The sequence below is a fragment of the Emys orbicularis genome, chromosome 16, assembly GCF_028017835.1.
Source record: "Emys orbicularis isolate rEmyOrb1 chromosome 16, rEmyOrb1.hap1, whole genome shotgun sequence".
In the NCBI taxonomy this organism is placed as follows: domain Eukaryota; kingdom Metazoa; phylum Chordata; order Testudines; family Emydidae; genus Emys; species Emys orbicularis.
This window is the reverse complement of record NC_088698.1, coordinates 1,629,918-1,772,943: the sequence shown is the minus strand read 5'-3', so window position 1 is coordinate 1,772,943 and position 143,026 is coordinate 1,629,918. Positions and strand designations below refer to the sequence as shown.

Below are 143,026 nucleotides of genomic sequence, written 5' to 3'. Positions count from 1 at the left end.
ACAGGCAGCATAATCATAACCAGCAAATTACAACTTTTCCATAGACACCTAACTTGACCTCCTTTGTACACGATTTGGTGCAACTATAGGACCTTGGTTGCAACAATGATCTATACAGTCACAGTTCATGTCAATAATGTCAGAGGGGTGACTTGACCCCAGTCTCTTAGTACTGCCCTGGCCCCTGGAGACCAAAACGTTGAAAACAGAGGGCTCTTGCCGACAACGGTCTAACAAGATCCAATGACTGGAAGCTGAAGCTAGAAAAAGTCAGAGTAGCAAAAAGGAGCTAATTTTTAACAGTGACAGAAACTAACATTGGAAGAACTCCCCCCCCGGGTCCAAAGCATTAAGCAAGTTCATGAGATGCAGGCTGTTATTATGCAGGATAATGAACAACTCCTGTGAAGTCCCATGAACTTCAACGCCATGGCCAGCACCTTGCAGGATCCGGCCCTATGAACCTAGTCCTGCTCCCTTTGGGGTCAATGGGAGTTTTGCCTTTGCATTCAGTTGGTGCCTGTATTCTGGGAGGGTGCCCTTTTCCCCATCTTTTGCTGTGTTCCCCTTACCGTGGCTTCATGTGTGTCCCCAGCCCAAACAGTGCATGACCTTGTAAGATTTCAGGGACCCAATCTGCATAGGGAGTCTATGCCTTTGTGTCCCGCTGGGACACTGTCTCTTGCTTAACTAGGATTCTGAGCATCCCAGAGTCCTTCTCAAGACCCTGAGGCCTGAGCATGCAGCCATATGGTCATGGACCATCCTCTGGAGAAGTTTGAAGAGATTTGTACCTGCTTCTCTTGGGCTTTCACATTTGCCCTGGTCCATATGTGACTAGAGTTCACTGCACAAGCTCCAACCTGGGCAATCAGCCTCCAGTGCTTTGAACCCCTCTTCATGTGAGCCATGATTGAAATACTTGTGCTAAGCCTACATGGAACAGAAACCTAAGGGGAGCCTCTTGTGGGCCTCAGCTGCAGATCCCACCTGGCATTGTCAAAAAGGTTCCACAGAGGACAGTTCATGCTCCAGAAACCGGAGAACCCAATCAGAGGAGATGCCAACCCTGGATCTACTGCTTGGTGATGTCAAGAAATGGCCTGAGATATTGAGAATAAAAGGGAAGCTTGGTACCACTGATGAGCACAGCCAGGAGTGGGATAGAGGGATGCTGCTGGGCCACAGTAGATGATTTCCAGGGAGTAGGTTCTGGGGGATTGAGAACTCAGGTGAGCGATGTGCAACGAGACGCGTGAGGAAATACACCTGCATGTTAGGAGGCTGGCAGATTAGAAGACACTGACTGTGGAAGGGTTGACTCACTGCTGGCATGCTCCTTGGTGGCTGGGCCTGGTGTAGCAGGCTCTTTTTGTCTCACCATGGCTGCTCCAGCTCTTCTCTCGTGACTCAGCCCTCCAGCCAGGTCACACAAGATCCTTCTGCCCCCTCTTGGGCTGTTCCTTGGCCCATCCTTGAGGCTCCATGTTCAGCCTCCACTCAATAACCCTCATGTCGGCCTTGTATCTCCCTTCCTCAGACCCACCATCTGCTCGGCGTCTGTGCCAAAGACCCTGTATTGACCAGCTAGATCTGCTCCATCAGACACGCTGGAGTTTCCCTGAGCTACTTCCTGCTTCGAGTGCCTTGTGCAGCCTCCCTGCTTAACACAGCCCGACCTCTGGTCCCCAGGCCTCTGGCATCTCCCAGCTCCTCCTTTCTCTGCTGGAACCTTGTCCCCTTTCCTAGGCCCATATCCCTTCCCCAGCCCTTCCCAGGGAGAGGGAACTCCCTAGTGTTTGTCTCTGAGCTTTCTCTGTCCTGTCCTGCATCCCTCTCCTAGACTTCCCCTGAGCTTTCATGTCCCTCCTTTATGAAGACCCAGCTGGGTCTAATCACCCTCCAGGTGCAGCAAAGGGAGCTAATTGGGATCTTAACCCTTTGTTCACCTGGGGGAGGTTGGCACCCCATCTCACTGACTACAAGTCCTCTGAAAATAAAAACGCAAGAAGCAGCCCGGGTGGCTGCTAAATAGGCCTTGTGGTCAAACCACAAGGAGGAAGGATGGCTTTCTGGGTAAGTCGCTGGGCTAGGAGCAGGATTTTATTCTTACCTCTGCCACAGACTTCTTTTGTGGTCTTGGGCAAGTCTCCTAGGGGTAGATCCACAAAGGGACTTACGCACCTGACAGCAACACCTACATCCCTTTGTAGATCAAGCCTTTAACCTCTTGGAGTCTGTCTACACCGCACGCTACACCTGGCTCTTGTGGATTTGGTGTTTGAGCATCCACACTGCGTTGTTAATCTGGGTTTACAGTTGGTGGGCCCAGGTCCCCCAGCTGTGCTAAACATCCATACATGCTTCTGACTCGGCTCTGCGGCTAGAGCTGCACCCATGCCGCAGAATGACAGGGCTTGGACTGGAGACACGCTGGGCCTTGGGCTCTGACCACCCCCCCAGCAGGGTCCTAGAACTTGGGTCCTGAGTGCTTGCTGACCCATGTCAGACTGATTTGTGTGTGGGCAGAAGCGGGGCTTGGGCTCAAAGCTGAGCCAGAGCCTGGGCTCAGTGTGCAGCATAGACATACCCTCCCTGCCCCTCCCTTTGCCTCCCTTATCTCTCCTGCAAGCTCTTTGGAGCAGGACAATCTCTCAATATGTGTTTGAGAAGCACCTGGCACAATAGGGCCCCATATTGGTTGTGGCCTCTAGGCCCCATGGGAATATAAATAATACGTACTGCAAGTTATGTATTAGATGTGAAAAGCAGGAAGGAAAACACTCTTGAACATGCACAGTCAAATAAGGATGAAGGATACGTTAAGGGCAGCAATAAAGAAATAGAATGACTTTATTCTAGGCAGAGGCCCCTCAGGGAATAAGAAGGGCTTTTACAGGGATATCAGGGGGAAACAAAAACATGAGCGTGAAAGCAGAGTTTTTAATAAATGAGATGGGAAAGATTAAATTAATGATAATTCAGAAATGTCTTAGCCCTTGAAATGTGTATGCATGTGGGGGATTAATCTGCTTTAAACAAAAAGAAATAAGGAAAAGAAGTTTGAAAAAATAAGAAGTGAACTGTATAAAAACAGCTGTTGGTGGAAAACAGGTATGGGATCTCCTTGGAAATATGCAAATAATATACCAATCAATGGGTCTGAATCGCATTTACCCTACAGTGTTCAGGGGATCAGTTAATGATTTTATCCAACTGCTAGCCAACAATGTAGAAAAGCCAGAGAACTAGGGAGGGCAGAGGGGAAAGAGACAGATCATTGTTCAATGAAGGAAATAGAAGTAATCCTGGCAATTACTTGCTGACCCGTCTGATTGAAATGCATAACAAAATAATGGGACAAATATTAAGAGCAAAAGCTGTAAACCTCTGGAAGGTCATCTAGTCCAACCCCCTGCTCAGAGCAGGACCAATCCCCAAGTAAGTCATCCCAGCCAGAGCTTCGTCAAGCCTGACCTTAAAAACCTCTAAGGAAGGAGATTCCGCCACCTCCCTAGATAACCCATTCCAGTGCTTCACCACCCTCCTAGCGAGAAAGTTTTTCCTAATATCCCACCTGAACCTCCCTGTAAAGGTGAGAGACTCACCCCTGCGGCACCTCCTGCTGGTCGTCTCAGGGAATTAGCTCTTTCAGCCTCCAGAGCACCCTCTGCAGGCCGGTGTCCCACTTGTAGCTGGCCCTGTGTCCCTCCCAGACCCCAGTGCCCCTTTACCCTGGGGCTGCCCCCTGGCAATACCCCCACCAGTCTCTCTGGGTCTCCCCTCTCTGGGAAACCCCACCAACCCTCTAATCCCCACCTTGCCTCAGTCTGGGCTGCTGCCAGCCATCAGCAAGCCCCTGCTCCCTGGGGCAGACTGCAGTGTAAGAGCCACTCATCATAGGCATGGGGGTTCAGACCTGCTGCCTTCCTCTGCCTCCCACTACCTCAGTGGGCCTTGGACCAGGCCTGTAGCCTGGGGAGTTGCCAGCCCTGCTTCACACCCAGTACCCTTTCTGCAGGCAGCCAGGCCCTGCTCTCTCCCAGCCTGGAGAAAGACTTCTAGGCCTCTGGCTCCCAGCCTTTTTATACAGGCCAGCTATGGCCTGATTGGGGCGTGGCCCAGCTGCGGCTGCTTCCCCAAGCAGCCCAGCTTAGCAGCTCTCAGCCACAACCTTCTCCCAGGGCTGGCTTTAACCCCTTTTCCGCTGGAGTGTGGGAGCCACCCCACTACACTCCCCCACTGCAACTTGAGACCATTACTCCTTGTTCTGTCATCTGCCACCACTGAGAACAGCCTAGATCCAATGGACCCAAGAGCAACACGGAGTATTTATTGTGGGTTTATCAAGAATAAATCATTGTTTGCCTTTTAGATAAAATGACAAATTAGGGATCCTGGCCTGGATTCCTGCACCTCCTGGAATGGAAATGCACGTGGATCTGCTCTCACATTTGTAACGGCCTCTGCCCCGGGACATACAACCCAATGGGGGCAGGGATTGGCCATCTGGCATGAGGATTATTCATCCCTAGGCTGTTCAGCGATGGCTGCGTGCAGGCAGGAAGCCCGAGGGCAGAAAGATAAGTCACACGGCGACTCAGGACCCAGAGTGACAGCAGCTGCCTGCACCATGTCAGGGGCTCCCTCTAGTGCTGTGGAGGCTGTTCAGTCGCCAGGCCTCGCCCTTCAGATATTGACATGCGTTGCCAGCCTGCTCCTCATGGACCCTCCCCACGTAACAGCTGCTCTCCCCTGTGATGCTCTTCCCTTGCCATGCTGCTGCTGCACATGGCTACTGCCCAGGCCCCTCCCTGTAGCTGTTCTCTCACCCAGGTTCCCATGGACAAATGCTGTGTCGCTACGTCACCCACTGCTGGCTCACTGGCCTCGCTTGCTGCCCTGGATGTGGGTGCATGCTGGTGGGAGCCAGCCCCATCTACAGGTGGGTTCTGGCAGCTCATTGCTTGCTCCAGTGCATTACTGCACGGGGTTCTTACCAAGTCCATTGTGGGGCGCTGTCTCTAACCGAGTCATGGGGGATGAGACCCCCGATCATGCTGCCTGAAAGTGCATCATGAGAAGGGAGAGACACGGGACACACTAACCCTTCTTTAGCCCTTCTCCGGCTCTCTGTACGTGCCTTTCTCTAATCCTCCTTTGCTTTGTCTGCCTCTCCTTCCCCAATCCCCCTCTGTCTGCACACACACATCCCTGAACAGCTCCCAGCCAAGCACTCGCAGCAAGTCGAAGAGAAGCTCCTAGCTCGGCACTATCTCAGGGTCCATTGCATGCCGTGCCCTGCGGAAGGAGGAGGCACGGGGGACAGCAATGGAAGGCTGCTGTTTAAACTAGCGTCTGACGCTCACTGGGCCTGTGCAGCACGATGCTCCCGCCTGGAGATTGCAGCGGGCCAGATAATCCTTCAATCTGATCAGGATGGAGATGTTGTCTGAGAAGTCCATTATTCATACAGCGTGTGTGCGCCTCTCCCAGGCTTGGGCTATTAATATTTTATATGGCTCCCATCGCCGTCCCTCAGCGAGTTCTTAGAGCAACATTATTCCACTCCAGAACAGAGAGCAGGAGGGAAATGGGGTGGGGGGAGGATGGGATTCTGAACTCGCTCCGCAGGCAGGGCCATTGGATCCTACACGAACTCCGTGCCACAACTTCGTTGCCCCACCCGGTTCCATTTCAGGTCTTTCTGGAGGTGATGCTGCTACACTTGGGGGGGTTGGGGGTGGCAGGTACCCATCCCCGCAATCTGAGACGCTCTTCTTCCTGTGTGTGTGTGCACGCATGCCCCAGAGTGGTGTGCACGTGTGTGATCTCCATCATGCTAGGGCTGTGTGAGCGATCCTCAAAGTTGTGTGTGTGTGTGTATCCTATCGTGTGTGTGTGTGAGAGCCTCAAAGTAATGTGTGTGCCTACCTAGTTGTGATTCCCATTGGTGTGTGTGTGTGTGTGTGAGGCTCAAAGTAGCCTGTGTGATCACCTTGGTAGCGTGTTTGTGTGTAGCGGTGTGTATTACTATTGTTCATTATAGTCCAGTAGTGCCCAGAGGCCCTAGTCACGATCAGGGTCCCTTTGTCCCAGGTGCTGTGGTAATAGAGAACAGTTCAGACCTTATACTCTAATTACGCCAAGAAAGCCTGAAGAAAGGGTAAAGTACAGCAGCCTAGGTTCCCTTGGGGTCACTTACTGTCTCCCCTGAATGGAGCCCAGTGTCTGCCTGACTCCCACCAGTGCACTGAGAAATGCCATCCGTACACACACAGCTGCTGTTGTTCCCTGAGCCAGGCCAGGCCAGTGGTTCGATCTCCATAAACCTCCCAGTCAAGTGAGGAGACAGCAGCTAACAGCCTTTCAGCCAGGGGCAGGGAAAGAAACCCTAGGATTTCCCTGCGCTGGGTAAAAGGGTCAGCTCAGGGCTCTTCTCTCCCTGCCTTTACAGCCTGACACCAGCACTGAGTCCAGTCACCAGGACTCCCTACTCAGGCTGGTCTCAGGGAAATGCTGGAATAGATTCTGGTGCCTCAGCTGTATCAGACGGTTGCTGATCTGAAGCAGCAGGGAGCAGTATCGAGCTTGCATTAGCCTTTCCCCATGCATCCCCTTTGAGTTTCCTCATCTGCCTTCTTTCGGACAGCGAGCAGTGACAAATCAGCCTCCCTTGCTAGTACTGACTCAATGCAGCTGCTGATCAGAGCACTCCTGCCGCGCATGCGCACCAGCAAAACAACCAACTGAGGCCAGAGCTACACAACAAACTTTTGCCAGTAGCATAATGTCAGTCAGGGGTGTGACTCCTTTATCACATTTCACACTGGCAAAAGCTCTAGCGTAGAGACAGTTATATCGGCAAGAGTGGCTCATTTCATTCAAGGAACTGGTTTAAGCTCTACCAGCAAAAGCGCTCTTCCGCCAGTTGAAGCTGCATCTGCATGAGGAGGGTTTGCCTATATGGCACCAGAGCTATAGCTACACTGGCTTTACTAGTGTAGAGAATAGACTTGAGTCACTATCAAGAAAAGGGATCAGAACTGAGCTTTAATAACAGATTTTTTGGTTCACCGACAATTCTGAAAAATCTGGAAGAAAATTCAGCGAATCAAAGTCAAAACATGTCTTGGTTCAGGTCAAACAAAACATTTTGTTTTGATTTGGGGCATTTTAATGTCTTTGCATTTTAAAAAATTAAAGGCAAGTTTGAAAGAAAAAGTCATTTCAAACCAAAAAATCAAAATGTTTTGGTTTCAGATTTTTTTTTTTTTAACATGAGCAACTGGGAGAAACCAACATGAATTTGCAAAACGTTTTGGTATCAACAAAATCTGCATTTTTCAGCAAAAAATGTTTTGGCTGAAAAATTTTGCCCAACTCAGATCAGAATCCCTCCCCAAACATGCCCTTGGAGAGACAGATCTGCCTGCTCTGGTGTAGACAAGCCCTCCCTGAACACCCTACCCCTTCCTGATTAAACCAGGGCCTGTTAGATCCTTAGCTCAGCTCATCTGCTGGCAAAAATAAACATGAGTATGAAGCGAGACGAGTACCGATGGGAATTTTTACCTTAGAGAGGAAAGGAATAAGAGGGGAGTTGCTATAGGCGTTCAGATTAATGATTGGGACACAGAAGGAAGATCGGGCAACAGAAAACGCCAGTCACAGAACAAGGCACTCAATGAAACCGACAGGTGGCACAGTCAAAACTGAGCAAAGCACTTACTTTCTAACACAATGAGCCTGTGGAACGCACGACCACAAGGTATCACTTGGGGCAAGAGCTTAGCTGGATTCAGATAAAGGTCTGACATGTGTAACTCCCATGGAGCTTTCCTTGGATCCTGGGTGTCTCTGAGCTAGTAACTCTGGGAGAGGCACTGTCCCCTAGATGGGGGGGACATGGGCAGATTCAGGGTCTGCAAGGCAACCAAGAGGAAGAGAGGAGAGATGCTAGTTCAACTGATTGGGCCAAAAGAAACCTGATGAGGTTCAACAAGGACAAGTGCAGAGTCCTGCACTTAGGATGGAAGAAACCCATGCACTGGAGTATGTGGGACAAATTGGAGAGAGTCCAGCAGAGGGCAACGAAAAGGATTAGGGATCTGGGGCACATGACTTATGAGGAGAGGCTGAGGGAATTGGGCTTATTTAGTCTACAGAAGAGAAGAGTGAGGGGGGATTTGATAGCAGCCTTCAACTACCTGAAGCGGGGTTCCAAAGAGGATGGAGCTAGGCTGTTCTCAGTGGTGGCAGGTGACAGAACAAGGAGCAATGGTCTCAAGTTGCAGTGGGGGAGTGTGACGTTGCACTCAATATATTTTATGGAAATATATAATGAGTGTGAATATAATGTAACTGGAATATGCTTTATGCAAAAGGTCTCCTGTAAGGTATTATTACAAAGCTTATAATTTACTGAGTGTGTTTATCCTATTTGTATGTATGTATCATTCTTGTATCTAAAACTAGAAATATGAAGTACAACTCTGAAGTTCTATTGTAATTATGCAAAGTGTGGGCCATTAATGGTGGCTTGGAATCTTGATGGCTCCCATTGACAAGGACAATTGACTGTAGATGACTCTGTTTACCTGCAAGCCTCCACTGTATACGTGTGGGCCAACCCTGGAAGAATGGAGGGGGGCTCACAGGACATGTGAACATGTCACATGATACTGGAATTCATTTTTAACCTGGTGCTTTTCCATTTAGAAGAATGGGTGGGAACCCAGAGAGAGACAAAGGATTCCCGCCTTGTGCCAAAGCTATAAAAGGGAGTGGAGCAGAACAAAGGAGGCTGCCAGTTATGAGAAATCCCCTAGTTACCACCTGAGCTGAAACTAATAAGGACTGTACCAAGGGAAAGGATTGGACCCAGACTAGGAAGGAGTCTAGTCTGTGAGAGAAGCTTATTGGAACGTCTCTAAGGGTGAGATTTACTTGTATTCAGTTTTTTAATGTATTAGGTTTAGACTTGCGTGTTTTGTTTTATTTTGCTTGGTAACTTACTTTGTTCTGTCTGTTATTACTTGAAACCACTTAAATCCTACTTGCTATACTTAATAAAATCACTTTTGTTTATTAATTAACCCAGAGTAAGTGATTAATACCTGGGGGAGCAAACAGCTGTGCATGTCTCTCTATCAGTGTTATAGAGGGCGGACAATTTATGAGTTTACCCTGTATAAGCTTTATACAGAGTAAAACGGATTTATTTGGGGTTTGGATTCCACTGGGAGCTGGGTGTCTGGGTGCTGGAGACAGGAGTACTTGCTGAGCTGTTTTCAGTTAAGTCTTCAGCTTTGGGGGCATGGTTCAGACCCTGGGTCTGTGTTTTGAGCAGGCTAGCATGTCTGGCTCAACAAGACAGGGTTCTGGAATCCCAAGCTGGCAAAGAAAATGGGCTCAGAGGTAGTTTCAGCACATCAGGTGACAGTCCCAAGGGGGTCTCTGTGACCAGACCCATCACAGTGGCGTAGTTGAGCAGGATCTGTGCACAGCTGATTGCTTTGAGACACTGGTAGTGATTTTAAGTGTGGTGGCTGGAGAACAGACAAAGTGGTTACTGGTTTTTTATTTTCTGTTCATTTATTTCGGGTGAGGGAAATAAACACAAGAAAGCAGGAAAATGACTACCAGTGAGACAGCTACAAAACTAGAGCTGGCCAGATGGAAGCAGAAGAGAAGGCAAAGAACCATGAGTTTCAAATGAGGCTCAAAGAAGCAGAGGCAGCCAGGGAGGAAGCTGCTCACTACAGAGCCCTGGAGTTAAAAGACAAAGAAATTGAGGCCCAGCTTGCGACCCAAAAGCATGAACTGTCTGTAATGGAGTGGAAGAGACAAAACCCTTCAGCAGCTGGCTCCACTTCCCCAAAAATCCACAAATGGATACGATTACGCCTGCAGTATGATGAATCCAGTGATATTGCCGAATATTTCATCACCTTTGAGAGACTGTGCACTCTCCATGCGATTCCTGAAGATCAAAAAATGAGCACATTGATCGCAAAATTGACTGGCAGAGCTCTGGACGTATTCAATAAGATACCTATTGATGATGCTTCCAACTATGGTAAATTTAAGGAACTGGTTCTGAAACAGTTCCAGATTACACCTGAAACCTACAGGGTAAAATTCAGGAGTCTTAAGAGGGGATCTGGATTAAGTAATGTGCCCTATGTAAATAAAATGAGAGATTTGTTAGAGAAGTGGGTGAGGGGGAAAGGTATTACAAGCTTTAAAGAAATGTGGGATTTGGTTACTCAGGAACAATTCCTGAATATGTGCAGTGATGATGTAAAACAGTATTTGTGGGACAAAAAGGTAAATGCAGTGGGCGAATTAGCTGGGTTTGCAGACTCTTACGAGCAGTCACAAGCAGCAATTAAACATAAACCACTGGCAGAGGGGTACAGGGTTGGGGGAAAGCAGAATCACTGTCTTACCCCTGGGAAGAAGGATGCTGGGCATTCACTTCCCCAATCCCCTGTTCCTAGTCCCAAGTCTCCTGTACAAGCAGAGGAGCCCAGAAGGTGCTATCATTGTAAGACCATTGAGCACCTGAGGAATAAATGTCCTTGGATGAGTGGGAACAGGCACCAGGTAACACATGAAGCTGCTGCTTCTCAGAGCACAAGGGTATCCCAGGCTACTGCCTCTTACCACACAGGATTTGTAAAGGTTGCTTCTACACAACCAAGCAGTGAGCATAGGCGTGTTGTTAAGCTTAATGGCAAAGTGCTCCAAGGATGGAGAGATACTGGTGTAGAGATTTCTGTGAGAGACCTGATCCAGGAGAAGGATTTGTTACCAGGAAAAATGGCAGAATTAGAATTGGTGGGAGGTTACAAAGTCCTTGCACCTTTAGCTAAGGTACACATGGAAACTGGTAATTTGCAGGATGAACTGACTGTTGCAGCAGTGGCACACAATTTTGCACCATTTCTACTGGGAAATGATTTCTTTGATGTGACAGAATCTATCCCAGGGTTTGTTAACAGCAAGAAGGAATCTTGTGCATAAAGCCCCAGAGGGGAGGGTAAAGTCACAAGTGCTGCTGGGGAAATAGGAGACAGTCTGTATCAGCAAAAACAACTAGGAGTCCTTGTGACACCTTAGAGACTAACAAATTTATCTGGGCATAAGATTTCGTGGGCGAAAACCCACTTCATCATATGCATGGAGTAAAAAAATACAGTAAGCAGAATATATATCATAGCACATGAAAAGATGGGAGTTGCCTTACCAAGTGTGTGGGGGGGTCAGTGCTAACGAGCCAATTCAATTAAGGTGGAAGTGGCCTATTCTTAACAGTTGACAAGAAGGGGTGAATACCAGGGGAGGGGAAATTACTTTTGGATTGCTAACAAGGCCAATGCAATCAGGGTGGCCCATTTCCAACAGTTGACAAGAAGGTGTGAGTATCAGCAGAGGGAAAATTACTTTTTGTAGTGACCCATCCACTCCCAGTCTTTACTCAAAGTGGCAATTCTTTAACAACAAAAAAACTTCAAAAACAGACTTCAACGAGAAACTGCAGAACTGGAATTAATTTGCAAACTGTACACCATCAAATTAGGCCTGAGGGCAGGCATGGTTGCAGTGCACCCTTTCCTTGCCAGGACCCCAAACACATGCCTGAATTGAGAGCCTTCTCCAAAGAGGCAGGAGAATCTGCATCTGAGCGCCTACCATGGCACACAAAGGGATTGGGAAATGCAGTGGACACTGGGCAAGCCAGGCTGTGTAAACAAAGTCTGTCCGTCATAAGTTGTCTGTTAATCTTGGGTCTTTTGCTACTTCATCTATGGGTCAAGACAAAGGACTTGATGCTAATAACAAACCCTTTGAAGATGTGTGACATACCTGATTTGTGGAAAAAACTTTTGTACATGCTAGGGGTGGTAACAAGACAGTACCACAAACCTGTTGCTTTTCAGCTTATACCTGTCAACAGGCTGGAGGCTTGGCACAGCAGCAAAAGCATAACAGGCCTTCACTGCTGTGTGGAAGGGGAAACTAAGGCACACTGCCTCATGGCATTGATGGCTAAATGCCAAGACACCTACACTTTAACAGATATTGCTATCTGCATTCTGTTAGCAATACTACACCCCAACATGTTTTCAGGCACCCAGGGACCAGGAACCCAGAACTTTGCAAGAACACCTATGAATGGCATCATAGGGTTTAAAGGTACTGGGAGGGTGTGTAACCAGACACAAACAGGAATTTTACATTTACTGCCTCCACCATGGACAGCGTCCAAGTCTCTCGCAGTAAGTTCAGGAGGAGGGTGTGACGTTGCACTCCATATGTTTTATGGCTCAACAAGGCAAGGTTCTGGAGTCCCAAGCTAGCAAAGAAAATGGGCTCAGAGGTAGTTTCAGTACATCAGGTGACCGAACCCGTCACAGGGAGGTCTAGGTTGGATATTAGGAAACACTATTTCACCAGGAGGGTGGTGAAGCACTGGAATGCGTTACCTAGGGAGGTGGTGGAATCAGGGCCGGCTCCAGGCACCAGCTTAACAAGCAGGTGCTTGGGGCGGCCAAGGGAGAGGGGCGGCACCTGCTGCAATTCGGGGGCGGCAGGTCCCTCACTCCCTATAGGAGCGAAGGACCTGCCGCTGAACTGCCGCCGCCCATCGCGGCATTTTTTTTTTTTTTTTTTTGCTTGGGGCGGCAGAAATGCTGGAGCCGGCCCTGGGTGGAATCTCCTTCCTTAGAGGTTTTTAAGGCCCGGCTTGACAAAGCCCTGGCTAGGATGATTTAGTTGGCGTTGGTCCTACTTTGAGTAGGGGGTTGAACTAGATGACCTCCTGAGGTCCCTTCCAACCCTGATGGTCTATGATAGCAAATGCCTGGATGGTCACCAGGCCAGCATGCCTGCTCAGAGGAGGAGGAGTGTCTGAGAGAAAGGGGGGGAAGGGTTCCAAAATAGTTGACAATTATAAGTCTGGGAAAGCAGAGTTAGTCTGATGCAAAAGGAAGGTCCTCATGAAATGCCCACCCCCTAGAGCACGCTGAGGGGGAGAAGCCGGGCCTGTTTTGGGAGAGGCAGGAACCAGCCATGGCAAGGCTAGGCTAGGACATGCTGTGTGGTGAGCGAGTGATCCACCAAGTAAATGTATCTGCTGAGTTGGAGGCAGGATCCAGATGAACCCAGGGATCTGGGTCCTGGTCACTCTCAGAAACAGAACACTGAACTTAGGTATTCCACTCATATGATCCACTATTAAAGTTCCTACACGTTCCTAAGAACTAACCCAGCCCAATTCAAACTCAATCTTTCCCTGCAGCTTTGAGACAGTGCAGGGAATACTAATAATTAATGAATGAAAAATCAATTCAGATTTAAAATGAAATCAAACCACCATTTCATTCTCATTTGTGCTGCTCTACTTTTACAAAGAATTCTATTTCATTTCACAGTTCCTTCCACACTTCCTGGTACTGGCCAGGACTGAAAATACCATCTGGAAATGCTGTTCATGGGATACTTCTGGCCGTGTTCTGAAGCAAGTAGTAGCAGCAATCTTCTGTGTCTGAGATAGCTGCAGTTGCAAGTGGTTCCTATTGTCCTTGTGTGGTCTCTTTAAACTTCGTAACGATCATGCCTTAATTTTCGCCATACTGTGCCTTTATGGTCCCTGCTCTCTGCCTCTAAAACTGGTCAAGAATTTTCTGACAGAACTTTTTCTGAACAATCACTTTCAGTCTTTTGGGGGGTTTATCCACTATAAAGAAGCAAAAAAGGGTGCAACCCAATATATAGAATGTCCTTTGGCAGGTCAACTTTAAGGTTCCAGAGGCAACACACATTTAATACAACTGAGCTCAAGTTGAAACTGTGCAAGCGGGCTGCACTGAGAGACAGAGAATTTCAATGCTTTCGAGTTCCCCAGAAACTCCACTCACCTGAGTTTCCCTACATTACAATCTTGGTATCCTCGGACTAGCAAACTCATTCACTGATCAGCCCCTGGAGCCAGGGCACTGCCAAAAGTAGGGTAGGGTAGAGATAGGGTCCAGCGTGACCTAGACAAATTGGAGGATTGGGCCAAAAGAAATCTGATGAGGTTCAATAAGGACAAGTGCAGAGTCCTGCACTTAGGAAGGAAGAATCCCATGCGCCGCTACAGGCTGGGGACCGACTAGCTAAGCAGAAGTTCTGTAGAAAAGGACCTGGGGATTACAGTGGACGAGAAGCTGGATATGAGTCAGCAGTGTGCCCTTGTTGCCAAGAAGGCTAATAGCATATTGGGCTGCAGTACTAGGAGCATTGCCAGCAGATCAAGGGAAGTGATCTATTTGGCACTGGTGAGGCCACATCTGGAGTACTGCGTCCAGTTTTGGGCCCCCCACTATAGAAAGGAAGTGGACAAATTGGAGAGAGTCCAGCGGAGGGTAACAAAAAGGATTAGGGGGCTGGGGCACATGACTTACAAGGAGAGGCTGAGGGAACTGGGCTTGTTTAGTCTGCAGAAGAGAAGAGTGAGGGGGGATTTTATAGCAGCCTTCAACTACCTGAAGGGGGGTTCCATTGAGGATGGAGCTAGGCTGTTCTCAGTGGGGGCAGATGACAGAACAAGGAGTAATGGTCTCAAGTTGCAGTGGGTAAGGTCCAGGTTGGATATTAGGAAACACTATTTCACTAGGAGGGTGGTGAAGCACTGGAATGGGTTCCCTAGGGAGGTGGTGGAATCTCCTTCCTTAGAGGTTTTTAAGGTCAGGCTTGACAAAGCTCTGGCTGGGATGATTTAGTTGGGGATTGGTCCTGCTTTGAGCAGGGGGTTGGACTAGATGACCTCCTGAGGTCCCTTCCAACCCTGATATTCTATGACTCTATGACAGCTGCATCTGGAAGCTAGGGCTCTGCGGAAACAAACACTTAGCATGGAGGCCACCTATTTACACCACCCACCTCCATTGGTGTGATTCTGATGAGCCAAATTGCTGATCCGAGATGGGTACAAACCAGAATCCCTATCCAAATTCCCTTGAACTTTGCATCTGCAGCTGGATCCAAACTTGGCCACTCAGGCTTATCTATGTGAAATGGATTCTCACCAGGACATCACATCCAGCCCTCTTTGGATCCAAGCTTCAGCACTCAAGCCCATGGCTGGTGCTTACCTGGCCTGGACCTCCAGCCCACACAAAGTTCCCAGTGCTGATTATTAGCAGGCCTCAGCAGACAGTGGCAGGCCTCTCTTAGTTACTGCTGGATACCATGCAGCCAAGGGTGTGGAAAGAAGACCAACGTCAAGCTGCAGTCTGGTGGCTTCTGGACCCTGTGATCAAAGGTCATCGAAGAGGCCAACCCAGCACCAGCAGGGCAATTCACAGGTCTCTGCACATGCCCATCCCTCAGTTTTCTTTGTCAAGGACAAAGTAAATGTATTAATATGTATCATACCTCTCTCTGGCTGTGGGCACATGCCTGTGTTTTCCCTTTCTGTCTCGTTTGTTTTTTATCTGCTTGAGTTTCCTTGGAGGTCCCTTCCCTGAACTGGCTGAGGCTGCTCCCTGGCTCAGAAAGGCAGGAGGGACCCAGTGTTAATTCACTTTGTATTGGCCTTATTATTATTTACACATTTTGATTGCAGTAGTACCTGGAGATTCTGCCCACAAGTGGGGCCCTTTGTGCCAGGTGCTGTGCAAACACAGTCTTAGCTTCAGAGTGTAAGGGCAGAAGGGACCATTAGATCATCTATATCACAGGCCATTAACTTTCACCCAAATACCCCTACATTGAGCTCAAGGACTTTAGTAAGACTCAAATATTTCAGCCTTCAGAAGACTGTTGTGTGCTGCAGGCAGAGAACAGGAGACACCAAAGTGTCACCAATGCCCAAGGCCCCTGCACAATGGCAGAGAATTCATTAAATGAGATATACCCAGATGATCATAGCAGGCAATCCATGCTTCACGCTGCAGAGGAAGGTGAAAAAACCATGGTCCCTGCCAATCTGACTTGAGGGAAGATTTCTTCCCGACTCCAGTTCTGGTGATCAGTTTGGTGCTGAACATGACACATCAGCCAGACATCTAAGAGAGCAGATTCTCTGCAGCATCTCAGAGCACTGGTCTACCTCATCCAGTGTCCCATCTCCAGCTGTGATCAATCTCTGATGCTTCAGAGGAAGGTGAAAAAATCCCCTACAATATAGCCAGTCAGTTGGGCTTCAGGTGAAAAAAATCCTTCCTGACCCTTGCAGACAACTATCTGAAGCCCTAAAGCATGAGATTTGATTATAGTCATTTTATGAGGCTGTTGAAGGCAATGCAGGCAATCTCATTCTTCCCATGGCCCACAAAGGAAGGGGATGAACACGTCTTGAACTGACCTTCATTAGGGTCAGTTCAAGGCGTGTTCATCGGGGATGCATAGAAAACACATATGAAAACCACAGTCACTGCCTCTATTGTTATAACAGAAGTGGAGTAAGGATTGGCATATCCCTGATAAAACCATATGCCCGCTGGTGTTTGTAAGACCTGACATACGGACCATCATCATCATGGAAAATCCCAAAGAGACATGGTCTCCTTGCAAATCAAGTGAACCTGGATTGATCTCTGGCACAGTGCTTAAGTATATTCAGTTTATGTCCATCACTGGCAATCTTGTCATGCCACCATGTAGCAGCATTCCTGGCTTCCAAATTCATTAGTCTTCCATTCTTAAAATATGTTCCTACCAAGAAAGTCACCGAAACTGAACCAGTGTTGATGGAGGCAGTTGTTGGGTTTGGCTTCAAATAGCCTCTTTTCTGAGGTTGTCCTGCCACTTGCTATGGAGCAGCTGATGGAGACAAGGAGAATTTTGCCAAATCAAAGGCTGGCTGGGTTCAATGTCGGAACATCGCCAAGTCACTGTGTAGGAAAGAGAAGGAATCCTGGTGGTTGACTCAGGCAGCTGGCTTAGAACAGGCTGCCTGCCAGGCACAATATCCACATCCTCTATTCAACCGCAGTGTTTCCAGGGGAAGGTGGGAGGAAGGAATCCAGATGGCTGTATCAGCCAGAGTGGGCAGGATCACCTGCATTCATGAGAAGGTCAGTTCAAGTCACTCCTCAGTTATCCACCAGCTGCAGTCTCTCTTCCATTAAAGAGGGGCAGGAAGTTCTGGTAGAGTGACCTTCCTTCAACCAAGAACAGATAGGACCACAGTCCATAAGTTGAAGTCTGGGAAGACACCAGGGATTAACGTTGCCCCTGAATTGTTGAAGATAATGAGAGTATTGTACGTTGGCTGCATAGGCTCTTCCCGACCAGGGGGCGTGCTAATATTGTCCCCTCCCTGGACATGTGTATGGACAAACATTAATAGCAAACACAAGAACCGTCCCCTCCAAATTTCCATCGAAACCTTGAACCAAACCCAGACTGAACCTTTGCTAAGGCTTCAAAACAGCCAGGCACAGAAGCAGGGAGGGGAAAACTCACCAGACCAAATGTAGAATCCCCCACAAATTCTAGATGCTTAAGGAAGCTGAGAACATTTGAGGTCTGAGCTGTTGGACTCTGGCAGGGTCTGCTGTGATGGGATTTGCTTTATTTTTAATTGAATTCCCAGATCATGCTGTGAGCCAGGGGAGAATGACTTGCAAACAGGAATCACAGCCCAGGTTCTCATTTAGCTAGAAATACATTGTTTTGCAAATTAAATTTCCCTTGAATAACAATGGTTTAAAGGGGACCCTGTCTGGTTAAAAATAATACATGTTTTAAAAGTCTGCACCTCTCTTGGTAATAACACCTTGGATTACTAAAGCTGGAGGGATTTTAAGAATCTAATTCCCTTCTCATTATTTGTTTTCTTTTTTCTTTTCTTCTCAGTTTGAACAATGAAAATAGACTAAGCAGATGATTCTAGTTAGTACTTAGATACCATGGTAATGTGGTCTTGTAAAAAAATAAGAGAAATATATAGAAGACTATGTATAGTGATTAGATCAGATAGATAAGATAAATGTGTTGCCAACTCTTGGAAGTCTCACTATATTTGGGGTTTTTTTTATCTCTTGGAGTTATGTTAGTTTGAGAGTTTCAGGTTTTTTTGTTTTTAAAGTAAGTTTCCAGCCCTCATGGCTGTGGAGAAAATCTTGAAAACATGTCCCAAGGGTATCCTAAAGCAGTGGCTTTCAACCTTTCCAGACCACTGTATCCCTTTCAGGAGTCTGATTCGTCTTATGTATCCCAACCTCATTTAAAAACTACTGGCTTACAAAATCAGAAATAAAAAATATGAAAAGGTGTCACAATCACTGCTACTGAAAAATGACTTACATTTTCTTTTTTACCATATAATTATAAAATCAATCAATATTGTACTTACATTTCACTATATAGTCTATAGAGCAGTATAAAAAAGTCATTGTCTGTATGAAATTTTAGTTTGTACTGACTTTGCTAGTGCTTTTTGATGAGTTGATGTATCCCCGTGGAAGATCTCTGCATACCTCTCAGGGTTGAGAACCCTGTCCTAAAGGTTCAAAAATGAGAAGGCAAATAAAACAACCAAAAATGTATATTTTAATCTTGTGATTTTTAAATCAATCTCATGATTTTGGGGGCAGATTAATGATATTTGGACGTGTAGGGTTGGCAGCAGATAGATTGACAGACAGATGTGCCTGGAGGCTGGTGATAGATTTGAGTGGCCAAGTCCCTCTTGTCAATTTCACCTTCCATTTCTCCTGTGCTAGCACAGTTTTAACATAAGAATGGCCCTACTGGGTCAGACCAAAGGTCCATCTAGCTCAGTATCCTGTCTACTGACACTAGCCAATGTCAGGTGCCCCAGAAGGAATGAACAGGGAGGGATAGCTCAGTGGTTTGAGCATTGGCCTGCTAAACGCAGGGTTGTGAGTTCAGTCCTTGAGGGGGCCACTTAGGGATCTGGGGCAAAATCAGTACTTGGTCCTGCCAGCAAAGGCAGGGGGCTGGACTCAATGACCTTTCAAGGTCCCTTCCTGTTCTAGGAGATAGGATATCTCCATTAATTTTAATTTTTTAATAATTTTTAACAGAGCAGGTAATCATCAAATGATCCATCCCCTGTCGCCCATCCCCAGTTTCTGGCAAACAGAGGCTAGGGACACCATCCCTGCCCAACCTGGCTAATAGCCATTGATGGACCTATCCTCCATGAACTTATCTAGTTCTTTTTTGAACCCTTTTGGCTTGTTTTATATTTGTATGTTTTTTTCAAAAGCATTTCACAGAAATCTTCCTCTTAATTTGAAGATTCATAATTTTAAAAAACATCTGCATGTTGGACCCAACCTGGCCTGAGTTTTGGATTAAGGAGGAAAATATAGATCATAAAATTCAAATCACACACAAAAATACCTGCACAAAATCCAAATTGCCACCAGGTTCTCCTCTACGAGAAGGAAGCCGTAGCCATATCCCTCCCAGGGCATGGGGAGCATACATTAGAGCTGCCAGCCAGCCTAGAATTTCTGGGATGATCCTGATTTAATCTGGTTTTGATACTGGTTCTGGCACATTTATGAAACTCACAATTACTTTGGGGACCCATGGGCTGGGATTTTCTTAGATTCACAGATTCCAAGGCCAGAAGGGACCACTGTGATCATCTAGTCTGAGCTCCTGTATCACACAGGCCAGAGACCGGTCCTGAAATCATTCCTGTTTGAACTGAAGCAGATCTGTTAGACAAAGACATCCAGTTTTGATTTTAAAATGGCCAGTGATGGAGAATCCCCCACAACTCAATGGTGGCTTAACCTCACTGTTCAACATTTGCCCCTTATTTCCAGTCTGAATTTGTCTAGCTTCAACTTCCAGCCACGGGACTGTGTTAGACCTTTGTCTGTGAGACTGAAAAGCCCAATATTAAATATTTGTTCCCCGTGTAGGTACTTACAGCCTGGGATCAAGTCACCCCTTCGCCTGCTCTGTGTTAAGCTAAACAGCTTGAGCTCCTGGAGCCTATCCCTATAAGGCAAGTTTTCTGAGCCTTTAATCATTCTCATGGTTCAGAAGTGCTTAAGGGATTTGGGTGCCTGAATCCCACTGAATTCCAGTGGATTAGGCACCTCACTCCTTTAGGCACCTTTGCAAATCTCAGGCTTGGAGCATCACTATATTGCACCACACTGTCTGTCTGCAGCAAGATTCACCCCATGGTCTGCATGACCAATATAGCAGGATCTCCCCAGAGGAAGCCTGCTCCTTGTCTCGCCTAATCCTTGCATGAGGGAAGCCAGGTCGCCAGCTGCTAGATCTCCTCACTTAGGGGTCAATAGCTGGCCCAATGCCCACTCTGTGATTGCCAGGGTAAGCCACCTGGCATGGGGTACATCTGACAGACTCACAGCAGTGCCTGTCAGACTGGCTCATGGTGTGTGTGGGGAGGTGGGAAGTCTGATTCCTAACCAGAGCACTCACGCAGCTCCAGCCACCTGTCTCTGGACAACGCCGACCAGCTAGGGGCAGCCTCCTGCCTGGAACTCCTCAGCAATGTTCCTTCGTTGCTGACGACTGTCAGGCGCTGTCATGGCAAAGGGGACGTCCCCATGCTGACACCCCTCGAGCAGAGCTAGAGCCTTCAGAATAGCAGAGGGAGAAAGGCCAGCCCAGAATGGCTCTGCTTTGGGGAGAGCTGCTCTGGTCATACTATTTGGTGCCAACAAAGAGATTTCGCTCCCAGGGACAAGAGCTCCAGTGCCCGAGAGCCCCGTCCTAGAGATGGGGATCTGGCCATGAGATGTCCCAAGCCATCATGGTGCCCATGTGCGGAGCTGCCCCACCACCAGCCAACTTAATATGTGGGGGGTTGTCATGGGGAAAGTGCACTCTGTCCCCCTTGTGTCAGGCAAGGGCATTATAGCCCGACAGTTACATCTGCCTGACTACCCTTACCTTCAGGGCAGTAAGGCCGTATAGACTTTGGCCATTAGGCCACCCAAACTCACGGGGCTAGGTGGTCTGGTGGCCAACATCACTATGTCTGCCCTCTCCCTCTGGGCAGAGTGGTCCAATGGCCAGAGACAGTATGCTGCCCTTCGCCATAGGGCTGTGTGGCCTACTTGCCGGAGTCAACAAAGCTGCCCTTCTCTATAGGTCCGTGTTGCCTAGTGGCCAGTCGGAGAAGTGGGCCGCCACCTAGGGGCGGGTGACAGCTGAAGTAGGGGGACCAGGGCCCTCACTATTGCACCGGGTCCCAGCCCAAGGCCCTGGCAGTGGCGAGTGAGTTCGAGTCAGAGGGGCCGAAACACACTGATGCCACCCTGCACAATGACTAGTCCCCCTTGGATACTTCCTACCGTGTCTCTGATGCAGTGGCCCAGGCGTCTCCAGGGTCTCTGGGCTCCTCGGCGTGTGCAGCTCCCAGCAGCTACAACCTTATTTGGACATCCATGGCTGCTTGGGTGTCTGCCTGTGTCTCAGCACCTCTGGCTTCCATGGTCAGGGCCTTCTGCAGCTCCCAGACTGGAGCCTGCAAGGTGCATCCTCCCTCCACAGCAGTCAACCCAGACTGAACTGAATCACTCCCTTTTATGCCAGGGCTCCAGTTGGAGCGTGCCCAACATCGGCGAGGGGGCAGGGCTTCCCCTGCACAGAGTGTGGGGTTAACCCCTTCTTGGCCAGTGGGGGATAAGTGCACCCCATCACAGGGCTTCAGAGGGGCAAGTGTATACCTGTGCCACTCTAGGGACTCACCCCACTTACACCGGGCCTCAGTTTGGCCCAGAGGAGACAAAGTCCAAGCTCTGTCCTCGTATTTCAGACCAGAGGAGCAACCCAAAGCGATCTGGAAATCAGGAAGTTAACTTCCTTAGGAGCCATTAATGCAGGGTGTTGTGGTTAAAAGAACTCAGGAATGAAGGGGCTAGCAAGATAGGGTAGTGATTGTGCAAAGATAAAAGCCGCTGATGGTGTGAGCTCAAAGAAATGCACATCCCAAGACACTGAAGGAGAAATCAGGAGAATCAGACCCAGGGACTCTTGTACTGAGGGAGCTCATAGACTCACGCCCAGCTCTTTGCAGTGTCTAACAGGCTCTTGGGAGGACTGGAGCTAGAGCACTGGAGTGGGAAAAAAGAGAAATGTTACTTCTGGTTCTGCTGCTGACCTGCTGGGTGACGTTGGGCAAGCCACAGCCCCACTCTGTGCCTCAGTTTCCCCATCTGTGGCATGGAGGAAGTTCTTTTGTAAAGCTCTTTGAGAGCAGCATATTCAAGTCCCCTGAAATGGAGGTCCCTGCTGCTCACTTCTGCTGAGCTGGAAGATAAAATATTCCACACTGACTCCTATTTAAAGTCTCCTCCAGAGGATGACATCTTTAAGGGGGGCCAATGCTAGGAGATGTTGAGTGACCCTCAACTTCAAAGGGAGTGGAGGGGGTTTAACACAGGTCAGAGGGGCTCAGCACCTGGCAGCACCCAGTTCACACTGCAGAGGCAACACAAGAGATGAGCTCAAGTCACAGCCCAGCTAATTAATGTTTGCAAGGCACTTGGCAGACAAGAAGCATTCACTTATTATTATAAGGGCAGGACTTGAACACACCACCTTCTGGCCTGGCAACTGGCATTCTCCTGCCTGCACAGTGTGGAACAGGAGAGCAGGAGATTTAGGGGGAGGCAAGGACCCTGGGCTGAAGACAGTGCAAGCTCTGGCTGGATGCAGCTTCGGCCGGGGGTGTGGGCTCTGGGGTGGGGCCAAGGGGTTTGGAGTGCAGGAGGGGGCTCCAGGCTGGGGCCAAGGGGTTTGGAATGCGGGAGGGGGCTCAGGGCTAGGATAGGGGTTTGGGGTTTGGGGCAGGTGCGGGCTCCGAGAGGGGGCTCAGGGCTGGGGTAGGGGTGAGGGAGGGGATGCGGGGTGCGGGCTCTGGGAGGGAGCTAGGGTGCGGGAGGGGTTTCCGATCTGTGGCAGGGAGTTGGGGTGTAGGAGGGGGTTCTGACCTGGGGCAGGGGATTTAGGGTGCAGGTGGGAGTTCGGGCTCTGGCTGGGTGGTGCTTATCTCAGGCAGCTCCTGGTCGGTGGCGCAGCGGGGCTAAAGCAGGCTCCCTGCCTGCTATGGCTCTGTTCGGCTCCCAAAAGTGGCAGCATGTCTGGCCCCTAGGCGGAGGTGCGGCCAGGTGCCTCTGCGTGGTGCGCGCTGCCCGCAGGCACCGCCCCCGCAGCCAATGGGAGCTGTAGAGCCGGCACTCAGGACGGGAGCAGCACATGGAGCTTCCCTGGCCACTCCTGCACCTAGGGGCCTCAGGGACATGCCAGCTGCTTCTGGGAGCTGTGCAGAGCCAGGGCAGGCAGGGAGCCTGCCTTACCCCAGCCCCCTGCTGCACCGCCAACAGGACTTTTAATGGCCCAGTCGGAGCCTCCAGGGTCCCTTTTCGACCGGGCATTCCAGTTGAAAACCGGAAGCCTGGCAACTCTATACAGCCCTGAGGTTTCCCTCAGATCTCCAGTCCAAACTGTGACCAGGCCGACCCTGGTTAGTGTATAAAAGCTATTGAGGTTGCTTCCCAAGGCTGTAGGCCACAGACCACACACACATGCACAGCCATGTATAATGCCCTCCTCTGACACTGCTCCCCAGCTCCCGCTGCCCAGAGCAGCCATGTCTGCTGCCCTTGCCAGTGACTTGCCCCTGGGAGCTGGTAGTGAGCTTCCTGGCAGCAGTGCCATGTCGGTGCCAGCTGGAGTTGTGTTGCTGTGAGCTGCCTCAGGGCAGTGCCATGGGATGCCCAGTGCTGAGTCTCCAAAGGAGATAAGCAAATCAGTTAATACAAATTAAAAAGGGGGCCAAAATCTCAAACAGAACCCAGCTGGTGTCATGGGTTCCAATCAACTCTGCAAACACCTCACCTGACAAAGAGCTCAGGGTGTCTTGCCCCACACCAGCCTCTCCATGCACCCCCCAGAGATCTCCCTTCCCCTGGAGGTCTCAGCAGGTCTGGCAGCTCTTCTCCGGTCCTGCTTGGCCTCTGGAGCCTCCCTAGGGTCAGTCCCATCTGAGGCACCTCCAACCTGGGGAAGACCCAGAGCTGCTGAGATCCTGCATGAATTCAGAGCATCAGCCAAGGGGTCAGGGGAGAGGGATAGGACAGACTTTAGATGGGGTAGGGGAGAGAGGAGAAGGCAAAGAGACATTGTGTAGGGACGACGCCAAGCCTGGAGAAATGCGATGCTTACACTGGGGGGAGGGGGGACAGGAGGCCAGGGAACTGTAGGTTGAGGAAGCGTGAATGGGATATGGGAAAAGGTGGAGAGGGAAAGAGAATCACTGACATCCCCAGGATCACCATCGCCATGTGTTCAAACCCAACAACTTCCCAGGCCTCTGGAGATTCCCCAAGCACAAGTCTCCAGCAACACGAGTTTCCACCCTGCAGTGCCCTGCCTGTGTGGGGCCCAGAGCTCGCAGCAACGGGGTGACACTGAGCCGCCAGCAATACAAGCTCCCACCTCGCAGTGCCCTGCCCATGCCAGCTGTAATACCAATAGCAGGCGCTTCTTCACAGCAGTGCCTTGCCTGTGTCACCATTGCTGCCATCAGCATGACAGAGGGTTAGATGTTACAGGGGGAGGGACATAGAAAATTACTATAGGGTCAAAGAAGCAACAAGAGGAAAATCAGTGGGGGAAGCAGCCAACATCTTAGCTGGCTATACACAAATGCATAAAGTAGGGGGGAACTGGGAGTGTTAGTACATCACCTAAATTATTACTTAACTGGCATCATAGAGACTTGGTTGGATAAATCTCATGACTGGAATATTGGCATAGAGGCTACAGCTTGTTCGGAGAGGACAAGCACAGAAAAAAGGGGGGCGGAGTTGCATTATACATCAAAAATGTTTACACTTGTTCTGAGGGCCAGAAAGGGGCAAGAGCCAGACCAGTTGAAAGTCTCTGGGTAAAGATAAAAAGAGGGAAAAAAAGGGATGACAGCATAGTAGGGGGTCTACTCTAGACCACCAAATCAGGAAGAGAAGATAGATGCGGTATTTCTAGACTAAATAACAGAAATATCCAAAAGACAAGACCTGGTAGTGATGGGGGACTTTAACTAACCAGACTTCTGTTGGAAAAGAAATACGGCAAAACACAAAATTTCCATTAAGTTCTTGGAATGTATTGGGGACAGCTGTTTGTTTCAGAGAGTGGAGGCAGTGGCCAGGAGACAGCCATTTTAGACTTGAGTATGACTAAGAGGGAGGAATTGGTTGTAAATCTGAAGATTGAGTGAAAGTGATCATGAAATGATCGATTTCATGGATCCTAAGGAAAAGAACGAGTGACAGTAGCAGAATAAGGACAATGGACTAGAAAGAAGCAGACTTTAACAGACTCACAGAACTGGTAGGTTAGGTTCCATGGGAAAAAAATCTAAGGGATAAAGGAGTTCAGGAGAGCCAGCAGTTTCTCCAGGAGACAATATTAGGCCTTGTCTACACTGCAGAGTTTTGGTGGCAAAAGGCAGCTTTTGGTGGAAAAACAGTGGAGGCGTATAGACTGCAATGCCACTTTTGGTGACAAAATAAAAATCATCTTGACGAGAGACATAGGGCTTTTTGCGCAAAAGTTTTGTCGACAAAGTGCCAGTGTAGACACCACGCTTGATTTTATCACTTTAATTGGCCTCCAGGAGGTGTCCCACAATGCCCATCCTGACCACTCTGGTCAGCAGTTCCAACTCCGCTGCCCGGTATCCAGGTAAACAACCATCCACCCTTCCCCCTTTAAAGGCCCAGGAATGTTTGAAATTCCACTTCCTGTTTGCTCAGCGTGGAGAGCTCACATCACATCTTCCCAGCTGACCATGGCAGCTCCACGCAGCAAAGGCTGTCCTGCTTGGTCCCAGCTGCGCTCCAGCTGTGGGAATTTCGATACCTTCAGGCAGATTTCGTGCAGCTTGTGCGAAAAGGGCTATGATTGGGACATGATGTAGAGCGGTGCAAAGATCAAGGAGCTGAGGCAGAAAGCAAGAGAGGCAAAGCATCACTCTGGTTGTGACAGGTCTGGCTGTGCCAAAGACCTGCCATTTCTGTAAGAAGTTGAACGCTATGCTCGGCGGCGACTCCCACCTCCACTGCCAAGAGCCCTGTGGATACCTGGGTGAGGCTGGAGCTGACGGAAAGTTGACCTACCTCAGAGGACTAAGTCATTGACGAAGAGGTGGAGATAGACAACAATGTGGAGCCCATGGCAGGGTCATCCAGTGGAGCATCCAGTCAGGAGTTGTTCTCCACTCCAGAAGTGTCTAGCCAGTCTCAGAAGTTGCACTCTGGCGAGCAAGAAGCAAGAGAGAAAACCCCTGGAAAGTAGTTTTGCTTTGTGAAGTGCAGAGGTGGGTTGAGGGCATAGAAATATACAAGGCTGGCTGTGTTTCTGTGTGCTGGACATTCCCCTGTGCAGCTAAGCAGTGCGGTGGAACAGGGTGTTGATGCACACCAAGATTTCACGGGAATCCTCCAGAGAGATCTCTAGGAAACTTTCCTGGAGATACTCGCCAATCCTCTGCCAAAGGTTCCTTGGCAGAGCTGCTTTGTTCCTTCTCCCATTGAGGGACACTTTCCCATGCCATTCTGCAATCACTTGCGCAAGGACCAAACAGGCACACAGGCGAGCAGCATAGGGACCAGGTCAGAAGCTGCAAGTGTGCAGTAAATGCACCCTTGCTTCCTTGCTTACTCTCAGGAGTGACCTATCTGCTACAATGATCCCTGCCTGTGGAAAAGGGTGGGAAATTTTAGAATATTGTCATTAGTCGACTGCACTATGACCCTTTCATATTGCTTTTCTCTCCATGTACAATGCCCCTCACCCCGGCGTAAATTCACCATGCTTGGGGTGTTTGCCGACATGTGTGCTAGTCAAGGGTCAGTGAGAAAGTGATTGGTATGTTATTAGAGGTATATTTTACTATACTGTTTCAATGCTGTGTGTGTACTTAACAATCATGCTTCTGTTTATTGTTCCTTGTCCTTCTGCAGATGTGGCCTTCAGAGGCAACCCCAACACACCGGTGGAGCACCTCCCAGATAAGAAAGTGCCCAAGACGGAGCAAGGAGGACATGTTCCAGGAGCCGCTGCAATACTCAGATGCAGAAAAGAGGGAACGCAGGGAGTGAAGGGAAATCGAAAGGCAGGACAGAAAAGAAAATGAGGCCTTCATTAAGGATGCTACTGAGAGGATTATTAAAGTTATGGAGGAGCAAACTGAGATGCTGAAGTCCCTCATAATACTCCAGACAGCAGATGCGTGCCCACCCTCCCCTTCAGCACACTCAGAACTCTTTCCCATGCCCTCCTGAAACTCCACTCATGCATTCCTTTCCGCTTTTCGGGACTTCTCACTTTTCCATTCACTCCATGCCCATGGACACCTTTTCAAATGATAGCTGGACTTATGCACAGCTCTGAAAGTCAGCCCTTCACTGGTACCTCCTTTTCCACTAAGCGCGCGTGTGTGTGCACGCGCGCGCGTGTGTGTTTTTCCTACAAATTGTGATAACAGGTGGCAGCAAGACATACACAAGCAGTTTAATCATTTGCTTACTGGAATCCTCGGCCACAAAAATCACAAGTACTTCCAAGCAAAATTCAATTCCATTAAGCATTGCAGTCCTGAGCATAGTACATACATTACTGGTTTTCATTTTCAAAGTGTTGCCTCAAAGCCTCCCTGATTCGAATTGCCACCCATTGTGCCCCTCTAATAGTCCTGGTTTCTGGCTGCTCAAAATCAGCAGCCAAGTGTTCTGCATCAGCAGTCCACCCCTAAGCAAACTTTTCACTCCACCTTTACAAATACTGTGCAACATACAACACACAGCTATGACCATGGGAATATTATCCTCATTGAGGTCTAACCTGCCATAAAGGCATCGCCAGTGTGCCTTTAATCTGCCAAACGCACATTCCATGGTCATCCTGCCCCTACTCAGACTATTGTTGAACCACTCGTGACTGCTGTCCAGGTTTCCTGTGTAAGGTTTCATGAGCCATGGCATTAAGGGATATGCTGGGTCTCCCAGGATCACTATGGGCATATCAACAAGGAGTCCGGTGACACCTTAAAGACTAACAGATTTATTTGGGCATAAGCTTTCATGGGTAAAAATCCCACTTCTTCAGCATCTTTAAGGTGCCACCCGACTCCTTGATGTTTTTGTGGATACAGACTAACACCGCTACCCCCTGATATGGGCATATCAACATCCCCACTTGCAACTTTTTGTACAGGCCAGTGTTCCTGAAGATAGGTGCATCATGCACCTTTCCGGACCACCCCATGTTGATGTCAGTAAAACACCCACGGTGATCCACAAGCGCCTGCAACACCATGGAGAAGTACCCTTTTCCTATTGATGTATTCTGTTGCAAGGTGGTCCGGTGCCAAAATTGGAATATGCATGCCATCTATCACCCCACCACAGTTAGGAAATCCCATTTCTGCAAAGCCATCCATTATTTCACGCACATTGGCAAAAGTCACAGTCCTTTCTAGCAGGATGCGATTAATGGCCCTGCACACTTGCATTAACGCAGCCCCAGTGGTCGACTTTTTGACTCCAAACTGATTCGCGACCAATCGGTAGCAGTCTGGAGTTGCCAGCTTCCACACTGTGATCGCCATGCGCTTCTCTACCAAGAGGACAGCTCTCATTTGGTGTCCTTGCGCCGCAGTGCAGGGGTGAGCTCTGCACGCAGTTCCAGGAAGGCGGCTTTCATCATCCGAAAATTCTGTAGCCACTGCTTGTCATCCCACACCTGCGTGATGATGCAATCCCACCACTCAGTGCCAGTTTCATGAGCCCAAACGCGACGGTCTACTGTGTGCAGCTGTTCTGTGAATTCCAAAAGTAATCGAATGTTGCTCTGTCCATGTCAGACAGCACATCAGGCAACTGTGAATCCTGTTGAGTTAGGAAATTCACGATTAACTGCACTGCCATCCACGATGTGTTAATGACAGTTAGCAGGGCATTGGAGAGCAGTGCAGGATCCATCCTTTCACACAGAGATGGTGGGGCGAACAGCAAACACGACCGTTGAAAAACTACTGCAAACCGAAGAGAGAAGCCCATGGAATGCTGGGACAGAAAGCAATGCATCATGGGACATTGAGCCTGGACCCATTTTGCACTGCAATCCACTTCCACCTTCCCACAAGATCTAGCGGCAGAAGGTGGCGAGCTGAACTGTGAGATAGCTACCTACACTGCTCTCACTGTCGATGCTAGTGCCCCAAGTGTGGATGCTCTCTGCCGACAGAGGGAGCATAGCGTGAACATGCAATATTAATTTTCTTATAGCTCTTTTTGATCGTCAACAAAGCTTTTGCTGACAAAACTCTGTAGTGTAGTCAAGGCCTTGAATGCACACCAGCAAACTATCCTGATGCAAAGGAAGAAAAAGGAAGGGACAGAACTGTTTAAACTGTGCCCTTCAGTAGGTGTGCATGCTCACCACATGCACAAGTGTCAGAAGTTTTTCCCCTAGCAGTACCCATAGGGGGGAAGCGCCCCTAACGACCCCTGGAGTGGCGCCTCCATGGTGCGGTATAAGGGGAGCTGCGCACTCCCCCCACCCTCAGTTTCTTCTTGCCAGACAACTCCGACAGAGGGAAAGGAGGGCTGATGTGGACTAGACATGAGTAACACATCTCGAAGAACACCAGTTACGGAAAAGTGGTGGAATCTCCTTCCTTAGAGGTTTTTAAGGTCAGGCTTGACAAAGCCCTGGCTGGGAAGATTTAGTTGGGAATTGGTCCTGCTTTGAGCAGGGGGTTGGACTAGATGACCTCCTGAGGTCCCTTCCAACCCTGATATTCTATGATTCTATGAAAAGGTAACTGTTTTTATTTCTTCGAGTGATTGCTCATGTGCATTCCACAGTAGGTGATTCCAAGCTGTATCTGTCAGAAGTGGGTAGGAGTTCATAGACACTTGGGACGGAGCACAGCCCTGCTGAATCCAGCGTCCTCCCTGGTCTGGGAGACGATCACATAATGCGAGGTGAACGTGTGAACTGAAGACCACGTACAAATGTCCTGGATGGGGACATGGGCCAAAAAGGCGGCTGACGAGGCCTGCGCCATAGTCGAGTGTGCCCTCACAATTGACGGCGGGGGGATTCCCACCAGGTCATAACAGGTACGGATACATGATGTGATCGAGTTGGAGAGCCACTGAGTGGAGATTGGCTGACCCTTCATGCGTTCGGCTGAGGCGATGAACAGCTGCGAGGACTTCCTGAATGGTTTTAGTCCGCTCCAGGTAGAAAGCCAGAGCCTATCACACATCCAGCGTGTGGAGGCGGCGCTCCTCACTGGACGCATGGGGCTTGGGGCAGAGGACTGGCAGGAAAATGTCCTGACCCATGTGGTAGATGGAGACCACCTTTAGGAAGAACGAAGGATGTGGGCGGAGCTGGACCTTATCCTTATGGAACACCGTGTACAGGGGTTCAGAGGTCAGGGCCCTGAGTTCCGAGACCTGTCTAGCTGACGTGATCACCACCAGGAAGGCCACCTTCCACGAGAGGTGCAACCAGGAGCATGTAGCTAGTGGCTCAAACGGGGGGCCTGTGAGGCGGGCCAGCACCAGGTTCAGGTCCCACTGTGGGACTGGGGGCCTGATGTACGGGAAGAGACGATCCAATCCCTTAAGGAATCAGCCAGTCATGGCATGGCAGAACACCATGTGGCCCTGCACCAGCGGGTGGAAGGCCAATATGGCCACCAAGTGCACCTTGACCGACGAAAGCGCCAGGCCCTAGGCCCTTAGGTGAAGGAGGTTGTCCAAAATGAGCTGGATCAGGGCAGCCATGGGGGAAATGCCCCGCTCATCCGCCCATTGGGAGAACCAAGACCACTTTGCCAAGTAGGCTCGGTGCATGGCGGGTCACCTGCTTTCCAAGAGGACGCACTGAACCCCCTCCGAGCACGTCCTCTCCTCTCGGCCTAACCACTGAGCAGCAACGCCATGAGGTGGAGTGCTGCTAGTTTGGAGTGGAGGAAGCGGCCCTGGTCCTGGGAGAGTAGGTCTGGGTGGGACGGCAACGGCACGGCGGGGCAACTGTCAGGCCCATGAGGGTTCCGTACCAATGCTGCCTGGGTTGTGCCGGGGCAATCAGTAGGACCCGGGCCCTGTCCGTCTTGATCTTTTCCAGGACCTTGCCTAGCAGTGGGAATGGGGGGAAGGCATAGAGAAACCGGCCCGACCAGGACAGGAGGAAGGCAAGCGGCGAACAGCAGAGGCTAACAGAGGGAGTTTGCCTGGGAGCTGTCCGAGAGGAGGTACGCTAAGTGCTGCATTAGGGGGGCTGTGTTGGTGAGTATCTGAGGGTATGTCTACACTACGAAATTAGGTCGAATTTATAGAAGCCGGTTTTATAGAAATCGGTTGTATGCAGCCGATTGTGTGTGTCCCCACATAAAATGCTCTAAGTGCATGAAGTCGGCGGACCGCGTCCACAGTACCGAGGCTAGCGTCGACTTCCGGCGCATTGCACTATGGGTAGCTATCCCACAGTTCCCGCAGTCTCCGGCGCCCATTGGAATTATGGGTTGAGATCGCAATGCCCGAATGATGCAAAACAGTGCCGCGGGGGGTTCTGGGTACATTGCGTCAGGCCCCTCCCCTTCCGTCACAGCAACGGCAGACAATAGATTCGCGCCTTTTTACCTGGGTTACCTGTGCAGACAACATACCACGGCAAGCATGGAGCCCGCTCAGCTCAGCTCACCGTCACCATATGTCATCCGGGTGCCGGCAGACTGCATTGCTACACAGCAGCAGCAGCTAACTGCCTTTTGGCGGTAGACGGTGCAGCATGACTGGTAGCCTTCATCGGCGATCTGGGTGCTGGTAGCTGTGGGGCTGGCAGCCGTAGGGCTGCATTGCACCAGCCCCTTACCTTTTGCCTTTTGGCAGTAGATGGTTTATTACGACTGGTAACCGTCCTCGTCGGACAATGATGGCTATCAGTCATAGTATATTATTTTCTGCCAAGTATTGTCTGCTAAGCACCCAGAAGAGGCCGAGGGCGATCTGGGTGCTGGCAGACATGTGGCTGGCACACGTGGGGCTACATTGCTACACAGCAGCAACCCCTTGCCTTTTGGCAGTAAATAGTATATTATGATTGGTATCCGTCATCATCATACTGGCAAGCGCCCAGTATTTGCTGCCAAGCACCCAGAAAATGCCGAGGGCTATCAGTCATGCTGCACTGTCGTCTTAAGATGTAAAAAATAGATTTGTTCTGTATTCATTTCCTTCCCCCCTCCCTCCGTCAAATCAACGGCCCGCTAAACCCAGGCTTAGGAGTTCAATCTCTGGGGCGGGGGGGGGGGCATTCTGTGTGACAGTTGTTTGTATTTCTCCCTGATGCACAGCCACCTTTCTTGATTTTAATTCCCTGTACCTGTACGCCATGTCGTCACTCGCCCCTCCCTCCCTCCCTGCCTCCCTCCTTCCCCTGGTCTTTCAGATACTAGTTTCGCGCCTTTTTTCAGACCAGACGCCATAGCTAGCACTGGGATCATGGAGCCCGCTCAGATCACCGCGGCAATTATGAGCACTATGAACACCACGCGCATTGTCCTGGAGTATATGCAGAGCCTGGACATGCCAAAGCAAAACCAGGAGGACCAGCTGAGGAGGAGGAGGAGGCGATTGCAGCGCGGCGACGATAGTGATGAGGAAATTGACATGGACCTCTCACAAGGCACAGGCCCCAGCAATGTGGAAATCATGGTGTTACTGGGGCAGGTTCATGCCATGGAACGCCGATTCTGGGCCCGGGAAACAAGCACAGACTGGTGGGACCGCATCGTGTTGCAGGTCTGGGACGATTCCCAGTGGCTGCGAAACTTTCGCATGCGTAAGGGCACTTTCATGGAACTTTGTGACTTGCTTTCCCCTGCCCTGAAGCGCCAGAATACCAGGATGAGAGCAGCCCTCACAGTTGAGAAGCGAGTGGCGATAGCCCTGTGGAAGCTTGCAACGCCAGACAGCTACCGGTCAGTCGGGAATCAATTTGGAGTGGGCAAATCTACTGTGGGGGCTGCTGTGATCCAAGTTGCCAGGGCAATGAGAGACCTGGTGATATCAAGGGTAGTGACTCTGGGAAACGTGCAGGACATAGTGGATGGCTTTGCTGCAATGGGATTCCCTAACTGTCGTGGGGCGATAGATGGAACCCATATCCCTATCTTGGCACCGGAGCACCAAGCCACCGAGTACATAAACCGCAAGGGGTACTTCTCAATGCTGCTGCAAGCCCTGGTGGATCACAAGGGACGTTTCACCGACATCAACGTGGGCTGGCCGGGAAGGGTACATGATGCTCGCGTCTTCAGGCACTCTGTTCTGTTTCGAAAACTGGAGGAAGGGACTTTCTTCCCGGACCAGAAAATAACCGTTGGGGATGTTGAAATGCCTATCGTGATCCTTGGGGACCCAGCCTACCCCTTAATGCCATGGCTCATGAAGCCGTACACAGGCAGCCTGGACAGGAGTCAGGACCTGTTCAACTACAGGCTGAGCAAGTGCCGAATGGTGGTGGAATGTGCATTTGGGCGTTTAAAAGCACGCTGGCGCAGCTTACTGACTCGCTCAGACTTTAGCGAAAAGAATATCCCCATTGTTATTGCTGCTTGCTGTGCGCTCCACAATATCTGTGAGAGTAAGGGGGAGACATTTATGGCGGGGTGGGAGGTAGAGGCAAATCGCCTGGCCGCTGATTACGCGCAGCCAGACACCAGGTCGGTTAGAGCAGCACAGCAGGGCGCGGTGCGCATCAGAGAAGCTTTGAAAACTAGTTTTGTAACTGGCCAGGCTACGGTGTGAAACTTCTGTTTGTTTCTCCTTGATGAAATCTCCAGCCCCCCCACCCACCCGGTTAACTCTACTTCCCTGTAAACCAACCACCCCACCCTCCCCTACCCTCCCCCCTTCAAGCACCACTTGCAGAGGCAATAAAGTCATTGTTACTTCACATTCATGAATTCTTTATTAATTCAGCACACAACTAGGGGGATAATTGCAAAGGTAGCCCAGGATGGGTGGGGGAGGAGGGAAGGAAAAGGACACACTGCAGTTTAAAACTTTAAAACTTTAACACTTATTGCTCGGGAAATCACCTAGGGTGGAGTGACTGGGTGGCCGGAGGTCCCCCCACCGTGTTCTTGGGCGTCTGGGTGAGGAGGCAATGGGACTTGGGGAGGAGGGCTGTTGGTTACACAGGGGCTGTAGCGGCGGTCTCTGCTCCTGCTGCCTTTCCTGCAGCTCAACCATACGCAGGAGCATATCAGTTTGATGCTCCAGCAGCCGGAGCATCGACTCTTGCCTTCTGTGTGCAAGCTGATGCTACCTCTCCTCTTCAGCCCGCGATTCAGCACGCAACTTCTCCTCTTCAGCCCGCGATTCAGCACGCCACCTCTCCTCTCGCTCATATTGGGCTTTTCTAAAATCAGTAATTGTCTGCCTCCACGCATTCTGCTGTGCTCTGTCAGCGTGGGAGGCAGTCTGTAGTTCATTAAACATTTCATCACGCGTCCTTCGCTTCCAAATATTCACTAGCCTCTGTGAAGGAGAAACATTTGCAGCTGGTGGAGGAGAAGGGAGAGGTGGTTAAAAAAGATACATTTTAGAGAACAATGGGTACACTCTTTCATGTTAGATTTTGCTGTTCACATCACACAGCACATGTGCTTCCGTTACAAGGTCGCATTTTTCCTCTTATATTGAGAGCCTGCAGGTTTGGTGTGAGAGATCACTCACGCAGTGCCAGGCCACAGATTTCAGGTTGCAGGCAGCCATGGTAAGACACAGTCTTTTGGCTTTTTTAACCTTGTTAACATGTGGGGGTGGTTTAAAACAGTACTGCTCTCATTAACCATACCAAGCACCCGTTGGGTTGGCCATTTAAAATGGGTTTGCAATGTAAAAGGAGGGGCTGCGGTTTCAGGGTTAACATGCAGCACAAACCCAACTAATTCCCCTCCCCCACACACCCAATTCTCTGGGATGGTCACTTCACCCCTCCCCCCCACCGCGTGGTTAACAGCGGGGAATATTTCTGTTCAGCAGAGCAGGAAGGGGCACCTCTGAATGTCCCCTTAATAAAATCGCCCCATTTCAACCAGGTGACCGTGAATGATATCACTCTCCTGAGGATAACAAAGAGCGATAAGGAATGGATGTTGTCTGCATGCCAGCAAACACCGGGACCATACGCTGCCATGCTTTGTTATGCAATGATTCCAGACTACGTGCTACTGGCCTGGCGTGGTAAAGTGTCCTACCATGGCGGACGGGATAAGGCAGCCCTCCCCAGAAACCTTTTGCAAAGGCTTTGGGAGTACATGAAGGAGAGCTTTCTGGAGATGTCCCTGGAGGATTTCCGCTCCATCCCCATACACGTTAACAGACTTTTCCAGTAGCTGTACTGGCCGCGATTGCCAGGGCAAATTAATCATTAATCATTAAACACGCTTGCTTTTAAACCATGTGTAATATTTACAAAGGTACACTCACCAGAGGTCCCCTGTGTGCCCACAGGGTCTTGGGTGAGTTCGGGGGTTACTGGTTCCAGGTCCAGGGTGATAAACATATCCTGGCTGTTGGGGAAACCGGTTTCTCCGCTTCCTTGCTGCTGTGAGCTATCTATATTATCTCCATCCTCATCTTCCTCGTCCCCCGAACCCGCTTCCCTGTGTGATTCTCCAGTGAGGGACTCATAGCACACGGTTGGGGTAGTGGTGGCTGCACCCCCTAGAATGGCATGCAGCTCCGCGTAGAAGCGGCATGTTTGCGGCTCTGCCCCGGACCTTCCGTTTGCTTCTCTGGCTTTGTGGTAGGCTTGCCTTAGCTCCTTAATTTTCACGCGGCACTGCTGTGCGTCCCTGTTATGGCCTCTGTCCTTCATGGCCTTGGAGACCTTTTCTAATATTTTGCCATTTCGTTTACTGCTTCGGAGTTCGGCCAGCACAGATTCATCTCCCCATATGGCGAGCAGATCCCGTACCTCCCGTTCGGTCCAGGCTGGAGCTCTTTTGCGATCCTGGGACTCCATCACGGTTACCTGTGCTGATGAGCTCTGCGTGGTCACCTGTGCTCTCCACGCTGAGCAAACAGGAAATGAAATTCAAACATTCGCGGGGCTTTTCCTGTCTACCTGGCCAGTGCATCTGAGTTGAGAGTGCTGTCCAGAGTGGTCACAATGAAGCACTGTGGGATAGCTCCCGGAGGCCAATAACGTCGAATTCCGTCCACACTAACCCAATTCCGACCCCCTAAGGCCGATTTTATCGCTAATCCCCTCGTCGAGGTGGTGTAAAGAAACCGGTTTAAAGGGCCCTTTAAGTCGAAAGAAAGGGCTTCGTCGTGTAAACGTGTCCAGGCTAAATTCGAATTAACGCGGCTAAAGTCGACCTAAACTCGTAGTGTAGACCAGGCCTGAGTGTCTGTTGCTGGGACAGTTTGTCAGTTTGACCGTGTGCTTGATTGCTTGCTTGCTTGTTTGTTTGAAAAGTGTGAATTGGGAGTGCTTTGTTCCAGGTGGGTCTTGAGTGGGCCTGACTGGTATATAAGGGCAGTCAGCAGCGAACCAGCTGAGCGGCGAACAGCAGAGGCTAACAGAGGGAGTTTGCCTGGGGAGAGCGCACTGAGGCTTTCATCTGCAGGTTTCTCTGACTAGGTACTGCAACAGCTGAGGAAGCTCTTAAGAGGAAGGTGATATGGAAGGTGAGCGATCAGCTGTTGTAACCTGCACAGGTTGTGCCATGTTTGTCTTTCTTCCACAGGACAGAAGCGACTTTGTCTGTACAAAGTGCAAGCTGGTCTCCATATTGGAAGAGAAGGTTCGAGGTCTGGAGAAACGAGTATCGACTCTGCGTTGCATAAGGGAAAATGAAGATTTCCTGGACAGACGTCAGGAGATGCTTCTACGGCCACAATGTTCTGAAGATTCAGAGCAGGCGCAGCAGGGACAGAAGGATGGTGAAGAAGTTTGGCAGCATGTGACCTCCAGAAGGAGAAAGAGGAGCGTCCATGAACCAGCAATGGAGATACAGGTGAGCAATCGTTTCCATGTTCTCTCTACAGGTACTAATGCGGAGAGTGGACTAGATGACCCATCTGAGGGAAGGGAGCAGAAGGAGACTCCACCGATTGGAAGGCAAAAGATGCACTGTCCTAGGGATGGGGGTTCCACGACCACCACTCCCAAGAGGACGAGGAGGGTGGTGGTGGTCGGGGACTCCCTCCTCAGGGGGACTGAGTCATCTATCTGCCGCCCCGACCGGGAAAACCGAGAGGTCTGCTGCTTGCCGGGAGCTAGGATACACAATGTGACGGAGAGACTGCCGAGACTCATCAAGCCCTCGGATCACTACCCCTTCCTGCTTCTCCACGTGGGCACCAATGATACTGCCAAGAATGACCTTGAGCGGATCACTGCAGACTACGTGGCTCTGGGAAGAAGGATAAAGGAATTTGAGGCGCAAGTGGTGTTCTCATCCATCCTCCCTGTGCAAGGAAAAGGCCTGGGTAGAGACCATCGAATCATGGAAGTCAACGAATGGCTACGCAGGTGGTGTTGGAGAGAAGGCTTTGGATTCTTCGACCATGGGATGGTGTTCCAAGGAGGAGGAGTGCTAGGCAGAGACGGGCTCCACCTAACGAAGAGAGGGAAGAGCATCTTCGCCAGCAGGCTGGCTAACCTAGTGAGGAGGGCTTTAAACTAGGTTCACCGGGGGAAGGAGACCAAAGCCCTGAGGTAAGTGGGGAAATGGGATCCTGGGAGGAAGCACAAGCAGGAGAGCGCAAGAGGGGAGGACTCCTGTCTCATACTGAGAAAGAGGGACGATCGATGAGTTATCTTAAGTGCCTATACACAAATGCAAGAAGCCTGGGAAACAAGCAGGGAGAACTGGAAGTCCTGGCACAGTCAGGGAACTATGATGCGATTGGAATAACAGAGACTTGGTGGGATAACTCACATGACTGGAGTACTGTCATGGATGGATATAAACTGTTCAGGAAGGACAGGCAGGGCAGAAAAGTTGGGGGAGTTGTGTTGTATGTAAGAGAGGAGTATGACTGCTCAGAGCTCCGGTATGAAACTGCAGAAAAACCTGAGAGTCTCTGGATAAAGTTGAGAAGTGTGAGCAACAAGGGTGATGTCATGGTTGGAGTCTGCTATAGACCACCAGACCAGGGGGATGAGGTGGACGAGGCTTTCTTCTGGCAACTAGCAGAAGTTGCTAGATCGCAGGCCCTGGTTCTCAAGGGAGACTTTAATCACCCTGATATCTGCTGGGAGAGCAATACAGCGGTGCACAGACAATCCAGGAAGTTTTTGGAAAGTGTAGGGGACAATTTCCTGGTGCAAGTTCTGGAGGAACCAACTAGGGGCAGAGCTTTTCTTGACCTGCTGCTCACAAACAGGGAAGAATTAGTAGGGGAAGCAAAAGTGGATGGGAACCTGGGAGGCAGTGACCATGAGATGGTCGAGTTCAGGATCCTGACACAAGGAAGAAAGGAGAGCAGTAGAATACGGACCCTGGACTTCAGAAAAGCAGACTTTGACTCCCTCAGGGAACAGATGGGCAGGATCCCCTGGGAGAATAATATGAAGGGCAAAGGGGTCCAGGACAGCTGGCTGTATTTTAAAGAATCCTTATTGCGGTTGCAGGAACAAACCATCCCGATGTGTAGAAAGAATAGTAAATATGGCAGGCGACCAGCTTGGCTAAACAGTGAAATCCTTGCTGATCTTAAACGCAAAAAAGAAGCTTAAAAGAAGTGGAAGATTGGACAAATGACCAGGAGGGAGTATAAAAATATTGCTCAGGCATGCAGGAGTGAAATCAGGAAGGCCAAATCACACTTGGAGTTGCAGCTAGCAAGAGATGTTAAGAGTAACAAGAAGGGTTTCTTCAGGTATGTTAGCAACAAGAAGAAAGTCAAGGAAACTGTGGGCCCGTTACTGAATGAGGGAGGCAACCTAGTGACCGAGGATGTGGAAAAAGCTAATGTACTCAATGATTTTTTTGCCTCTGTCTTCACAAACAAGGTCAGCTCCCAGACTGCTGCACTGGGCAGCACAGTATGGGGAGTAGGTGACCAGCCCTCTGTGGAGAAAGAAGTGGTTCGGGACTATTTAGAAAAACTCGACGTGCATAAGTCCATGGGGCCGGATGCGCTGCATCCGAGGGTGCTAAAGGAGTTGGCGGATGAGATTGCAGAGCCATTAGCCATTATTTTTGAAAACTCATGGCGATCGGGGGAGGTCCCGGATGACTGGAAAAAGGCTAATATAGTGCCCATCTTTTAAAAAGGGAAGAAGGAGGATCCGGGGAACTACAGGCCAGTCAGCCTCACCTCAGTCCCTGGAAAAATCATGGAGCAGGTCCTCAAGGAATCAATTATGAAACACTTAGAGGAGAGGAAAGTGATCAGGAACAGTCAGCATGGATTCACCAAGGGCAAGTCATGCCTGACTAACCTAATTGCCTTCTATGATGAGATAACTGGGTCTGTGGATGAGGGGAAAGCAGTGGATGTGTTATTCCTTGATTTTAGCAAAGCTTTTGATACGGTCTCCCACAGTATCCTTGCCGCCAAGTTAAAGAAGTATGGGCTGGATGAATGGACTGTAAGATGGATAGAAAGCTGGCTAGATCATCGGGCTCAATGGGTAGTGATCAATGGCTCCATGTCTAGTTTGCAGCCGGTTTCAAGCGGAGTGCCCCAAGGGTCGGTCCTGGGGCCGGTTTTGTTTAATATCTTTATTAATGATCTGGAGGATGGTGTGGACTGCACTCTCAGCAAGTTTGCAGATGACACTAAACTGGGAGGCGTGGTAGATACACTAGAGGGTAGGGATCGGATACAGAGGGACCTAGACAAATTAGAGGATTGGGCCAAAAAAAACCTGATGAGGTTCAACAAGGACAAGTGCAGAGTCCTGCACTTAGGACGGAAGAATCCCATGCACTGCTACAGACTAGGGACCGAATGGCTGGGTAGCAGTTCTGCAGAAAAGGACCTAGAGGTCACAGTGGACGAGAAGCTGGATATGAGTCAACAGTGTGCTCTTGTTGCCAAGAAGGCTAACGGCATTTGGGGCTGTATAAGTAGGGGCATTGCCAGCAGATCGAGGGACGTGATCGTTCCCCTTTATTCAACATTGGTGAGGCCTCATCTGGAATACTGTGTCCAGTTTTGGGCCCCACACACAAGAAGGATGTGGAAAAATTGGAAAGAGTCCAGCGGAGGGCAACAAAAATGATTAGGGGTCTGGAGCACATGACTTATGAGGAGAGGCTGAGGGAACTGGGATTGTTTAGTCTCCAGAAGAGAAGAATGAGGGGGGATTTGATAGCTGCTTTCAACTACCTGAGGGGGGGTTCCAAAGAGGATGGAGCTCGGCTGTTCTCAGTGGTGGCAGATGACAGAACAAGGAGCAATGGTCTCAAGTTGCAGTGGGGGAGGTCTAGGTTGGATATTAGGAAAAACTTTTTCACTAGGAGGGTGGTGAAGCACTGGAATGCGTTACGTAGGGAGGTGGTGGAGTCTCCTTCTTTGGAGGTTTTTAAGGCCCGGCTTGACAAAGCCCTGGCTGGGATGATTTAGTTGGGAATTGGTCCTGCTTTGAGTAGGGGGTTGGACTAGATGACCTCCTGAGGTCATAGACTCATAGACTCATAGACTTTAAGGTCAGAAGGGACCAATATGGTCATCTAGTCTGACCTCCCGCATGATGCAGGCCACAAAAGCTGACCCACCCACAACCCAATCCTCCAGCCTGCGACCCCTGCCCTATGCTGCGGAGGAAGGCAAAAAACCTCCAGGGCCTCTGCCAATCTACCCTGGAGGAAAATTCCTTCCCGACCCCAAATATGGCGATCAGTAGAACCCCGAGCATACAGGCAAGATTCTACAGCCGGACCCTCATTTTACCAGCGATGGCACTTTAATGCCTAATTGACTAAAATCCCGTTATCCCATCAAACCATTCCCTCCATAAACTTATCAAGCCTAATCTTGAAGCCAGAGAGGTCTTTCGCCCCCACCGTTTCCCTCGGAAGGCTGTTCCAAAATTTCACCCCTCTGACGGTTAGAAACCTTCGTCTAATTTCAAGCCTAAACTTCCCCATGGCCAGTTTATATCCATTCGTTCTCATGTCCACATTAGTACTGAGCTGAAATAATTCCTCTCCCTCCTTGGTATTAATCCCTTTGATATATTTAAAGAGAGCAATCATATCCCCCCTCAGCCTTCTTTTGGTTAGGCTAAACAAACCGAGCTCCTCGAGTCTCCTTTCATAGGAAAGGTTTTCCATCCATTTCCAAGGTCCCTTCCAACCCTGATATTCTATGATTCTATGAAGGCATCGGAGATAGCTCCCCATCCCAGCCCCACTCCCGGAGCAGAACCGGGAACAGCGGCGGTTCTGCCGAGTCGCGAACAGGTCCACCAGGGGAATTCCCCACTCTTGGAAAAGTCTGTGCACCATCTCTGGGTGAAGAGACCACTCGTGTTGAGAAGAGAAGTCCCTGCTCCAGTGATCTGCCCGTGAGTTCCGGGCGCCCGCTAGGTGGTAGGCCTGTAGGCAAATGTTGTGGGCTATACAGAAGTCCCACAGCCTGAGGGCTTCCTGGCAGAGGGCAGAGGATCAGGCCCCGCCTTACCTGTTGATGTAAAACATCGAGGCCGTGTTGTCCCTGAGAACCCTGACCACCCGGCCCTCCAGGTGCGAGCGGAAGGCCATGCACACCAGCTGCACCACCCTGAGCTCCTTGACATTTATGTGGAGGGCCAGGTCCTGCGCAGACCACAGACCTTGGGTCTGAACGTTCCCCACATGGGCTCCCCACCCCAGGTCAGCAACGGGGCCCTGCCTCTGAACGGGACCCCGTGGAGCATGTTCCCCAGGGGAGGACCACCATTGTAGAGAGGTGATCACCAGTTTGGGCACAGTGAGGACTTTGTCCATCCTGTCCCTGGCCTGGGAGTACACCAACTGCAACCTGAGCTGGAGTGGCCTCATCCTGAGTCTGGCATGGTGAACCACATATGTGCACGCCGGCATGTGACCCAAGAGCTGGAGACACACTCTGGCTCTTGTCACTGGAAACTTTGTGACTGTGTCGATGAGCCCTTTCAGGGTCTCAAACCTGTCCGGTGGGAGGGAGGCTCTGGCCAACGTGGTGTCCAGGACTGCCCTGATAAACTCTGTGCATTGTACTGGGACTAAGGTGGACTTGGTGTCATTTACCAACAGGCCCAGAGTGGCGCACGTGGACAGAAGGAGCGCCACGTGATCCCGCACCTGCAACCGGGAGCTGCCCTTGACCAGCCAGTCATCCAGATAGGGGAAGATCTGGACCCCCCGGTGCCTGAGGTAGGCCGTTACCACCGACATACACTTTGTAAATACCCTGGGGGCAGTGGACAGGCCAAATGGGAGGACCATAAATTGGTAGTGTTCCTGTCCAACCATGAAACGGAGGAAGCATCTGTGCCCCTCAAATATATGGATGTGGAAGTACGCGTCCTGCAGGTTGAGGGATCCAGGGAGGGAATGATGGAGGCCAGGGAGACCATGTGGAACTTGAGCTTCACCATGTACTGGTTCAGGCCTCGCAGGTCCAGGATGGGCCTGAGCCCTCCTTTGGCCTTCGGGATAAGGAACTGGCCCTTGTGTTTGAACTCCACGGGCACCACTTCCACCGCCCCACCTCCTGCTCAAGCAGGGCCTCGTGAGAGGGGTCCCCCAGGAGGGACAGAGGCGGAGGGTGGTTGGGCAGGGTTGAGGACCCATTGGTCCGAGGTCAGCCGTGACCACTCCGGGAGAAAAGCACACAACCAGTTGGAGAAGGGAAGCTTTATTGTGGATTGATCCCTGATGAGAACTGGCAGGGCGCCCCCAGGCATCCCGTCAAAACCACCGTTTCCCTGCCTGTTTGCCCTTGGAGAACCCAGGCTGGAGGGCAGACCGGGACTGCCTCTGCGGGCATTTCTTATTGTCCCGCGACTTTTTATAAGTGGGCTCATATTTAGAGTGGGTGGCCTGGGTGGGAGCCTGCTGTGGCTTAAATTTAGATTTAGCCGGAGCCGGAACATAGAGGCCCAGAATCTGAAGCGCCGTGCGGGAGCTTTTCAGACCATGCAGTTTTATATCCATTTGTTCCACAAACAGAGCCTTGCCATCAAACGGGAGGTCCTACAAAGAGTCTGCGCCTCACTGGACAGCCCAGACAGATGGAGCCACGACACCCTTCTCATGGACACCGCGGAGGCCATGAACCACGTGGCTGTGTCCACCGCATCCGACGCTGCCTGCAGGGTTGTCCTGGCAGCAGCTCTACCCTCCTCCACCAGAGCTTTGAACTCCTTCCTGTCACACTCCTGGAGGGAGTCCTCGAACTTGGGCAGAGAGCCCCACAGATTGAACTCATACCGGCCCAGGAGAGCCTGGTGGTTCGCCACCCGTAACTGGAAGCTCGAGGACGAAAAATTTTCCTTCCAAATGAGTCCAGCCTCCTTGAATCTTTATTTTTCGGAGTAGGGGCTGGTTGGCCCTGCTGCTCCCTGTGGTTGACCGACTCAACCACCAGGGAGTTAGGGGCAAGGTGGGTGTACAGGTATTCATGCCCCTATTCACTCACTGGCATCAGTTGCCTACAAGCGTAGCACGACTTAAAACCCAGGGCGCGGGGCATGCCCCCGCCCGGGCGCACTAAACTAAACTAAACTATAACTAATTGAGTACTAACTACAGGTCACATACACTGAACAAACAAGAGTTCTGGGGATAAGCTACAGCCAAGCTGGAGGAGAGCAGTTCCGATGCACCTTCACTGGCGGTAAGAAGGAACTGAGGGTGGGGGGAGCGCGCAGCGCCCCTTATACCGTGTCATGGAGGCGCCACTCTAGGGTTTGCTAGGGACGCTCCCCTACGGGTACTGCTAGGGGAAAAACTTCCGACACCGGTGCACGTGGTGAGCACGCACACCTACTGTGGAATGCACATGAACAATCACTTGAAGAAGAATAGTAAGAGACCAATATGGCTCCATCAGGAGCTCTTTAATGACCTGACAATCCAAAAGGAATCTACAAAAGTGGAAACATGGACAAGTTGCTAAGAAGCAGTACAAAAGAATAGCACAAGCATGTAGGGACAAAATCAGACAGGCCAAGGCACAAAATGTGTTACACCTAGCCAGGGACATAAAAGGCAATAAGAGGTTCTTTAAATACATTAGAAACAAGAGAAAGATGAAGGCAAGTGTAGGTCTTCTAATCTTCTAAGGAGAGCTAATAAATGATGATAAGAAGGCTGAGATGTATAATGCCTATTTTGCTTCAGTCTTCACTAAAAGGGTTAAAGGTGACCAGATAATCAACACAACTATTATTAACAACAAGGGGGAAGGAATGCAAGCCAAAATAGGGAACGAACCAGTTAAAGAATATTTAGATAAGATGTATTCAAGTCAGCAGGGCCTGATGAAATTCATTTATGGTACATAAGGAATTAACTGAAGCAATCTCAGAACTGTTAGCAAAAAATCTTTGAGAACTCCCAGGGGACGGGAGAAGGGCTAATATAGTACCTATCTTTAAAAGAGGGCACAATGTGGACCTGGGGAATTATAGACCAGTCAGCCTAACTTCGATACCTGGGAAAATACTGCAACAGATCATGAAACAATCAATTTTAAACACCTAGAGGATAAAAGGGTTATAAGGAATAGCCAGCGTGGATTTGTCAAGAACAATCATACCAAACCAACCTAATTCCCTTCTTTGACAGGGTTACTGGCCTAGTGACAGAGGGAAAGCAGTAGACGTGCTAGATCATGATTTTAGTAATGCTTTTGACACAGTCCCACATATAAGCAAATGAGGGAAATTGGTCTAGTTGAAATTACTATAAGGAGAGTGCACAAGTGGTTGAAAGATCTTAGAGTAGTTATCAATGGTTCACTGTCAGACTGGGAGGGTGTATCTAGTGGGGTCCCACAGGGTCAGTCCTGGGTCCAGCATGATTCAATATCTTCATTAATGACTTGGACAGTGGAGAGCATGCTTATAAAATTTGTGGATGACACTAAACTGGGAGGGGTTGCGAGCACTTTGGAGGTCAGGATTAGAATACAAAATGACCTGGACAAATTAGAGAACTGGTCTGAAATCAACCAGATGAAATTCAATAAAGACAAGTGCAAAGTGCTTCACTTAGGAAGGAAAAATTAAATGCACAACTACAAAATGAAGAATAACTGGCTACGCAGCAGTACTGCCGAGAAGGATCGGGGGGTTAGAGTGGATCACAAATTGATTGTGAGTCCCCGGTGTGATGCAGTTGTGAAAAAGGTGAATATCATTCCGGGCTGTATTAACAGGAGTGTCATATGTAAGACCTGGGAGGTAATTGTCCTGCTCTATTCGGCACTGGTGAGGCCTCAGATGCAGTATTGTGTCCAATTCTGGGTGTCACACTTAAGGAAAGATGTGGATAAATTGGAGAGAGTCCAGAAAAGAACAACAGCAATGATAAAAGGTTTAGAAAACCTGCCCTATGAAGAAAGGTTTAAAAACTGGGGATGTTTATTCTTGAGAAAAGAAGACCAAAGGAGGACCTGATAGTCTTTAAAAATTAAAGGGGTTGTTATAAAGAGGCCAGGCAGTGACCAATTGTTCTCCATGTCCACTGAAGGTAGGACAAGAAGTAATGGGTTTAATCTGCAGCAAGGAAGATTTAGGTTAGATATTAGGAAAACCTCTATTAGAGCAGTTAAGTTCTGGAACAAGCTTCCAAGGGACGCTGTGGAATCCCCATCACTGGAGGTTTTTATGAACAAGCTGGACAAACCCCTGTCAGGGCTGGTCTTGGTTGATTTGGTCCTGCCTCCGCACAGCAGGCTGAATAGATGACCTCTCGAGGTCCCTTCCAGCCCTACACATCTATGATTTTATACTTCCACGAAACAGTGTGCATCCACACCAAAGTGAGACGCCAGTGGCACGAGCTTCCTCGCAGCAGTGTCCTGCCAAAGCTCACCCCACGTCTCCATAGCAGAGTATCTGATAGGTCGCCTCTCCTGTTAAGCAAGCAGCGCTGTGATTAATCAGTGACAAAGTGAGAAATAAGTTGCAAAATGTAATCAGTGCTTGGGAGGAAGAAAGGAATAATTGAAAAGCATTTCTGTGCCGGGATGGCTTTAATCAGTAGCTCCTTTTTGCTGCTGCGGGCTATTTTTCCACTGAAGATTACTGATTTTAACACAGATGCAGATTGGATACGCAGGGCTCAGACGATGCACCCCAAACTGAGGGGAGCAAGGGGAGGGAGAACCATCCTGCAAATCGATGTCTTTATTCTGAGGTCTTTTTGATGTTCATAATGAAGGATTGAACAGAATTCTTCTCTCCCTTCCACCGCGGCCAATAGCTCCAGCAAAAGCCAGAGAATGGCACTGGCGTCACCCCACAGTGAGAGCAGAACCAGGCCCCTTGTTAGCACCCAGCCCCACGCCCAGCACTGATTGTCCTGAAGGCAAAGCACCAGGCCTTGCTGGGTACTAGTTACAGGGGTTTGGAATGGAGCTGGGATTTAGGACACAGCAGTTGAGGAATGACTTGAATTAGTTAGCCTGGAAAGAGGAGTTAGGGACACATCCTGCCAACTACTGAGCACCTTCAGTTCCCAGTGAAGTTAACAGGAGATGAGGGTGCTCAGAACCACACAGGGTCAGGCCTTTCCAGGGGACTTGATTAAATTATCCCAGACTAAGACCCTGACTAAGGGATTGTCACTGAAGTCAATGGCAAAACAGCCATTGAGTGCAGCTGGACAGGGTCAGGCCGTGTGAAGGGCACAGTTTAAACAGACCTGCCCTCTTCCTTTTGTGCCCTGTGCTGTGATACAAGATGGGGGGGGGGGTGTCACTCAATGAAATCAAAGGGCAGGACACTTAAACCAATACAAAGAGAGTCTCCTTCACATGGGGTACAATCGACCTGCAGAACTCTCTGCTGCAGGAGGGCTAGATACCACAGCTGGATCTACAAAGGACTAGAAAATCCCACTGCCCCCCTGTGCAGCCAAGGGCTATTAAACCCCCTGACCAGAAATGGAAGGCGCAACGGGAACTTGTTTGTCCAAGATGGACCATTGCCAGAACCAGGACAATGGACATAGCTGGACTTATGGTCTTGCCTAGTAGAGCTGAAGGTGAGGTTAGCAGGTGAGATGGCTGGATGGTCTGATCCAGTACAGCTGGAGCTGGGATACCCTGTTGAATGGAGGAGTGGGCTGACCCAGCATGAAAGGAAGGCAAATCACCACTGATCAGATTCATTTCAGCAGGAGGGGAGAGACCAGAAGGACTGAGCAGACCAGTGGCTTGATCTGGTGTTGCAAATTCAGAGTACAAACCCTTCTGTCAGAAACTGTGAGGGTGATGGTCATGCCTAGCGATCAGAGCTGGAGCAGTAATGCCTGTTGGTCAGAGCCAGTCAGGAGCCCAGGGAAGGCTTGGAATGAGGCTGGAGCAGGCTGAGTCTTGGGGAGTCTGTTGCCACCGTCAGGCCGGAGTGAGCTCCAAACCCTGGAGTGACAGACTGAGTGGCTAGGCCACCTGTGAGGCTTATATACCTGGTCTGGGAGTCACATGACCAGTTCCTGGCTTGTGGATTGGCTGAAGCCTAGCACAGGAGTGACTCATCACCTTACACCTTCTGTCGCAGAGCTATGGATGAACCCAAACCGTCCTGCACTAGGGAAAGCTCCAGTGCAACTAGTAGGTGATTCTGCATGAGTCCTGCACCCCTCACACTGCCTGGGAGAGGAGCCGGGGGTGGCCTGTTTGCTGCATTAACCCCTACAGTCCCCATACATCCGGCTACGTTTTTACTCACGGCCTGTCGAAGCTGCACACTCTTGTCAGTGACTATTGGCACAGGGTGGCTTGCTGGCAAATATTCCCCATTAAGAAGGCCTGGGAGGCTGCTGTGGATCATTCAGTTCTACTGCCCAGAGCCTGAGAATGCATCCCCCTACCCACTGCTGGGGGTAAGGCCAATTCCCTTGGATAAGTTCTGCCCCATTGACAGTTTGATGGGTGATCCGTGGCCACTGGCTGCACCAGCAGTGGTTGGTGTTACCCATTGTGGGTGTCCTTGGCTCATTATAGTCACGCTGTATCACAGTACCTGGCTACTAAAGCCATAGCAGCTGCGAGAAACAAAGGAGGAGCTTGTGGCTAAAGCTGAGATGTGGGAGTCAGGAGGCTTAGGCTCGACCCTGTGACCTTGAGCAAGCTGTGTCTGCTCCCTCTGCCTCGGTTTCCTCTTACATACAGTGGGGACACTGGTACTGATCCAACCATGCAGGCAGGGAGGGGCTGTGTGAGGTTTGGGGAATGTTTGTAAAGTGCTTTGAGCTCCTCAGCCAGAAAGAGGTTAGAGAAGGACAACAGGATCTGAATGTTGGGGGGACAGTTTGTCAGTTTGACCATGTACTTGATTGTTTGTTTGAAAAGTGTGAATTGGGAGTGCTTTGTTCCAGGTGGGCCTTGAGTGGGCCTGACTGGTATAAAAAGGCAGTCAGCAACGAACCAGCTGAGCAGGGAACAGCCGAGGCTAACAGAGGGAGTTTGCCTGGGGAGAGCACACTGAGGCTTTCATCTTGCGGGCTTCTCTGAGTAGTTACTGCAACAGCTGAGGAAGCTCTTAGAAGGAAGGTAATATGGAAGGTGAGTGTTCAGCTGTTGTAACTTGCACAGGTTGTGCCATGTTTGTTTTTCTTCCACAGGACAGAAGCGACTTTGTCTGTACAAAGTGCAAGCTGATCTCCATATTGGAAGAGAAGGTTCGAGGTCTGGAGAAACAAGTATCGACCCTGCGTTGCATACAAGAAAATGAAGATTTCCTGGACAGACGTCGGGATATGCTTCTAAGGGCACAACGTTCTGAAGAATCAGAGCAGGCTGCACAGCGGGGACAGAGGGATGGTGAAGAAATTTGGCAGCATGTGACCTCCAGAAGAAGAAAGAGGAGCGTCCATGTACCAGCAATCATAGAATCATAGAATATCAGGGTTGGAAGGGACCTCAGGAGGTCATCTAGTCCAACCCCCTGCTCAAAGCAGGACCAATTCCCAACTAAATCATCCCAGCCAGGGCTTTGTCAAGCCGGGCCTTAAAAACCTCCAAGGAAGGAGACTCCACCACCTCCCTAGGTAACGCGTTCCAGTGCTTCACCACCCTCCTAGTGAAATAGTGTTTCCTAATATCCAACCTAGACCTCCCCCACTGCAACTTGAGACCATTGCTCCTTGTTCTGTCATCTGTCACCATTGAGAACAGCCGAGTTCCATCCTCTTTGGAACCCCCTTTCAGGTAGTTGTAGGCTGCTATCAAATCCCCCCTCATTCTTCTCTTCTGGAGACTAAACAATCAGCCTCTCCTCATAAGTCATGCGCTCCAGACCCCTAATCATTTTTGTTGCCCTCCGCTGGACTCTTTCCAATTTTTCCACATCCTTCTTGTAGTGTGGGGCCCAAAACTGGACACAGTACTCCAGATGAGGCCTCACCAATGTCGAATAAAGGGGAACGATCATGTCCCTCGATCTGCTGGCAATGCCCCTACTTATACAGCCCAAAATGCCGTTAGCCTTCTTGGCAACAAGAGCACACTGTTGACTCATATCCAGCTTCTCGTCCTCTGTGACCCCTAGGTCCTTTTCTGCAGAACTGCTACCTAGCCATTCTGTCCCTAGTCTGTAGCTGTGCATGGGATTCTTCCGTCCTAAGTGCAGGACTCTGCACTTGTCCTTGTTGAACCTCATCAGGCTTCTTTTGGCCCAATCCTCTAATTTGTCTAGGTCCCTCTGTATCTGATCCCTACCCTCTAGTGTATCTACCACGCCTCCTAGTTTAGTGTCATCTGCAAACTTGCTGAGAGTGCAGTCCACTCCATCCTCCAGATCATTAATAAAAATATTAAACAAAACCGGCCCCAGGACCGACCCTTGGGGCACTCTGCTTGAAACTGGCTGCCAACTAGACATGGAGCCATTCATCACTACCCGTTGAGCCCGACGATCTAGCCAGCTTTCTATCCACCTTACAGTCCATTCATCCAGCCCATACTTCTTTAACTTGGCAGCAAGAATACTGTGGGAGACCGTATCAAAAGCTTTGCTAAAGTCAAGGAATAACACATCCACTGCTTTCCCCTCATCCACAGACCCAGTTATCTCATCATAGAAGGCAATTAGGTTAGTCAGGCACGACTTCCCCTTGGTGAATCCATGCTGACTGTTCCTGATCACTTTCCTCTCCTCTAAGTGTTTCATAATTGATTCCTTGAGGACCTGCTCCATGATTTTTCCAGGGACTGAGGTGAGGCTGACTGGCCTGTAGTTCCCCGGATCCTCCTTCTTCCCTTTTTTAAAGATGGGCACTACATTAGCCTTTTTCCAATCATCCGGGACCTCCCCCGATCGCCATGAGTTTTCAAAAATAATGGCTAATGGCTCTGCAATCTCATCCGCCAACTCCTTTAGCACCCTCGGATGCAGCGCATCTGGCCCCATAGACTTGTGCACGTCCAGTTTTTCTAAATAGTCCCGAACCACTTCTTTCTCCACAGAGGGCTGGTCAGCTTCTCCCCATATTGTGCTGCCCAGTGCAGCAGTCTGGGAGCTGACCTTGTTTGTGAAGACAGAGGCAAAAAAAGCATTGAGTACATTAGCTTTTTCCACATCCTCAGTCACTAGGTTGCCTCCCTCATTCAGTAAGGGGCCCACAGTTTCCTTGACTTTCTTCTTGTTGCTAACATACCTGAAGAAACCCTTCTTGTTTCTCTTAACATCTCTTGCTAGCTGCAACTCCAAGTGTGATTTGGCCTTCCTGATTTCACTCCTGCATGCCTGAGCAATATTTTTATACTCCTCCCTGGTCATTTGTCCAATCTTCCACTTCTTGTAAGCTTCTTTTTTGCGTTTAAGATCAGCAAGGATTTCACTATTTAGCCAAGCTGGTCGCCTGCCATATTTACTATTCTTTCTACACATCGTGATGGTTTGTTCCTGCAACCGCAATAAGGATTCTTTAAAATACAGCCAGCTCTCCTGGACCCCTTTGCCCTTCATGTTATTCTCCCAGGGGATCCTGCCCATCTGTTCCCTGAGGGAGTCAAAGTCTGCTTTTCTGAAGTCCAGGGTCCGTATTCTACTGCTCTCCTTTCTTCCTTGTGTCAGGATCCTGAACTCGACCATCTCATGGTCACTGCCTCCCAGGTTCCCATCCACTTTTGCTTCCCCTACTAATTCTTCCCTGTTTGTGAGCAGCAGGTCAAGAAAAGCTCTGCCCCTAGTTGGTTCCTCCAGCACTTGCACCAGGAAATTGTCCCCTACACTTTCCAAAAACTTCCTGGATTGTCTGTGCACCGCTGTATTGCTCTCCCAGCAGATATCAGGGTGATTAAAGTCTCCCATGAGAACCAGGGCCTGCAATCTAGCAACTTCTGCTAGTTGCCAGAAGAAAGCCTCGTCCACCTCATCCCCCTGGTCTGGTGGTCTATAGCAGACTCCGACCACGACATCACCCTTGTTGCTCACACTTCTCAACTTTATCCAGAGACACTCAGGTTTTTCTGCAGTTTCATACCGGAGCTCTGAGCAGTCATACTCCTCTCTTACATACAACGCAACCGCCCCACCTTTTCTGCCCTGCCTGTCCTTCCTGAACAGTTTATATCCATCCATGATAGTACTCCAGTCATGTGAGTTATCCCACCAAGTCTCTGTTATTCCAATCGCATCATAGTTCCCTGACTGTGCCAGGACTTCCAGTTCTCCCTGCTTGTTTCCCAGGCTTCTTGCATTTGTGTATAGGCACTTAAGATAACTCATTGATCGTCCCTCTTTCTCAGTATGAGACAGGAGTCCTCCCCTCTTGCGCTCTCCTGCTTGTGCTTCCTCCCAGGATCCCATTTCCCCACTTACCTCAGGGCTTTGGTCTCCTTCCCCCGGTGAACCTAGTTTAAAGCCCTCCTCACTAGGTTAGCCAGCCTGCTGGCGAAGATGCTCTTCCCTCTCTTCGTTAGGTGGAGCCTGTCCCTGCCTAGCACTCCTCCTTCTTGGAGCACCATCCCATGATCGAAGAATCCAAAGCCTTCTCTCCGACACCACCTGCGTAGCCATTCGTTGACTTCCACGATTCGACGCTCTCTACCCAGGCCTTTTCCTTGCACAGGGAGGATGGACGAGAACACCACTTGCGCCTCAAACTCCTTTATCCTTCTTCCCAGAGCCACGTAGTCTGCAGTGATCTGCTCAAGGTCATTCTTGGCAGTATCATTGGTGCCCACGTGGAGAAGCAGGAAGGGGTAGTGATCCGAGGGCTTGATGAGTCTCGGCAGTCTCTCCATCACATCGTGTATCCTAGCTCCCGGCAAGCAGCAGACCTCTCGGTTTTCCCGGTCGGGGCGGCAGATAGATGACTCAGTCCCCCTGAGGAGGGAGTCCCCGACCACCACCACCCTCCTCCTCCTCTTGGGAGTGGTGGTCATGGAACCCCCATCCCTAGGACAGTACATCTTTTGCCTTCCAATCGGTGGAGTCTCCTTCTGCTCCCTTCCCTCAGATGGGTCATCTACTCCACTCTCCGCATTAGTACCTGTAGAGAGAACATGGAAACCATTGCTCACCTGTATCTCCATTGCTGGTACATGGACGCTTCTCTTTCTCCTTCTGGAGGTCACATGCTGCCAAACTTCTTCATCATCCGTCTGTCCCTGCTGCGCCTGCTCTGAATCTTCAGAACATTGTGGCCGTAGAAGCATCTCCTGACGTCTGTCCAGGAAATCTTCATTTTCCCTTATGCAACGCAGAGTCGATACTCGTTTCTCCAGACCTCGAACCTTCTCTTCCAATATGGAGACCAGCTTGCACTTTGTACAGACAAAGTCGCTTCTGTCCTGTGGAAGAAAGACAAACATGGCACAACCTGTGCAGGTTACAACAGCTGATCGCTCACCTTCCATATCACCTTCCTCTTAAGAGCTTCCTCAGCTGTTGCAGTACCTAGTCAGAGAAACCTGCAGATGAAAGCCTCAGTGCGCTCTCCCCAGGCAAACTCCCTCTGTTAGCCTCTGCTGTTCGCCGCTCAGCTGGTTCGCTGCTGACTGCCCTTATATACCAGTCAGGCCCACTCAAGGCCCACCTGGAACAAAGCACTCCCAATTCACACTTTTCAAACAAACAAGCAAGCAATCAAGCACACGGTCAAACTGACAAACTGTCCCAGCAACAGACACTCAGATACTCACCAACACAGCCCCCCTAATGCAGCACTTAGCCTACCTCCTCTCGGACAGCTCCCAGGCAAACTCCCTCTGTTAGCCTCTGCTGTTCGCCGCTCAGCTGGTTCGCTGCTGACTGCCCTTATATACCAGTCAGGCCCACTCAAGGCCCACCTGGAACAAAGCACTCCCAATTCACACTTTTCAAACAAACAAGCAAGCAATCAAGCACACGGTCAAACTGACAAACAGCAATGGAGATACAGGTGAGCAACCGTTTTCATGTTCTCTCCACAGGTACTAATGCGGAGAGTGGACTAGATGATACATCTGAGGGAAGGGAGCAGAAGGAGACTCCACCGATTGGAAGGCATGAGATGCACTGTCCTAGGGATGGGGGTTCCACAACCACCGCTCCTAAGAGAAGGAAGCAGGTGGTGGTGGTCGGGGACTCCCTCCTCAGGGGGACTGCGTCATCTATCTGCCGCCTCGACCAAGAAAACCGAGAGGTCTGCTGCTTGCCAGGAGCTAGGATTCCCGATGTGACGGAGAAACTGCCGAGACTCATTGAGCCCTCGGATCGCTACCCCTTCCTGCTTCTCCACGTGGGCACCAAAGATACTGCCAAGAATTACCTTGAGTGGATCACTGCAGACTATGTGGCTCTGGGAAGAAGGATAAAGGAGTTTGAGGCGCAAGTGGTGTTCTTGTCCATCCACCCTATGCAGGGAAAAGGACTGGGTAGAGACCATCGAATCATGGAAGTCAATTAATGGCTACGCAGGTGGTGTCGGAGAGAAGGCTTTGGATTCTTCGACCATGGGATGGTGTTCCAAGAAGGAGGAGTGCTAGGCAGAGACGGGCTCCACCTAACGAAGAGAGGGAAGAACATCTTCGCAAGCAGGCTGGCTAACCTAGTGAGGAGGGCTTTAAACTAGGTTCACCGGGGGAAGGAGACCAAAGCCCAGAGGTAAGTGGGGAAATGGGATACCAGGAGGAAGCACGAGCAGGAGAGAGCAAGAGGGGAGGACTCCTGTCTCATACTGAGAAAACTGGACGATCGGCGAGTTATCTTAAGTGCCTATACACAAATGAAAGAAGCCTGGGAAACAAGCAGGGAGAACTGGAAGTCCTGGCACAGTCAAGGAACTATGACATGATTGGAATAACAGAGACTTGGTGGGATAACTCACATGACTGCAGTACTGTCATGGATGGATACAAACTGTTCAGGAAGGACAGGCAGGGCAGAAAAGGTGGAGGAGTTGCATTGTATGTAAGAGAGGAGTATGACTGCTCAGAGCTCCGGTATGAAACTGCAGAAAAACCTGAGAGTCTCTAGATTAAGTTTAGAAGTGTGAGCAACAAGGGTAATGTTGTGGTGGGAATCTGCTATAGACCACCAGACCAGGGGGATGAGGTGGACGAGGCTTTCTTCTGGCAACTAACAGAAGTTGCTAGATCGCAGGCCCTGGTTCTCATGGGAGACTTTAATCACCCTGATATCTGCTGGGAGAGCAATATAGCGGTGCACAGACAATCCAGAAAGTATAGGGGACAATTTCTTGGTGCAAGTGCTACAGGAACCAACTAGGGGCAGAGCTCTTCTTGACCTGCTGCTCACAAACAGGGAAGAATTAGTAGGGGAAGCAAAAGTGGATGGGAACCTGAGAGGCAGTGACCATGAGATGGTCGAGTTCAGGATCCTGACACAAGGAAGAAAGGAGAGCAGCAGAATAAGGACCCTGGACTTCAGAAAAGCAGACTTTGACTCCCTCAGGGAACTGATGGGCAGGATCCCCTGGGAGAATAACATGAGGGGGAAAGGAGTCCAGGAGAGCTGGCTGTATTTTAAAGAATCCTTATTGCGGTTGCAGGAACAAACCATCCCGATGTGTAGAAAGAATAGTAAATATGGCAGGCGACCAGCTTGGCTTAACAGTGAAATCCTTGCTGATCTTAAATGCAAAAAAGAAGGTTACAAGAAGTGGAAGATTGGACAAATGACCAGGGAGGCGTATAAAAATATTACTCAGGCATGCAGGAGTGAAATCAGGAAGGCCAAATCACACTTGGAGTTGCAGCTAGCAAGAGATGTTAAGAGAAACAAGAAGGGTTTCTTCAGGTATGTTAGCAACAAGAAGAAAGTCAAGGAAAGTGTGGGCCCCTTACTGAATGAGGGAGGCAACCTAGTGACTGAGGATGTGGAAAAAGCTAATGTACTCAATGATTTTTTTGCCTCTGTCTTCACAAACAAGGTCAGCTCCCAGACTGCTGCACTGGGCAGCACAGCATGAGGAGGAGGTGACCAGCCCTCTGTGGAGAAAGAAGTGGTTCAGGACTATTTAGAAAAGCTGGATGAGCACAAATCCACGGGGCTGGATGCGCTGCATCCGAGGGTGCTAAAGGAGTTGGTGGATGTGATTGCAGAGCCATTGGCCATTATCTTTGAAAACTCATGGCGATCGGGGGAGGTCCCGGTGTGACGGGTTGGATCACAGAAACCCCCTTGGGAGCTGCCACCCAATGTGCAAAGACTACCCCTGCTTCTGTTTTCCCTGCCAGCTCAGGACTCCAGCACCCTGTCTTGCTGAGCCAGACACTCCAGTCTGCTCTAACAAAGACTCAGGGTCTGAATCACTTGTCCCAAAGCTGCAAGTTTACCTGAAAACAGCTCTCAGTAGTGTGCTTGTCTTTAGCACTCAGATGCCCAACTCCCAATGGGGTCTAAACCCAGATAAATCCGTTTTACCCTGCATAAAGTTTATGCAGGGCAAACTCATAAATTGTTCGCCCTCTATAACACTGATAGAGAGATATGCACAGTTGTTTGCTCCCCCAGGTATTAATACATACTCTGAGTAAATTACTAAATAAAAAGTGATTTTATTAAATACAGACAGTAGGATTTAAGTGGTTCAAAGTAGTAACAGACAGAACAAAGTAAGTCACAAGCAAAATAAAATAAAATGCGCAAATCTATGCCTAATCAAACTGAATACAGATAATCTCACCCTCAGAGATGCTTCAGTAAGCTTTTTCTCAGACTGGACACTTTCCAGGCCTGGGCACAATTCTTTCCCCTGGTACAGCTCTTGTTCCAGCTCAGGTGATAGCTAGGGGATTCTTCATGATGGCTTCTCCCCCTCTCTGTTCTCTTCCACCCCTTTATATATCTTTTGCATAAGGCGGGAACCCTTTGTCCCTCTGGGTTTCCACCCCCCGCCCCCCTCACTGGAAAAGCACCAGGTTAAAGATGGATTCCAGTTCAGGTGACATGATCACATGTCACTGCAAGACTTCATTACTCACTTGCCAGCACACACATATACAGGGAGACTCACAGGTAAACAGCCATCTGCAGACAATGGGAGTCATCAAGATTCCAAGCCATCATTAATGGCCCACACTTTACATAATTACAATAGGCCCTCAGAGTTACATTTTATATTTCTAGTTTTAGATACAAGAGTGGTACATTTCTACAAATAGGATGATCACACTCAGTAGATTATGAGCTTTGTAATGATACCTTACAACAGACCTTTTGCACAAAGCATATCCCATTTGCATTATAGTCACTTATTATCAATTTTTTTATAAAACTATCCCAGTTACATTATATTCACTTATTATCATGTTTTTATAAAACCACGTAGACTGCACAACGTCACACCCGGATGACTGGAAAAAGGCTAATGTAGTGCCCATCTTTAAAAAAGGGAAGAAGGAGGATCCGGGGAACTACAGGCCAGTCAGCCTCACCTCAGTCCCTGGAAAAATCATGGAGCAGGTCCTCAAGGAATCAATTCTGAAGCACGTAGAGGAGAGGAAAGTGATCAGGAACAGTCAGCATGGATTCACCAAGGGCAAGTCATGCCTGACTAACTTAATTGCCTTCTATGAGGAGATAACTGGGTCTGTGGATGAGGGGAAAGCAGTGGATGTGTTATTCCTTGACTTTAGCAAAGCTTTTGATACGGTCTCCCACAGTATTCTTGCCAGCAAGTTAAAGAAGTATGGGCTGGAAGAATGGACTATAAGATGGATAGAAAGCTGGCTAGATCGTCAGGCTCAACGGGTAGTGATCAATGGCTCCATGTCTAGTTGGCAGACGGTATCAAGCGGAGTGCCCCAAGGGTCGGTCCTGGGGCCGGTTTTGTTCAATATCTTCATTAATGATCTTGAGGATGGCGTGGACTGCACTCTCAGCAAGTTTGCAGATGACACTAAACTGGGAGGAGTGGTAGATACACTGGAGGGTAGGGATAGGATACAGAAGGACCTAGACAAATTAGAGGATTGGGCCAAAAGAAACCTGATGAGGTTCAACAAGGACAAATGCAGAGTCCTGCACTTAGGACGGAAGAATCCCATGCACTGCTACAGACTAGGGACCGAGTGGCTAGGCAGCAGTTCTGCAGAGAAGGACCTAGGGGTTACAGTGGACGAGAAGCTGGATATGAGTCGACAGTGTACCCTTGTTGCCAAGAAGGCTAACGGCATTTTGGGCTGTATAAGTAGGGGCATTGCCAGCAGATCGAGGGATGTGATCGTTCCCCTTTATTCGACATTGGTGAGGCCACATCTGGAGTACTGTGTCCAGTTTTGGGCCCCACACTACAAGAAGGATGTGGAAAAATTGGAAAGAGTCCAGCGGAGAGCAACAAAAATGATTAGGGGGCTGGAACACAAGACTTATGAGGAGAGGCTGAGGGAACTGGGATTGTTTAGTCTGCAGAAGAGAAGAATGAGGGGGGATTTGATAGCTGCTTTCAACTACCTGAAAGGGGGTTCCAAAGAGGATGGATCTAGACTGTTCTCAGTGGTACCAGATGACAGAACAAGGAGCAATGGTCTCAAGTTGCAGTGGGGGAGGTCTAGGTTGGATATTAGGAAACACTATTTCACTAGGAGGGTGGTGAAGCACTGGAATGGGTTACCTAGGGAGGTGGTGGAATCTCCTTCCTTAGAGGTTTTTAAGGCCCGGCTTGACAAAGCCCTGGCTGGGATGATTTAGTTGGTGTTGGTCCTGCTTTGAGCAGGGGGTTGGACTAGATGACCTCCTGAGGTCCCTTCCAACCCTGATATTCTATGATTCTATGATTCTATGGTGAAAGCCGGGCCCATAAATACAGAGCGTAAGGCCCATGGCAGGAAATGCCACTGGCCTGGGGACCCAGACCAACACATCCCCAGTGAGAAACCATTTAACAGCCATTGTGCCGGGGAAAGGTGGCTCTGCACAAACAGCGGCAATGAGCCAGGGATTGGTTAGGAGTGTGCCATGGCACTTCACAGACAGATATGGGGTTGGAGTCTCCGCCTGGAGCAGCCCACAATCTGAACAAGCCAAACTCAATTCCCCGCCCCCACATATAGTGCCCCGCCCATGTGCTGCTCTTCTCACTGCTTGGATGAGATGGGAACACAGTCTCCATGACTTAGACTCACAGACCTTAAGGCCAGAAGGGCCATCATGACCATCTGGTCTGACCTCCTGTGCACTGCAGGCCACTGAACCCCACCCACCCACTCCTGTAACAGACCATAACCTTTGGCTGAGTTACTGAAGTCCTCAAATCCTGATTTAAAGACTCCATGTTACAGAGAATCACCCCTTACTAGTTGAAACCTGCAAGTGACCCATGCCCCATGATGCAGAGAAAGGGGAAATTATTCAATCCCTGGTCTCTCTGTCAGGACTGCCACAAGGGAGGGGGCCATTTGTGGTGGTAGCTATTACAATACGGACCCACAAGGGGCTGGACTGAGACCCAGCAAACTCGTTTCACACCAGCCACCCAGTTGCTATCAGGTGGTAACGACGTGCAGTTACTGCTGCAGTGCATCTCCTCTGCAACATCACCTGTCCTCTGCTCCCTACACCGGCTTCCCATCGAATACTGAACTGAGTTCAAGGTCTCAGTCCTGATCTTCAAGGTGCTCCATAGCCTGGGAACAGGGCACCTAAAAGCCCTAAAGCTCCAGGATGGGGACTGTAGAATGAACTCCCCAAGGAACTAAGAGCCACCCCAAACCTCACCACCTTCCGCGTCAGGGGCAGGACGCGTTTCATTGACCATGTCATCCTGCACATGCTTGTCCCCCTGGCGCGAGGAGAGAACCAACTTGTAACAGGTGTTAGTCACATTGCTTAACGCCCGACTGGGAGATGCTCTGATACTACCGTGATGAGCACAGCATAAGCTCCTATTAGAACAGAACAGAACTGCGCAGGCTCGGCCTCCCATGGCTGGGCCCCTGGAGCCAGCCAGTCCCTGGCAAGCCCATGAGACTGATCTGACTGAAATATCTTCATGCACATTCCACAATGCCCCATTTCTCACCACTTCCTCCGAAGCATCTGGGACAGACCTCTGTTGGAGACAGGAGACTGGGCTAGATGGTCTGATCCCGTCCTAGTCTGACGAAGTGGGCATTCACCCACGAAAGCTTATGCTCCAATACTTCTGTTAGTCTTAAAGGTGCCACAGGACCCTCTGATCCCATCCTAGGTTCTTAGCCTTCCTCACTGCACAGCTTGTCCACATTCACAGTGTGATGGGGGTCCTAGCACACATGTCCTGCACACTTGAGATATGTGTGACCTATTTGGCTGGGGAGAACATAGGGGAAACATTGACAGCAGGATGAGACTGAGAGATGGGCACTCGGCCCTGCTTGGCACAGAAGCACCTGCTGGAATGTATTTGTGTTCCCCGCACAGCCCTGCACAAGGTGACTCCCTACACACAGGCCTCTCCCAGGTGCTAACAGGCGCCTCCCAGGTGCTAACAGGCACGCTCCAGTAGTGCCCAGGGCAGAGCTCTGAGCCTCCTTTGCTGCCACAAAAAGACTCCCTGGCTCCGGGCAACCAACGGCAGGCTCTAGAGGCCGTCTGGCGCGATGCCGCATGGCACAAGAAACCCCCTGTCTGCTCCAGCTGCAGAGACGTGCAAAGGGAGCCAGGTTTAAAGACAGACTCAGGCAACCTGGTCTGACCCAGGGCAAGAGGGCACCTAGACCTTGTGGGAACTGTGCTGAACAGAGTCTAGGAAGCCAAGGCCAGGGAGCACTAGCTAGTGACCTCTCCAGGAGTGGGGTCAGCCTAAGCCTGGTATGAGAGGCCAGTGCACCCTGGCCTTCCTCCCGCTTCCTGCAGGTGGTTTCGGTGCTTCCTTTCGCGGTGGCCGCTCAGATGTTCACTTACTTGGCGGTGGGGGGAGCATGTGCGCGCCGTGAGCCAGCCAGAGGCAGGCACCGCACAGACTGGAGAGAGAGGTTGCCAGAGCAAGTCTAGGGCTGAACTCCTGCTGGGGAAACTTAGCGCACGGAGGGGTGGGGGCAGCCCATGCTGCCCCCCCTGCGGCACCTGGCCCGAAGCTATGCCAGCCCCCCAGAGGCCTCTGGGCAAGGGCTAGATGGGATTCTTGCTTCTGAGACTCCCAGGGTGAAACACTAGGGAGGATGCCCAGCTGTGTCCTGCTGCCTGCCTGAGAGCCGCGGGGAGCAGCGGAGGCCGGGGCTGCCGGGATGGGGAGCTGGGTTTGACTGGAACGAGCCGCCAGCGGGACCATTTTGCCCCGTGGTTTGGCGGGGGGACCCGAGCCGTGTGTGTGGAGGAGCGCAGGGCGGTCAGCGAGGCTGTCATCTCCCCCGCCGCCAGCCCGGAGCCGCTCGCCCGCCACAGCCTTTGCCGGAGAGGGGCAGGAGGACTCGCGGGCCGGCGGGTGCGGGGGGAGCCCTCTCTCCGGTCCCACGCTCCGGCCCCGCCAGGGCGCCTCGGATGAGAGCGGGGGGTCCAGCGGGGGATCCGGGCCGCTCCCACCATGCCGTTCCACCCAGTGACCGCGGCGCTCATGTACCGGGGCATCTACACCGTCCCCAACATCCTCGCGGAGCAGCACCCCGTCGAGATCCCCGAGGACGAGCTGGAGGGTGAGTGACCGCGGGGCGGCGGGGCTGCGGGGGGCCCGGTACGGCGATCTGCAGAGGGGCTGCGGGGGCTGCAGCTCGGGGCTCCCTCCCTTTGCGGGGTTACTTCGCCCGGCAGCCGCACAGGGTGGGGGAGGGGAGCACCTGTTTCCTGGGAGCGAGTCGCGGCCGGAGTTTGGCAGCGGTCAGTGGCGGGGGCCGGGACGTGTCCGCTGCGATCGTCAGAGCCAGCCCTGCGGAGCGCGGCCGGGGCTCCGGGGCATTGATGGCTGCTGGGGGGTCCCACTCGGGGCCGGCATGGATGGGCCGTGGGGCGAGCCAAGCGAGCTGCCCAGCAGGCGGGGAAGGGAGGGACGTGCCCGCGGCGGAGGAGGAGCAGGGGGGCAGACAAGTGTGCCAGGAATTAGCGCCCCAGCGCCAGAGGGCTGGAGGGGTGGGGGGACAGCCCCGGTGCGGAGGAAAGGGGAGCAACGGGCGGGGGCCAAGCGCTAGAGCAGAGGGGACCTCCCATCATGGGCGGGGGGGCGGGGAACTGCTCAGGGGCCGGGGAATCACCCCCCGCCCCAGGGCTGCTCTGCGGTTCCAACTTGACCACCCCCCCCCCCCCCCCCCGCCCCAGCCGCCTCCCTGCTGGGCGCGCTGCGCCGGCCCGGAGAGGCCGGGAGCCGCTGTCCCCGTGCCAGTGCGGAAGCGGGACGAGCCGCGGCACGCGCCGGGCAGGGGAGCCCTGCAGCCCCGGGCGCCGGCTGCCAGCCACCGCCATTGGCATTCCGCTCGTGTCGGCCCCGGGCGATCCGTGCGGGCTCACGCCAGCCAAGCAGCCCCGCCACGCTCCCCATGCGCCCGGCTGCCGGACAGTGCGGCGCGTGGGGCAAGCGGTGTCAAGGCAGGAGGCGCAAACCGGGAGGGACGGGGGAGCCGGGCACTCGGTGTGGGGCGCCGCATGCAACAAGCGATTGATCCGCTGCTACAATGGCACCGTGACAGGGCACGGCTGGTCCTCGCTGTCCCAGCGCGGCCTGGGTCACACTCACAGGGCCTGGGCAATTGTTGCTGTTCCCGTAGGGTGACTAGATGTCCCGATTTTATAGGGGCAGTCCCGATTTTGGGGTCTTTTTCTTATATAGGCTTCTATTACCCCCCCCCCATCCCCTGTCCTGATTTTTCACATTTGCTGTCTAGTCACCCTATGTCCCAGCACAGCATGGGTCACACTCACAAGGCACGGCCGATCCTCGCTGTCCCAGTACGGCGTGGATCACACTCACAGGGCACGAGCAATCATTGTGGTTGCAGCATGGCGTGGGTCACACTCACAGGGCCTGGGCAATTGTCATTGCTCCAGCATGGTGTGGGTCACGCTCATAGGTCATTAGCCATTGTGGCAGGCCTAGCACAGTATATCACAATTGTACAGCAGGGGTGATTGGCGCTGTCTTAGTACATTGTGTCACAATCTTATGACATGGGTGCGTCTTGCTTTTTTTTTTTTTAAATCCCACGGTGTCATAAGCAACTTTTACCTTTCTATCACCCTCTGACCAGGGCCGTCGCAACCCATTAGGCCACCTAGGCAGTTGCCTAGGGCACTACAATTTGGGGGGCAGCGACCACAGTGGTATTTTGGCGGCGGGACCTTCTGCTGCCTTGGGCGGCAGAAAAGCTGGCGGCGCTCCTGCCTCTGACCCACGTGGCTTGTTTCTGTAGAACAGTGTCACAGTATAATTATAAATGGCTGTTGCTTTCTCACAGTATGATTGTAGCAACTCTTGCTTGTATATCACAATAACAGCAAGGAATCCGGTGGCACCTTAAAGACTAACAGATTTATTTGGGCATAAGCTTTCGTGGGTAAAAAAACCCACTTCTTCAGGTGAAGAAAGCTTATGCCCAAATAAATCTGTTAGCCTTTAAGGTGCCACCAGACTCCTTGTTGTTTCTGTGGATACAGACTAACACGGCTCCCCCGATACTCATGTCTTATTCTGATAGAAACATTGTGATATAAAGTAACTGTTGCTTATGTGTTGCTTTTCTATAACAGCACAAGCACAGTGAGCTGCGTTTGTGTAACATTTTGTCACACTAGTACACTGACAAGCTGTTATTATAATCACAGCATAAGCTGAGTGACTTACTTTTCTATCGTATGACATGAACAGCTCCTGCTCTTCTATTCCGTCAGGATATGATGAGAGTGGTTTTTGCTTTTCTTTAACTAGGTCACAATAATATGACAGGACCGCCTGGGGCTGTCCTAGCACAATGTAATGTGAGCAACTCTTGCTTTCCCATCACAATGCAACATGACTGTGATAGGAAAGCAACAACGTGTCAGGATACAACGTGAGCGACTCTTGCTTTCCTGTCACGAGAACAGCTGGGTCGCAGTGGCTGTGTTTTCCGTCGCTCTCCCACTGTTAATTCCAACAGGGATTCTCTTCTTCCGATTTCCAAAGCAGACACAGGAGGGAGCAAGCACCGAGCGTAGGGGCCCTATAAAGCTTTCTCCATCCCATTCCTACTCACACACCCCCAGCTGGCACCTCCTTCACCACCTCTGCCAAGGGCTAGTTTGCATGCAAACCACCCTGCTGCTTGAACCCAACCTGCCCAGAAATGCCTGGCAGCAAGTGGTGCTTCTGCCCCTGTAAACCCTGCTATGCCCACACAGCTGATATTGAAACATCCCCTTTGGATGTCTTATGTGCAATGAGTTGGGGGATCTCAGTGTAATGCCTGGTGAACAGGTGTGCACCAGGCAGAAACGTCCCCAGCTCCTTGCAGACAGATTGAACAGAGGGGCCAAGGACCGATAGGATCACAGAGACTGAGGTACCCCAGCAGTGGGCAGGGTAGGCTTGAGGCACAGGGGTGAGGTTGGGTGCAGAGAAGCTGGCCCTGCTATTGTCGCTGTCCTGTGGCTGGAGAGCCCCCCCCCCCTTCCCCCAGGCACCCTCCCCGGTGCTAAATCCTAGGGCTGGTCAGAACATTCTTTTCATGGACATATGGCCACAGCGTTCCCCAGACATCCTGGTCTCAAGGTGGATTTGGATAGGAAGCTCTCTGTGGCCCAGAGATGCTCTGCTCACCTCTGTTCAGAGAGAGGAAGAGAGCAGGCAGAATGGACAGCCAGTGCTTTTCAAGTGCAGAAGAGACGTTTCAACACAAACCCGCTTCGCGAAAACATTGGGCAGGTTTTAGTTTCATTCCCATGTGGAACAGGCACATCTCAAAACCACAAATGTTGGCACAGAACAAATGGTTGTGCGCTGGCCAGGTCTGCAGGCTGCATGGAGAATGGCCACACTGCAGCATGGGCTGGCACATCCCAGCTAGCTCCCTAAGAACCAGCAGTGTAGCCAGGATGGCACCGGCAGCAGCACAGCCTAGCTGCCCAGTACAATCCTGCCTGCAACCCTAGGTACATACTGGGGCACCTCACCCATGCCACCGCCTGCCACACCATGGCTACCCTGTTATTTTTAGCAAGCTAACTCGGGGATGCCTGCACATGCAGCATAGGCAGACCCTAAAGGAGAAAACATCCCAACCGATAGCAAGGTTCCTCCGGGCAGTTTGATTTCACTCAGGGAAGCAATGGGGCAGGTGGCACCAGTGAAGCTTGTTCCCTGCTCTGTCCCTGCCAGGCTGCTGGCAAGCTTGGCAGTGGAGGATTCCTGAGCAGCTGGATCACCATAGGCATGTCAGGAGCGCCAGGAACTTCAAAGCCCTCTCTCTCTTTTCCCTCATGAATAGGATCCTCCCCTCGACCTTCTAAAGTCTCCCCCTGCTCTTTTGTGGCTATGGTACAACTTGCCCATTCCCTCCCTGAATCATGGGACTTGAGGAACATAGGAACTGCTTGGCACAGACCATTTGGACCCTCTAGAGCAATGTCCCATCTCTCCACTGTACTGGACCAGACCAATGGTCCATGCAGTCCAACTGGCTGATGGCTCCATCTGTATGGTGTCAAGTCTCCAGGGCTGTTCAATGCCTGATGTGAAGCCCCCATAACCCATCTCATTATGCTATGCTGATGTGCATTCTTTGCTGCACCCCCAGCCTGGCCTCACCTTCTGCACAGAAGTAGATGGGGAATGCTAGATGTGGAGTTTAGGGGTTCGTGATCTTTGCAGAAAGTGGTGGGGTTCCCTGGTGCTTGGGAAGCCTGGGTCTTTCTGTGTCACCTGGGTTCATGTTCAAGTGTGATTTGGGTTTTGTAGAAACCTGTGTTTCACTCTGAAGAGAGCCTGCACTCTACGTTAGAGTGGGAGCCATATATGCTATCCAGGCTGCTGCTCCTGTTCCTCCTTGCCGCTCCTAAGCTCACACTCTGCCTTTGATTCTTTCTCCTCGCTCCACCTCTGCTCCTTTCGCTCCCAATCTCCCTCTTTCAATGGAGCAGGAGCCCAACAACCCAGGAATACAGCAGCTGAACCACTGGGGTCAAATGCCTCTGCTAGAAGCCTGCTGAAGCCAGTGGGCTTCTAGGAGGAAGAGTTTGGTGCATGGTCTCAAAATCAGACTGCAAGGAAGGACAATCCCATAGTTAAGGCTCCCAGCTGGGACTCAGGAGATGTGGACTCAATTCTCATCTCTGCCACTGACCCCCTGCATGACCTTGGATAAGTCACTTAGCCTCCTTGGACCTTGGGATGCTCCCTGTCTTGTCTATTTGGACTGTAACTTCTCCAGGGCAAGGAATGGATCTAACTGCACAGTGCCGAGCACAGTGGGGCCTGGATCATGGCTAAGGTCTCTAGCTGCTACTGCAATTCGGAGGAGTTAACAGTGTTAACAGCATTCACAGTGTCTCTGCATAGATTAATGCCTAACCCTGGGGCAGTCTCTCATCCTGCCCCAGGTCAGTCACATTTTTGTGAAACACATACATTTCCTTTTCGCTGTCCCCAGGGGAGGAGGGTGGCCAGATGCTCTCAGCCAACCAAGTCACCGCCATCCCTCATTATCTGGCCCTCTGTCCTGTCTCCTCCCCCTCTGCCTTTCCCACCTAAACAGCCTTGTCTCCTCAGACATATCCCCCCACCCCCACCCCAGCCCACCCCCATCCCGGACACCTCTGAACATTTCCATTGCAGTGTCTTCTCTGCTCATCCTTCTGGAGTGGAGGGGCCAGGCTGAATGCAGCAGCCAAGGTGAGACTGAACCATTGCTTCAGAGCAGCTCCCTGCACCTCTCAGGATGCCCCTGCATGCAGTGGGCCCTTCCAGCCAGCCCCTCCCTCAGCCCCCTGTTCTTCTTGGCCCCACACTCTGCTCTGAGCCCCCTCCTGTCCCATACCAGCTGCCCTGTCTAAGCCCTCCCATATGCAATAGAGCCTCACTTCCTGGTCCCACGCCCCCTACCCCTCCTGCATGCAGTCCCTGCCTTGACCCTCTCCCTTCAGGTATGAGCTATGCCCCACATTCCCTGCTCTACCCCCCTTTCAGTACAGCCTCCCTTCCCCACCTGTGCCCCTCTCTGGAGCCCTGCACTGGGCAGAGAGCTTTCAAACCAGCCCGTCTAAGCAGGAACGTGGCTTCACAGATCCAAAAATCACCTACCTTAGAGCCCTTCCTTTGCTGTCCCCTGATCTTTCTTTATGGCCGAATTCCATGACTACCCCAGTGCTGCCCCACCTCACACAGCCCTGTGCGCTTTACGGGCGAGCTTTCTGACTAGCCACCGGCTCCTAGTCCTTGTCATGGGGGTTGTGTCTCTAAAGCCCCTGGTTGGCTTTGCAAACCTAATCCCCCATTTCCATAGCCTGGTGGAATCATAAGCCAGGCCTCCCCTGTGAGGGCAGCAAGTGCTATCCCTGTGTTACAGATGGGAAAACTGAGGCACAGGATATGAAGTGACTTGCCCAAGGTCACCCAGCAGGCCATTGACAGAACCAGGAATGGAACCCCGGGTGCTTTGGGCATCTAGCTCCACCCAGCCCCCTGTGCTCAACCTACTAGACAGCGCTGCCCCTCACATCACCTTTCCTTCTTTTAAATCAGCAATGAAAGGAGCCGCCCCAACCAGCTCACACCAGGGCACTGATTAAATTCCTCCTCCTAAAGGGGTCCCAGATCAGGGTATTTATCTTAGAAGAGATTGTAACACTGGAATCATTTCCTTTAGACAGGAGAGGAATAAGGGGGACCAGAGTCTATGTAATAGTGACTGGGCTAGAGAAGGGAGATTTGGTGCGTTTGTTCTTTCTGTTTCCTAACACAAGAACAAGGGGACAAACAATGAGATGGAGATGGGGGTGGGGGTCAAAACCAAGCAATTTTCACACAATGCATATTCAGACTGCGGAACTCCCTGCCACTGGAAGCAGTCAAGGCCAAGAATTTATAGCATGAGTCAAAAAGGGATTGGGCATGTATATGGACAGTGAGAATATGCAAAGTTATCCTAAGAAAGATAAAACCTGGTGCTTCAGGGCTTAAGCTGATCTGTGACTATTACAGACCAGGGTCAAATCTAATATGGGGTCAGATTATCCCATACCTGCTACTACTGGGTTCTTACACCTTCTGCTGAAACACATTGTGCTGGCCACTGATGGAGAGAGAAAACAGGACTAGGTAGACCTGCCCATGTTCCTAAGTGAACTAAATGCCAGGGTATTGGAAGGTGTAGGCATTTATCAGACAACAGCTTGGTGGTGGCTGCTGGGGTGCCCTGAGCTGGAGGAGTGGGGAACATTACCAACTCCCTGGTGTTCCTCTGCCTGGACATGCTTGCATCTGCGCAGCAATCTATCAGTGTTTGGGTGGGATGCCCCTTTCTTTGGGGGGGGACTTGATCCTTAGCTCCCATTGGCTGCAGCCTGCCCCAGCCCTGATCCCCCTCCTGCCCTCCAAACCCCTTGGTCCTAGCCCAGAGCACCCTCCTGCACCCCAAACCCCTGATCCACAGCCCCACCACAGAGCCCACACCCCCAGCCAGAGCCCTCACCTCCCCTGCACCCCACTCCCCAGACCAGAGCCCCCTCCCATACCCTGAACTCCTCATTTCTGGCCTCACCCCGGAGCCCGCACCCCCAACCACAGCCCTCACCCCCTCCCACACCCCAACCCCAATTTTGTGAGCATTCACGGGCTGCCATACAATTTCTATTCCCAGATGTGGCCCTCAGGCCAAAAGGTTTGCCCACCCCTGGCTTAAACACTCTCCCTGGCTAGGGAATCTTGTCCTGAGAGTTACAGGTCCAAATCCCAGCACGGGGCACTTCTGGAGGGGTCACCTGAGGGAACTGAACCTAGGACCTCTCAATCGAAAGTATGAGCCTCTACTGCTAGAGCTAAAGGTGCAGGCCCAGTGACTTAGCGGCAGTAGCAGACACCGATAACACTATGCATCCAGCCACTAGCAGGGGAACAAAGATCTGTACTGTGGTGATTTCCCTTTGCCAGATGTTTTCCAACCCCGCTGGAGGGTAACAGAGGAGAATTTCTATTCTAGTCTAGTTCTTATACAGCCCTCACCACCATAGCACACGGGGAAGAAGCAGATAATCCAGGTTCATGGACACTCCCGCCTGCCTGGTCTCGCTGTTTGACTTTGTGTTTTGTAGCAGCCATTTGTTGATATAAATACATCAGCAGGATCAATTCAATTAGGCCTCGGCTCCTTGGCATCCGCAAACTGTTGCATATGGATGAGTTAGGAGCAGGCATGGAGGCAGAGGGGCCAGGACACACAGTACAAATCAGTGACAGAGACGGTGCCTTCTCTTATGTCAAAGTGCCAGGCACACCAGCAGCACAAAGGAAATGATCAATCATTTTAATGAAGCTCAGATCATTACACTTGGCATCTTCAAGTTACTTACAGACATCAGCTAATTAATCCTCACAACCCCCAGGGAGGTGGGGAAGTATTAGCGCCATATTTCAGATGGGGGAAATTGAGGCACACAGGGGTCAAAGCCAACATTTCAAACCTAAAGTTAAGTCCCAATTCTGAAAGTTCAGGCTACCTCTGTGGTTACTGGGAGCTTCTTAAAGTGAGGCCGTGGGACAGCAGAGAAAGGCACAGTCCTCAGTGTCTGCGCTGCAAGGATAGCCTCAGTCAGTGCTGGGTGGGTTTGTCCACACACACACACACACACACCCCAACTAGCCCTGGTTTCACTGAAATCAGTTTTAAAACCTATTTAGCTAAATTGGTGCCAATCCTGGCCTGGCCTCTGATCTCAGTTTAGAACTGGTTATGCTGGCTCAGCTCCTGCCCACTCACCACTGCCAGCTAAGCAAAAATAAACCCAGTTAAACGCAATTTAAGAGCATCCACATAGGGGCTTTGCACTGGGTTAGTTAAAGCCATGCAACTTTGTGTTTCGAGACAAGGCCGGAAAGTCTAAAGCCCCGCCCCAGTATGCAAGGGGCTCAGTGTAAGATTCTCTGGGCAGGAGGTAGCTTCTTGGGTGGCTCCCAAGTCCTGGTCAGGAGCTTGGAGGGGATGCTCCAGGGCCCTAGAGTTTGTATTGGCAGCCAAGCTTTGGGGTGTGTATCCAAATGGAATGGCTAAGCCCTCTGAGGCCTGCCTGCCTTTTTATACTGTGACAGACAGGGTGTCTTTGGCAAGACATCTTTATCCCACCTCCTGCACCCATCCTGCTCCCACATTTCTGCCTTTTGAGCACCTGGCCTCAGTGAAGCCAAGGGGAGATTTTACCACTGACATCAATGGACCTGGGATTTTGCTCCGGAAGGGGCCACACCTTTTACACAGGGTGGATCTGTTCAGAGCAGGGTCTGATGAGCAGGAGCAGCCCCCGCAGGAAGAGGTGGAAGTGGAAGCAAACAGGAGCAAGGTGATGGCCAGACAGGTGGGCAGGCAGCTGTCTCCCACTTCCTGCTCATCCTGAATCCTGACATGAGCCCTGGGAAAACTTGGCCCCAATTTCACAGCTATGCCCCGAATGCCACGTTCAAATCAATCCACTGTGCAGTGATGGAGAGCCACCGGAGAGCTGCTCAGCAGCACCGTGGCACTGAGTGGTGGGCTCAGCCCAGTTTCCAGCAGACAGGTATCTATGTCTCAAAAACCATCATCATCACTAGAACTAACTGGCAGACTCAGCACAGAGGCTGGGTGATGAATGGGTTATGGAGCCTGAATTCCCTCTGCCAACTGCAAGCATGTCTACACAGGACACTCTAGGAAATTAATCTGAATTAACTAAAGGTGTGACTTATTAGTTAGATTGCATTAAAGCCCTGTGTGGACACTGTTTCCAAATTAAAGTAACTTTAATTCGCTTTAAATTTAATTCACTTCCAATGTTAATTCCGATTAATTTTCCAAAGTGTCCCACACCTGAGGTGCCTCCTCCAGGGCGGAGCTGGGGAAGCCTGCCCCCACTCTGCCTGCGCTGGATCATTTCAGCAGCGGAGCAAACCAGGAGGGGAGCTGACTCACTTTGGTGGAGGTCATTGTAACCCACACAAGTGGAGAATATGGGCCTTTGTCGCCCTCCAAGTTACTGGGCCACAGAGGTGGCTAACAAGGCTGATGCTGCAGCTGGTTAAAAAGGTTCTTACTTTAGCTCGTGTGGGAGACTCAGCTTTTAGCACTGTCAGTCGAGGGTTCAAGGCCTCCTGCTGGCCTGGGGGTTGGTTGTATTGTCCCAAGTCTCTAGGTCACATGACAAGGCAACATTGCATCAGTGTGTGGAGCCAGAATGCAGCTGGGGAAGTGCGTGGGGACCAAAGACAGGATCGGAAAGGCATGCAGGCTTGTGCATGCACATGGCTGTAGCTGTGCAGGGCCACATCCCCCAAGCTAGCCCCAGCACGAGGTGCTGGACTAATGGGGGGAACCAGAGTGGGGGCCTCTCAAGAAGAGTCTGGAGGCCTGGTACTGTACTGTGTCCGGGCAGCTGGATTTTCAGACTAAAAGTTGATTTTATGGAGGAAAAACCCACAGGAAATGTACCAGGTTTTACCAGGGGGCTTAACTAACTCCCCAGAGGCACCTGGGCCCTTAGAAAAGGAATCAACAGCTGCTCCCAGAGCCAGCAGGGCCAAACTAACCCCCACTGCTCCCTGCCATGCTGGGACTGCCGCTTCCTTTCAGTCATTCCTTCCCTCTACCCCCCAGTCTTCCACTTGCTTTGCTTTCCTCCACCTGCTTCCCTTCCCCCTTCAGATCCACCCTATGGCTCTCTCCAGCCCCCTCCCTCTTCCCTTCCCCTGCTCTGTCCACCAACAGCCCCCAGCCCTTGGGCCAGGAAGGCAGAAGGAGCTAACTGCAGGAGCTTGTTGCCCCGGCACATGGAGGTGAAGGGCAGCCAGCAGCAGAGGGTGTGGGCTTCTTCCCATCTCCCCAGGGAGGCTGCCCAAGCTCCCTTCAGAGGTGAGGAGGCAAATGGGGGGCTCCCAGCTGGGGCGCTTCTGCTTCTCCTGGTGAGAGAGCCCCAGTCGGGTACCTGCTGCTCCCGTGTCAGCATGCCCTGCCTGGGGAGCGCTCCGTCACCATGGGAGGGGGCTGAGGGCAGGCAGGCAGGAACTTGCACATTTTCACACACACACACCAGTCTGCAGGGCAGCCAACTCATCTTTCCCTTGCACTAATTGCACCAACCCAGCCCTGAATCCTCACCCCCCACAGTTGGAAGGTGCTTGGATCTGGGGGTCTTGATTTTAAAAAGTCCTTTGTTCAAATCAAGCCATTTGTGGCACATTTCCCTGAGTTCCAGCTCTGGGCACTGCAGGAGCCACAGGGAGAACAGAGGCCATTAAATGGCAGCTAAGCAAACACAGCTCCAGCAGGGAATGCCACAAGCCAGAGACACAGAGCTTCTTAAAGCTAGACACACAAGGGGGACCTGGGCATCCCATCTCCCAGCCCTGCCACTCACTCCAGTTCACGCTCTCCTGGGAGGGGAATCTGCCCAGACACCCACAGCTGGACAGAGCAGTGAGAGAGCCCCCAGGGAGGGCACGGAGCCACCCACCATTCTCTCCCCCCTTGCTGTGTATTGGCACTGCCGACAGGCACCCTTTCAGCCCGGATACCTGCTGCAGAATAGAAACTGGGGGGGAGGGCACTTAGAGGAGAGCAGCCCAAGAATTGCTGGGCCCAGCCCTGGGAATTGCTAAGAAGAGAGCAGGAGAAACACCTGCGCACAGCTGAGGCAGTGTGACTAGGGGCCAGTAGCCCCTGGGGCTGTATTCACTCACTGGCGTTGCTAGCACCCACAGAGGCTAACGGGAGCTGCTGTCCCAGAGCAGGGCCTCCAGTGTTCTTCGTGATTCGTTATTAATAACGAGCATTTCAGTGGGGACACTGCTAGACTCAGCGCTGCACAGGCCCCTTGGCAACTCACTGCCGAGGGCCCTGATTCAGGTCCCCTTGCTCTCTCCATGGAGCCCCTCCCCCCATGAGGAGACCCACTGAGCTCAATGGGGTGCTTAGGAAGTCAGGTGCCATCCAGCCGGAGGGAGGGTGAAAGCTGAGCCTAATGGAGCCCAGAGCAGAGGTGGAGAGCAAGAGGGTGGGGCTAGCACTGGCTGCCTGGCCGCTGTTGACGGAGCTAGGATGTGCCATGCGCCGGCGTGGGTTAGAGTTCCAATCCTCACCCTGCCATCAGTGCCCTGAGTTAGCTAAGACCAGGCTTATCTTTAAAAACCTGCCCTTTGGAGCTCAGCAGTGCACAGCACAGTGACTGCATGTAACCTTGGGGAAAATGACCTCTATCATCAAATTGTCCAAAGCAACCCCTTGGTTTTTGGTGCCAACTTGGGGCACCACCGGCTTTTTAGCTCCACTCCACCAGGACTCCCATTGGCTCCCACTGTTATTTCCATTCTTCCCAGGAAAGAGCTTGCTGCCTGTAGGCGGCCTCCTTTGCACACACTCCAGTGGCAGACCAACAAGTCTGCCTGCCTCAATTTCCCCATGAAAGGAACACTCTCTCATTGTCCATTACAAAGTCCCTTCTCTGTGCATAATCTGTTCAGGTACACCAGGGCAGTAGTTCCCCAAACCTTTGTAGCAAAGCCATTCTTGACACCCCCCCCCCCATAAACATACAAAGGTACAACTACTTTTCCATTGTCTCTGCAGGGGCACTACCTCCAGACCTCCCCCCCGCCCCCAAGCCAACAGCAGCACTGTGTTCCCCATTCCTGATGCAGGGCCCCCACTGTCCAGACTCCCAACCTGAGAGCAACCAGTCTCCACAGCCCCCAGTCAGGTGTCCCCAGGAGAGCTCCCCAGTGTCCCACTCCCCAGGCAGGGAGTCCTACCCCTGCTCAGGGCACATCCCTCCCAAATCCACTCTCTTGCTTCTGAGCTCTGCTTCCCCTGATGGAGCTGGAGCTGCCCCTTTTGCCACAGCCCCAGCCTGCTGCTCATCGGGTCCCCAGCTTTGGGCAGCACTCACCAGCTGCTCCGCTGCAGTTCAGCTCTCTCTAGCAAGTCTCCTGTAGTGCTCTCCCAAACAACTCTTGCCAGTTCTTTCCTGCTACTTCCTGTCCCTGGCACCTCTTGGACAGCTCCCATCTTCTCCCTCTGTAGCCAAGCCCAGGTGTTCTCTTTTAAACCTAACTGGGGAGTCAGCTGACCAGTCACAGGTGCATTGGCCTCTTCCCTCTTAAAGGGCTAGTGACACTCCCGTCTCCAGCTTAGGAACTAAGGCTACTGGCCATTGTGACCATACGGTCCCCATCTGGCTGTGTAGCTGAGGGCTGCAGACGCTGAAAGGCCCACGCTGCTGAGGGGGCTGCGACTGCTAACACACCCGGGCTGGTAGTGCCTAAATGCCAGTTGTGACAGAAGTGGAGCCGAGATGTAATAATCTGCAATCATTTTATGAACACTGTGTGTGACCAGGTCAGCAAAGGGAAGCTATTTTATAGTGGGTTATAAAGCTTTCCTGTGTGAATCTGATCCACCTTCTACCAGGACTGTGGGGAGAACAGATGGTCCTTGTGGTCCCTTCTAACCCTATGATTCTAACAACCAGGGAAGTAACTCAGTGGCTTGCCAGCTAAGAACATTTAGGTGCACATTAGGAAGACGATGGGGTCCAGCTGCTAGCTTGAAAGATCCTGCGTCTTGTCTCCAACACGTGGTTTTGCAGTGCTGGGACCTATCAGATCAAAGGGCTACACACAATTAAAAGAGCATTTTGGTTCCTAGAAGTTGGGGGGGCCTGCGGCACTCCAGAAGTTGCTAGCTAGGCAGGCTGGTACAAAGAGAGAGAGACGCCGTAAGGAACAGCAGGCAGTGCCTTGAGGCTGGTTTGTGTTTAAGGTCTATTCTCTCTAGAGTGCTGTTGTTCTAGATAAATGATCCTTTGCTTTAAAGGGGCCTTTTGGTCACTAATTACCACTGTCCCTGTCCCAGAAGAAACAGAATTGCAGATGCCGCGGGGCTGGAGACGCTCGGCCGGGGCCGGACCGGAGGGAGCCACTTGGCCGGGGCCGGGCCAGGGCCGGGCCGGAGCCACTCGACTGGAGCCGGACTGGGCTGCGCTGCGCCTCCCTGGAGCCCTCCTCGTGCCCCGCCCCAGCTTACCTGCCGCTGCTTGTTTCCAGGCTTCCCGCGTGGGAAGCAGGGGAGGGGGAGGAGAAGGGGGGTGGAGCATTCAGGGGAGGAGGGGGAGGTGAGCTGGGGCTGGGGGCGGGGCAGACAGCTGCCGGAGCTTGGGAACCGGCTCCAGCTCACCACTGGGTGCGAGGCCCGATTCAGGGGAATCGGGGGAATCGGCCTAAAGCCGGCCCTGCCCATCACTAGCTCTTGTGGGAGGAGAATCAGATTTTACTGCCGTCTGTATCCCACCCTGGAGCAGAGGGACCAATCACTCTGACCTGCTTCTCCCATCCGTTCCATCAGAGACATGCCAATGGTGAGAGCTTAGCTGTTCCCACCTCCCTCACCCCCCTGGAGGTTCAAGAAAGAGGATGTGGAACAACCCGCCAAGGGAGGGAGGGAGGGGCCAGGAATGGCTGCAGAGGTGGGTTAAGGGGAACCAGAGGCATTGAAGGGGTCGGGTGTGACCCTCAGGTGATGAATGGCTTTTCCCTCACTCATAAACACTCACTTCAGACAGATTCCTGTTCCTGGCCCATGCCTTTCATTGTACATCCACACTGCGATAAGAACCCCACGGCACCACGGCCCCGAGCCGGGGTCAGCTGACAGGCTCAGGGGGCTATGGCTGTGGGTCAAAAAATAGCAGTGCAGACGTTCGGGCTCCGGAACCCTCTCCCCTCGGGGAGTCCCAGAGCCCAGGCTCCAGCCTGAGCCCAAACGTCTACACTGCAATTTTATAGCCCCACTGCCAGAGCCCGAGTCAGCTGAGCCAGGCCAGCCGTGGTCCTGTCACAGGTCTTTTATTGCAGTGTAGATGGACTCTAACAATCCCCCGCTAATCACCCAAGGAGCGGCTGCTTGCACAAGTTTCTCTCTCATGCACTCCCATGAACTGTCTCTTTCACTAATTCACTTTTCTCTCTTATCCGCATGTCCCTGTCTTGTGCCTCTCTCTCTCCTACCTCTTGCTTCATGGCAGATTGGCCTCTGCTCACATTTGTTCACTCTTCTTTCTGTCTCTCCCTTTCTTTTAATTTCCCTCTCTCTTTCCGCTCCTACTGCTTGATCCAGCAGTGATGTCATAATGCGGCTTTGTGAGATCACTGTTTCCAAGACAACACATTGTGATGTCACAGAGAAAGGAAACCCCCACTTCAGGATGCAGCAGTCTCTTGTCCTTTGGTCCTAAGCAAATATTGATGATTCCACCTTTCCCTTCCAGTATTGAACCCATCCCCTTCTTCACCTAAACCTCCCTGTTTACTCCCTGCTCAGCCTGGAGCAAAGAGCCTCCCAATTCCCAGCAAACTATTAAACAATGCTCCATACAAATGTCCTGAAAATTACTGTAGTGACCACTGAGCTCCACAGGGTCAGCTCCCACCTCTCCATCTAGGAGGCTCCCACTCTGCCTCCTGCTCTAGAAAAAAAAATCCTTCGTAGAAACAGACATTTGATAACAGAGGCCTCTTCAGTCTAGCACTCAAAAGATCCAATGGTTGGGCACTGAAGCTAGACAAAATTCAGCCTTGAAATAAGCACCATTTTTGACAGTGAGGGTAATAAACCATTGGAACAATTCACCCAAAGATGTGGCAGATTCTCCATCACTGGCAATTTTTAAATCCAGATGGGCTGTTTTTCTGCGATCTGCTCTACTTCAACCCGGAATTCACTCGGGGAAGTCCTAGGGCCTGTTAGGTAAGACTAGATTATTACCTTGTCACATCTGAACCTCTCTCAGCACTAAATCATTAGCACAATATTGCCAACCAAACAAGGATCCGGGAATGCTATCGGCTGCATGCACAATGTCCTATCACCATGGTATCTTTTCTGCCGGAGGTCGTACAGTCTAGTGCCTAGAGCCCTAAACTAGGAATCAAGAGCCCAGGATTCTATTCTTTCCTCTACCACATGAACTCGGGCAAGTCATAGCGCCTCTCCTTTCCCTCCCACACTTTGTCTGTCTTGTATATGGAGACTACAAGCTCTTCGCACAGGGATTGTCTCTTACCAGGTGTATGTGCAGCGCCCAGCACAGCGTGGCCCTGATCCTACAGGTGGCCCCTAAGGGCTGCTGTAATATCAGTAGCAATGATTATCTACTGAACTACATGATTCCCCTCCCCAAAATGGAAAAGCCCCATCTCCTGTCAAATCAAGATCCCCCCAAACATCCCACAGCTCCTCAGCTTCAAACTGCCCTTAAATATATTTTGTATGACCTTAATCCTTCCGATTTCCTCATTCTGTCTGCCAGCGCAGCAGGCATCTAAAATCCCCCAGGGAAAGCAATTGTCGAGCTGTCTGGGGGAGGCTTTTCCCCAGTTGCCATGTACCCTAAGGGAGACCCGAGAATATCCCCATATCAAAGGCATGGCACCCTTCCTGGCCAAACACCAGATACCATGCCACTAAAATACTGCCTCAGACACAGGAGCTGCCATCGAAGAGACCAGAGCAGGCTCCTGGCCCCAACACTGGCTATTACCAGCTGCTTCCGAGGAAGGTGGTTATGCCATAGCCTGCCCCTAAAGGAAGTCCCCTCCTGACCCGTTAGTTAGAAGTTGGTTTATACCCTGAAGCACACAGCTTTATAATGACTGTCAGTCCCCGTGGACTAAAAAGGTGGGCCACTGAGCCCATAAAGCAGCCGGCCTCGAATAGGGGATTCCAAACCGTGATCCATGCAGCTCTTACTGCTGGTCTATGGAGAGCTGGCTGCTCACATGGTGCTCATGTAACCTACTGGTGGGTGTATTACAGGTCGCCCTCTGTGCTGATCTGCAGAGGTTATGAGTCTGTCTCAGTCAGCAGCTGCGGAGATGTGGCTCTTTCGTTCAATCTGTAGCAGCTCATGTGTTTAGCTCTAGAGCAGAGGTGGGCAAACTACAGCCCGCGGGCCACATCTGGCCCGCAGGACCGTCCTGCCCGGCCCCTGAGCTCCTGGCCGGGGAGGCTAGACCCCAACCCCTCCCCTGCTCTCCCTCCTTCCCCACAGCCTCAGCGCGCCGCGCTGCCAGTGCTCTGGCCCGCCGCTGCTGCCGGGCAGTGCAGCGGCGTGGCTGGCTCTGACATGGTAAGGGGGCAGGGAGCGGGGCATCCCGGGGGTCAGTCAGGGGACAAGGAGCAGGGGGGGTTGGATGGGTTGGGAGTTCTGAGGGGGGCAGTCAGGGGGTGGGATGTGGGATGGGGTGGCTAGGGGGCGGGGGTCAGGCTGTTTGGGGAGGCACAGACTTCCGTACCCAGCGCTCCATACAGTTTTGCAACCCCTATGAGGCCCTCGGGCCAAAAAGTTTGCCCACCCCTGCTCTAGAGAGTCCTAGTTCAATCCCTGGTATGTCAGCCAAGATGGCAGCTGTCATGCTGGCTTCTCTTCCTTGTCTCCAGCTGCTGAATTGCATTAAAAGAAGCAGGGTATGTTAAACCCGTACGTAACGCTGCCTTGCTAGGTAAGCAATGCGTAGAGTTGCCATGGAGAAGTTATGCGGTTGGGAATGGCAGAGGATGTGATCCATGCAGAGGCTAATGGATCTACCCTCTAGCACAGTTCCCAAGCTACTTTTCCCACTCTAAGTACTTTCTTCTCTGTGGCCCAGTGCCCCAGATACCACAGGAACAAGGCTCATGAACTCTCATCATCCCACATCAGTCTCCAGACCAGCCACTGGTTCCAGCAGATCCACCATCCTTTGCCAAGTAACTTCCCCATCAGAAGCTGGGTGACTGACCAGCTGGTTGGACATCAGAACAGTCTGAGAACTCCCTGGAGGAGCAGGTCTCTTCCAGGCAAACCAGCCAAAGGCTGCAGCCACCTTGCCAGAAAAAGGAAGAAAGATCTCTCTCTCTCTCAACAGTCTTTAGGAAGAGTAAGCAAAGCGGTTGTAATACTAGAGCAGGAATTGGGCTGTTACAAACCTACATCAAAAGGCACTCCAGTGCAGATTCACCTTTTATGCACACATCCAAGTTACTCGCTTCATACACGCTGTCACCACACGCAGCGGGGAAAGCACTTTTCATTTCCGAGCAGTCTGGAGGTGCTCTGCTCCACTTTCGAGAGGTAGGAGTTCAAGCGTTGTGTGTTCTTAATTCAATCACAGACAGTTACATCATTTTTTCAGGTGTCCTGCATTATTAAAGGTATTCCCTCAGCACCAGATTTAAGCAGGCAAGTTCCTGGCTGAGCTGTACATCAAGGTAGAACTGAATTATAAGGCCATTCCTCCCCCACCTTACATGTTATCAATCACAGACTTTGGTCATGTCCATTATGATACTGCTATTTGCCAACAGCAAACAGTGTCTAGCACCCTCCCAGGCCAGATGTTCATGAGCAAGACCTGGGCAGCTCAGGTATAAATCAAGTAAACTATTTCCCCATCTCTCTCCTGTCTTCTCTCCTTTACAAACAGCAAGCTGAGCCCACAGGCCTCCTTAAACCCCAGGGGAATCTAACATTAGGCAATAGCTTCCAAATCAATCTGAGAATGTTGCATTGTCACCCCACTCCAGGGGCAGAGTTAAGGTTGTTGAGGTTATTTGAGTGTGATTCTGTGTTGTTATGGCAGAGCAACCTTAACTCTGAATTAGAGTTACCAACTTTCCAATATCTGAAAACTGGACACCCCTGCTCTGCCCCCTCCCCTGAGGCCCCGCCCCCTGCTCCCTCCCCCAAGATCCCACCCTCCGCTCACTCCTCTCTGCCCCCCCACGCCCTGCGCCCAGCTCGGGAACCACCATACTCTCCCCACCCCACCAGTTAGATGCAGGGAGGGAGGCTCTCTCCATAAGCTACTCACTCAAGTCACACAAGAAGTCTGTGGAGCAGCTGGGAATAGAACCCAGGAGTCCTAGCTTCCAGCCCCCACTCCCATCCCAGAGCCAGGGCCCAGGGATAAAACTCAGTAGTCCTGGCTTCCAGCTCCCCCCGCCCCACTCTAAGCACAAAACACCATTCTCCTCTCCAAGCCAGGAATGGAGCTCAGGAGCCCTGAGTCCCAGCCCCCCTGCTCTAACCCACTGGCTCCCACTCCCCTCCCAGAGCCAGGGAGAGAACCCAGGAGTCCTGACTCCCAGCTCCCCCACACCAGCTGCTCCAGGCCCCCAGCACTGAGATAAGGGACAGTCCCAAACATGCCCAGGCATCCCCTGCTCATCTGGGTCCGTGGAACTGGGAGCAGGGAGCTGCTTGCTTCCACCTGGGGAACTTGCCCCATTGTTTGTAGCCACCCCCCTGGCAGCCGCGACCCACTCTCCCTGGCTGGCTCCAGAAAACTTACACAGAAATATTGATTCTGGGGTCTCCCCGCTTCTCCCAAGGGGTTTAATGAGCCTCTGCTCCTGGTTCCTCCGCATCCCACGGTGAGGGGCTCTTGAGGCCCCGGTTCCCGGGCTACCTCAGCTGCGGCTCAGGCGGGCTGGCTGTAAAGGCCCCGAGCCTGCCAACTTCTGCCACCTGGAGTGAGCAGGTGCCCGAGTTCTCAGGGAGCGGTGCTGGGGGACGGCCAGTCTCCTACCTGGGTGGTGATCGCGTCGTGTATGGAGCCAAGATTGGCAGCCCAGCCCGGCCTGGCCCGGCCCTTTAGGGGAAGCAGCCCCACACAACGCGCCAAGCCTGGGCCCCTCTGCAGCCAGTTCCAGGCAAGCGGAGTGGGGCCAGGGTCTGCTTTCCAAACAGCCCCTCTCCCAACATCCGCGCCCCACAGGTAGCAGGCTGCCCCCTTCCTTCCTGCAGCCTTGCTGGCATGCTCAGAGCTTGCTCTCTTCTCGCCAGCCAGGAGCTCAGGGGCCAGGCAGGACGGATGTGCTGACCGGACACTGCCAGATCCCCTTTTCGACTGGACTTTCTGGTCAAAAACCAGACACCTGGCAATTCAGAGTCTGAATTTTAACGCTAACGCCCTTGAAAGGTGATATGTACACAGAACTCTGCCATGTGCTTGCATCTTAATGCCATCTGCGCACCTTGGAAGAGTAATACTACACTGCAGCCAGAGACAGCTCCTCATCATAGACGATTCACAGACTAAGAGATTAGTTGCACTGGAGGAGGGTATCAACACAATGAGGAAGGAAAGGGAATCTCTACTACCCACCCCTCCTGTCACCCCGCCCGCCACAGACTCTCCCATGTGGTTGGTGTCTTTAAAATTTGAAAGTGTGGCAAGCTGGGCCAGCCTGCCCTGTGCACATGAGGGGGAGCCGCTCAGCAGCTCAGGCTGATCAGCTCTTTTCAAGTACAGCTCTCCCAGTCTGAAAGCGGGACACAGCACCAAGCCGTTTGCTCTTACGGAGGGCAGGCCAGATATCACAAGCACATTCCCCTAGAGGCGGGCAGGGAGCAAAGACAGAGAAAGAAGGGATGGAGAAAGGAGAGGGAAAGACAGAGGGGAATGGTGGGAGTGTTAGGAAGAGAGGAGGGTGGAGGGAGGAATAGTGGGCTATAAAGAAGACAGAGTGGAGGGAGAAATGGAGGGACAGGAAAGGGGGAGTAGGGAAATGGGGAAATGACTGACAAGGGAATGGAGGGAAAGAGAAAGCAGGAGATGGAACATGAGAGACATGGGAAGGGAGAGAGAGGAAGGAATGAGGGATGCAAACAGGAGAAAATGCGGGAAATTACAGAGTCAGAGTGAATGGATGTAGATTGATTAAAAAGAAGGACTGTGTGTGACAGACAGACACACACACACACCCGTGGGAGAGAGAGAGAGTGTGAAAGAGAGCCCCCATAGTGGGGCGTATACGTATGTATGTGAGATCCCTACTGTAGTGTACACAGGCACCAACTTTCTTCTTTCCAGGTGGGTGCTCCGCCCCACTCTGTCACAAGGCCCCGCCCCCACTCCACCCCTTCCCCCAAGGTCCCACCCTTACTCCGCCCCCACTCCACCCCCTTCCCTGAGGCCCTGCCCCACCTCTTCCAGCCCTGCCCCTTTCCATGCTCCTCCCGTCCACCACCAAGCTGCTGATCCGCAGTGGCTGGTGGGTGCTGAGTGCCCACTATTTTTTTCCCATGCTCCAGCACCCACAGTGTTGGCACCTATGGTAGTGTGTACCTGTGCACGTGATTGAAAGATCCCCATATACAAAATATGAGGACTTGCTGTCACCCCATTATCTCAGGCACTATAACTCCACAGTGACAGGTTCATCATGTTTTAAGCTTATCTGACATAAAAACAGTAAAGAACTTGCTGTTTGATGTCAACATGGAGGTGTCTGTCTACTTGCCTTGCATACATGAGATAGGCACATTTCTGTTCTTTGTATTGTTGGCATTATCCCCATGAGCAGCGCGCCGGGCCCCGCTCTCCCCACCCCTCCCCCGCAAGGCAGCACAGCGGGCCTGGTATCTGGTATGTCAAGATGGATTCTTTGGATATTGCAGATAGGGTTACCATCTGGCTGCTTTTTGACTGGCCTGGCTAGTTTTTTTATGTATTTGCCAGTTGCCAGAAAAATAATTTAATCTCAGTCTGCCGGGTTTTTTTACATGGGGCTAAAGATTTGCATTGTTCTCCCAATACGCTGGGATAGCTCATGGTAAAAGTTTCTTTTTCCAGCTAAAGATGCTGCAGTGTTCCCACTTCTGCAGTTTAAGCAATAACAGATCACACCTATTGAAAATACAGCAGTTGTCTGCGTGTAAGAGGGGTTGGGTCACACGGAGTGAGGAGCCGGGCAATGGTATCTGGCTTAGCTATCTGTGTTCTCTCGCTAGATCCTGTAAGTAGCTGTTAAAGGCGGGGTTGCAAAGTTGCCTTGTGGTTGGGGTTGCGGTGGGCTTGCCTTGGCGGGGGATGGGTTCTGGGGGTTTTGCATTTAACAGGTGGTAACCCTAATTGCAGAGTGAGAGCTGATGTTACTTGAGCCTGATCCTCCTCCCGTTGAACTAATGGGACTTTTCCCATTGGCCTCGGTGGGATCAGGATCACGCCCACAATGTTACCTAGGCCTGGTTCCTCCCGCAGCCTGCATGGCCCCGCTGGGACTCTAACCCACAGCTGGGGGCTACACCATATTTCTCTCTCCTCCATTGCCTCATCCTCTCCCGCCGAGACCATTTCTCTGCACTGTCTCTCCCTTTGGGGGTGGGATCCACCAAATCTTCCTGGTGTGGAAAACAAGCTGTGGCCTCTTTGTCTGTTGTCTCCATAGTGGCCATTGGTGGTTGGAAATGGAGAAGAGTCCAATCAGAACCTTGAATCCAGAACCTCCCTGGACACCCTTAGGGTGTAGAATCCAGATTCAATAGCAGATCTGGATTCAAATTGTACAGTTCGTGCCTCTCTCTGTAATGGGAGATACACCCCAAGGCACAGACACCCCAAAACTATTAGAGACAGGTGGCTTCAAAATAACTGTGCTTTGCCCTGAGAAGATGCTTTTCATCTATATAGCAGAATGCTCTTTGCAAAGGAGGGGCAGTAGCATTAGCCCCATTCTAGAGATGGAGAAACTGAGGTAAAGAGAAAGCATGACTTGCTTAGGATCATGCATTGAGTCAGTAGCAGAACTGAGAGTGGAACCCAGCTGTCCTGACTCCTAGCCCTTTGCTTTGTCCATTAGGACACAGCAGGACCCAATCTGCCCTGCAAATCCAGATGTGGATCCAAACTTTGCCTCTCCAGCTCCAGCTGTTCTCAAATGTGCGCCCTCCTGGTGCCTTTACTTTAATAATAATCATCACTAACTCTTGACAGCACTTTTCATTGGTCAGTCTCCACACACCGTACAGAGGAGGTCAGGATCATGATCTCCATTGTACAGATGGAGAAACTGAGGCACAGAACAGCAAGGTGACTTGCCCAAGGTCACCCAGCTACAGACATCCAAATGAGCCAGGAGCTGAGGGGAGGTTTAAGGCAACTTGGTCTCTCCCCCTCCATGCCTGATGCCTGTGTAACCCTCCCGCCCATCAGAGTTGGCAGCAACAAGGGCCGGGTTCAGTATCTAGGGGTTCATTTTCAATAACGCAATGCAAAACCAGCTCGAGCCCCCACCCAGTGACCTGGGACAATTACATACCACCCCCCTGGGCGCCTCTAAGAGACAATACTTCCCCTCTCGCAAGCACAGAGTCTGAGTGTAGCAAAAGCCTTTTAAAGGAGGGAAACAATGCAGCATTATGTTGGGGAAACACCACAAACAGGATTCATAACACAAACCATGAGCAAAAGACCCACCCCCAAGTAAGTTTGGCAGTGTCCTTTTCCCCTCCGGGTCTTAAGTCCAGCAACCCAAAAGTCACCCAACCCACAGCTGCTGTCCTTGGTCAGTGGAGCCCCAGAGTTCAGAAGTTCATCTGCAGAGTTCACCTCCCAACCTGGGTGGAAGCGGGGGGAGGTATGGAGGCACCTTACACTCTCTGCTGCTCGAGCCCTTGATGGCCGATTGCCACGCCTCTTTGTGGGGTTCTGCTAGCTGTGCCTCTCCGCCAGCCACCCAGCTGGTCGTGCCTTTCTGCTAGCCTTTCTGCTGGCCGCACCTCTCCATCAGCTATCCTACTAGCTGCTCACCAATGTGACTTTAGACTCCCCCCCACTTAACACAGCTCTCAGTGATTTCAGCTGTTAGTAGGGGAGCCTCACTGCTGGTGCACCTGGATAACCTTCTTGCATCAGAATCACTAGCCTAAAGTAGTCTAATACTTAGACCAAGCTATCAGTGATTTCAATGCTACAGCATATAACAAGACTCCTAATTAAGTCAAACTTAGCTCTCTTATTACACAGTGGACAGAGCAAAGTGACGTTTAGGGCCCTACAACAGAACCCACATACTCCCATATAAATCCCTATTTCTCCCTCCCTAGGCTTTGGAGCCCATGTCCCCTGCCTAGTGAGTGTCGCTTAGTTGAGGGTGAGTCCCCCAGTCAGACAATGCCAAGTACAGTTCTACTGTCCTTGATTCACCTAACCAGGATAACAACACTTTATTACTCCTGCCCCAATAACAAAGAGACTGGGGATCCCACAGCAGCCAAAGTGACCATTTGGGCAAGCAGTCCCATCATGCTAGGCAGGGTGAGTGTGCCCATGCAAATGAAATCAGCCCCTGAAGTCCTTTTCCACAGCTCACCACCAGATGTCAGGGGAGAGCTCATTCTGACTCTGCTTACACCTGTACTTCCCTCTCTCTGCTAATGGGACAGCTGTGGAGGCCCACAGTCCAGCTAGTAGTGGGGGGTCCTGGGGCAGCCCCAGTCAGTGGGGGATGGGAAGAGTTGGATCTATGAAATGGTGGCCCTAGGGAGCGCTCAGGTCTAGTGTTGGAAGACAGGGAGGGGCTGAGGAAGGGGGATGGGGACTGATCACCTCAGGGTTTTCTGCTCAGAGACACAGGCGGTTCACACAGTGAAGGAGGGGCTGGTGGGCACCCAGGACCAGCAGTGTGAGTGCCCTCAGAGCAGTGCCCGCCCATGCCATCTGTGTGTGCAGAGAACAACTCTCCAGACACTCTTTGCATAGTTGCCAGTTTATGTGATGTGCCTGGCACACCCGCGTCTCGGCCCAGCTCACCTGCAGGGCCCAGTTCACTCCTGGGTGAGCTCCCCTGTGATCCATGCTGAGGCTGGCCCTATTGGCCATTTCCCCCTCATGATTCCCCTTGGGCTCCCAAACACTCCCTGCCTTCCTCCTCCCTTGTCTGGCTGCAGGGCCCCCTTTTCCCCCTCCCTGCATGCCCCATCTGCCACCTGTGAGTGAGCTTTGTACACTCAGGCCAGCAGGAGCCCTTTGATACTAGCCCCAGCCCCACAGGTAGATGGGGACCATGGAGAGAGGTCTTCATCCCTCACCTTCAAAGGCCAGAGCCACTCTGCGCTAAAGGCTGCCTCATGGGCTGTCTGCCTGTGATGCTGCACAGCGGGGATGGAGGGTCTGCCAGGCTATCAGAGATGGGAAAGATGTCAGAGCATGGGTGCAAGTGGGCACAGGGGCATGGGAAAGGCTGGGGGTGCTGCAGAGCAGCTGCTCTCCGCTGGGATAGGGTTGCCAGGTGCCCGGTATTCGACCGGAACGCCCGGTCGAAAAGGGATCCTGGCGGCTCCAGTCAGCATTGCTGACCGGGCCGTTAAAAGTCTGGTCAGCAGCGCAGCAGGGCTAAGGTAGGCTCCCTGCCTGTGTTGGCTCCACATGGCTCCCAGAAGCAGCGGCATGTCCCCCCTCCGGCTCCTAGGTGTAGGGGCAGCCAGGGGGCTCCGTGCTCTGCCCCCGCACCAAGCACCAGTTCCATAGCTCCCATTGGCCAGGAACCACGGCCAATGGGAGCTGCGGGGGTGGCGTCTGTGGGGGTGGCAGCACGTGGATCCATGTAGGAGCCGGAGTGAGGACATACTGCTGCTTCCGGGAGCTGCCTGAGGTAAGCGCCGCCTGGAGCCTGCTCCCCTGAATGCCCCCGTGCATCCCAACCTCCTGCCCCAGCCCTGATCCCCCTCCCGCCCTCTGAACCCCTCAGTCCCAGCCCGGAGCACCCTCCTGCACCCCAAACCCCTCATCCCTAGCCCCAGCCCAGAGCCTGCACCCTCGGCCGGAGCCCTCACCCCCCTCCTGCACCCCACCCCCCTTCCCCTGCCCCAGCCCAGAGCCCCTTCCATACTCCGAACCCCTCAGCCCTAGCCTGGAGCCCCCTCCTGTACTCTGAACCCCTCATCCCCAGCCTCACCCTAGAGCCCACACCCACAGCTGGAGCCCTCAACCGCCCCCCAACCCACTGAGCCAGCCCTGTGAAAATGAGTGAGTGAGTGAGTGAGGGTGAGGAGAGTGAGCAACAGAGGGAGGGGGGATGGAGTGGGGTGGGGGCCCAGAGAAGGGGTGGGGCGGGGGTGGAGCAAGGGGGTTTGGTTTTGTGCAAGTAGAAAGTTGGCAACCCTAGGCTGGGGTGCAAAGCTGTTTCCTACTGTTGTGGTTCCTGGGCTTACAATTGCTTTCAAAGAGAGACCTGATGGCGAAAAAGATCAGGCCGAGGTGCTGGAGGCAGGGACCCTCCAGGCCAGAATGAGGACACTCCATGGCCAGCAGCCCAGGGAAAGTAGGGAGGGAAAGGTGTGAGCCATTGCTCGGGTCCCCTCCATATCTGGCCTGGTGTTTCTATCTCCCCTGCCCCATCTGTCCTACTTCCAGCAAACACAGGCCCAAGCCCAGCCAGACTCCAGCCCAGGGATAAATGGACACAGAAACCCTGCTCTCCTCCCAGACTATGGGTGCACAGACACACCGGAGCAGACAGCTCAGAAACTGGACATGGAGTCACACCGGGCTGAGCCCCCCAGGCGCTGGCAGGACTCCGACTGCCACAATGAGCAGCTGGCCCAGCTACTGAGGCCGGGGGGTGCTGCTGCAAATCAGAGAGTAAATAACACAAGATTGCTAGCTATGTTTGTTTCCCCTTCACTATTTGTTTGGTTCATTTACTGAGACTAGATTTACCAGCTGGGACTTGCCAGAATCTCTTTCCTTCCTTCCTTCTCTTCTCTAATCACTCAGCACCTTCCAGTTCTCCAAGCCCAGGCCCTGAGCCCAACCCTGTATCTGAGGGAGGCCAGAGTTCCCACCTTCCCTCTGGGGATCCTGCAGGTCTCCAAGCCTGCCCTTTGCCCCTGGGATTCCTGGGACTCTGAGCAGAGACAAAGGCTGCCCCACCTTTGCAAGCTCCCCCGCCCCGAGTTGCGGATCGCTTCCAGCAAGCTGGGTGTGATGGAGTGCTGGGAATCAGCCACTGATCCAGTGCTCTGGGCACTGTTTCCAGTGGGAGAGGGCCTGCAGAAGGAGGGGGCTCCTGATGACCAGATCAGAGTGGGGCTGGGTACCTAAGGAGCTACTGAGCACATACCCATTTCCATCCGCCGCCCTGGGGAGAAGGGGGAGTTACGCTGAGGCTGTGTGAATAGTAGGGCTGCAGGACTCTGTAGAAGCACTGTGACTAAGCGACAGGGGGTGTCTCTGAGCTCTGTGTGAGAGCAGAGAAGATGGGCACAGAGGGTGCCTCCCCTGCTGGAAGGGTACAGCCATTGATCTGCTCTGCAGCTGGTCCCAAAGTCATCACTGATGGATCTGAGCTCATCCACTCAGGAGAGTGAGACAGACACCACTGTCTGATGGACACCAGTGGGAATTAACACTCCAGCATCATTGCAGGAACCTAGTGGCCCCACACAAGAGATCTCATGCCCTCCAGGAACCCTCCATTCTCCCCACATGGCTGGAGGGGACAAGACTCTTCCCCAGGAGATGAGCCGGTCTCTGCTGCAATTATTCCCTCCCCAGCAATGAGAGCAGCAGAGGAGAGAGGAAGGGGGTCTCTGCCACCCACCACTCACGGATGAGTTAGACACTGCGTGGATGGCTAAGGGATGTGGGACTTCCCCTGTGACTGCTCGGCTCAGCAAGCACATGGAGACAGGCGCCAGGAGGAGAGACAGAGACTGGTTTTGACTGAACAAACATGACATCTGGAAGGCAGTGAGTGAGCAACTGATTTACCATGGGGATCTCCCAGAATAAATCACTTTGCGGGATTGAAATGCTTGCAGTGGGGCCTGGAGACTTTAAGGAGAGAAAGAGCTTTTTTTTGCAAAAGAAATTTACATTAGGGGGCCTTAATTCTTTGATTGATCAAAATTCCCATGTAGAAATGGGCTCTTCATTATGGTGAAAACAAATGAGCCTGGGTTCTCGCAGACCATTGGTGCAGATGGGACAACATCATCATCATCATGTTCCCATTACGCCTCTGGCGTTTAGGGCAGCAACGAAGCTCCTCCACTCCTGTCTGTTTCTGGCAAGTCTTTCAATGGTTCCCCAGCTGTGCCCCAGGTTTCTCAGCTCGGCTTCCACAGCTCTTCGCCATGTTGTTTTCGGGCGGCCTCATTTTCGCTTGCCTTCAGATGTCCATCTAATCGCTATTCTGGTAATAGGATCAGTTTCCATCCGAAGCACATGTTCAATCGATCTCCAATGCCTCCTGGTAATGATGGTGCTCAGATCCTCTTGGCTGCACTGTGTGAATAGATCTTGGTTTGAGATTGTTCTGGGCCAAAAGAGGGGACAAGAGTGTGGCTTAAAGGGTTAACACGACACACACCCATGCATGCATACAGCTCTGTTGTGCTATCCTGATCCTCCTCATTGCATGGTTTGCTTTGGGGGGCAGAGTCTGCACCAAATGAAAGGGATGTAAAGACAATTGAACCAGCATCTCCAGGAGGCAAAAACTAGAAAGGTGCTTGGGAGGGTGATCGGAGCGAAAAAAGGGTTAACAAGGAGGGAGGCTGAAGAAACTGGCATTGTTTTATAACGTATTTTGGTGCCCTGCACCCTCTGCAGGGCCAAACCCAAGCAGTGCTGTAACTGCTATGCACTAATTTTGACCCCATGTTTCCCCCCGTCCCCCGTGATGGAGGGGCTGTGGGGCTAAACCTGGGCAGCACACCAGAGCTCAGCCCTTGGCACAGTACACGCCTAGGTTGCCTAGGCCTGCCAGTGGTACGTAACATGCATACGGCTGTGGGAGCCACTGGTATCCTCTAAGTAGAACAGAACTTAACCAGGTTGCAGCCTCCAGCCTAAGGCCAGACTTGCTGTGTGTGCACCCTGCATTGTAATCAGAGTCTGGGCTCAAACCTGTATGCGCCTAGCCTGTAGGCAGCGGCTCAGCCAGTACTGCTAACAGGGAGCCCCCAAGTCACTAGGGGCCATGCTAGGCTGGTGCAGCTGGAAGCTGCTCTGGGCAGCTCGGAGGCTATGACTGACAGGGACTGGGAGCCGTAGAGAGGCTCTTTGAACTCAGGTTTCATGGCATATAAGGAGGCTTGGAAGGATCAGACTTTTATCGGGAAATGTCGATTTCACAGCACATACGCAAATCAGTGCAAAGATGTTTCCATCAATAATAACTGAGATTTACAGAGAGGCACAGTAAGCAATGCTGCTTGAGAACGTCTTAGGGCTTGATTTGAGGAGATTGACTTTGTGTATTTTCCATGTGATGTTGACAATTTGTGCTGTACGGTTATAAAGCTTTAGCTTTCTGAATCTCAGCATCTACTGGCATTAAATAATTGTCCGACCCACACTATTGTCTGACCCCTCCCCGCAATGTCCTCAACGGTGAACATTTACACTGATTGAAATAAAAAAGCTTAAAAATAAACATCGACATTATCCATCTAAATTATACAAAAATAAAGCTCCAATCCTGCCCCTCTTACGTGAGGAGCCAGCAGAGGATGAAAACCAGCTGCTGTTTGCTAGGATTCAGGGACCTGTCTTCTGTGTCTGTCTGTCTGTCTGTCTGTCTGTCTGCGTGTGATGGGCAGGATCAGGCCAGTGATGCAAGCTGACAAAATCCAACTGACCCCAAAGCAAGGGTTCAAAGCCTTGCTCCTGCTCTACCCCAATGACACAGCATGGCCAGAGTCTGAGCCCAGCGGGCACTGCATGGGCTGCAGGTATGGGGCACAACAGAGGAGAAGCCAGTGGTAGAGTCTACACACAACGCGCTATGTCTGCAGGTACCAGAGCACCTCAGTGCTAGTTCCTGGGCTCCATAGCAAGTTGCCTTGGTCACATCTGCATTGCACAGGCATCCAGCCCACACTGACTAAAACCCAACCTCCTCCTGCCCCAGTGTGCATGGGGCTCAGTGCAGCCCTGGAATGGATTCTCTTGGTCACTGGAGCAGGTTGGGAGGGGCATAGTCTCTTCTTGATTTGTCTTGAAGTTCTGGTGTGGTCAGTAATCTGGTGGGGATGGCCGCAGGATACTGCAAACCAGGGCCCAGCTCCCATGGGAGTTAGGCGCCTAGATGCCTTTGCAGCTCTTGGCCCAAAAGTCTAACTTTGCACATCAGGGTTTGTTCCCCTTAACACTCCTTCTGCAGGGAACTTTAGTGCCCTGAGATGCAGTGATTGCTCAAAGCCAGGTTAGACAAAGAGCAGCAGTGCCACTTCGTATCCCCCAAACGGGCTGAGCGAGCGAGCGGGAATTCATTTGTCTGCAAAGTCTGCACAGACCTGATTTCTGTAACATCACAGACACAGCAAGATTCTAGCGGGTGGTCTATGGTTGGAGACGTGTCTAGCTAAACTATTGAAAAGTTTGTTCACTGTCTCACATATGTATTAAAGATGCAAAACAAGTAAGAGATATAAAGTTACATTCTCAAAGGGCATAAAGTGCTTCATTATTATTGTTCATTAATTGTTATTATTCTTACTATTCAACAGTTACACTGCACTAGCACCAGACAACTACAGCTAGGTCAGAGCGTCAGTGTGCTTGGTGGAGTACAAACAAATACTCAATGACCATTTTTGGCCCAAAGTCTTAGAGTCTAAACCTGGAGCTATGCCTGGAGAGTACCAGCGAAGAGTTAGGAATTGTTTATTTGTATTACTGCGGTGTCAAGGGGTCCCAGTCAGGGGCCAGGGCCTGACTGGAGGCATTCTGCATTCTTAGTGTGAATTAGGGAGCACATTTTATTTTAAATGTACAGCCTTTATTATCTTATCTTCTTTCCAAAAAAAAAAAGCCCTCATACTCTGTTTCTATTGCCCACTCCAGTAGCCAGAAATTACCTTATACCTATCTCATAGAAGATAGGTATAAGGTAATTGAAATTCCTGCTTCACCTCTCCCAAGTGTTATAGCCTAGTGAAGAAAGGACCTACCTTGTATTTCAAAGTGCCTGAGTGCGAGCCCTCTTGAAAGTTGTTCCCTTTATTAACATTGCTATTAACTCATTTCCTATCTCTGTTAAACTGATTCTAGGTTCATTCATTGCAAAGAGAGCTGATCAAAACCATTTCATGCAGAGCAAGAGCCAAATTGCAGCAAGAACAGATCAGCCACTGAGTGACAGCCCAGGGGGTGGAACAATTTGTCTAGTGGGGGTGCTGGGAGCCATTGAACCAAACTGTAAACCCTGGATATGATGGAAACCACTTCACGCCAGAGGGTGCAGCAGCCCCCCCAGTTCCAGGACCTATGGTGACAGGCAGTGTAGTGTAGTGGTTAGGGCACCAGACTGCATGTCAGGGGGCCTGCGTGCTACTCCCCATTTGACCACTAATCTGCTGTGTGACCTTGAGGAAAACTTTTCTCCATCTACCTTGTCTGCTTGGATTCTAAGCTCTTCAAGCCAAGGACTGTTTATTACTATGTGTCTGTACAACCCCTAGCACAATGGGGCCCTGATCTCACTCAGGACTCTAAGTGCTACCATAATACAAATAATTATTAATAATGGTATGGGCTGGGTTAAACCTCACTGACACTGGGGGTGCAACCACCACCTTTCCCTTAAGGTAGCTGTAAGAAACCATTCAGCTCCTTTATGGAACCAGGTAGCTGAAACAATAGAAGCCTCCTCCCACAGCAAAGACACTTATAAGGTCACTCAGCACTTTGAACTACGTGGGCAGAGGGGCTCTGCTGGGTATTAGAATCATAGAATATCAAGGTTGGAAAAGACCTCAGGAGGTCATCTAGACCAACCACCTGCTTAAAGAAGGACCAATCCCCAGACAGACTTTTGCCCCAGATCTCTAAATGGCCCCCTCAAAGCTCAAACCACTGAGCTATCCCTCCCCCAAAACAGAAGTATTGTTTTAGCCGAGTGTGTGTAAGAGAGAGAAGCAGGAGAAACAGCACAGCACGTGACAGCAAAGTCAGCAAGGAAGCACCAGACACAGCCACAGAAGCACTGGCCGTGTGAGCCTGAGAAAAAGCTAAAGGAGAGAGCTTTGGGGCAGAGTGCTGGCTAAAACAGGCTTGGATCTATGAGCAGAGAAACTGTTTGCTGCTGTTTGATTCCTCCTGTAATGAGGGAAACAGACTTTGTACATTCTCTGGGAAAAGGATTGCATCAAAGACATAACTTATTCCACCTCCAATTTCTCCACCTTATGGACACAACCTGCAGGAGCCCAAATTTTGGCTAACCACTTGGGTCAAAAAGAGATAATGATAATTAATAATATAATATATAATAAGTAGTCATGGTAGAAAAAGGATGGACTATGCAAATAGTCTTAGAATCCCAGCTGTTAGAGAGGGGAAAACCAAGTGGGTCATCTGGCCTATCACATTACCAGGGCAGTGTGCCTGCAGTCTTCCCTGGTGACGTAAAGAAGGAAATTATCATCACCAGAACAGGATCCCTCAAGACTAGATAGGCTCCATCTCAGCTCAGAGCTCATGGGTTTCTGGCCAGCAAAGCCACCACTGTTAATCCATTACCTTTCGCCATACACAAAGAGCAAATGGGTATTTTCAGCCTGTAATCTTTATTTTACAGGCAATGGTGGAAAATAACTAAGCTTGGAAGGATTATGTTTTTATTGGTAAATGTCGGTCAACATGGATTTCACCACATATGCGCAAACTGACAAAAAATATTGTCATTGATAATAAACAAAATGTACAGATAGGCAAGGAGCGAAAAATGCTGTTTGAGAACTTCTTAGGGTTTGAAGGCTATTTACTTTGTATCTATTGACATGTGATGTTGACAATTTGTGTTTCAATGGTTATAAAGCTTTCACTTTCTGAATCTCAACATCTATTGTCGTAAAATAATTGTCTGACCCACCCCATTGTCAGATGTCTCCATCCTACAACCGTGAAAATTCAAATCAATAAAGATCGGGGGGAAATGCTTAAAAAGAAATATTGATATGATCTGTCAACATTATAAAAAACTCAAAAGTAAATTCTGCCACGCTTAGAAATAACAGCAAGAAGGAACAAAAGTGAAAACTCCTTGGCTGGTGTGTAAGATGCTGCATGGTCTCTGCCCCATAAAATGCCCTGATAGGCAGTCTCCTTAGGACTTTAAAGACCTAGTGTAGTGAAAATAAAGCCCTGACAGTTCCATAGCTACATACACCACAGGGCATGACAGCATTCACCTAGGGTTACCATATCTATTAAATAAAAAAAGAGGACCCTCCACGGGCCTTGGCCCCGCCCATTTCCCCACCCCCAGCCCCGCCCCAACTCCGCCCCTTCCCCACCCTAACTCTGCCCCCTCCTCCCTCCCACTCCCAGCCACGGGGAAAGGGCTGCCCGAGCGCTACCGGCTTCACGGTTTGCCGGGCAGCCCCCAGACCCTGCGCCCCCGGCCGGCGCTTGCCCAGCACAGCTGGAGCCCGGGAGGGGAAGCGCCCAGCCGGGGGCGCAGGGTCTGGGGGCTGCCCGGCAAACCGTGAAGCCGGTAGCGCTTGGGCTTCGGGCAGCCCCCTTGCCTCTGGACCCTGCGCCCCCAGCCGGGCACTTCCCCTCCCGGGCTCCGGCGGCGCAGGGTCTGTTTAAGAGCCAGGCTGCCCGAGCGCTACCGGCTTCAGGCAACCCCCATGCCCGGCTCTTAAACAGAGCCAAAGAGTCAGGGGAGGAGCAGAGCCGCGGAGGCTCTGCTCCTCCGCTGACTCTTCGGCTCTGTTTAAGAGCCGGGCTGCCCGAGCGCTACCGGCTTCGGGCAGCCCCCGTGCCTCCGGACCCTGCACCGCTGGAGCCCGGGCGGGGAAGTGCCCGGCCAGCGGCTGGGGTCCGGAGACAAGGGGGCTGCCTGAAGCCCATAGCGCTCGGGCAGCTCGGCTCTTAAACAGAGCCGAAGAGTCAGGGGAGGAGCAGAGCCGCCATTTTCCCAGACATGTTCAGCTTTTTGGCAATTCCCCCCAGACGGGGGTTTGAGTAGGGTTACCATATCTATTAAATAAAAAAAGAGGACCCTCCACGGGCCCTGGCCCCGCCCATTTCCCCACCCCAGCCCCGCCCCAACTCCGCCCCTTCCCCGCCCTAACTCCGCCCCCTCCTCCCTCCCACTCCCAGCCACGGGGAAAGGGCTGCCCGAGCGCTACCGGCTTCACGGTTTGCCAGGCAGCCCCCAGACCCTGCGCCCCCGGCCGGCGCTTGCCCAGCGCAGCTGGAGCCCGGGAGGGGAAGCGCCCAGCCGGGGGCGCAGGGTCTGGGGGCTGCCCGGCAAACCGTGAAGCCGGTAGCGCTTGGGCTTCGGGCAGCCCCCTTGCCTCTGGACCCTGCGCCCCCAGCCGGGCTCCGGCAGCGCAGGGTCTGTTTAAGAGCCAGGCTACCCGAGCGCTACCGGCTTCGGGCAGCCCCCGTGCCTCCGGACCCTGCGCCGCCGGAGCCCGGGCAGGGAAGTGCCCGCCCGGCGGCTGGGGTCCGGAGGCAAGGGGGCTGCCTGAAGCCCATAGCGCTCGGGCAGCTCGGTTCTTAAACAGAGCCGAAGAGTCGGGGAGGAGCAGAGCCGCCGCGGCTGGAGGTATATATATATATGATATGCAAACTTGTTAAACACTGTGAGCTCTATGGATAAAAAGTGCTATATATGTGCAAAAAGAACAGGAGTACATGTGGCACCTTAGATAGGGTTACCATATTTTAACAATCAAAAAAGAGGACGGTGGGAGCCCCGCCCTAGCACCGCCCCTGCCCCTCCCACTTCCCGCCTCCTGACTGCCTCCCTCAGAACCTCCAACCCCCCCAGCTCCTTGTCCCCTGACTGCCCCCTCCTGGGACCCCTGCCCCCCAGGACCCCACCCCCTACCTAAGCCTCCCTGCTCCTTGTCCCCTGACTGCCCCCTCCTGAGACCCCCCCATCCTAACTGCCCCCCTAGAACCCTACCCCCTACCTGTCCCCTGACTGCCCAAAACCTTATCCACACACCCCCCTTGACAGACCCCCGAGACTCCCACACCCCATCCAACCACTCCCCGCCCCCTGACATATCCCCGCCCCAGAACTCCCGACACATCTAAACCCCCCTGCTCCCTGACCCCTGAATGCTCCGATCCCTCACCCCATCCCCGCCCCCTGACAGCCCCCCCAGAACTCCTGACCCATCCAACCCTCCCCCTGCTCCCTGTCTCTTGACTGCCCCCTCCAGAACCCCCCTGCCCCTTCTCCGACCCCCTGGCCCCCTTACCGTGCCGCTCAGCACAGCGTGTCGGGCTCCACACGGAGCCCGACACGCTGCCGCGCTCCCCAGCGGAGCGCATAGCCCGGTTCCCGCCCTCGCAGAGTGCTGCGGAGCGGTGCGCTGGGCAGCAGGGGAGGGGGAGGAGCTCCAGACTGCTGGAGGCCCAATGCGAATGGCCAGCGATCTGCAAATGCAGGGAAGGGGATGGGGGGAGAGAGAGGAGGGGAGTGATCTGAAGCTGCAGGGGAGAGGAGGGGGGAAGTGGAGGAGGGGCTCTGGCTGCCGGAGCCCCGTGCGAGTGGCTCGATCCGGCTAGCTGCCCTGTCAGCCGTGCCGCGCTCTGCATGGGGGGGGGGGAAATCCGGACATTTACAAATTCCCCCCGGACGCTATTTTTAAACTCAAAAAGCCGGACATGTCCAGGAGAATCCGGACGAATGGTAACCCTACCTTAGAGACTAACAAATTTATTTGAGCATAAGCTTTCGTGGGCTACAGCCCACTTCTTCGGATGCATAGAATGGAACATATATTGAGGAGATATATATACACACATACAGAGAGCATGAAAAGGTGGGAGTTATCTTACCAACTCTGAGAGGCCAATTAAGTAAGAGAAAAAACCTTTTGAAGTGATAATCAAGATAGCCCAGTACAGACAGTTTGATAAGAAGTGTGAGAATACTTACATGGGGAGATAGATTCAATGTTTGTAATGGCTCAGCCATTCCCAGTCCTTATTCAAGCCTAAGCTGACTGTATCTAGTTTGCATATCACATATATATATACCTATATATGCGCAAATATTCTCTAGATAGATGAGTCTCTCTCTCTCATATACACACAGTTACACACCCATACTATTATATGTAGCATAATAATACCCGCTTACATCATTGAGTGCTTTCATCTTGCAATTAATTCATTAATGACTTTACAGTAGGGTGCATTGGGAACCTCAGATCAAAGGCCTGCTGCCTGTAAGTGCAGTGCGTTCTTTGCAATACAGTAGAGTATTCCAGTCAGAAACTGACACGGAAAAACCCACTGGGACAGAAACAACAGCAGCAAACACTTGGGGGTGGAAGGAGGGGAGGACTGCACTCAGACACAAGCCTTACAGAGCTATGGGGCTGCGTAAATATTTTATTAAGATGGTGTTTAAAAAAAGTGACCAGTACAGAGTTTAAGCGTAGAAGATTCTGATGATCAGGGAATAACGTACAGATTATCAAGGGGTACGAAGTTCGGTTTAGGATCAGATGGCGTAAGGAATACATAATCTGCAATATCCCCAAGTGGGGGTAAAAGGTTGACAGGTCAAAGTACAAACATTGAGATATGAGGGTGTGTTGTTCATATGATGGCTACGTTCAGGTGTGGAGTATAATGAGTGAATACGATGATGAGGATGGATTAACCCTCATTTGCTGAGATTTAACGTTCAGTGAGTTTATGGTTCCAGTTCATATGATCCAACGGAAAATGTTTCTCGGTCCCTTTCTTGTGTTCGATGCACGATGTCGCTCCGGCTCACGCCTCCTGGTACTGTCGGGGACCGGTGATGTGTTTGGTGTAGATGTCCCTGGACCATCGGATGGTGTCTGAGACCATGAGGCGCCGCATGAGCCGTGCGTAGCGTCGACCGATCCCGCAGGTCCTCAGCACACGCTCGTTGCAGGGGTCCCAGGCGCCCAGGGCTCTGACAATCAGGGTGTCCGTCTGCACCTCGTAGCCCTTCGCTATCAGGGTGTCAGCCAGGGGGGTGTACGTTTCCAGCTTACGAGCTCGGGCTTCACGAAAGGCCGGGGTCCTGTTCTCAAAGGAGACCGTGACGTCGACGAGGATGATCTTTTTCTGGGCCTTGGTGACGACGACGTCAGGTCGCAGCTGGCTGTCGGTACCAGGGATGGCGCAGTTCATGGCGACCTCCCCCAGGTGCGGTGCGATGGCTTTCACCAGGCAGTTCTGGATGGTGTTGTGGCGCAGCTGCCAGGCTCTGGAGTGGGGTTTGCAGCTGCACAGGACATGGGGCAGGGTCTCGTTGGAGTAGCCACACTTCCTGCAACGCTTGTCTCGGTTCCCATGGTGGACGGCTCCGTTGAGCGGGACGCAGTTGAGCCGGGCACGGTGGATGAACTGCCAGTCGGCGAAAAGGGTGAAGCCGCCCCCGGCAAGGAAGTGGTTGCTGGCGTCCCACTTGCTGGTCAACTGGAAGGCTTTACCCTGGTCCTGTTTATGCTTCAGGGTTTCCACCTATAGTGAGTGTACAGCTGCCTTCAGGGTCCTCTCCAGCATGCCCCTGGTGCTCAGGATAACGATGGTGTTGTCATCAGACCTGATCTGCGGCACCAGGACTCCCAGCTCCTGGTGCTCCTCATACCACTCCCAGCGGCAGCCAACGCACTTCCCCAGGCGACACATGGTGTTGCGAGCGCGGGACCACAGTGAAGCAATGTCGCCCCCGTCCTGTCCGAATTCGCCATCCAGGGAGCCGCTCAGGAAGGTAATGATGTCTTGGTTGGAGGGGGCTCTGCCGATCTGCTTCTTTGTCACGTCACGCAGGGCGTTCACCGCAATGTTCCTTACTGTCGCGTTGGGACACATCAGCAGATGGAAGGCGTGGGTGATCACCACAACCTCGCACAGGTTGCCCATGCAGGGGATGTTGGCGCCGCCGTGCCTGTGGGCGATGTAGACCTGTTGTTGATGGCACTTTGGGGAAGGAACAGCCACTTCTTCACCAGTTGCTGGACGATCTTGTCTGCCTTGCTGAGGGGCACCTTCGCCATGGCGGATCCCCTCAGGAAGAATGAGATGCAGGGGATCAGGAAGGTGTTCAGGGTGTTTATCTTCAAGTGTAAGCAGAGTCTGAATGAGCTCTCCCCTGACATCTAGTGATGAGCTGTGGAAGAAGGCTTCAGGAGCTGATTTCGTTTGCATGGGCACACCCACCCTGCCTGGTGTTGGATTTCCCCCCCCCCCCCTTGTTATTGGGGTAATAAAGGAGTAATAAAGGATTGTTATCCTTGTTGTGTGACTCAAGGGCAGCAGAACTGTACTTGGTGTAGCCCAATGGAGGGACTCACCCTCAACTAAATGGCACTCGCTAGGCATGGGTTCCAACGCCCTATCAATTATTTGTGCCTGGTAGTGTTGAAGTTTGGTAGATGCCCTTTTCTCTGCTGTGTAATAACAGCTCATTTAGATTCAATTGAGAGTTTTGTTATATGTTGTATAGCTGAAATCACTGATATTTAGGTATCAGAGGGGTAGCTGTGTTAGTCTGGGTCTGTAAAAAGCGACAAAGAGTTCTGTGGCACCTTATAGAATAACAGATGTATTGGAGCATACGCTTTTGTGGGTGTTGCATCTGACGAAGTGGGTATTCACCCACGAAAGCGTATGCTCCAATATGTCTTTTAGTCTATAAAGTGCCACAGGACTCTTTGTCACTTGATATTTAGGTGTAAGTATTAGATTTGTTTTGGCACAGTGTCTCTTGTGCAAGAGATTGCCCTCTGTGCTCCAGCAGTGAGATTCCCCCACTAACAGCTGAAGTCTCTGAGAGCTGTGTTAAGTAGTGGGACCTGTAGATATCCTAGTGGATCAGTGAGCCAGTGGCCAGACTGGCAAAGGAGGGTGGCTTACAAGAAGTGAAAGATTGGACAAATGACCAGGGAGGAGTATAAAAATATTGCTCAGGCATGCAGGAGTGAAATCAAGAAGGCCAAATCACACTTGGAGTTGCAGCTAGCAAGAGATGTTAAGAGTAACGAGAAGGGTTTCTTCAGATATGTTAGCAACAAGAAGAAAGTCAAGGAAAGTGTGGGCCCCTTACTGAATGAGGGAAGCAACCTAGTGACAGAGGATGTGGAAAAAGCTAATGTACTCAATGCTTTTTTTGCCTCTGTCTTCACAAATAAGGTCAGCTCCCAGACTGCTGCACTGGGCAGCACAGCATGGGGAGGAGGTGACCAGCCCTCTGTGGAGAAAGAAGTGGTTCGGGACTATTTAGAAAAACTGGATGTGCACAAGTCCATGCGGCTGGATGCACTGCATCCGAGGGTGCTAAAGGAGTTGGTGGATGTGATTGCAGAGCCATTGGCCAGTCTCTTTGAAAACTCCTGGCGATCCAGGGAGGTCCCGGATGACTGGAAAAAGGCTAATGTAGTGCCCATCTTTAAAAAAGGGAAGAAGGAGGATCCGGGGAACTACAGGCCAGTCAGCCTCACTTTAGTCCCTGGAAAAATCATGGAGCATGTCCTCAAGGAATCAATTCTGAAGCACGTAGAGGAGAGGAAAGTGATCAGGAACAGTCAGCATGGATTCACCAAGGGGAAGTCATGCCTGACTAACCTAATTGCCTTCTATGAGGAGATAACTGGGTCTGTGGATGAGGGGAAAGCAGTGGATGTGTTATTCCTTGACTTTAGCAAAGCTTTTGATACGGTCTCCCACAGTATTCTTGCCGGCAAGTTAAAGAAGTATGGGCTGGATGAATGGACTGGATGAATGAATGGTGGATAGAAAGCTGGCTAGATTGTCGGGCTCAACGGGTAGTGATCAATAGCTCTATGTCTAGTTGGCAGCTGGTATCAAGCGGAATGCCCTAAGGGTCAGTCCTGGGGCCGGTTTTGTTCAATATCTTCATTAATGATCTGGAGGATGGTGTGGACTGAACTCTCAGCAAGTTTGCAGATGACACTAAACTGGGAGGAGTGGTAGATACGCTGGCGGGTAAGGATAGGATACTGAGGGACCTAGACAAATTAGAGGATTGGGCCAAAAGAATCTGGCCCTTGTTGCTGCCAATTCGAGTGGGCAGATGGGTTACACAAGAATCACAAGGCTATAATCATAACAACTAATGATGGTGATCAGTAACAACAGCTGTGTGGCTTGGTTCAGTGGCTTTCACTGCCCGGACTTGGATATACAGGACCTTGCTGCTGGTAGCCCTGCATACATCTGTACACATGTCTGAAGACACTTTATGGTCACCTTGGGCAGCTTTCCATTGATCCTGTCTGATGCTCATGGAAAGTTGCTGGCAATTTGCATTGAGCAGCCGTTCTTTTCCATTTGCCACCTGCGCTGGCCCATGGGTGGAGCCTGGCCCTGAGTGCTGGGGAGCATGCTGCCCTGGGCTTGCTTGGAGCATGGGAGCATACCTCGGTGCTGGGATTTGCACTCCTTTTCACTGCAGCAGCTTGTGCCTTTCTTTGCATGAGTGCAATGATGTTTGGGCCCCTGGGGTAGCAGGCTGGCCAGGAGGGGCCAACATGAGACACACAGGCAGCCCATGACATATGTGAGCACGGAGACGTATACACACGCATGCACTTCCCCCGCACACAGCTCCTGATTTATCAAGGCCTTTCTCAGCCCTGCAGCTTGGTGCACCAAAGATTTATCTGTCTCTCAGTGTTTATTGGGACCTTCCTGTTGATGTCTCCCCTTTCCAGTAGGCAGGGCATAAATCACACCCATACACACAGCGCTTGGATTGGCCAATCCCAAGGAAACAGCTCTCCCGTCCCCCCTTCTTGGGACTTGTGCGTTGCACACAGTGTTGATTCCCATGCTTTCCTGCTTTGGAAGGCATGGAGCTGCCGTTGGGTGATTTCCTGGGAAGGGGAGCAGAGCTTTGCAGAAGAGGAAAGGATTTTAAAGAGGGCTCTGTTCCTCAGGGGGATTGTTGCAGAATTGTGAGCTCCGATCCAGTAATAACAACGAGTCCTTGTGGCACCTTAGAGAGTAACAAATTTATTTGGGCATAAGCTTTCGTGGGATATAACCCATTTCATCAGATGCATTGAGTGGAAAATACAGTAAGCAGAATATATAAACAGCACATGAAAAGATGGGAGTTGTCTTACCAAGTGTGGGGTCAGTGCTAACGAGGCCAATTCAATTAAGGTGGACGTGGCCTATTCTCAACAGTTGACAAGATGGGGTAAATATCAAGAGAGGGGAAATTACTTTTGTAGTGCTAATGAGGCCAGTGCAATCAAGGTGGACGTCGGCCATTTCCAACAGTTGATAAGAAGGTGTGAGTATCAGCAGGGGGAAATTACTTTTTGTAGTGACCCATCCACGTCCAGTCTTTATTCAGACCTAATTTGATGGTGTCCAGTTCTGCAGTTTCTCGCTGGAGTCTGTTTTTGAAGTTTTTTTGTTGAAGAATTGCCACTTTTAAGTCTGTTATTGAGTGTCCAGGGAGATAGAAGTGTTCTCCAACTGGTTTTTGAATGTTACAATTCTTGATGTCTGATTTGTGTCCATTTATTATTTTGCGTAGAGACTGTCCGGTTTGGCCAATGTACATGGCAGAGCGGCATTGCTGGCACATGATGCCAGATGACACTAAACTAGGAGGCGTGGTAGATACACTAGAGGGTAGGGATCGGATACAGAGGGACCTAGACAAATTAGAGGATTGGGCCAAAAAAAACCTGATGAGGTTCAACAAGGATAAGTGCAGAGTCCTGCACTTAGGACGGAAGAATCCCATGCACTGCTACAGACTAGGGACCGAATGGCTAGGTAGCAGTTCTGCAGAAAAGGACCTAGGGGTCACAGTGGACGAGAAGCTGGATATGAGTCAACAGTGTGCTCTTGTTGCCAAGAAGGCTAACGGCATTTTGGGCTGTATAAGTAGGGGCATTGCCAGCAGATCGAGGAACGTGATCGTTCCCCTTTATTCGACATTGGTGAGGCCTCATCTGGAATACTGTGTCCAATTTTGGGCCCCACACTACAAGAAGGATGTGGAAAAATTGGAAAGAGTCCAGCGGAGGGCAACAAAAATGATTAGGGGTCTGGAGCACATGACTTATGAGGAGAGGCTGAGGGAACTGGGATTGTTTAGTCTCCAGAAGAGAAGAATGAGGGGGGATTTGATAGCAGCCTTCAACTACCTGAAGGGGGGTTCCAAAGAGGATGGAGCTCGGCTGTTCTCAGTGGTGGCAGATGACAGAACAAGGAGCAATGGTCTCAAGTTGCAGTGGGGGAGGTCCAGGTTGGATATTAGGAAACACTATTTCACTAGGAGGGTGGTGAAGCACTGGAATGCGTTACCTAGGGAGGTGGTGGAGTCTCCTTCCTTGGAGGTTTTTAAGGCCCGGCTTGACAAAGCCCTGGCTGGGATGATTTAGTTGGGAATTGGTCCTGCTTTGAGCAGGGGGTTGGACTAGATGACCTCTTGAGGTCCCTTCCAACCCTGATATTCTATGATTCTATGATTCTATGATTCATATATCACATTGGTAGATGTGCAGGTGAACGAGCCCTGATGGCGTGGCTGATGTGGTTAGGTCCTATGATGGTGTCCCTTGAATAGATATGTGGACAGAGTTGGCAATGGGGTTTGTTGCAGGGCTTGGTTCCTGGGTTAGTGTTTTTGTTGTGTGGTATGTAGTTGCTGGTGAATATTTGCTTCAGGTTGGGGGTCTGTGAGAGTGAGGGATCGTCCTTCAGAAGAGGTTGTAGATCCTTGATGATGCGCTGGATAGGTTTTAGTTGGGGGCAGTAGGTGACAGCTAGTGGCGTTCTGTTACTTTCTTTGTTGGGCCTATCCTGTAGTAGGTGACTTCTGGGTACCCAGGGCTGGCTCCAGGCACCAGCGAAGGAAGCAGGTGCATGGGGCAGCCAATAGAAAGGGGCGGCACTCCGTCCGTTATTGGGGCAGCACATCCGGGTCTTCGGCGGCAATTCGGCGGCGGGTCCTTCACTCCCTCTCTTCCTGTTCGGCGGCACTTTGGCGGCAGCTCAATCGGGGGGGGGGGTTTCTTCGCCGCTTGAGGTGGCAAAAAAGCTGGAGGTACCCTGTGGGTACCCCTCTGGATCTGTCAATCTGTTTCTTCACTTCACCAGGTAGGTACTGTAGTTTTAAGAATGCATCAAAAGACCCACCAGCGTTCCCTCTAATTTTGTACGTCCGTGTGCGGAATTAATTTTGTTATGTGCACCAATATGGAAGTGATGTGTGGCAGGGGTGGGGCCGAGGGGTTCGGCCAGTGGGAGGGGGCTCAGGGCTGAGACAGAGGGTTGGGGTATGGTGGGGTGAGGGCTCTGGCTGGGGGTGTGAGCTCTGGGGTGGGGCTGGGGATGAGGGGTTCCGGGTGTGGGAGGGGGATCGGGGCTAGGGCAGAGGGTTGGGGGGGGGGATGAGGGCTCCAGCTGAGGGTGCGGGCTCTGGGGTGGGTCCAGGGATGAGGGGTTTGGGGTGCAGGCTGCCACAGGGCTGTGGGTGCCTCTTCCCAGCCGTGGCAGCTCCGGCGGGGCTGGGCGGGGCTGAGTTGGGCTGGGCTGGGGGAGGGGCTCTTCTCCCCGTGGCCACTCAGCTTAGAGGGAACTTAGACCACCACCACTACTGTAGGATCTGAGTGCCTCTCAACCATTAACAAATAGATATAAACACTAACAGTCTCTTGTCCACTCCTTCCCAGCCTCAGAGGAACCTAGCTGTTGTGGGACATTGTGCTCATGGAGGGAGAAGCGTCTCGCAGGCAACAGGGCCTGTTCCATTGAGGGCTGGGACAATGGGGTGTTCAATGGGGTGCAGCGCTGGGGTGATGTGCTCAGGGCTCAGGCACCAGGCAGCACGTTCCCAGGGCGTGCAGCTCCATCCTGGCAGTTGAGCCACACTAATGGAGCCGGGAGGTCCCGAATGTCCTCACCATGGCCAGGTCTGTGTCAGACAGGACAGGGCACGATCGGATGGCTAGTCACAGTCGGAGGGGGCAGTTTGTGCTGCCCAAGGCTGCGGCTGATTTTACACTCAGCAGGGCACCTGCCCTCGATTGTGGGGGAAGTTATGGAAGAGGAGAGATCTTCATGGCACTTCCCTCTTCATAGCAGCATCGCCTCCGTCTCACCTGGGTGTGGCATTCACCAGCTGCTCTTTGTCCAGGGGCTGGTCACATCTGCCAGAGTGGAGACCTAGAGCTGTCTACAGCTGGCAGTGCAGCCCAGATGGCCTCACCAGTTCCCCAGTGACTTCCTGTAGATGCTGAAGAGCATGGGGAGAGGGTTGAGGCTCAGGTGAGGGCTCTGGAGGGGGAGGAACAGTTGTCCAGAGCAGCCCCCTGGGTTTGGTAGGAGGGGAAAGATCTGAGTTATTTCAGGGCCTTTCCACTCATCCCTTCGTGGAGCCAGGGCAGCAGTACTGGGTGGTCAACACTATTAAATGAATATGGATCCTATGGACAAGAAGTGGCCATGCCCCAGAGTCACAAGTGCTGTCTGTCCCATGCTGCCCTGGCCTGAGTGCTGACTGAGACGGCTCCAGGCCACTGGCAGGTGGCACTGAAGCCGGGAGTTTTGCAGGCTTCTCCAGGCGCTTACTTAGCTAAGGGAGGTCAGCCTGTGGGCAGCAGTTTGTGGGGTCTTTCACAGAGAGCAATGGTTTCATTAGTGTGGGGGGAGGGTGGGAGAGTCCCCTCATCGAAGGAGATGCTGACAAGCGGTCAGTGGGGCTCGCAAGATGTTCTCCCCTCTCTCTTACTAGTTCAGAGGCACAGGGGGGCCTGGCTGCCCATAGTACGTCTGTGACTATTTCCTGTGAGAAGGGCGTGAATTCCTGAAAGGAGGCTGCCTGGCTCTCAGCTCTCAGTTGGTTCTGGGAGGCTGATCAGGGATGTCAATGAGAAGTCCCTTAGGTCATGTTTGCCCTGAAGCTCCGAGCCAGCCTCCCAGCGCACAGACGCGCGCTAGATATGCTCGAATTCATGTGCTAAAAACAGCAGTGGGGATGTTGCAGCATGGGTTAACCATCTGAATATGGATGAAGAGGGCAGGTGGGCTTGGACGCGGGTGGCTAGTCCATGCCGGCCTTTGGTACAAGATCCACACTGCTATTTTTAGCATGCTAGCCCATGTCTGTCTAGTCGGGTTGGGAGGCTCGCTCCCGGCTGCAGTGTAGACGTGCCCTTCGAAGGAGAGTGCGGCACGGATGTTTCTGGAGAGCAAAAGAAAACCATAAGAAGGAACACATCAGACTAGACCAATGGGCCATCGAGTCCCCGGGTTCTCAACCACGGGGTCACAAACAAGTGTCATCCCATAATGCCAATATTGTGATTAACCACTGGAATGACTTCCCGAGCTACGGATGTGGTGGATTCTCCATCATGTGAAGTCTTTCTAACAGACACGCTGCAGATGAGCCAGAAGTTATGGGCTTGATTCTGGAATCACAGGGTGAATTCTCTGGCCTGTGTTATGCAGGAGGTCAGATGAGATGACGTGGCCTTAAAATATATGAATCTAGACTAGGATCCTGTGTCTGATAGGGGACAATACCAGATGCTTCAGAGAAAGCTGTAAAACCCCATAAATCATCTCAGTGGGGAATAGTTACACCCTGGGAAATTTCCTCCTGATCATACCTGGTGATGTGCCTATGCTGTGAACACAAGGGTTGAGATCCCTTGTCTTTTTGTCCTACCCAGTGTAAGTGAAGGTGCCATTCCCATTCGCAGATGGGCCTAGTCCATTTTGTAATAACATACAAGTTACCTGCTGCCATAATACCCTGCAGCAGGGAGTTCCATGGTGCGAGATTTGACTAACTCAATGTGCAGGGAGATATTTCATTTTTGGTTTGATTAGACACAATGGGCCAAACTCAGAGGTGAAGCCAATCGACGCAGGGGTACTTGGGTGAAATGTAAAGCCCTGTGATATACAGGAGGTCAGACTGGCCTAGAACCCCGTGACTCTGGGAATGGATCATTATAGGATAATGAACCGCAGCTGATCAAAATTTTTCATTCAGACATTTTGTTCTGACAAAAAGTGGTCTTTTCTTTCAACAAAATGCTTTGTGAAAAATTTTGTTTCTTTCAAAATGTTCAGGATTTTTTTGTATGAAAAAAACAAAACCAAAAATGTTTCAGTTTTTGGAAACCAAAAACCATTAAAAACTGACACATTTTCGGTTTTCTGCCTTCTGTCAGAAAACCTGAGAGAAAAGTTTAGGGAAAAAATGAAAGATGTTGCAGTTCATTTTAAATGTTTTGCAGAAGATAGTGCCCACTTGCCAACCAGCTCGGAATGGACTCTAAGACACCGTCATTTATATCTTCTCCCAGTCCCTTCAGTGTATAATTTACACCAATTGAGACACCTCTCTGAATTTGGCTCATTGAACATTAAACACTCAAGTGCTGTTGTATCAAGGAACAGCAAAGACCAAGTGCTAATCCGACTGCCCAGCCCGGGTAGGGGAGGTACAAATCCTTCATCCCTGGAGCCTTCTGTTTATATGCAGAGTGGGAATGATTCCCTGTTGTCTACTCACTTTTTCCAGATCATTCGCAAAGGTGTTAAAGAAGACCAGCCCCTGCACTGATCTCTGTCAGTACCCCATCCCACACCTCTCCATAGCTCTAAACAATGCCATTTACCTTTTGCCTGCAGTCCTTCAGCTAAGTTTCTAATCAGTGCTCCCATACAAGCCAAATGACATTAATTTTATGGATAAGATTTCATGAGCCGCTGTATAAAACACTTCCCTAAAACCCTGCTGTATTATATGCACTGCATTCTTGTCATCAGCTAATTTTACAATTCTATTTAAAAAAACAATCAAGCTTACATGGCAAGATTTGTTTCTTTATAACCCATTAATTAATTGCTCATAGCTCTTCTTTCCTCTGTTTTTAGTGATTTTTCTTTTCATCTGCATATTTGCACTGTTTACTTTACCTGTGATTGCAGTGAGACTGGCCATTGCAATCTAGTAATTGTCAGGATCATTCTTTGTTCAACAGAATGAAGACCAGTACCATGTTTACTTTTCTCCAAACTTCGCGTACCGGTCCAGTTTTCTAGGACTCTTCAAAGAATTAGTGTCAGTAATGGAATAACTCTTTGAACTAATTCACTTAGCAGTAGTGGCTGCCTATTATAAGGGGATGACAAATTATGTATTCATGGTGCCCTTCCATCCGTAGGCTTAGTCCTTCCACATCACGGTTGTGTGGCACACTGATGGTAGGAAAATTGCCCCATCATTGGCCAGACTGTACCGTTCTGTGACTAAAGAGATTTCAGGTCTGTCAATCTGGTATCATTTGCCAGATCTAAATTCACTTGAAAGAGGGAGAGCAAAAAACCCTCACATTACATGATTTCTAATTCATGTTTAATGTTCCTATTTATTTCAAATGGACAATTTCTCACCTGATGTATCTGTTCTGTTCTTTTTCTTCCTTACATTTTTCTTCTCTCTATGAAAAAGCCACACAGTGAAAGAAATGAAATAGAGGAAGGTTGATCTGAGGCAAAGGAGCTGGCCTGGGGCTCAGGAAATCTGGGTTCCTTCCAAACTACCACAGACTGGATGACCGTGGGCAAGTCTCTATGGGCTTCATTTCCCATCTGTAAAATTGGGCTAACAGTTCTCCTTTTCTCATGGTGTAGTCGTCTCTCAGTGCCAGGGTTCCCGGGTGCTGTGATAGAGCAGAGGGGATGCAGTCGTCTCTCAGTGCCAGGGTTCCCGGGTGCTGTGATAGAGCAGCGGGGATGCAGTCGTCTCTCAGTGCCGGGGTTCCCGGGTGCTGTGATAGAGCAGCGGGGATGCAGTCGTCTCTCAGTGCCGGGGTTCCCGGGTGCTGTGATAGAGCAGCGGGGATGCAGTCGTCTCTCAGTGCTGGGGGTTCCCGGGTGCTGTGATAGAGCAGTGGGGATGCAGTCGTCTCTCAGTGCAGGGGGTTCCCGGGTGCTGTGATAGAGCAGCGGGGATGCAGTCGTCTCTCAGTGCTGGGGGTTCCCGGGTGCTGTGATAGAGCAGAGGGGATGCAGTCGTCTCTCAGTGCTGGGGTTTTCCCGGGTGCTGTGATAGAGCAGCGGGGATGCAGTCATCTCTCAGTGCTGGGGTTCCCGGGTGCTGTGATAGAGCAGCGGGGATGCAGTCATCTCTCAGTGCTGGGGTTCCCGGGTGCTGTGATAGAGCAGAGGGGATGCAGTCGTCTCTCAGTGCTGGGGGTTCCCGGGTGCTGTGATAGAGCAGCGGGGATGCAGTCGTCTCTCAGTGCTGGGGGTTCCCGGGTGCTGTGATAGAGCAGAGGGGATGCAGTCGTCTCTCAGTGCCGGGGGTTCCCGGGTGCTGTGATAGAGCAGCGGGGATGCAGTCGTCTCTCAGTGCTGGGGGTTCCCGGGTGCTGTGATAGAGCAGCGGGGATGCAGTCGTCTCTCAGTGCCGGGGTTCCCGGGTGCTGTGATAGAGCAGCGGGGATGCAGTCGTCTCTCAGTGCCGGGGTTCCCGGGTGCTGTGATAGAGCAGCGGGGATGCAGTCGTCTCTCAGTGCTGGGGGTTCCCGGGTGCTGTGATAGAGCAGCGGGGATGCAGTCGTCTCTCAGTGCTGGGGGTTCCCGGGTGCTGTGATAGAGCAGAGGGGATGCAGTCGTCTCTCAGTGCCGGGGGTTCCCGGGTGCTGTGATAGAGCAGCGGGGATGCAGTCGTCTCTCAGTGCTGGGGGTTCCCGGGTGCTGTAATAGAGCAGCGGGGATGCAGTCGTCTCTCAGTGCTGGGGGTTCCCGGGTGCTGTGATATAGCAGCAGGGATGCAGTCGTCTCTCAGTGCCGGGGTTCCCGGGTGCTGTGATAGAGCAGCGGGGATGCAGTCGTCTCTCAGTGCCAGGGTTCCCGGGTGCTGTGATAGAGCAGCGGGGATGCAGTCGTCTCTCAGTGCCGGGGGTTCCCGGGTGCTGTGATAGAGCAGCAGGGATGCAGTCGTCTCTCAGTGCTGGGGGTCCCGGGTGCTGTGATAGAGCAGCGGGGATGCAGTCGTCTCTCAGTGCCGGGTGCTGTGATAGAGCAGCGGGGATGCAGTCGTCTCTCAGTGCCGGGGTTCCCGGGTGCTGTGATAGAGCAGCGGGGATGCAGTCGTCTCTCAGTGCTGGGGGTTCCCGGGTGCTGTGATAGAGCAGCGGGGATGCAGTCGTCTCTCAGTGCTGGGGTTCCCGGGTGCTGTGATAGAGCAGCGGGGATGCAGTCATCTCTCAGTGCCAGGGTTCCCGGGTGCTGTGATATAGCAGAGGGGATGCAGTCGTCTCTCAGTGCCGGGGTTCCCGGGTGCTGTGATAGAGCAGCGGGGATGCAGTCATCTCTCAGTGCCAGGGTTCCCGGGTGCTGTGATATAGCAGAGGGGATGCAGTCGTCTCTCAGTGCCGGGGTTCCCGGGTGCTGTGATAGAGCAGCGGGGATGCAGTCGTCTCTCAGTGCTGGGGGTTCCCGGGTGCTGTGATAGAGCAGAGGGGATGCAGTCGTCTCTCAGTGCCGGGGTTCCCGGGTGCTGTGATAGAGCAGAGGGGATGCAGTCGTCTCTCAGTGCTGGGGGTTCCCGGGTGCTGTGATAGAGCAGCGGGGATGCAGTCGTCTCTCAGTGCTGGGGGTTCCCGGGTGCTGTGATAGAGCAGCGGGGATGCAGTCGTCTCTCAGTGCCGGGATTCCCGGGTGCTGTGATAGAGCAGAGGGGATGCAGTCATCTCTCAGTGCTGGGGGTTCCCGGGTGCTGTGATATAGCAGAGGGGATGCAGTCGTCTCTCAGTGCTGGGGGTCCCGGGTGCTGTGATAGAGCAGAGGGGATGCAGTCGTCTCTCAGTGCTAGGGGTTCCCGGGTGCTGTGATAGAGCAGCGGGGATGCAGTCGTCTCTCAGTGCCGGGGTTCCCGGGTGCTGTGATAGAGCAGAGGGGATGCAGTCGTCTCTCAGTGCCAGGGTTCCCGGGTGCTGTGATAGAGCAGAGGGGATGCAGTCGTCTCTCAGTGCCAGGGTTCCCGGGTGCTGTGATAGAGCAGCGGGGATGCAGTCGTCTCTCAGTGCCGGGGTTCCCGGGTGCTGTGATAGAGCAGCGGGGATGCAGTCGTCTCTCAGTGCCGGGGTTCCCGGGTGCTGTGATAGAGCAGCAGGGATGCAGTCGTCTCTCAGTGCTGGGGGTTCCCGGGTGCTGTGATAGAGCAGCGGGGATGCAGTCGTCTCTCAGTGCTGGGGGTTCCCGGGTGCTGTGATAGAGCAGCGGGGATGCTGTCATCTCTCAGTGCTGGGGTTCCCGGGTGCTGTGATAGAGCAGAGGGGATGCAGTCGTCTCTCAGTGCTGGGGGTTCCCGGGTGCTGTGATAGAGCAGCGGGGATGCAGTCGTCTCTCAGTGCTGGGGGTTCCCGGGTGCTGTGATAGAGCAGAGGGGATGCAGTCTTCTCTCAGTGCTGGGGGTTCCCGGGTGCTGTGATAGAGCAGCGGGGATGCAGTCGTCTCTCAGTGCTGGGGGTTCCCGGGTGCTGTGATAGAGCAGCGGGGATCCAGTCGTCTCTCAGTGCTGGGGGTTCCCGGGTGCTGTGATAGAGCAGCGGGGATGCAGTCGTCTCTCAGTGCTGGGGGTTCCCGGGTGCTGTGATAGAGCAGCGGGGATGCAGTCGTCTCTCAGTGCCGGGGTTCCCGGGTGCTGTGATAGAGCAGCGGGGATGCAGTCGTCTCTCAGTGCCAGGGTTCCCGGGTGCTGTGATAGAGCAGCGGGGATGCAGTCGTCTCTCAGTGCAGGGGGTTCCCGGGTGCTGTGATAGAGCAGAGGGGATGCAGTCGTCTCTCAGTGCTGGGGGTTCCCGGGTGCTGTGATATAGCAGCAGGGATGCAGTCGTCTCTCAGTGCCGGGGTTCCCGGGTGCTGTGATAGAGCAGCGGGGATGCAGTCGTCTCTCAGTGTCAGGGTTCCCGGGTGCTGTGATAGAGCAGCGGGGATGCAGTCGTCTCTCAGTGCCGGGGGTTCCCGGGTGCTGTGATAGAGCAGCAGGGATGCAGTCGTCTCTCAGTGCTGGGGGTCCCGGGTGCTGTGATAGAGCAGCGGGGATGCAGTCGTCTCTCAGTGCCGGGGTTCCCGGGTGCTGTGATATAGCAGAGGGGATGCAGTCGTCTCTCAGTGCCGGGGTTCCCGGGTGCTGTGATAGAGCAGCGGGGATGCAGTCGTCTCTCAGTGCTGGGGGTTCCCGGGTGCTGTGATAGAGCAGCGGGGATGCAGTCGTCTCTCAGTGCTGGGGGTTCCCGGGTGCTGTGATAGAGCAGCGGGTATGCAGTCGTCTCTCAGTGCTGGGGGTTCCCGGGTGCTGTGATAGAGCAGCGGGGATGCAGTCGTCTCTCAGTGCCGGGGTTCCCGGGTGCTGTGATAGAGCAGAGGGGATGCAGTCATCTCTCAGTGCTGGGGGTTCCCGGGTGCTGTGATAGAGCAGCGGGGATGCAGTCGTCTCTCAGTGCTGGGGGTTCCCGGGTGCTGTGATAGAGCAGCGGGGATCCAGTCGTCTCTCAGTGCTGGGGGTTCCCGGGTGCTGTGATAGAGCAGCGGGGATGCAGTCGTCTCTCAGTGCTGGGGGTTCCCGGGTGCTGTGATAGAGCAGCGGGGATGCAGTCGTCTCTCAGTGCCGGGGTTCCCGGGTGCTGTGATAGAGCAGCGGGGATGCAGTCGTCTCTCAGTGCCAGGGTTCCCGGGTGCTGTGATAGAGCAGCGGGGATGCAGTCGTCTCTCAGTGCAGGGGGTTCCCGGGTGCTGTGATAGAGCAGAGGGGATGCAGTCGTCTCTCAGTGCTGGGGGTTCCCGGGTGCTGTGATAGAGCAGCGGGGATGCAGTCGTCTCTCAGTGCTGGGGGTTCCCGGGTGCTGTGATAGAGCAGCGGGGATGCAGTCGTCTCTCAGTGCTGGGGGTTCCCGGGTGCTGTGATAGAGCAGAGGGGATGCAGTCGTCTCTCAGTGCTGGGGGTTCCCGGGTGCTGTGATAGAGCAGAGGGGATGCAGTCGTCTCTCAGTGCTGGGGGTTCCCGGGTGCTGTGATAGAGCAGCGGGGATGCAGTCGTCTCTCAGTGCTGGGGGTTCCCGGGTGCTGTGATAGAGCAGCGGGGATGCAGTCGTCTCTCAGTGCTGGGGGTTCCCGGGTGCTGTGATAGAGCAGCGGGGATGCAGTCGTCTCTCAGTGCCGGGGTTCCCGGGTGCTGTGATAGAGCAGAGGGGATGCAGTCGTCTCTCAGTGCCGGGGTTCCCGGGTGCTGTGATAGAGCAGAGGGGATGCAGTCGTCTCTCAGTGCCGGGGTTCCCGGGTGCTGTAATAGAGCAGCGGGGATGCAGTCGTCTCTCAGTGCTGGGGGTTCCCGGGTGCTGTGATAGAGCAGAGGGGATGCAGTCGTCTCTCAGTGCTGGGGGTTCCCGGGTGCTGTGATAGAGCAGCGGGGATGCAGTCGTCTCTCAGTGCCGGGGTTCCCGGGTGCTGTGATAGAGCAGCGGGGATGCAGTCGTCTCTCAGTGCTGGGGGTTCCCGGGTGCTGTGATAGAGCAGCGGGGATGCAGTCGTCTCTCAGTGCCGGGGTTCCCGGGTGCTGTAATAGAGCAGCGGGGATGCAGTCGTCTCTCAGTGCTGGGGGTTCCCGGGTGCTGTGATAGAGCAGAGGGGATGCAGTCGTCTCTCAGTGCCGGGGTTCCCGGGTGCTGTGATAGAGCAGCGGGGATGCAGTCGTCTCTCAGTGCCAGGGTTCCCGGGTGCTGTGATAGAGCAGCGGGGATGCAGTCGTCTCTCAGTGCTGGGGGTTCCCGGGTGGTGTGATAGAGCAGCGGGGATGCAGTCGTCTCTCAGTGCTGGGGGTTCCCGGGTGCTGTGATAGAGCAGCGGGGATGCAGTCGTCTCTCAGTGCTGGGGGTTCCCGGGTGCTGTGATAGAACAGCGGGGATGCAGTCGTCTCTCAGTGCTGGGGGTTCCCGGGTGCTGTGATAGAACAGCGGGGATGCAGTCATCTCTCAGTGCCAGGGTTCCCGGGTGCTGTGATATAGCAGAGGGGATGCAGTCGTCTCTCAGTGCTGGGGGTTCCCGGGTGCTGTGATAGAACAGCGGGGATGCAGTCGTCTCTCAGTGCTGGGGGTTCCCGGGTGCTGTGATTGAACAGCGGGGATGCAGTCGTCTCTCAGTGCTGGGGGTTCCTGGGTGCTGTGATAGAGCAGAGGGGATGCAGTCGTCTCTCAGTGCCGGGGTTCCCGGGTGCTGTGATAGAGCAGCGGGGATGCAGTCGTCTCTCAGTGCTGGGGGTTCCCGGGTGCTGTGATAGAGCAGAGGGGATGCAGACGTCTCTCAGTGCTGGGGGTTCCCGGGTGTTGTGATAGAGCAGAGGGGATGCAGTCATCTCTCAGTGCCGGGGTTCCCGGGTGCTGTGATAGAGCAGCGGGGATGCAGTCGTCTCTCAGTGCTGGGGGTTCCCGGGTGCTGTGATAGAGTAGCGGGGATGCAGTCGTCTCTCAGTGCTGGGGGTTCCCGGGTGCTGTGATAGAGCAGAGGGGATGCAGTCGTCTCTCAGTGCTAGGGGTTCCCGGGTGCTGTGATAGAGCAGAGGGGATGCAGTCGTCTCTCAGTGCCGGGGTTCCCGGGTGCTGTGATAGAGCAGAGGGGATGCAGTCATCTCTCAGTGCTGGGTGTTCCCGGGTGCTGTGATAGAGCAGCGGGGATGCAGTCGTCTCTCAGTGCTGGGGGGTCCCGGGTGCTGTGATAGAGCAGCGGGGATGCAGTCGTCTCTCAGTGCTGGGGGTTCCCGGGTGCTGTGATATAGCAGCGGGGATGCAGTCGTCTCTCAGTGCCGGGGTTCCCGGGTGCTGTGATAGAGCAGCGGGGATGCAGTCATCTCTCAGTCCTGGGGGTTCCCGGGTGCTGTGATAGAGCAGCGGGGATGCAGTCGTCTCTCAGTGCCGGGGTTCCCGGGTGCTGTGATAGAGCAGCGGGGATGCAGTCGTCTCTCAGTGCTGGGGTTCCCGGATGCTGTGCTGTGATATAGCAGAGGGAGGGCAGTTGTGTCTCAGTGTCAGGGGAGCCCAGATTCTCTGTTGTAATCCAGAGCTGAAGGAGTTAACACAAAGACCTTGCAGTGCAGGTTGGTTTCAGAATCTCTTTGCCTGAGAACCTTGTACAATTCTTCTTATCGACATTTATGGTTATGGAACCAGCAATTGAGGGGAATTACAGCCGCGCGTGTGCATTGGCCGTGCCAGCGCGTGTGCATTGGCCGTGCCAGCGCGTGCCCGGGGTTCTAAGGGGCCTGCAGAGAAGCTTCTCCAAAGGGAGATCCTCAGGATGAGGCTCCTGGTGGCCCTGGAGAGTCACTGCCTCCTAAACCAGTGTCACTTTCCTGTAGGGGGCATTTCACTATGGAGGGAGCCGGGCACTAAAGCATGGAGAAGCAGCCGGTGGCCCTTGAGCTGTGGGCCTGGTGCAGGGACTGAGACATTTGAAGAACCCACATTCTGGATGTCAGTGCTGCCAGGCGAACAGGAGGCCAAGCGTGCCAGCCTCTGCTCAGCTAAGTGTGTGCAGGAGGAGGAGCTGGGGCTTGGATGCAGCGTGGGGCAGGGAGAGAGGGCTTTGGGAAGGGGAGAGCAGGTGTGACAAGAGAGGGGATGGAGGCAGGACCAGTAGGGATGGGGGGAAGGTGAGATAGGAGCATGAAGGTGAGCGCAGGAGGTAACGAGGGCAGGGAGCAGAGAAAGGGGACCGAGTAAAGGAGAGTAGGGAGGGACGGGAAGGAAGGAAGATCCTGGGAGGGCTGGGGGCATGAAGGGGGACAGGGAGTGAGAGGCAGTGAAGGTAGGATCAGCACATCAGAGGGCTCAGGTGAGGGAGCCGCGTACAGGAAGGGGGTGATGGCAGCTGTGGATCCCCTCCCATAGGGCCCATGTGCCATGTGAAAACCAGCCCCTTGGGGACCCACAAATCACCAGATCTTCTCAAGAACACCCCCAGAATGGCAGGCAGCTACAGCCTTGCCCAGTCTAGAGGAGTCCGTGTAGCCAGAACAGAATGGCCGTGATCTGACATACTGAGGAGGGAAAGGGTCACATGTATCTGCAGTGACCAGCCCCCGTGGGATTGGCCTGGGTGAGGTGCCAGGGGGTCAGCTGGAGGGAGGCATGTAGGGAGCCAATGCAGTATGTGACCAGACCTTTCATTGCTTACCCACACGGCGCACACAGAGCAGCTCAGCAGTCCCTGCTCTTTAGCAGATTCCCTGGCAATTGTTTGGGCAGGTCCCTGCTATAGACGAGGAAGTGATGGCGGTGATTAATTTGCAGAACGGTAATGTGAAGCAGAGATATAATTACAGGCGAATGCCCAGAAAGCGGCTGGTGCGATGGTGAGGCGGATAGTTAAGTAAAGACAGAGAGATGCCTACAGACTTAATCGCCTGCGTGGCAGCAGGGGAGGAGGGGTGTCGTGCTCACCCGCCAGCTAAATGCCAGCTTCCTCCAATCTGCGAACTCTTGTCTTTGACATTGCTTCTTGAAATGATGGGTCCTGCTGGACCTGGGTCTGTCCCATGACACAGGACAACTTTGCTGCTGCCTTTGGCTATTGCTACACTATAGCTTAAGTCAATATAAGTTATGTCGCTCAGGGGTGTGACGTAATTTATGGCGCTTTACGGTACCGCCGCTCGCTGTGGGTGGAGTAATTAAGCCAACAGGATTAGAGTGGCTACACAGAGCATTTATAGCTGCACTGCTGTAAACTCACTAGGGTAGCCATGGCCTGAGGCCCTGCTTACAACACAGAATAGACCCTGTTACAAAGCCCTGTCTAAAACCCAAGGGCTAGACATAAAAGTGCTGTGGTCCAGTGCTTGACTTGGTGTCATGAGAACTGAGTTCAACTCCCAAGTCTGCCACTGCCTTAGGCTTGCTCCACACTTAAAAGTTAAGTCAACATGGTTATGGTGCCCAGGGGTGTGACGCACCATAGTTAAGCCAACCTAACCCCCGGTGTAGATGTGGCTTGGTCGACGGAAGAATTCTCCTGTTGACCCAGCTACCACCGCTTGGGGAGGTGTATTAACTACATTGACAGAAAAAACCCTTCCATCACTACAGGAAGCATCTACACTACAGTGCTGCTGAGTGTAGACATGGCCGTACTGAGAGACCTTGGGCAAGTCACCTCCCCTCTCTGTGCCTCAGTTTCCCCATCTGAAGAATGGGGATAATGCCACTGTTGCTGCTGTGTAAAAGAGCTTTATAATCTCTAGATTAGGGACCCAATCTAAAGCACAGTGCACTTGAGGAATCAGACCCAAGAAACCCTCTGTAACTTCTAAGTATTATGCAACCCAGTTCACTTATAAGCCCTGTTTTCAGACACATCCCCTCTAAAATCAACAAATAAACATGGGAGTTTTGACACAGTCCCCACATGACATTCTGATAGGTAAGCTGGAGAAATTCAGGCTCGGCAGAACTACCATTAAGTGGATACATAATTGGTTAAACAACTGCAAACAAAGGGTGACTATTCATGGAATGATGTCGGATTGGACAGAGGTCGCAAATGTGGTTCCACAGGGATCTGTTCTGGGCCCGGTGTTGTTTAACATCTTCATTAATGCCATGGATGTAGGACTAGAGAGCAGACTGACCGAGTTTGCAAATGACACAAAGCTGGGGGGTGGCCAACACTTTGGAGGATCGAGCTAAAATTCAGAGGGATCTTGATAAATTGGAGAACTGGGCTATAGACAACAAAATGAAGTTCATTAAAGACAAATGTAAGGTGCTACACTAAGGAAGAAAAACCAAATGCCCAGGGATAACTGGCTTGGCAGCAGCACTACTGAGAAGGATCTGGGAGCTCTGGTGGATCACAGCCTCGACACGAGTCAACAGTGCAATGCTGTTGCCAAAAAAAGCAAATGCAATGTTAGGTGGCATTACCAGAGGCAGAGCATTCAAGTCACAGGAGGTGATAGTGCCACTCTACTTGGCACTGGTTAGGCCTCAGCTGCAGTACTGTGTCAATTTTGGTCACCAGTGTATAGAAAGGATGTAGAGAAACTGGAAAGGAACCAGAGGTGAGCGACAAAGATGATCAAAGGGATGGAATACAGGCTATATGAGCAACCCTTCTGCCAGGTGGACCCAGCAGCAACCAGAGCTGGGTTCAATATCTAGGAGTTCCTTTCCATCGACACAACACAGGACCAGCTCGAGCCCCTGCCCAGTAACCTGGGAAAATTACACACTACCCCTGGGCACCTCTAAGAGGCAATACTTCCCCACTCACAAGCACAGAGTCTGAGTGCAGAAAAGAAACTTTTAATGAAAGGAGGGAAGTCACGCAACATTAATTAGGGAAAATGCCACAAGCAGGATTCATAATCATAAAGCTGTGAGCAGGACACCCACCCCAGAGTGCATGGAGCTGTGCCTTCTGCCTCATGTTCTTGAGTCCAACAAGCAAAAGTTCCTTTTCTGCGCCCCTCTCTGCTCCCTCACCATACCCCACTCACAGTGGTTGTCCTTTGGTCAGTGAGGACGCCAGGGTTTAGAGGCGCATCTGTGTGAGTTCGCCTCCCACCCAGGGAAGAAGGCACCTTGCTTGCTTCAGAATCTGAGCACTTGCTTTGGCTGGCCACCCTGCCAGCTGCAGTTCCCCTACCCTGGCTGTCCCACCAGTCCTGGATCCTGCTGCCTCACCAGCCACTCATTCACTAGCTGACTGTGAGTCACCTTCTGCTGCTACTTGCCTCTCTGCTGTGACCTCTGCACATCAGTCTCTCAGTAATTTTGAACTCTTTGCAGGCTGGGCAGAAACTGCCCCACCTCAAGTGATTTCAGTTCTGATTGATTATTTAAAATAGTAAAGAGGCTCCTAATGAAGCTTATATAGCTCTTTATTTGAACAGTGGGGAGGAATAGGTTAAACCAGTCTGGAAAGGACCCTAGTGGAGGTGCCACACACCTCCTGGCTAGAACACCTGTCCCCACCCCTTTTACTTCCACAGGCCTCTGGCATTTGAGCCCCTGGCTTAATGAGGTCCTTTCAGCTGAGGGTCACCCTCTCATTTAGGACAGGTTAAGCACAGTTCATAGAATATCAGGATTAGAAGGGACCTCAAAGCAGGACCAATCCCCAGACAGATTTTTTGCCCCAAATGGCCCCCTAAAGGATTGAATTTACAACCCTGTGTTTAGCAGACTAATGCTCAAACCACTGAGCTATCCCTCCCCCCTTTGTTCACAATAATGCCAACATTGGTAACAGCATTTCATTACCCCTGCATTCAGTACTAAGATGATTTGTAACCCAACACCAGCCAAAGTTGATCACTTTGAGCAACACAGCGCTCTATCTACTGGATAACTAAGCAGAGTAGGTGTGTTCATGTAAATACAGTTTGCTCTTGAAGTCTCTCCCCCTCCCACCTAGCTGTCAGGGAAGAATTCAGCAGACCATGCTTACATCTAGTTTGGAAAAGAGGAGATTAAGGGGGGGGACATTTTAGCAGTCTTCAAATACTTGAAAGGCTGCCATAAAAAAGATGGAGAATAGTTGTCCTCTCTTGCCACAGAGGGCAAAACAAAAGGCGATGGGTTCAAACTACAGCAGTGCAGATTTAGATGAAATCTCAGGAAAAACTCCCTACCTGTAAGAACAGCAGGACAACGGAACAGACGCCCAGGTTGGTCATGGAAGCTCCTTCCCTGGAGGTTTTCAAAAGGAGGCTGGATAGCATCTGTCTGGGATGGTTTAGGGTACGTCTACACTACCCGCCAGATCGGCGGGTAGTGATCGATCTATCGGGGATCAATTTATCGTGTCTAGTGTAGACATGATAAATAGATCCCCGATCACTCTGCCGTCCACTCCTGTAGTCCACCGCAGCAAGAGGCGGAAGCGGAGTCAACGGGGGAGCGGCGGCAGTCGACCCTGCGCCGTGAGGACGTGAGATAAGTCGACCTAAGATACGTCAACTTCAGCTACTCTATTCTCGTAGCTGAAGTTGCGTATCTTAGGTCAATCCCTCCCCCCCACCCAGTGTAGACCAGGCCTTTGACACAACTCCTGTATCTTGGCAGGGGATTAGACTAGATGACCCTTGTGGTCCCTCCTAGCCATATGATTCTAAATTGGTAGAATTTTTCTACCTTGTTCCCTGCAACTCAAGCAGCTGGGTCTGGAGTGAGAGGTTCCCCCAAATCCAGGGGGCGCGTGATGTTCCCAGTTGGAACATTCATATAACCCTTTTTTAGACACATGCTCACTCAGAACTCAGTAAATACCCAGGGTGCAGACACAACAGGGATGGCTCCGCTCCATGGTTATTAGAAATGAATCCATTAAACAGCAACAAGACACTTTCAAAGGGCTGCAGCTCGTGGGCACGCTGTAGTGAACATGCTGAAACACCAGGGAATGAGCCGCGCTCCAGACATCACTGTAACAACGTCATTAGGCCAGAGCCAGTAAAATCATGCCTGTAAAAGCTATTTTTAAGATTGGTTATTTTTCAACAAACAGGTATTTAGGCACCTAATTCCCATTGATTACCATGGGAATTAGGCATCTAAATACCTTAGAGGCTCTGGGTTTTGGTCTCTCTGTTCCTCAGTTTCTCATCTGTGCACTGGGGATAATAGCTCTGCTCTGCCTCCTGGGAACATGTGAGGATAAACGTGTTAGAGATCATGAGGTGCTCAGGGACTGGCGCCAGAAAAGGACTCTCGACAGACAATGCTGTGAGTTTAAGCAGCATATTTCCAGCTGAAGATCCCATCCCTACAGGCCAGCAGACATTCCCAGTGAGAATCACTACCATGCCGAGGGGGTGGGGAGAATCGGACCCCTGTCTGTACTACCCCCTGGGAGTCAATGCCCCAGGGCTCAGGTGGGTGACAGGGCAACCCAGCTGACAGACTCACTCACTCCCCTCCCTCTCCACAGAGATCCGGGAAGCCTTCAAAGTGTTCGACCGGGATGGGAATGGCTTCATCTCTAAGCAGGAGCTGGGCACGGCCATGCGCTCCCTGGGCTACATGCCCAATGAGGTGGAGCTGGAGGTCATCATCCAGCGGCTGGACATGGATGGTAAGTCTTACCTCTCCTGTCCCTTCTGCCCCTGGGCGTGGCGCTGCCCCTCAGACCCTAGGACCTACCTGGGACCCATCCCTGTGACAGGCCTGCGGGGGCACAGCAGAGAGCTCCCTCATTCCCCTGGGACTTCTCCCACATTCCTTCCTACTCCATCCTCTCTCCCTCTTTCAGCCCCTCCCCCGCTGGTCCCCAGCGCCCCTGCTGTCAGTACATGGGGCTAGGCATGGGTCTGGTGTGCAAAGCAGAAAGCCCAGTGGGGGAAGCAGCAAACCAGGGCTGTCACAAGAGGCCAGCACTTCCCCAAGAGTGAGTATGGCTGGACTGGGAGGGGGTGTGGCCAGGGAGGCTGGGGGATGCCCTCCCAGGGAGGGGGAAGGCAGAAACACTGCCTGCCCCCTGGGGGTGACTCCCCCCTTCCTGGATGCTGTCCCCCACACACTCCATATCTTCCTGTGTCCGTGGGGTGACTCCAGCCCAGAGGAGCAGAGATGGCAGGGCCAGGAAAGCCCTCCCGGGTGGCCCATTCTGATTCCCTATCAGGGCTGGACGTCTCACTGCCTCGCTGGGGTCTGGGTACCTGCAGCATCTCAGCCAGCAGGGAGAGTCACAGATTACAGAAATGGGGTCATAGGTGCTGGAACTAGGGATGCTGGGGAGGCTGCTGCACCCCCTGGCTTGCAGTGGTTTCCATTATATCCAGGGTTTACAGTTTGGTTCAAGGGCTCTCAGCACCCCCACTATACAAACTGTTCCAGCTCCCCTGCATGGGGTCGTCGTCTACCCAGCTCAGCCTGCTCCCCATGCCCCCAAACTATCACAATCACACTGCCCCAAGCAAACCCCTCTCTGCCAGAGTGTCCCTTTGCTCTCTCCACTGAATTCCTCACTCCCTCTCCTACCATTGCTGTCATCTCTCTCCCATCTTTTGCTGTCTCTTTCCGGCTAGCTTTCTTTCACATTGTCTTTCTCATTTTGGGTTTCTCTCCAGCTCCCTCACCTGCCACCTCTTCATCTTTCACTTTCTCCATCTCTTTCTCCCGCTCATTCACTGGCTCCATCCCTCCATCTCTCATGGCTCTCTGGCCATCTCTCAGGATCCCTCATATCCCCCCGAGTAACTCTCATTGACACATATCCTGCAGCAAGGAATCGTACCCCTTAGCATTCTCCTCCTCCCTTATCTTTCTCCTTCTCTCCATCTCTCCTACGCTGCTCCATTCTCTGTCTTCCTGCGCTCCGCTGTCTCGCTGGCGTGACTATAATGCAAGCCGCATTGCCAAAGCTATTACAGATTTGATGTCACCAGCTAAAGAGAATATTTTCTTTGAGAATGGATATAATCTCTCTGCTGTAAAAGGTGACAGCTCAATGAAATACACTCAGGTGGGTGAGTGTGACTGCAACTGTCTGAGTATGGGATGGACGTGCTGCCAGAGCTGCCTTCCTCTGCAGCCACTCACGCTGCCTCTGCCCTCTGCCGCAGCGGAGATGGAGCTATGCTGTCAGCTCGCCAGCTCTTGTCTTGGAGTACCTGGGCCAGTGGGAAAGGAAATGCAGCTAATCCATGTTCCAGGGGCTTCTCCTTTTCTCTAGTTATTTTCCATTTTTGCTGCCATCTCCTCATTGCAAGCTCCTGATCCTTCTTGCCCTTTTACATTTTAAACATTTGTTAAAGAGGTGGAAGGCAGCTAGTTCTCAGTGGTAGCAGATGACAGAACAAGGAGCAATGGTCTCAAGTTGCAGTGGGGGAGGTCTAGGTTGGATATTAGGAAAAACTTTTTCAGTAGGAGGGTGGTGAAGCACTGGAATGGGTTACCTAGGGAGGTGGTGGAATCTCCTTCCTTAGAGGTTTTTAAGGTCAGGCTTGACAAAGCCTTGGCTGGGATGATTTAGTTGGGGATTGGTCCTGCTTTGAGCAGGGGGTAGGACTAGATACCTCCTGAGGTCCCTTCCAACCCTGAGATTCTATGATTCTATTATTCTAGTTATAGGCTCAATATTTAGATTTTTACAACAGGATTTGCAAAATCCTAATAGGAATAGAAACATTTGTGTAAGATGTGGAAATGTGTGTACCGCAGTGCCTTCCGGGATGTGTCCATCACAGGAAAAGTAGCTTACTACTGCTACCAGGTAATGATATTGTTCCTTTAGTTCAAGTGATGGAGCACCGTACTGTGGATCTGAAGGCTTAGGGTTCAAACCCCCTGCTGAGCCCTGTAGGGTTTTTGTTTTTTTTTAACTGAAAGCAGTTTTAAATGCACACCTTCCCCTGCAGCATGGGGAACCTAAACATCACAGTGCTATGCTCAGCCCCAGAACCAGGAAATGAAATTGACCAGCCTACAGTCGTTTCACTGTCAAAGCTGAGTGCAGTGAAAAAATAAGCAACATGAACAGTGAACAATAAATTAGATTTCAATAAACCCTTTCAGGTTTAATCATCTAAAGTGCTCTTGGTAACAAGGATGAGGGGAAAATGCAGATATCTGTGTGCATGCATGTGGACTGTGTCCATTAGGGAGTCAGCCAGCGTAACATTGGAACCAGAGTGCAGTTTGATCTCCGTTTCCCTTCACACCATCACTCCCTCCCACACATCTCAAACTGGACCTGTAGTGAAGTCAGCTGTCCCTTCTGTGACAGGAGAGTCCAGGCCAGAACATAGGGAGACCCTGTGTGGCGAACCTGGGCAGTGCAGGCTGGGAGCTGCAGAACCAGAGAGAACTCCAGGGGGTGTCTGTGCCCAGCAGCCTTGTAAAAGAATTCCCTTGAACTCATTACAGTTAAGTCCTGTCTCTTTTGCCATGAAGGATCCATCACTTTCCCTTATCTAACTGTTTGTTATCAGAACCCCTGGCACCAGAGAGCTCTGTGGCATGAGTCTGGGCTTGTTTTATGGCGGAGCCCCTTCCCCAGGCCTTTGCCCTCCCTCCTAGTCTCACTGTGTCCTCCCCCCCTCCAGACTATTCACCATGCTGCCTCTAAGGCCACCCTCATCCTTCCCAGAAACCCTCATCAGCTCCCTTTAGTGCAACAGACTCAGCTCTCCCAAGCCCTGTGGCACCTCCTACATTTCTGAGGTTGTCTTCTGCTTTCCCAGCCACTCCCAGCTCTCCTCCCAATCCCCTCGTCTTCCTGCTCACCTTCCACCCTGCTGCCCTGTAACCCTGGCAGGGCCTCTCACCTCCCCGTCAGGTTCCCTTTGTTTGACCCTTTGACCGCACTCCTGTCCCTGTTATTTCATTCATTGTCCCCCGGAATTGCTTGGCTTCCAGGTCCTGTGGATCCTCCTCTTAGGCTGGGGGGAGATCCTTTAGCAGAGTCCTTTAGCAGATCCTTCCTGGATCCCAATAGGATGAACCTCTCACCTCCTTCAAGTCTCTCCCTAAAACCCAGCTCTTCCAAAAATACTTCCCCCTCCCTCTCCTCCTGGGCCATCGCTTCTCTCATCTGTGTTAGGAGGGGTAGAGAATATCTTTGCCTCTGTGTCTGTAAGGAGCTGGGTACTCTACGACGCACTATAAACACTTAGTATAAATATTAATCATCATCATGATCATGGCGGCTGTGATGACATATGAGCTTTGTTTAGTGCAGGGATAGGCAACCTATGGCACGCGTGCCGAAGGCGGCACACGAGCTGATTTTCAGTGGCACTCACACTGCCCGAGTCCTGGCCACAGGCCCGGGGGGCTCTGCATTTTAATTTAATTTTAAATGAAGCTCCTTAAACATTTTAAAAATCTTATTTACTTTACATACAACAATAGTTTAGTTATATATTATAGACTTATAGAAAGAGACCTTCTAAAAATGTTAAAATGTATTACTGGCACGCGAAACCTTAAATTAAAGTGAATAAATGAAGACTCGGCACACCACTTCTGAAAGGTTGCCGACCCCTGGTTTAGTGGAATTTAACGACCTGGTGTGACAACTAATTTGCAGCCTGTTTCTCGAAGGCTGGGAAGAGCTAGGCATCACTGCCCCAGCCCAGCTCTGCTGCACTGGCTTTGATCAGCTGTGCTTCTGTCAGTGCAGTCTCGTGGGTGCGGTGTGATCCCAGACGGTGCCATGGAGCCCAGTGAGAGCTGGAGGGGATTGGAGAGCCTTAGGCCTGAGATCCAGAGCTGCTGGATTTGTTTCCTTGCAAGAGGTGATAACGTTACCAAGACCAACAGCAACATAAAGACTGCAGGGAACATGCTGCTAGAGAGACGCGTATCTATTGCACATATACCACACCGTGTCAAGGAAATAAAGGAGGGACTTGGGATGAGAGTCTGTGCTAGGCCTTCAGAAGGGGCATCCAAGATGGCTGTGAGATTCTGGGCTGCTCCAGGGGCTCTGTGGCCCCCATCAGAAATTAGAGCAGCCCAAGGGGTGCTCTAATTTATGGAACCCTCCCAAGCGCTGCCTATGCAGTGCCTGCAGCAGTGCAGAATCCTTATAGAGGTGTGAGCTATGGAGATGCTCCCTCTGTGCCAGGGCTTGCAATGGGCACTGCATAAGGCTGGTTATGGCAACTCTACACCATGCCTGCACTGCAGGCCTTTCCTTTCCCCCCAGCCCATTGCTGCATAGTTTCATCCCCTATGCATCAGCACAGCAGTATTTGGAAGCTGGGGGAAGGGACAGAACCAGTCCCTTTGTTTTTCCACACAATGGGCTGGACTCTGGTCTCACTGACATGGGTATAATCTGGAGCAGCTCCACTGTACAGATGGCCACAGAGTAATGGAGATCAGAGGCGGGTCTACAGTCCTTTGATCACTTTAAAATCTGCACCTGTCGCTCTTTTACTGATCTGGGACCTGAAACAGCATGTTAATGTATTGGATGGGGTGAGGGGTTCTTAACTTTTAAAAGCCCTTCAGGCAAGCCTGCCAGGTCACCATTTCTCTCCCTTATTAATTTTTAGTGCCAGCACTGGAGACCAAAGTTCTTTTTAATCCACAGGAAAGGTACAGCACAGACAAATGCAAGGCAAGCACCCCACTGCTCTGCCCCACCAATGTGGGTCAGCCCTACCCTGTAGGGGTCCAGGCCTGGGAGAGAAGGAAGTTCAGTCTCCAAACATCATTCTCTCCTTGCTGTCTCTGCTCAGAATGCCATCAACAAGGCCAGTTAAGGAAGTTGTGGAGGTGGTTTTGTGAGATCCCCACTCATTTCACACAGGCCCCCTCAGCCAGCCCCCTGGTCTTTGTCCTGCACAAAGCTTTGTTCATGGTGACGCACAGCTCCTTGAGAGCTAGGCCTACTGGTGTAGGACAGACACCTGATTCCAGGGAGGGCAGCAGCTCCATCTCCAACAACCCCCCGCCGCCGCCGCCTCTTTAAAGGCTTCCCAACCATAGAATACCAGGGTTGGAAGGGACCTCAGGAGGTCATCTAGTCCAACCCCCAGACAGATTTTTGCCCCAGCTCCCTAAATGCCCCTCTCAAGGATTGAACTCAGAACCCTGGGTTTAGCAGGCCACTGCTCAAACCACTGAGCTATCCCTCATTCCATGTGGAAGAGGAGCACGCTCAGAAAGCATGGCACCTGGCCTGCCAAGCCTGATCCCCCCTCCCACAGCCTGGGGATGATCCTGGCCCCCTGAGATAGGTTCGGAAATTGAACTCCCTGCATTTGGGGTGTTCTGTTTCCAGCCCAATTGGGCTTGTACAGGGATTGAAGGGTTCCCTTCACACCAGCAACCAGACCGTGTTCAACTATGGCGGAGGCAGAGGGAGGCAAATATGTCACTCATGTTTCATGTACTGCATGCCGTGTAATAGCATGCGAGAACTCCAAACTCGGAAAACTAAACTGGCTCTTTACTAAAAGAACGATTTAGAAAGAGCATTCCAGCCACGTGCACACAGACTGACTTTGTGGGGCATCCTCACACTCTTCCCTCCTGCACCCTGTGCTCCTCCCTCCAAGTTCCATGCAGGTTGCTACAATGGGGAGGGGGGTAGTTTTAAATACCACTCTGTTCCTAGAAGAGACTCGGCCTTGTTAGCTAACATCTTTCCTTTCTGGACTGGTTAAACATACTGGTGCTCCAGCTTCCCATCCCCTTGTAGCAGCGCTCCTCCTGCAGCATCCCCAGAGCTCAGATGTCCCATCTTCCCTGGTAATCCCTCCCCAGGTTCTGATCCCCAGCTCACCAGTGGCATTGTCACAGAAGCACACCATCTGCCCCAGGCTCTGCTCTCCAGCTCAGCCCTTTCCTTGTGTCTCAGAATCTTAGCAATGAGGTGGGATCAGAGTTTCTTGTTGTCCTTTGCTGGCAACAGTTCAGGGAGCCCTGTGACCTTTGGGTTTTTTGTCTCTGAGTGTCCTCTTAGTGTCTGATCCTGCTGGCGTGCTGCAGTTCTGGAGAGGGCCCTACTCTCTCAGTGACAGCCGAAGGAAGTTATCAGCATAAAGGAGAGAATTAATGCTGGCATCCCTTCCCCTAATAATTACGCAGAGGCTGCTGGCTTTGCTGGCACAGGCCCCAGATCTCTGGGATGGATATTAGCAAGTCCCAGAAGGAGGCTGCGGCCCTGTCTCACTGCCCACTAGTCTCCAGTGTATTGGCCTTCCTGCTGCGTGAGCCCAGGAGCACATTTCCCTAATGGGACCTCCATACCTGCTTGCTCTGGGGCAGCAGAGGGAGAGCCAATCAGAGGCTTTTGCACAGTTACCATGACTCTTAGACTCAGACTTTAAGGCCAGAAGGGACCATCATGATCACCTAAATCTGGCCACCTGCATATTGCAGCCCCCCCACCCACTGCTGTAACAGACCCCTAACCTCTGGCTGAGTTACTGACATCCTCACATCATGGTTTAAAGACTTCAGGTTACAGAGAATTCACCATTCACACTAGTTTAAACCTGCAAGTGATCCATGCCCCACGCACCAGAGGAAGGCGGAAAAAACCCAGGGTCTCTGCCAATCTGACCCAGTGTCTGTGTCCTATGGACATGTCTAAAGTACAGGCAGATAAGAGAGCTACAGAAATGGTCAAAGGTTTAGAAAACCTGACATGTGAGGGAAGGTTAAAAAAAGGGCTATGTTTAGTCTGGAGAAAAGAGGACTGAGGGGGGAACCTGATAACATTCTTCAAATATGTTAAGTGTTATTAAAAAGAGGATGGTGATCAATTGTTCTCACAAGATGAGCAGAGGGTCATCTCCGGCTGAGATCGTTCCCTATCTCCTCTGCTCATGTCTCTCTCACTCGGATTGTTCTCTTCTTTTTTCTCTGTCCTAGCTGTCTCTCTCTCCTTCACTCCATTCTATTTCCCTCCCATCTTTCTGCCTGTCATCTCTTTACATCTCCTCTGCATCACGCTCTCTCCTTCTCGCTTACCCTTCGAGCCACATGATAGGCAGGAGCCCATGCTCACACTGACTGGTCAAGTCCCTCGCTTGGTGCCGATGGCTTAATCCATAGTGCCCATGTGGCTCACACTATCCCTGCCTCTGTCCCCCATGTCGCCCGTCCCTCCCGGCTGCCACAGATATTGCTATGCAATGGCATGTCCTCACGCAGCATGGATGCTCTGTGCTGTGTTGATCAGTGGGGGATTCCCCAGCACCAGCCCAGAGACTGTATCTGGCCCGTTAACAGGGCTGCATTTGGAAATCAGGGTTTGGCACAAGCAGCCAACCCTGCTGTGTGAACTGTGCAACAGAGCATTACCACTCACAGCGTCCTGTGAGCCAGGGGGCACAAAAGCCACTGGGCAGACCTCCGGCCCGGTCAGAACTTCAAAGCTGTCTGAAGGGTTCAAAACTGACCCATTTTTCATCTATGCAAAATTTTGTATTTACTTATTTAAAATTGAATATTGAAAACACCACAGAAATGATTATCAAAAAATTAACCTTTGGTAAAACATTTCAACCCAAAATATCAAGGAGGAGGGAAAGGCAGGAGCTTTTTTGAAAATAAATCCCAGAAGATTTACATCAGATGGTAAGCTCTTGGGGCAGGGACGGCCCCTTTGTTCTGGATGTGTACAGTGCCTAGCGCAACAGGCGCCAGGCCAGGGCCGGGGTTCTGAGGCGCTACCACAGCACAAATAATATTTTGACAGTGTTGATGATTTTTCTTGAAAAAACGAGTCATTTGGGGGAAAGTGCCAGTTTTTCATTGAAAATGAACCTTTCTGTTCAAACTGTGCCAACCTCTCACCCACTCGAATCTCACTGCCCCTGTCTCCGACTGTGCTCCTGCCTCACAGCCCCGGGCTGCCCCCGCAGAGTGCTTTTGGCCATTGAGCCCTGAGCTCCTCACTCTTTCATCCAAGTTCAGCCTCTTTTCTTTAGGACACGCTCTGCTGCCTTTCTGCAAGTCCCCATCTCCACTGCTCCCCGCCCTGGGCCTGATTCTCACCGACACCAGCACAGGGTGGGTGGGAAAAGCTACTCAATCTGACCGGGAGCATTTCATGCCCCTTTGCACAGTTCTAGGTGTTGGGCAATGCAAATCAGGCCCTTGCTCTGCTCAGGACCAGTCTCCCCTGCCCCCACACCTGATTCTCTTACAAGTTCCTTTTATCCCATTCTCCCTTTACCACCCTCTGTCTCTCTCCTCTTCAGTTCTTCTTCCATAGCTATTGGCAGGGCCGGTGCAACCATTTAGGCAAATTAGGCGGCCGCCTAGGGCGCCTAGTGGTTGGGGGCACCTAAAAGCCCGCTCAGGCGAGGAGGTGGAGTGGGGGTGAGCTGGGGCGGGCTCCCCAGGCAGGGTTAGCTGCCGCGGCGGGGGTCTCCCCAGGCGGGGTTAGCTGCCGCAGAGGGGGGGGCTCCCCGGGCGGGGTTAGCTGCCGCGGAGGGGGGTAGCTGCTGTGGGGGGGGCTCCCTGGACCGGGAGGGGGTGGGCTCCCCGAGTGGGGGGCTGGGTTAGCTGCCACGGGGGGGCGGGGTTAGCTGGGGGTGGGGGCGCAAGGTGGAAGTTTCTCCTAGGGTGCAAAACTTCCTTGCACCAGCCCTGGCTATTGGGTCCCATAGGACTTGTGGGAGGGGAGGAGAGGCTAGGGAGGGATTTGGCCTGTTCCCGTCTTTCCACAGGCCCTCTAGTGCTGGTGCCCCCTGCTGGTGGTTGATGGGAAGAGGCAGCACTGAGGGGGCGGAGGGGTGGATCTCTCCAGCGAGGCCTGGGGAATGGGCAGGATTCCCCACCCCCAGCAAATCACACTGGCCACATACCCATGCCAGACATGGAACCCCTGGATCAGCAGCCCCAGGGGGTCCGTGATTGCCACCCCCCAGGGCAAACCATTAGCATGGGTCAGAAAACAGGGGAGCCCTTCCCTCCCCCCCCCCCCCGTTTGACAACATGGGGAAATCATTTTGTCGATGTTCTCAGAAGGAAATTCGACTTTTAATTGAAAACAATGTTCCAGTTTGGGTTTGGCTGGAAAACGTATACACAGGGCACCAAAGGGGGAGAGAAGACAGAGCTCCAATGAGTGTCCAACCTGCACCCGGGGGAGGTAACTCATGCCTCTTTCTTTCCCAGGGGACGGGCAGGTGGATTTTGAGGAGTTTGTGACGTTGCTGGGGCCCAAGCTCTCCACCTCGGGGATCCCCAAGAAGTTCCATGGCACAGACTTCGACACCGTCTTCTGGAAGGTAACTGGTGCCTCATCCGTGGCCCCCTCTCCACACCCTCACACCTCCTCTTGAGATCCCCAAACCTGGGGTGGGGGAATCATGGACATAGAGGGAGAGCACATCCCAAAGTTACTCCAGGCCAAGAGGTACAGACTGCTCCCTGTTCTCCCCCCAGGCCCCTGGGAATCTGCCATGGAAGGAGCAGCCAGTGTTGGGGGGGTCGGGGGGGGGGACAGATGCACCAGAGAAGAGGCTCTGGTAGGACAGCACCCGTGTGAGTTCCTCATTTACGGGGGCCCCAGCAAACAGCCACTTCCTGTACCAGCCACAGCAGGCTCCAACGTGGACCCTCTCTATTCCAAATAGCACCAAGGGGCAGCTGATGGGGTCAGTGCGATCAGGTAAGCAGACAGCCTGAGGGGGAGAGGAGCAGATAAAGGGAACGAAGGCGGAGGCAGGAAAGGTAACAACTGACGTGCCCAAGGAATGCTCATGTGACTCCCCAGGGAACCTGTGCTGACCCCACTGCTCCTACCCTGCCTGTGGTGCAGCACGGACACACCGCAGCCTTGTACCCCAGCAAGGTGTGTAACTGCCCTGGCCACTCAACAGCCAGCACTCCAGTGCATACACCATCCACTAGTGGCCACTGTCAGCACATCGTCCACACCCCGGATGCGCCCTGTGTCACTGCAGCGTGCTCAGCAGACTCTGCCATGACTGCCCTGTCCACGCCTGGTCTTAGGGAGCCCCTAGTGGTGACACTAGGCAGCACAGGTTGTGTTTCACAGACGTTGCAATGACAATTGCCACAAGCCCAGCCAGAGAGCCCCCCCAAAGAGCACTGACCCCCTCCCTCCACCACACGCCCCCCATCAATGAGCCCACCCTTACCATACACCGTCCCACCCCTCCAGCAGTGACCCTATTCCCCACCCCATCCCCCACCCACCCACCCACCCACCCCAACACCTGTGTCTACTGAAAACCCCACTTGCTGTTCTTGGAAGGGATTCTGGGGATGGGAGGGAGTTGGCCTTGACCATGCCTCCTTTCTGGAAAGCCAGATCTACTTTCTGTACACCAGAGAAGTGAAGGAGCAAGCCATGGGCCTGCCTCATGCCCACTCCTCCCTTGCTCACGAGAGAAACACCTTAGGGGAGCATCTTCTTTAATGTGACTTAGCTTTGTTTTGACACGAGCAGCTGTCACTTGCTGCCTCTGGATCAACCCTGCCTTTGGCCCAGCCCCGTTAGTCTCAGTGGGGTTATAGCAGGGTACAGCCTGGCCTCTTTCTGATTTGCACTGCTCCCCAGGAGCCCAATTCGCCCATCTTTAGCATCTCCAGGAGCCTCTCCTCTGGGTGGCTCATCAGCCCTCCTTGGACACATCACACCTGCTGCACGCTCACACTGCAGAACCCAGGGTAGGGCTTAGTTTCATTTTCCTGGTTGGGGGGTTTTCCTTTTTGTGCTTCAACTCCTAAAAAGGAGACAGTCAGGGCCCTGATGGGAAAACTGGACTCAGGGCCCCTGACTCGTGACTCCAGCCCTATAGGAGCAAAGAGCTCCTGGTGTCAGTGTGACTAGGGCACAACAGTCTAGTCTTTGCTCCAGCCATCACTCTGGCAGGGCAGCTGCCTATGTGTGACATTGCCATCATGCTTGTCAACCACACTGTGGGCCTCCCCTGGCTCCCCTTCCTCCCTACTGCCAGCACGGGGGTCAATGTGTCCCTGCCCTCAATGGTGAGGTCACATGACAGCCATGACACCACACGTGCTGCATGACGGCCAGGTTTTGGGGACCACGGTGCCAGGCCTGTGCTCTCTGGGGGCAGCTGGCAACATGCCAGTCCTGCGCCCCGTGTGAGATCAGCAGCTGCTGTGCTGCGGCCTGCGTGACCGGAGGTGTGTGGTGGTGACTGATCAGTGACAGCCATGCCAGGTGCTGCTCCCCATGACACACAGCTGGAAGTCACATGATGCCATGGGGAGATCACGTGAACATGGGGCGGTTCTTGCAATCCCCCCCTGAGGGGTCTGTGTGCTGCTTCCCCTTGCCGCAGTGCGACATGCAGAAGCTGACGGTGGATGAGCTGAAGCGGTTGCTCTACGACACCTTCTGCGAACACCTGTCCATGAAGGACATTGAGAACATCATCATGACGGAGGAGGAAAGCCACATGGGCAATGCCGAGGAGTGCCCCGTCGACGTGGAGCGTAAGTGACCCTTCCCCAGCCCTGGCAGCCCCAGGCACTGCCGCTCACTATTGGTACCATAGCGCCTAGGAGCGTGGCCCAAACCCCACGGTCCTAGGCTCCGTACAGACACAGAACTCGACACTGCCCCAAGGAGCTTACAATCAGCGTCCAGGGGCTTGCTGTCCATCTCTGGTGCTGCTTGGAGCAGCCAGACAGGGCTGGCCTTACCATGAGGCGAACTGAGGCAGCCGCCTCAGGTGCCAGACTGTGGGGGGGGGCCACTAGGACCCAGAGTGTAGAAAATTGTGTCTGATGCTGGTGCTCTAGATGCACAGAGATGGTGGAGTGCTGGGCTGGAGGAAGGAGGGCACAAGAGACATAACAGGCAGGCAGGAGAAAAGGTGAGCGGGAATAACAGAAAGCAGCAGGAGCTGCAGGGAGAGAGAGGAGGAGGAGCCTCTTAAGTACCTCTCTAGCACCCCCAGGAGCCTGGACTGATTCACACCAGCTTCTCAGGGACCTTCCTGTCTCCTGCTGCTTCCCTGAACCCACTTGAGGAGAACAGGCAGTCAACTGAAGTAGTAGGAGCCAGTTAGGCCCTTAAGACGCTGATATCTTCCCTCACTCAGGCCCTGCTACCAGCCTGCTTATTTGTCCCCTTCAATTGAGTGTTGAGAGCCACTCTAGCTGGCACAGACCAGCAGTCATGAGTGAAAGAAGAAAACGCCCCTCTGAAAAAGCAAGCAAGCAAAGGAAGCTTTTCTGTGTAAGCAGGAAGGAGCTCTCCTGAGAGTCACAGACACAAATGTTCACGGTGAGCCGTCCGGCCCCAGGGAGGATGTGAATGGTTAAACCCTCGAGTTTTTATTGTCCCGTGCAGTTCTCATCCATTGAACTTGGTGTCAGTGGTGCAGCATCAGCTTCTACTGAGGCTGCTGAATTGTTTAATGTAATTCAAAGCATCTCTGTATCTCTCTCTGCATCAACTCATGGATGGCAAATTTTGAAGCAACATCTGGGAACATCCTCCCTGACCCTGAAACCACTGAGTGCCACACGAGGGGAAAGTCGAGTGGAGGCGATAAAACCTATCAAACACCAAATTGGGAAGATAGATGATGCCATAGTTGCCAGTATGGAGGATAATGCTATGACAGGAACTGTTCGTGGGAGAACACTGGCAGAGGGAAATGGAATCACCAGAAACATACATAACTTCAAATTTCTGTGTGGCTTAGTGTTGTGGCATGACCTACTGTTTGAAATAAATGTTGTCAGCAAGAGACTCCAAGGTGTTGACCTTGATATATCTGGAGCAATGGAACAACTGGACAAAGCAAAGTCATACCTACAGTCTTACCGGTCAGATGAGGGATTTCAAAACGTTCTGAAGAGTGCACAGAAGTTGGCCGAGGAACTTCACACTGAAGCTATTTTCCCACCCATTCAAGAATACGAGAGTCACCAAAGAAGAAGACATTTTGATTACAAGGTCTCTCCCATAAGAGACCCCAAACAACAATTCAAAGTTGAATTCTTTAACCAGGTGCTAGATTGTGTGATACACTCAGTTGAAGAACGTTTCATGCAGCTCAAGGAACACAGCAGTATATTTGGGATGTTGTATGATATTCCAAAACTCCTCACTATACCTGAAGAAGACCTACACCAGCAATGCAGGGCACTAGAGACAGTGTTGACACATGATGACGTGCGCGATATTGATGCGAGTGATTTAGGTGATGAACTGAAAACCCTTTCAAGATACATTCCAGCAGGATCAACTCCAAAGCCTGTTCTGGAATATACGTGCACAAATAAGATGACCACCCTCTTTCCAAATGCTTTTGTTGCTCTGCACATACTTCTAACCCTTCCTGTAACAGTTGCCAATGGAGAACGCAGCTTCTCCAAGCTGAAGTTAATAAAAACACATCTACGCTCCACAATGACACAGGAGATGCCGGTCGGCCTTGCAACCATCTCAATAGAGCATGAGCTGGCCCAGACCGTGGACCTTCAGCAGGAAGCAGTTCAAATCTTTGCAACCAAGAAGGCACGGAAAGCACCACTTTGATTATTCAAACAGATAAAAATGCCAGTGTTTACTATGCAGATAAGAAAAGTTACATTTGCTGTTCAGGCGTTTGAAAGTTAAGTGTTACTTAAAATTTTTGAACAAGGCATTTTAAGTTGTTAGTTCTCCTTTATTGGGGTTGGCAGCAGAGCAGTACCATGAGAGGAGTAGATCAGGAAGAAGGCAGAATTGAGACCTTTCAAAGTTTTGGCCTAAGCAAGGGGTCATGGGGGCGTCATTTGAGCTCCCCGCCTCAGGTGCCAAAATGTTGGGGGCCGGCCCTGCAGACCACAGTAAGGAGCAAGCCATACTTGCAGTCCCTGTTCCCCTGTCACCTGCCCTCATCAGCCACCTTGCCCCTACAGAGTTGTCTGGAGAAGCAGGGAGCAGGCCAGTGGGCTTGTTGTGATGCATCATGAGCTAATACGGGGCTTCCCATCCTCCATGGGACTCTGGGCTGTCCCTTTCCAAGCCCCCCCCCCGGCCCGACTCCCCCCTCTCAGGTCAGAGGGCGACCCGGGAGCATGAGACGGTCAAGCCATGCGTGGGTGGGGGTCCTTGGAAACCTTGGCTTTGCCCAGCGCTCTGAGCTACAGGCAGGTTTTGTGCAGTCTGAGTTGAGTGGCCTTTTCACATCCGCCCTCTGGACCAGGACCAGCACCACCAAGGCAGAGGGGATGTTTGCCCCCCACCCCCAACCGCTCTTCAAGGGATCCCAAATTGTTGCCAGGAAGGCAGAGATAGGTCCCAGGTTAATCCATGCTAAGCAGAGCAACAGCAGCAGAGCTGTTTTCATCCTTTATAGAAATCACAGCAAAATACTGACAGAACCCAAATTTTACTTCTTTAAAACACTTAAAATACAAGATTTTCCAGGGGTCTGTCTAGCCCCAGACTCCTGGAAGGCTGTTTGGCTTTTAAATAGCAACATCAAGGGGCCCCACAATACCCCCTTCAAACACATTCCAGTGCCTCCCTGGTCTCCTTGCTGTCATAAGCCTCTCCCCCAGCACCTCTCTGGGCTCTTTGTAACACTGCGCACCATCTAGGGCTTCTCCCCAGAGGTCCAGTGCCTGCCTTTGGGTCAGGGCTGGCCACAAGGGCTTGCTCCAGACCTGTGTCTTCCAGGTTCCCCACCAGGCTTCCTCGTCAGCCTGCAGGAGCCATACTGTTCCCCACAGTCTCACCAATCTCTGGTCCTAGATTGCCAAGTTCCTTTCCCTCTCTCCCTGCAGGACCCCCCTGCTGCTGCAGGCTTCCTGTCTTTATAGTCATCACCCAGCTCTTCCCCAGCTAGGCTTCACCCTTAATAAGGCCTGGTCCACCCTCCAGGTGCAGCCAGGCAAGGTAATTGGTCTCCCAGGCTCACATCCCCCTTTCAGAGCCAGGACGAGGTATACAGCCTGTCAGCACAGGGAATGACAAAAATGATTGCAGCCCTGGAGAAAATCCCATACAAGGAGAGATTGAAAAGATCTCGGGCTGTTTAGTTTAGAGAGGAGACAAATAAGAGGGGCCATGGCAGAAGCTAATGTCTAGAAGGACAGCTGGCCTGTTCCGCCCCAGAGATGGCTGCATTTTGATAATGGGTAACGTAAGGTCTTATCATGCAGCAATGTAATTGCCTAAGGGAATCAAAGTGCACTTACTGATTTCTAACTGTACACTCCTCTCTCATTAGGGGATTCCCTGCACTCTGATTGGCAGAGGAGTTCTGAGTTGTATGACTATAGAGTTATTTATCAGTCACGGTACAGTATGCAAATCCCAGTGTTCTGATTGGCTGACAATCACAGCATTGTTAGGCAATCACAGCGTAGGGCTTTGTACTTTCTTGAGTAGATATATTACAATTATGCAAATATATCTGCTCTGATTAGCTGCAGTAAATTCCTCTGCACTGATTGGCTACTGCTCTCAATGTGAAGCCAACAAATATGGCTGATTAATATGTTGCTCCCCTGTCCACACCCTATTCCCCAGTACACCCAAGAGAATGTCAAGTCATCACATTCTGGGCATGTACACATAGAAGCTTCTGAGCTCCCCGTACTCCCTGTATTCTACACACATCTACCCATATATACTTCATGTTTCAGACATGTCACCCTGTCTAGTCACATGTACACCACAGAGGTCACAAATATTACCATACAGCATCCACACACACACTGGCGATCACCACATTCCATGCACATGTGGCTGGTGGAGATTACCGGGTTCCACACCCACATGGCCTGTGGATATTGCTACCCCACAAAGGCTATGATTCAGTAAAAGCAGTACAGTCTCTACCCTCATCCACTGCAGAGACCATTGGGATCTTTGTGCATCTAGAACATGGTGACTTTTGCGAGTACCCAACATCACAGGCCTTCTGGGTGAGGAAAGGCGCTGACACGCTGCCCGATGCCTCTCCCTGAGGAACCAGGGACTGCGCCAGCTAGAGAGACTGAGCCCTATTACTCCTTTTTTTAAAATTTTAATTAAGAAAGTGACTCTGGCTCTGGGCTGCTCGGAATTTTAATGCAGGAGGAGGCCACTTGGGTGCTTTGAGGGCCAGCTGCCGCTCTGCATGCCAAGTGGCAAAGCACCATGCCAGGGCATCGAGGAGGGAGCCTGCACAGTGACTCCTGCACCTGCAGCATCCCAGGAAGGGGATGCCAGGACAGGAACTTCCTAGCCAGAAGGGCTGCAAGCAGGGAGAGCAAACAGAAGGAAGCAGAAGGCTGCCTGAAGTCACTGTGTGTGAAGGGTGTGGGTGAATCTTTCAGATGAGCCTGGGACTAGGGGAGTGACAGAGGACACCAAACTAACCTGCATCTCCCCTTCCTCTCTCTCCTCCCCCTCCCCCCCCACAGCCTGCTCGAACCAGCAAATCCGACAGACGTGCGTCCGGAAGAGCCTCATCTGCGCCTTCGCCATCGCTTTCATCATCAGTGTCATGCTGATTGCTGCCAATCAGGTGCTGAGGAGCGGGATGAAGTAGCCCAGACAGACAGACTGCTTACCAGAAGAACAAAGACAGACAGACATATATAAATATATATATATATATATTATAGATTATATACACAAAGGGGGGAGGAAAAAACCAAATTATTCCTCCATGGAACGTGTCCTGTGCACACCCACCAACTCCTCACCCACATCCGCCCTTCCCCTCCTCCGTTGGGAGCGCCCTTCCAGGAGATGGGGCCATCGTGTCTGCTGAGCGCATGGGTTCCCCTGGGGCGGCTCCCACTCGCCTCGGGGCAAGAGAGGTCACCTGGACTCGCATGGCTGTTTGCGGAACATTTAGATTAAAACAAAAGTGCATGTACCGTGCATGGAGTCCCCCCCTCAGTCTGAGTGATGCAATAGCGTGTGCTTTTATAACCGGAGATTAGAGGCCTATCAGATATATAATATATTCTATATCTCTATATTTATGATAAACCAAATCATCCTGTAAGCAATACACACTCATCGAGATTTTCTATTTGAGATTCGGGCATTGCATGGACCTCAATAACAAGGGCTGGATTCCACCACTAGCTGTAGCACCATCTCCCCATAACCATCTCCACATGTCCCAGAAACCACACACTTTTCACCCCAGCTGTGTCCTGTTGTCATCAGGGAGCCTGTTGTATATGGCCCTGGGTGGGGGGCATTGGCAAAGACAGGCTGCAGGAATCGTCAGGTTTTACACTCAGTCTGTACTGCAACTCAGGCCCCTTTGCCATCAGAAAATCCACATGTGAGACATTCCCTAGCTGCTTGTGCCAGGGTGTGGATAAAGCTCCCTATCAGAAAGGGGCATCCAGGCTCGCCGAGGGAGCTCACACTATGCGTGACTCATCTGCTTTTGGCCTGTTCAGCCCCCTCTGGGACTGTCCTATAGACTATGCCCAATTGCCCCCATCTTCCAGTGTGGCCTAGTGGACAGACCAGTGGACTGGGACTTGGGTTCTATTCCCAGCTATGTCACTGGCCTACTGGGTGATCTTAGGTAAGTCTCCGTGCCTCAGTTTCCCCAGCTGTAAAATGGAGATAATGATGCTTCCCCTGATGAAAAGTGCTGTATAACAGCTGGGTTATTAGCCCAGTAACCCTCTGGGCCCCAAAGATAGTCATCCATTGCGGAATGTAGCTGGCCATACTCTGTCCTTGATCACATCACCACCCCTCTTTAAGAGGGGGGCTGCCTCAGCTCTCAGCCCCTCTGTGTCCTGTCTGGAGAGCCACTTCTGAACTGCCTTCCTGACACAGCCCTCTCGTCCCATGTCACCTCTGTGTGCTCCCTCCCCGTGTCCGTCCTTGACCACCACATGCACTCACGCCTCTACAGCCTGGATGTAGCATCAGACCAGTGTGGGTTTGGGTTTCCTTTTTTTTTTATGTTCAATCCAAATAAAAATGGAATTTATAAACTGATCTGAGTGTGGCCAGGTCCGGCTGTGATTGGGAGCGATCCTGGCCTGGGACAAATCCTGCAGGGTGCTGGGGCGGGACTGGACCCCAGCACCCCGGCAGCCTTTCTATTGGACACAAGGGGGCCATGTGCAGCTCCAGGTGAATGAGGGGTCGGGGCTGGGAAATGAGGGTGGCTGGTGCTGGAGCTATAGGTGGGAGTCATGGGTGTGTCGGGGGGTACAGGGTGTGTTGGGTGGGGAGTGGGAAGGGGCTGGGTACACGTAGGTCAAGTCTGAGTGGTTACAAAGGGAAGTGGGTGGAGCTGAGGGGTGTGTTGGGGTGACTAAGTGCTGGGGGTGATTGCAAAGGGAGGTGGGTGGGGCATGGGGTGAATGGGGTAAGGGCATGGCTGGGTTCAGAGGGAGGTGGGGGGCATAGGTGTGCCGGGAGGTGGGTGTACCCAGGGTGGGTGGGCTGGAGTTAGCTGTGGCTCTATGTAACTGGCAGGTGTCTATCGAGACACCACCTTGGAAAACAATGTTCCCTTAAGACAAACTCTTCAGGCAGCACCAGTGAGGCTGGTGTCCGCTCATGCCCAGCCCAGAGACACCCAGCGCCATGCCATAGGCTGGAATATATGGCCGTCGTTTCACATACAGCCTTCAAAGCTGCACTGGCCACACTGTGCTCTTCTCATTGCCACTCTCAACAGACCGCCCATAGACCCAGGATCCTGACCCAAGTGGGCTTGGTGTGCGCAGATCTGGGGGCTGGCAGAAGAATATAACCCAGACCACAGCATCGGCCAGGAACTGGGAACAGCTTCCATCCTGCCCAGGCAAGTTATGGCTAATGGTGGCAACAGCTAAGTAACTTAGATGCAGAGATTCCAAGGCCAGAAGGGCCCATTGTGATCATCTAATCTGACCTCCTGTGTAGCCAGTGCCGGCTCCAGGCACCAGCGAAGGAAGCAGGTGTCTTTGGCAGCAATTTGGCGGCGGTTCCCTCAGTCCCTCTCGGAGGGAAGGACCCGCTTCCTAATTGCCGCTGAAGAATGAAGCAGCGCGGTAGAGCTGTCGCCGAAGTGCCGCCAATCGCGGCTTTTTTAAAAAAAATTTCTTGTTGCTTCGCTGCTTGGGGCGGCAAAAAAGCTGGAGCCAGCCCGGTGTGTAGCACAGGCCAGAGACCTGCCCCACCATAATTTCATTTGGTGACCCCTAGTTCTTGTGTTATGAGAAGGGGTAAATAACACTTCCTTATTTAATTTCTCTACACCAGTCATGATTTTATAGGCCTCTATCATATCCCCCCGCCCCTTAGTAGGGTTACCAGATAGCAATCATGAAAAAACGGGACAGGGGGTGAGGGGTAATAGGCACCTATATAAGAAAAAGGTCCCAAAAAATGGGACTGTCCCTTTAAAAACAGGACATCTGGTCACCCTGCCCCTTAGTCATCTTTTCCAAGCTGAAAAGTCCCAGTCTTGTTAATCTCTCCTCATACAGAAGCCATTCCATACCCCTAATCATTTTTATTGCCCTTTTCTGTACCTTTTTCTATTCCAATATATCTTTTTTGAGTTGGGGTGACCAGACCTGCACATAGTATTCAAGATGTGAGCATACCATGGATTTATATAGAGGCAATATGATATTTTCTGTCTTGTTATCTACCTCTTTCTTAATGATTCCCAACATTCTGTTTGCTTTTTTTGACTGCCGCAGCACATTGCGTGGATGTTTTCAGAGAATTAAGTTTTGTGAGATCCCTTTGTAACTCTTTGCAGTCTGCTTTGGACTTAACTATCTTGAGAAGTTTCGTATCATCTGCAAATTTTGCCATCTCACTGTTTACCCCTTTTTCCAGATCCCTATGAATATGTTGAATAGGACTGGTCCCAGTACAGACCCCTGGGGGACACCACTATTTACCTCTCTCCATTCTGAAAACTGACCATTTATTCCTACCTTTTGTTTCCTATCTTTTAACCAGTTACTGATCCATGACAGCACCTTCCCTCTTATCCCAGGACAGCTTACTTTGCTTAAGAGCCTTTGGTGAGGGACCTTGTCAAAGGCTTTCTGAAAATCTAAGTACACTATATCCACTGGATCACCCTTGTCCACATGCTTGTTGACCCCCTCAAAGAATTCTAGTACATTGGTGAGACATGATTTCCCTTTACAAAAAACATGTTTACTCTTCCCCAACAAATCATGTTCATCTCTGTGTCTGATAATTCTTTTCTTTACTATAGTTTCAACCAGTTTGCCCAGTACTGAAGTTTGGCTTACCGGCCTATATTTGCCGGGATCACCTCTGGAGCCCTTTTTAAAAATTGGTGTCACATTAGTTATCCTCCAGTCATCTGGTACAGAAGCTGATTTAAATGATAGATTACATATCACAGTTAATAGTTCTGCAATTTCACATTTGAGTTCCTTCAGAACTCTTGGGTGAATCCCATCTGGTCCTGATGACTTATTACTGTTTAATTTATCAGTTTGTTCCAAACCGATGCAAAGAATTCATTTCGTTTCTCCGCAATTGTCTTATCTTCCTTTAGTATCATCTTGATTGTCCAGTGACCCCACTGGTTGTTTAGCAGGCTTAATCACTGAATTTGGCCCGCTGGTTGGGTCATTAGCTTCCCCGGTTGGGTCTGGGTACTGACAGGGAGCGTGATGTGATCACTGATCCATGCCCCCACCCAGACTCCCTGTGTGCCCTGGGACAAGTCACTTAATCTCTCTGGCCTCAGTTCCCTAGAATAGACTGGGGGACTTCCCTCCCTCACATGATGTCGCAAGGGTAAGCACAGCAAAGAGTCTGAGGCACTCAGGTATTATGGGAGTGTGATGGAGCGCCTGCCCCACACTGGGATCTCAAGGGTTAATAGACAGGGAGCGTGATGTGATCACTAATAGACCCCTAGGGAGGCTGCGCAAGAGGCAGCCAATCACAGAAGGGCTTATAGGAGCTGGGCTGGCCCATATAAGAAGAGCCCATATAAGTTTCAGTCACTCACTGGAGCTTGAGGAGGGAGGTGGACTGGCTGCCTTGCAGGCGGAGGGCAGCAAGCACCCTGGACAGAGCAGTGCTGCAGGCAGAGACCCAGGGAGATAAAGACAGTTCCTGGCCGCCTGTAGGGATCTGCAGGCTGAGGCCCTGAGGCAAGGGCAAAGAAGGTACTGGGGAAGTGGCCCAGGAAGATCTACAGAGGAGTCGGAGGGGACAGAGCAAGTGGGGGCCATCTTCAGAGTCCCTGGACCGGGACCCAGAATAGTGAGAGGGCCCAAGCGGGGGAAACGGAGTGTGACACAGCTCACAGTGTGAAGACAATGCCGCGGTCCTGGGAGTGACGTGGGCAGGGCCGGCTCTAGGCACCAGCATTCCAAGCATGTGCTTGGGGCGGCACTTTTCAAGGGGCGGCAGTCCTTTTTTTTTTGCTCCGGCGGCAGCACTCCGGCCCCCTTTTTTTTTTGCTTGGGGCGGCAAAAAACCTGGAGCCGGCCCTGGACGTGGGTCCCTGGAGCAGAAGAGGGGGAAAGGAGTCCAGGAGAGCTGGCTGTATTTTAAAGAAGCCTTATTGAGGGTGCAGGAACAAACCATCCCGATGCGCGGAAAGAATAGCAAATATGGCAGGCGACCAGCTTGGCTTAACAATTAAATCTTCGGTGAGCTTAAACTCAAAAAGGATGCTTACAAGAAGTGGAAATTTGGACAGATGACTAGGGAGGAGTATAAAAATATTGCTAGAGCATGCAGGGGTGTAATCAGGAAGGCCGGGTTTACCATGGCACCAATGGCGCCATGGTGCCAGGCCCAGAGTCAGAAGGGGCCCGATCCCCCGGCCGGCTGAGTTGGCCAGGAAAGCTGCTCCTACCCCTGCCCCTGCCCCTGCCCCTGCTCCTCCCCTGTCCTGCCTCTTCCCACCCCTGCTCTGTCCCAGCCCCATCTCCACTCGGCCCCTTCCCCTTCCCCTGAGGACTGCAGCAGGGGTCGGACCTGACCCCGCCCTCACCGGGCGGCGGGAAGTGGAGCAACCCAGCCCCAGCCTGCTCCGCTCCGCTGGCTCCC

General features: G+C 52.0%; 1 protein-coding gene across 1 annotated transcript; it reads left to right on the top strand.

Moving 5' to 3' along the window:
- Nucleotides 1-61,177: 61,177 nt before the first annotated feature.
- Nucleotides 61,178-137,537, top strand: CABP7 (calcium binding protein 7). The gene is made up of 5 exons (XM_065418028.1): nt 61,178-61,286; nt 120,515-120,658; nt 130,174-130,286; nt 132,336-132,489; nt 137,410-137,537. Exons 1-5 carry the CDS (start codon nt 61,178-61,180, stop codon nt 137,535-137,537), a joined length of 648 nt encoding a protein of 215 aa, XP_065274100.1.
- The last annotated feature ends 5,489 nt before the right edge of the window (nt 137,538-143,026 follow it).

Bases quoted from the DNA above. Each gene is read 5' to 3' on its own strand.
- CABP7 (XM_065418028.1), top strand. From the start codon at position 61,178: ATGCCGTTCCACCCAGTGACCGCGGCGCTCATGTACCGGGGCATCTAC. The intron at 61,287-120,514 runs GTGAGTGACCGC...CCCTCTCCACAG, and splicing joins CCCCGAGGACGAGCTGGAGG to AGATCCGGGAAGCCTTCAAA. The intron at 132,490-137,409 runs GTAAGTGACCCT...CCCCCCCCACAG, and splicing joins GTGCCCCGTCGACGTGGAGC to CCTGCTCGAACCAGCAAATC.